Source organism: Heteronotia binoei, chromosome 6, assembly GCF_032191835.1.
Source record: "Heteronotia binoei isolate CCM8104 ecotype False Entrance Well chromosome 6, APGP_CSIRO_Hbin_v1, whole genome shotgun sequence".
NCBI classification, from domain to species: domain Eukaryota; kingdom Metazoa; phylum Chordata; class Lepidosauria; order Squamata; family Gekkonidae; genus Heteronotia; species Heteronotia binoei.
The window spans coordinates 109,055,036-109,199,214 of record NC_083228.1 but is presented as its reverse complement, the minus strand read 5'-3'; the positions used below and the strand labels follow the sequence as shown (position 1 = coordinate 109,199,214).

At 42.5% G+C, this 144,179-nt stretch overlaps 4 protein-coding genes across 5 annotated transcripts; 1 reads left to right on the top strand and 3 right to left on the bottom strand.

Moving 5' to 3' along the window:
• Positions 1-4,940: 4,940 nt before the first annotated feature.
• On the bottom strand, positions 4,941-14,548 carry SELENOT (selenoprotein T). Of its 2 annotated transcripts, XM_060242340.1 has the most exons (6): positions 14,218-14,548; positions 10,974-11,084; positions 10,096-10,222; positions 7,238-7,325; positions 6,263-6,415; positions 4,941-5,643 (listed from the first exon to the last, which is right to left on the bottom strand). In XM_060242340.1, exons 1-5 carry the CDS (start codon positions 14,352-14,354, stop codon positions 6,291-6,293), a joined length of 588 nt encoding a protein of 195 aa, XP_060098323.1. In that variant the 5' UTR covers positions 14,355-14,548; the 3' UTR covers positions 4,941-5,643; positions 6,263-6,290. The 2 variants fall into 2 exon arrangements, with proteins under 2 accessions (XP_060098323.1, XP_060098325.1); XM_060242342.1 differs by lacking the exon at positions 4,941-5,643 and having other exon boundaries at positions 6,161-6,415; positions 14,218-14,456.
• Positions 14,549-28,701: 14,153 nt separating this feature from the next.
• On the bottom strand, positions 28,702-50,369 carry EIF2A (eukaryotic translation initiation factor 2A). The gene is made up of 14 exons (XM_060242338.1): positions 50,152-50,369; positions 47,899-47,968; positions 47,016-47,090; positions 44,827-44,945; positions 43,668-43,767; positions 43,108-43,190; positions 41,273-41,346; positions 40,995-41,139; positions 40,162-40,278; positions 36,557-37,128; positions 33,129-33,245; positions 32,036-32,164; positions 30,500-30,565; positions 28,702-28,847 (listed from the first exon to the last, which is right to left on the bottom strand). The coding sequence occupies exons 1-14, from the start codon at positions 50,177-50,179 to the stop codon at positions 28,782-28,784; spliced, it is 1,761 nt and encodes a 586-aa protein (XP_060098321.1). The 5' UTR covers positions 50,180-50,369; the 3' UTR covers positions 28,702-28,781.
• A 284-nt stretch (positions 50,370-50,653) lies between these two features.
• SERP1 (stress associated endoplasmic reticulum protein 1) lies at positions 50,654-53,897 on the top strand. Its single transcript, XM_060242339.1, has 3 exons — positions 50,654-50,810; positions 50,965-51,040; positions 52,510-53,897. Exons 1-3 carry the CDS (start codon positions 50,727-50,729, stop codon positions 52,548-52,550), a joined length of 201 nt encoding a protein of 66 aa, XP_060098322.1. The 5' UTR covers positions 50,654-50,726; the 3' UTR covers positions 52,551-53,897.
• Positions 53,898-75,006: 21,109 nt separating this feature from the next.
• TSC22D2 (TSC22 domain family member 2) lies at positions 75,007-133,235 on the bottom strand. Its single transcript, XM_060242337.1, has 3 exons — positions 130,370-133,235; positions 79,831-79,882; positions 75,007-76,676 (listed from the first exon to the last, which is right to left on the bottom strand). Exons 1-3 carry the CDS (start codon positions 132,319-132,321, stop codon positions 76,416-76,418), a joined length of 2,265 nt encoding a protein of 754 aa, XP_060098320.1. The 5' UTR covers positions 132,322-133,235; the 3' UTR covers positions 75,007-76,415.
• Positions 133,236-144,179: the final 10,944 nt, after the last annotated feature.

Genomic DNA, 144,179 nt, shown 5'->3' with positions numbered 1-144,179 from the left:
AGCTGATAAAGGGCTTAAGGGTACTGGCAGTTTGGGAGCTCTTAGAAGTCTGGGTCTGTGTGGGGTTGCTGAAATTGTGCTATTTTGTTGAATGGGTTGCATGAAAGCAGACATCTGTAAACACAGACAGTCAATCCGTGGGTGTGGTTGGACAGATGATTGGGTTAAAAGAGCAAGGAATTAGATCAGGGATGTCAAACATGCAGCCCGGGGGCCAAATCAGGCCCCCATAGGGGGCTATCAGGCCCTTGAGCAACTGGCTGTTGTCTGCTTCCTTCTTCCTCTCTCTTGTTCCCTTTTGCTTCACAGCATGCTTTACAAGGCTTGCTCAGTCACACAGGAGCTACAGAGCAAAGCCTCTATTTTCTCCATTGGGTGAGGCTCCTCCCTTGGGGAGGAAGGAGGTAGAGGCAGGACTTGCTTTGCCAGGCTTTCAATTGCACAGGAACTACAGAGCAAAACCTCAATTTTCTCCATTGATAGAGGCTCCTCCCCCTCCTTGTCCCCTGAGGAGGGAGGGAAAGAGCCAGAGCTTCCTTTGCCCAGTTACCTGGATCCCATGAGAGAAATACAAAGAAAGCCCCTTTAAGACCAATAAGTGCTAATGTTTTAAGCAGGTTTTGTTTTTTTAAAAAAAAATAATTGTGTTTGTCTCTGTCCTTTATAAAGTTTCTATCTTTGCTACCTAATCCTAAATGGGAACACATGCAGCCTGGCCTGACATGGCCCAGCCCAACACGGTCTCATTTATGTCAGATCTGGTCCTCATAACGAATGAGTTTGACACTCCTGAATTAGGGCATCTTGGTGACACAGTCATAGGCAGGGTGGTGAGGAAACCTGAATGGGAGAGGTCTGGTGGAATGGGTGGAAGGCAGGATTCACAGCAGCAGTCACCTCCCACACATAGAAGCACAGATATTTCCTTGCCTCCTTGCAGAGGAACATCCTTGAATCCAGTCCAAGGCTTGAACCATTTTGAACTCAGAGCACTTAAAGGCATTAGCAAATGAAAGTTGTTATTGTGATATACCTATATATATCCCAATCACAAAAAGCTTTCTTTTTTTTCTCTAACTACAGTACGATTTAAAGGTGCTGGTGAAATGGTAGGAAGAGAATGGGTGGTAGAGCAAATAAAAGTTGAGATACCCCTTGCTACTTAAAAGAAAGAAACACCAAATCCAACCAACACCTATGATGGAACATTATAATTTTGTTCTTACACTTCTAATGGAAAAATACCAAAGTCAAAATGAGGAGAGTGGGAACAGGCACACATCTAAAATACTGGAAACTTCCTTTAGTAGAAAAGCATAATATAAATACAGGAAAGTTTCAGTTTTCTAGAACAAAGTGAACAGCAGCTAAACTCAAATTATTAAAATCTGTTATGTTCATCCTTCTTATTCTTCAATAAGTGTATATTAATTAGGGGTAGGGTGTACAAGATGAACTCTTTGGATAAGAGTGTTTATCCTTAAGGGTGGGTTCCCATACAACTGCAGCCACTTCACTGTAATCCCCCTTTCCCCTGAAGCATTTTGGCTTGTGAGGGTGACCATGAGGTGAACTTTTTAACACCAACAGCTTGCTACATTGAGCAAAACAAGTGGCAATCAACATGGATAGCTTCTTGGGTGAGTTGAGGCCAGGTTTTTGCATATGTGAACAATTGATTTTTAATAGTTTTCTGTATTACAGCATATAGACAAATATACAATGTACTTGACTCTGCTATATTTAGCCAGCTGCATGAAACTGGTTTAACTCAGACTCAGTCCAGTACACTGTCAATTTATCCTCTGTCCAAACAATCCTTTTTCATTAACTTTACATTTATTGCAGATTCTGATTCTATGTCAAGCACTACAAGATTGGTATCACTAGTCACTTCTTGTTAATAGCTACCAAGACAGCATCCAAAAATAGCTCTGTAAACACTGCTTCAAAGGGGTTTGTTACCTTTTGGCTGTTTCTAAGCAATTCACACAGAACGTTTGCCAACCTTTTAAGGCCGGGAGCTTTTACCTGTTTTTAAAGAGCAACTAGGTGCAATCACAAGAAGAGATGGTTCACAGAATTACAGAAATTGGTTACCTGAGCAGGAAAACAGTCACTGCCACTCAGTGGTATCAAGAAATGTTTCCCAAGTGCAATAAAGTAATTATTTCCTATGTATAAAATTAAAGTTTGATGCTTCTGGTCTAACATGTTAGCCTTGTATATTAGATGTTTTCTGAAGCTCAATGCAGTGTTAATTTTGTAGTCTAAAAGATGAAGCTTCTTGTAGACATGAGTGAAAAACAGGGTCCAAATCCTTAAAAATTTAAAAGCCATCTTTTACTTCAAGCACTTATTACTCCGCATCTTGACTGTGAACATCCAAGAATGTTATAAGGTAAAAGTTCACAGGTGCTCTAAAATACTTTCACTTCTATCCTCACCAAATTCAAAGGCACAGGACTGCAACCTGTTTTGTTCTCACTCAAAAGAAATCTTTGTTATTGTGCCATAGTTACCCCCACTTTCTTCTGGCTTATTAGCCAATTGTGAAGATTTAAAAAAGTGATGTTTTCTCTTTCTGCCCATCAAACTGTTTTCTTTAATCAACAGTTTTTCCTATTTTTTAAAAAATTCACAAATTTTAAAAAGGACAAGGGATCTAGTGCAAGTCACTCTGACTTATGGAAACCCTCTGAATTAATGAACTCCAAAATGCCCTATCAAAAGAGCAAGGGAATATATGCTATATGCACCAAAACTAAGATGTGCAGAATGAAGGCAGTAGCCTTGTTTCTATTTGTAACAGACAATAGGTTGATGGTGGAAAAAGCACCAGGTTGCAGCTGACTTATAGTGGCCCCGTAGGATTTTCACAGCAATAGACATTTATACAAGAGGTTTGTCATTGCCTGCCTCTGGGTAGTGACCCTGGGCTTCCATGCAAATACTAACCAGGGCAGAACCTGCTTAGCTTCTGAGTTCTGACAGTATTGGACTAGTCCAGGCCATCTACATTACACTCCTATTTAACAAAGAGAAGCTGTCAGATTAAAAGAACTGCTACATAAAAGATCAGCATACAGTGGCTATAACCATATGGAAAGCAACTTGCCAAACTACCTGCCAAGCAGCTCTCACCTCAGCTGCTACCCTGGACTGCTGAGTGGAGCAGAAAGGCAATGGCAACACTACTCATTGACCAGATGCTACAAAGCACCAACTTTTCTCAAATAGTAGCCATGCTACACACACTTGTTTAAGTGTCTATTACAGTTACTGTCCACCAAAGCAGATCACTAATAAAACTATTCACTTTCTTAGGAAGGTCAGGAAAAGCATTGTGAGTTAGATATCCTGTGTGGGAACGACTTGTGAGACGTCATAACCTAGCAACATAATGGACTATAAACACAGGTGCATTCTCATTTTCTTATTGTGAAAGCAAAGGATTGATGCACAGGTTAAAAACTGCAGTGGATATATTTGAACTCCTAGAGAGCCAATGTGTTGAAGAGATTAGTATCAGACTATGATAGGAGACACCTAGCTTTAAATCACCATTCTGTTAACCTGATGACTTTGGAACAATCATGCTATCCCTTTCAGCACAACTTATGTTACAGGGCTGAATGAGGGTAAAATTGAGGGAAGGGAAACAGAAATCACCTTGAACTTGGAAGAACAGGTTGAAGAGTTTGGTCAGTAAAAGATTCTATACATTACATACCCCAAGCCAGAAGGTATTTAATGGGTTATTCACAAAGCCCCAGATTAGCAACAGTTCTATTTTAATACACAGGTATTTTTGTGGTGTGTACATTACAATCTTGTTAGAGGTCCAGCTGTGTATATATTGCTACTCAGGATATAAACCAAAATATTTTAAATCAACCAAGTTTATTAAAACATGCACACAAGCTGGCAACAAAACTATTAAAAGATTGTTTTATAACTGAGACTATTTGGTCAAGCTTACAGCGTTAACATCATTTTGCCTGCTTTCATACCCTAACCTAGCGGAAAGGAGTCCATACAACTGCAAATAAATGTTTTACCTGGTGGGCAAAACAGAATTCCTGCAACTCACAATACATTGATAGAGGCTTTACATCTAGTATTTAAGGTGAAAAACGTCTTTACTATGTATTGCCAAGTTGTATGAACAAGGCACTAATGTACTATGACTATCCTTGAATACTATCACTTTGGGCTGCAGAAGAAATCACATTTGATTACTCCCACTAAGTTTCCTGGGCATACATCCTTAGTGTGCTAGGAAGATTCTTCTGATTACAATGGCTATTGTCCAGGTCCCAATTGTATCTTAGTTCACTGTTTTGCTGTGAGTAGATTTCTGCCACATGGTCCTTTTACTTTGAGGGAAAGTAACTGTATATTAACTTTTGGGGCTCACAGTGGAAAATGCCATTGATGAACATGCCACTTCCAACCTAGCTGCTCAAAACTCTGAGCGCATTCATTTTTGAAGTAAAGATGCTACCTGTTACTCTTTATTGGGCTACACTAACCCTTCTCCCCATGCTACATATACAAGAGGGAGGGAAGAGTATGCACACATCTATTACAACCTTTGAATGCTTACATTTTAATTAATTTATAGTAATGAAGCATCTGAAGAAGCCTTTTGTCTCTCCCTTTTTCAAAAACCTCAATCTACCTGTGCTTGAAAAAAATATCAATTGTTACTCCCCTGCTCCTGGCTAGAGAGATAATACTAGAACTAGGCTAAATGTAACCCCGCAGATTACTTACTAGGATAGTTTTTCGTTGTGACATGATGGTCTTCTAAGAACCCCAAGAACTGAGAAAGTTGCAGTTTCATAAATAAAGGCAATTTTCTTTGTACCTATACTTATCTTCAAGAAGACTGGTCTGGTAACTAGTCAAATTCATTTATGATTCAAGATACTTCACACAGTAAATGAAATTTCTTTATTTAAATCAGTTTGCTTAGTTTATATTTAGGACAGTATAAAGGCCCAGCTGTCTGACCACTTAGACTGGTCCACAAAACAGACTTCAAATTATCAAGGGAATTTGAAGAGCAGTTGGTCTTCTCTGAAGTCACAAAGTTTCGGGCAGTTAATTTGCATATATTTTTGTTTATATAATTTAGTATACATTGCACCATTCACTCTGCAATATACTCTGAAAATATACAAAAATTACATAGCCAAATCAGCAATGTCTGACAGTCATCAAATTATCCAAACCAGTTTAAAAGACAATCAATATTCCATAGATCCATTTTAAACTACAGATAGAACATAACTTCTATATATAGTACATCAGACATTCTCCTTCCCCAAGGAAAAAAAAGATTAACTCATTTTACCATCTTCTTAGACATAAATAAAAAACAAGTTGTTAATGCCTGCATTGTCTAGTGCCAAACTGGTTGAATTAACTTAAAAAAATCTATACAGTATTATTGCACTCAATGAATGTGCAGTAATTGGAGATATTCCAGCACTGAAAGGAGTCTTGCATTAAGATTTTCTGGAAGAACAACATGAAGGCGAGGAGAGCATCCAGTCTGTACCAACAGCTTGCTGTCTTCAGTACAGGCCATCATTCATTTCGTTCATGCTGCCTTTGGAAAGTGTCTCTTAATGTCTGAAAACATAGCAAAACAAACTTACCAGGAAGTTTCACAAAGAAAGATAAATGGGGGGGGGGGAATCCAAAGATGTTCTATACCCAGCATTGCCAAGGAAGCCACACAACATTCAGTGGAGGAGGAGATTGCATTTATGCCCCACCTTTTACTAGTCAAAGGAATCTCAGAGTGGTTTACAATCTCCTTTCCCTTCCCCTCCCCACAACAGACACCCTGTGAGGTAGATGCAGCTGAGAGAGCTCTCCCATAACTGCTCTTGAAACTCTGCAAGAACTTGTGACTGACTCAATGTCACATCAGCAGGTGCATGTGGAAAAGTGGGGAATCAAACCAGGTTCTCCCAGATAAGAGTCTATGTACTTAACCACTACACCAAACAGGCTTTCTCTAGAAGGACAGAAAGCTGAAGTACTGAACTCCTACACACTGAAAATGCTACAAGAGACAAATTCCTTTAAAAACTTATGAGGTTGATTGAGTAAAGGAAAATGCTGCCTGACATTCTAAAAGCCCTTTCTGATCAGAAACATACTGCTTTATCTGAAGCAGAACTTATTTATGGCACGTTTATGATGTATTTGATACCTCACTGAACAATCTTCAAACTAAACTTACAAGAAGTTTTCAGTACTGATGGATGGGGCTATGATCTATGATGCGGCATTTGCTCCATGTGTACATTGAGTTTCATTTCATTATCAAGGATCTGAACAAGCTGCTGCATGGAAGGAAGGTGACCAGACTCCAACTTAGACCATACTGGAACATCTAAGGAGAAAGACAAGCAGGAAGGGGGGAAAAAACCCTTTAATAACTTTTCTAAAGTGCAGGAATAGGCAACTGTTCCCAAAAACAAAGCTATTTTTAAAAAGCTTTTAGTTTTACTGTATTCAACTAAGATAAAGTGAACATATGAAGCTGCCTTATACTGAATCAGACCCTCGGTCCATCAAAGTCAGTATTGTCTACTCAGACTAGCAGTGGATCTCCAGGGTCTCAAGCTGAGGTTTTTCACGTCTACTTGCCTGGACCCTTTTTTTGTTGGAGATGCTGGAGATTGAACCTGAGACCTTCTGCTTACCAAGCAGATGCTCTACCACTGAGCCACTGTCCCTCCCTATTTCCATTTCTATCAAGCAAAGATTTCTGGAGAAAGTTCAACACAAAATGTTGAACTTAAACGTTGTCTAAATCTTTCAGGGCCTTTCCTGTGGGGTGCCCAGTCCTTTGGAAAGATGATCACCTTCTCTTTCCAGACTGAACAAGGCATGTAAGATAGCCCTCTTGCAGAGATAATTGGGTGAAGGGCAAACTTTCCCAGTAGGTTGTGACTTTGTCCATGCTGTGTACTCTTAGGAGTATTGAACCTGAACGTTTTTGGGTTTTAGTTCACATGTGATTAGTTACCTGTCAACATTTAAAGGAGTTAATTCATGACCTCTGTATGAACAATTCTTCTGTGCTGTGAGGCACAACAAGCCTAAACTTCATGCCAATTCTTCTCTCCAGGTAACACATATCTTGACACTCTATCTAGGCCCCACAGACATGGGGATATTTCATGGGCAAAAAAAGCTGTTTAGAACTTACCATTTAAAGTTATTTCAAATGCACCTGTTGACATACACTGGTTCTCGATCATGTTGCTCAGGAAGAACACCATCATACAAGCATAGACCTAGAAGTGAGGAGTATTAATTTCAGCTGCTGTGTTCAAATCACTCAACTGAACTCAGTAACTGCCTTACTAGCATAAAACCATAATAGAAGATGCACTCCAGATAATGTACACTCAAGTTATACACTAAGAGAAAAGTGCTGTTTATAATATAGTCTCCTTTACTAAGTGGATAAACGAATACTCCATATCACGCATTCACAACCTGATTACTGCCAGCATGACTCACTACAATTTATGCTTCAAACCCTAGTGGCATTGCTTACTTTGCATAAGCCTGTCAGATATGCTTTTGTTCTCATACACCAGGGATGAGAAATGATGCAATCTTTAGCAACATGGCACACAAAGATTTCACAGTCAAAGGTTAAGTTTCAGCTAATCATAACAAGGTTAAAGCTCCTTAAATAAGCTACATATAGGCCAAGGATATTATACAACCCATTCCTTACCCCAGTTATTCCAAATAAATTGTTCAGAACTCTGAAACTGAGGATCAGTGTTTCCTCTAAGCTGTGCTAGGGACACTGGTGCACAAAATTTTAGTTGGCTGCTCAAGAATTTTAGTTTCCAGGTCACAAAGTTTTTTTCCTCCACTGGAAACAATGGAGGATGGGGGCACCTCCTTCTGAGGTCCATAGAATTGGACCCAGTGGTCCAATCTTTTTGAAACTTTGGGGTTTTTTTTTAATGAGAGGCACCTGCAACTATGCTGCAAATCTGATGCCTCTAACTAAAAAACAAACAAAGAACAGCACAGGGCAATAGTCTGAGGTCAGGTCTACCATTATAGGGAAAAGAGGAGGGGGACAGACCTATTCTCCAGAGGTCAGGTCTACCACCATAGAGGACATCATCTTCTGTAATGAAATTTGACATGATTCTGTTTTCCCTTCCTTATGTTTAAATTATTCTTAAAATATAGTTTAAAAGAATACATTCTGAGATTTTTACAAGGTTATGGAAATAATCTTCTAAAATCTAGTTTATGCAATAAGTCAAATGCAGACTCACAATTTTAATGCTTCTAGCATTTTTCATTCGCAAGGTAGAATTTCTGCTCACAACGCTGTGGAGCTTAGAGGGAAGATTGCTGAGGATGCTTTTTGGATCAGTTTAAAAAAAAACATTCCCAGTTCAACAGCAAAATAGTCTAAACTATTCCCTGGACAGCGTAAATGCATTCTGCTTTTTTCAGGACTTCTCCAAACACCCCCAGTGGGGACATCGTTTTTGCTGGCGGTAGCAGCAGGAAAGGGCAGGAAAACCCAAGACCCAAATTTGTATTTGCAAAAGCCCAGGAAAAGGTCATAATTTTCAAGAAGAAAGATCCGTATTCACCAATATCTCAGATATATGGTTTTATTAGCATTTCACATAGAGGAAAGAAAAGTTTCTGTCTGCATTTTCCTTTCTCATGAACCACATTCTCAGCGGCAGCAAAAAGTAAAACACATTAAAGATACGTTAGGCTGAAGTGTCAGCCTGAGCATGTCTTCAGCTGAGCAACTATGCAGTGAAGCTGGGCTGTGTGAAAGTCTGTGTCTGGTGGAGGCCTGGTGGGGGCGGTCTTGTTATTTCACTGTTATGAACATAGGTCTACATATATGAACGTAGCCCTAAGGGTTTTTATGATCTGTCAGGAAGACCAGCACTGGCAGTGCGTTAAGATTGTGAAGAGGACTAACTCCCATGCCACTCTGCACTATCACCAGGCAAACTCAAAATAACCTTGAGAGCCCAAAGATTTGATTATGAACGACTTTTTAGTATTTGGTAATGTTAGCCATTTGTAAGGTAAATAACAGACGTTGATAACACCTGACTCCATCATGCTTTGGAGACATTCCTGCCCTGGTTTTTAACCTTTTATAACTTTGTCCACTTGTATATACCAAGAAAGAGTCCATGGGTAAACAATAAGCCTGTCGGGGGAGGGTGGAATATAAATCTGATAAATAAATAATAAAATAAATAAATCTTTACTTACTTTCCTGCAGGGGAAAAGAAAGGTTTTGGTGTTCAGGGATAAACTGGGGGGGAGACTTAACTTGGAGAAACTGTGTCACTTAATAGATAAAACATTACCAAGATTGAGAAAGAGCCAGCCAGAAACTGCCAGCCTATTATATGAAAATAAGACAAATATCTCCTTGGTTTTCCAGCTTAGTATAAGTTTTCTGGAACTTTAACCATACAGACCTCAATCTACACCTTAGAGTCCATCTTCTCAGGAATGTGTATAGTCAAGTCACTTCTGACCAATGGCCACCCTATGAACTAGTGACCTTCAAAACGCCCTATAGTTTTAACAGTTTGCTCTGGTCTTGCAAACTGAGGGCCACGGCTTCCCTTATAGTCAATTTATCTTTTGTTGGGTTTCCCCTCTTTTTCCTTCTGTCTTCAGCTTTTCCCTCCCAGGAATACTGAGTTTGAAAGCTTACAGATTAGTGTGCGTCCTGCCAGGCCACCGCTCTAGACCCAGCCTACTTGTTCTTAAAGATAGGTAATGAGACAGGGTGACTTCTAACCCATCTGGCGTCTAGCCCCAACTGGGCAGAATGTCAATTAAATTGTCCCTTTCTTCCAGCAACTTTTCCCTCCCAGCTTTCTCTGAAGGTTTAAAGGGCCCTGAATGGTTGTTTCTGGCTTCTCCACTACACCAAAGGGGCACTGGATACTAAGGAGGAATGGGGACATACTTAGCCTTATCCATCACAGTCTGCCACATCACACAATACATTTTAAACGGAAAAAGTGGACTCTGTACCTTATTTTCTTGGCCCCACTGCCAGATACTTGGAGCTTGCATGCCAAAGAAAGCAAAAGGATCCTTGCCAACAATAATGAAGCCTATTAACACTAGTTTGAAGACTGACAGAAAAGACGCTATATGCCTGTCAAAAGAAAGACATCAATCACTGAAGAGCTCTGTAGCCAAATACATTCTATCCAAAAGCCCACAACTGCACCACATCACTAGTTTTACTTCGGTTTTTGAACAAATGCTATGTGAAGATGTTAAATTTTAAAAATAGTTCAATCTTATACAGAAATAACGGCATAAAACCCATTGAAATCAACAGGATTTAGATTAGCATAAATCTACACAAGACAGCACTGACATATTACAACAGATGAGCATTTTTCCTAAGTATTAGAATGTCAAAAGCTCTTTACATTTCTGCAAACATTCTGAAAGATATTTTTCACCCTGAAACCACAACAACAGAGTGTGAATGAGTGTAAAATACCATCAAGTTGTAGGCATCTTTTGGCAATCCTACAAGGATTTCAAGGCAAGAGACAATCAGAGCTGGTTTGTCATTGCCTGCCTCTGAGTAGCAACTCTGGACTTCCTTGGTAGTCTCCCATCCAACTAGTAACCACAGCTGACCCTGCTTAACTGCTGAGATCTGACAACACTGGGCTTGCCTAGACTATCCAGGTCAGGGCATAGCAAAAATAGTGTATCATTATTAGTTTGCAAGCACTGGTTGCATGAGGCCTATTGCTCCAGTTCACAGATCAGTGCGCTCATGCAGTTCAGCTCTTGTCAAAGATATTAAGTTAGCTAATTCCTCATGTTACAGGATTTAATCTAACCAAACTTCTAGAGACTGTATGTTTAGCACTTAATTAGCTTACCTATAAATAGGTTGAGGAAGGTAGTTCTCTCCTTCAATGCGGATGTCTGGGTACCGCTGGCTAATAACCCGCATGTACTCCTCAAACACCCGCCGGTATCCTCAGGACACACTGGAAATAAATATTTTATCACTATTAAACGGAGTATTTTCACTACTGGTTTCAGTTCATCAATAATCAAAGTAATTCTAATAACATTTTACATAAACACAACCACATTGCTGCTTCTCCCACTTATATCACTCTTAGCCGCTTGAAGATCTCTTACTAGTCTTCAATTCTATCCTCTTTGCTTGAAAATCCCTTCCCACTGAAGAGGTATGTGATACCACCCCTTTGTCTTCAAGTTCTTCCTTCACACTGATCCTTCCCTGTAGAATCCTCATTTTATTATTACTCAATACCAACTGCAAACAAATTTGAAGCATGCTGATTTTCTTACACTCATCTTTTCCTCCTCTTTCCATTTTCCCAATGGTCTGTTTAGATTATAAACTCCTTAAGGGGCAGGGATGTGTCTATTTTTGCCTATGTAACACTGTAAAGCACCATGTACACTGATGCTGCTCAATTTGGCTTTTGAGAAGGCATGTTGGATCTTATCAGCCCAGAAGTTAACCTTTGCAAAAATCAACAGCCAGGATCACAGTGAAAAATTTTCCAACAAGACAAAAATGTCTTCTCTCTTGCAGCAATCTCTTTTCAAGAGATTCAAATGCTGTGCACAAGTCTATCATATTTTGGTGTAGACTGGACTTTTATCTTCTTTGCTCCACTTGTAATAGTTCTTCAGAATGTGTGGTTTACTGTAGCTGCCTCATACAGTGTTGTTTACTGCTTAACTATACACTAATAAATACTGAATATATCACAGTAACCAACAGCTACATATCTACTAGTAGTAGATCTCTAACAAAAACTAATATGGCTGCAACTAGCATCTAGAACATCTTTAAATGCCTGTGTTCAGAAGAAGCCAATTCATCTGGATCATGTATAGATATTGACCTGCTGAAAAATAAATACATTTTATTCATCTGTTAATGAATCTAACTTGGGAGGTAATTTATATGATCCATCCAGATGTTCAAAGATGGATGGTGGTGGATATGTTATCAACATGTATTGGGTATCAACAAGACCTACTTCCAAATCAGTATCTTCAGGATTGCAGCAGTAGGCCTCTTAGATTTCTTTTAGAAATTTTCGCTTTCACATTGTGGAAAAGTGTTGTTTTAAGTTACCCTCTTCAACCATAACAGAGTTATTTTTTAAAAAATGATAACACAAACTTGGATTTCTATAAGTAATGAAATCGGGAATCTATAAGACAAATGCAAAATGTATTCAAGCTTTCCTTCCCTTTGGTCCCAGCTGTAATGCGTTGCTATGCTGATGTAACATTGGTACACAAGAGCAGCAACAATGTCTGTTAAAAATAGCTATAAGTGGAAACATTCTTGATTTAAAAAGCTTCACTGCCACAAGAAGTTTACAAAGCTCTAGGAAAGATTGTGAATCAGAAAGACTTAGATTACTGGTCCAGGACAGAAATCAAAACAGTACTTCAATATCAGCTGCTATTCCTCATGAAAGTATTTTTAAATAAAAGCCTCCATCTGAAATAATGAGTTCTGACTCATAAAACCTTATACTGAAATAAATGTTGCTAGTTTTAAAAAGGCACCATATAATTTCTATGTAATTTTGCTATGACTGACTAATGCAGCTAACACCTTTTGAATTAAAGAAAAGAAGCAGCACTTTATGGGCAAGATTTTTAACAGCTCTAATACTTTTGCTGAATACATAACCACATTTGGACTTGTGTCCAAATCACAAACAAGTGTTTCCGACACTGCAGCAATAGCTAAGAAACTTAGAAAGGCTTCAGGAAAATGCATTACCACCTACAGATTACATTCATAAGTTCCACACAGACTTTGTTACCATACTTAGTGGTGCAAATTACAAGATCTTTCCTCAATTAAAACAAATCTTGTGAATGAACTGCAGGTCCGAATGAAAAAATGTAAAACACAGTTTAAGCAACACCTACTTGGCAGGCGGCAGATCAATACACTGTGCAGTTTCCAGCACCAAGCAAGGAACCTTATCCTACTCGCTATAAAAGAAAGTTAAAAAATATCACCAGATTCTTACAATTATGTTCTTCTGTGTCTGATCCTATGAACACACACCATCGGGACCTGGAATATCCCTTGCTTTCCTCCTCAAACTCTCAAGATTTGCACACTCCCTCTTCATTTCCATCCCACCATGGAAATCCCTGCCATTCAGACGCTGCCTTATCTTATCAAAGCCCACACCCCTGTTCTCCTCACCAGGTGATCTCTTCCTACTACGGAGCCTCTACACATGCAACCAACTCCCCCCCCCCCCTCTATTATCAAGACCTTCCCATCTGCCAATACGCCTTACGCGAGATCCCCCCCCCCCTCCGTATTTCCCGCACAGCGCGAGGTGGCTCAGGCCGGGCTGACGGAATAGGGCGGGGCTCGAACACCCGAAACTGGCTCAGCCAAGTCATGGTCTCTCCTCCGAACCTACCTCACAAGACTGCTGTGTAAATGAAGCCAACCCGCTCTTCAGGCTCTTCGAAGGGCAAAATAGAAACACGGACAGACACAGGGCTTTTTTTTTTTTTGTAGCAGGAACTCCTCTGCATATTAGGCCACACACCCCTGATGTAGCCAGTCCTCCTGGAGCTTACAGTAGGCCCTGTACTAAGAGCCCTGGAAGCTCTTGGAGAATTGGCTACATCAGGGGGTCATGGCCTAATATGCAGAAGAGCTCCTGCTAAAAAAAAAAAAAGGCCCTGGACAAACGCATTCAAAGCCCGATATGCTGGGCGTTGCACGAATACCCCCCCCCTCCACAAAACACCGGGACGCAGGTCCTCCTCCTCCCCCCCAAGCCTCCCGCCGAGTGAATGCGGGTCGTGCTATCTGCAGTCAGGCACTCAAAGGCCCAGGCCCGGATTCCCATCGCCCGGCGGCGCGGCCTAGCCTCCCCTCGCGGCCTGCCGCTATTGAGCTCCTCCTCAGGTCCTGGTCGCTCTCCAGCAGCCAGCCGGGAAGGCTCCGTGAGGGAAAGCGAAGGGCCTAACCGCGAAGAGCGGCTGCCGGCTCGCCCGCCGTACTGTTTGGACGGGGGAAAGGCGGCTGGCGGCGCAGCAGGCCTCGGCGGATCTTCCTCCCTCCCTCGCCTCCGCCGCACTCACCAGATCTGGAACTTGAGCAACGGCCCCGTGGCGTAGGCCATGCGCAGCTTCTTGGCCGGCGGCAGCCCCCCCGGCTGGGCCGAGGCCCAGTCCAGCCCCACCGACAGCAGCAACAGCAAGGCCAGCGCCCGCTTCATCTTGTCTAGCCCCCTCCCAGCCAACGGAGCCGGGAAAGAGCCTCAGGAGCCGGCCGAGAAAACGGGTCCCCCTCCTGACGGGCACAGCGGGAGAGATCACGTGAGCTGCCGCCGTCAAGCGCCTGCGCGAAGCTGTGCCTATCCCGGCTGCCGACGGCAAACGCGCCCCCAACCTCCTCCTGAGGAGAGAGAGAGAGCGAACCCAGCGGCTTCCCGCACGCACGCGACTTTCGGCGGGGCCGGGGTGAGGATGGTGCAGTCCATAAATCCCTTAATCTTTAACGTACACGCATTAGTGGACCTTATGGAGCCTGATCAGGGCTTGGGTGATGAGAAGGGAGAAAATTGCAATATACGGATACAGGAGAATTCGTTTCTGTGTCTCCTTAAGCGCATATATATGCTTATTTTTATTTATTCTCCTCTTTTCTCCTCTCCATTTTATCTTCAACATCAACCCCGTAAAGTAGATTAGGCTGGGAATGCGGAAGGGGCCCAAAGTTACTTAGCTAACTTCCATGGCCCAGTGGCGATTCAGATCTTAGTTTTGCTAGTCTTTCAGATTTTAGTCCAGCACTACGCCACAGTGGCGCTGGATAACCCCCCCTCAGCCCGTGGGGTTGCCAACTCCAGGTAGGGAAATTAATGGAGATTTGGGGGCAGAGCCTTGGGGGAAGATAGTGTTTGGGGAGGGGAAGGAGCTCAGATGTGATGTCAGAGTGGCCACCTTCTGAACATGTCATTTAATTCTGTAATCTGGAGATCATTTGTAATTCCAAAAGAATATTAATTCTCTCCGGGAGATTGGCAACCCAACCCTACCCACTGGGGGTAACAAGACAATATATAGATACATGTGTGTTTCTGAATATACTTTTCTCATTTTATCTTTTACTCTTTATGTAGTTTATAGTCCCAACATCGTATTCTTCAGCTGATAATCAGTCAATGTATTCATTAAAAACTTTATTTAAAAGTAATCTTATCATTTGTGAAGTAACTAGATAAGAGGTTATGTAAAGACTTGAGAAATCATAAGTGGCTTTAAACTGGATGTCTTCAGTATGCTAACATGCAAGTCCGCACCTCTCTATTCAGATCCCTGGTGATGTGGCAGAGATCTTGAGCCAGTGCCTGACTGCTGTGGTCTGATGGCTGAAAGTGAATAAACTGAAACTGAATCAAGGCAAGACTGACGTAATACTAGATGGAAAGATGGAGATCTTCAGGGACTTTGTGCTTCTCACTTTGGATGGTTCAGCTGACCCTTGCTGACTTGGTTAAGAACCTTACGTTTATGCTGGATCTAGTATTGCTGGTGGAAAAACAAATTAATACAGCAGCAAAAACATTTCCTTCCAACTAAGTCTAGCACAGAAAATGACCCTTACCTCAACATGACCAATCTGGCCACCTGGATCCACATAATAACATCAAGACTAGACTACTGTAATACATTCTGCATAGGACTCTCCTTGATGTTAGAGGCTTCAGTTGGTATGAAATGCTGCAGCTCAGCTATTATTAGGAACTAGGAGGAGCATGCATATTACTTCCCTTCTGCAGTCCCTTCATAGGTTGCCCATTAGTTACTAGACTCACTTCACGTAGGGTGGCCAGACCGTCCCGGTCTCCCGGGAAAGTCCCGGTTCTGGCCCCCAATTCCCGGCTCCCGAGCTGGCTATACCGGGACCATTAGAGGTCCCGGTTTAGCCAGCCAGAGAGCCGGTGGGCCGCGCGCGCGGGCGGGGAAGGCGGCGAGTGAGGGAGGGAGTGTCCCTGCGTGTGCGCAGGGCGATTGTGGCGGGCTCTGCGCATGCGCAGGGACGCTCCCTCACTCGCCACCTTCCCTGCCCGCGCGCGGGGCCCGGCGGTGGTGGCGGAGGCCGGGGAGGCGGCGCAGAGGCCGGCGCTGGTTGCTGGAGGCCCTCCAGAGACTCCGGAGGGCCTCCAGCGACCAGCGCCGACCAGCGGAGGCTGCGGAGAGGCCGGCGCTGGTCGCTGGAGGCCCTCCAGAGACTCCGGAGGGCCTCCAGCGACCAGCGGAGGCCAGCACCGACCAGCCCGCCCGCCCGGAGGGGAGGCCGCCACCCGCCCTGGAAGAAGGTAAGCAGGCAGGGAGGGAGGCGGTCGAAGGCGGGGGGGGGCCTTCCTTCCTTCCCTCCCTCCCTTCCCTCCCTCCTTCCTCCCTCCTTCCTTTCTTCCTTCCTCCTTCCCTCCCTTCCTCCCTCCTTTCTTCCTTCCCTCCCTCCCTCCTTCCTTTCTTCCTTCCTTCCCTCCCTCCTTCCTTCCTTCCCTCCTTCCTCCCTCCCTCCCCCCTTACCAGTGGGGTGGGCTCCCGACTCCCTCCGCCGGCTGTTTCTGATAGCCCTGCGCCCCCTTTTTCATTTGATATGTGTCCCGTGCGGGTGCCACCCTCCTGCCGGGAGATGCCGCAAAATGAGCCCCCTTGAGGCTTATGGCGGCAGGGCTCGGGGGAAGCGAGCTAGACTGCTGTTCTTTTGAGGGGTTATAGAGTGTTTCGAGCCCGTCCCTGTGGCATCGGCCCCATCGTTGTGGGACCCAGGGGGCCGGCGCAGCGGCTGGCTGAAGCAGCCTGTCGGTCACTTCCGGGTTCCTGTCCTGCGTCTCGACCTGTGTTATTAGTGACAGGCTGCTTTGGCAGGCCGCTGCGCCGGCCCCCTGGGTCCCACAACGATGGGACCGATGCCACAGGGCCGGGCTCGAAACACTCTATAACCCCTCAAAAGAACAGCAGTCTAGCTCGCTTCCCCCGAGCCCTGCCGCCATAAGCCTCAAGGGGGCTCATTTTGCAGCATCTCCCGGCAGGAGGGTGGCACCCGCACGGGACACATATCAAATGAAAGAGGGGGCGCGGGGCTATCAGAAACAGCCGGCGGAGGGAAATGATGTCATTTGGGGGAAATGATGCCACAGGAAGTGATGTCACTTCCTGCTTCTGGCAGGTGGCGCGGGGGGGAAATGATGTCACAGGAAGTGATGTCACTTCCTGTTTCCGGCGTTGGCATGCCGGCACGGAAGTGACGTCACTTCCTGTTCCCGGCTGAAGCAGCCTGTCGGTCACTTCCGGGTTCCTGTCCTGCATCTCGACCTGTGTTATTAGTGACAGGCTGCTTCGGCAGGCCGCTGCGCTGGCCCCCTGGGTCCCACAATGATGGGACCGATGCCACAGGGCCGGGCTCGAAACACTCTGTAACCCCTCAAAAGAACAGCAGTCTAGCTCGCTTCCCCCGAGCCCTGCCGCCATAAGCCTCAAGGGGGCTCATTTTGCGGCATCTCCCGGCAGGAGGGTGGCACCCGCACGGGACACATATCAAATGAAAGAGGGGGCGCAGGGCTATCAGAAACAGCCGGCGGAGGGAAATGATGTCATTTGGGGGAAATGATGCCACAGGAAGTGATGTCACTTCCTGCTTCTGGCAGGTGGCGCGGGGGAAATGATGTCACAGGAAGTGATGTCACTTCCTGTTTCCGGCGTTGGCATGACGTCACTGGAAGTGACGTCACTTCCTGTTTCCGGCGGCGCGCGCACGCTCACATCATTCCCCCCTCAAGGTGTCCCTGGCTGGCCTCCAACTATTATGGCCACCCTACTTCACGGTATTGACTATCACGATACAAAGCTCTTAATGACCTGAGTCCCTCATATCTATCAGACTGCCTCTGTCCTTATACTGTACCATGACATCATGAGATAGGTGAGGTGAAAGCCAGTTCTGTGTAGTAGTTAAATGTGCAGACTCTAATCTGGGAGAATGGGTTTGAGAGAACCCATTGGTGTGACCTTGAGTCAGTCACAAGTTCTTTCAGAGCTGTTCTGTCTCAGCTCCACCTACCCCACAGGGTGTCTCTTGCCAGGAAGGGAAGAAGGTTGTAAACCCCTCTGAGACTCAAAGGGAAGGACAGAATAAATCCAGTCTCTTCTTCCTTTCACTGGAGCAGGGCCTCTTGCAGGTGCCATCCTGCAAATGGACAAAAACAACTGCCTTTACACATGCATTCTCTGTTATGGCCCACCCTTACAAAATGGCCTGCCTGATGAGGCCAGGAAGGCTTCTACTTTCCCAGCTTTACATAAACAATGCAAAGCAGAATTTTTTGGGAGAGCTTTTTTAGGGCTGTATTTGAATGAAATGTTTCAGAAAGATGCTTTGGTGAAGGGGTAGGGACTGGACTCTACTGCCGTATACAGCACTTATGCTGTAGGCATGATCCAGCTGTGTAATCTCTCCATTGTTTAACATGCCATATTAATGCTTAAGCTTAGTTTCAGATCATTGTCAGATTTGTTTGCAGTGGATACCTTGCTTTGTTTATTGGCTGCCCCATCCTGTTGATTTTTACTTACACTGTGTAATCAGCATTGAGAAAGGTGGGTTATAAATGACATAAAAATAAATCAGAACATAGAGGCATACATGGCACTCTTACTGTACCTAAATTGGAATTGATTGAATTGACAGAGCCTTTGCGACAAGGAAGCAAGCACCCTTACTCAAATCCAGATCTGAGAAACGTATATGTCATAGTGTGCTGATAGCTTGTTTGCATCTAAAGCATCATGTTCCTCTAAGCATACAAATGACACCTTAAACTCAGCAGAAGTAACTATTCATGGGACCAGGGTTCAATCCCCACTGTGCTGGGTGACCTTGGGCCAGTCACACCCACTCAACCTAACCTACCTCATAGGGTAGTTTTGTGGATAAAACAGAGGAGGGGAGAATGTTGTAATCCGCTTTGGGTACCATTGGGAAGGAAGGTGAGATATAAATGGGTGGAATTCTAGCAGGAGCTCCTTTGCATATTAGGCCACACCCACCTGATGTAGCCAATCCTTCAAGAGCTTACAAAAAAGAACCTTGTAAGCTCTTGGAGGATTGGCTACATCAGGGGTGTGTGGCCTAATATGCAAAGGAGTTTCTACTAGAATCCCACCCCTGCGTATAAATGAGGTAAACACATAAATACAAATTGGAATAAGGACAGAGGCAGAAGATGATACTGGATTTGGATTTATATCCCACCCTATACTCTGAATCTCAGAGTCTCGGAGCAATCACAATCTCCTTTACCTTTCGTCCCCACAACAGACACCCTTGTGAGGTAGGTGGGGCTGAGAGAGCTCTTACAACAGCTGCCCTTTCAAGGACAACTATGAGAGCTATGGCTGATCCAAGGCTATTCCAGCAGCTGCAAGTGGAGGAGCGGGGAATCAAACCCGGTTCTCCCTGAAAAAATTCCACGCACTTAACCACTACACCAAACTAGCTCTCAAGAGTGAAAGGGAGCTTGAACCCTAGACCTGCACAAGCAATACCACCAGACCATCACAAGATGCTGAGACATTGGCACCCATGCAAGTGCCACAGCACCAAAAACTTTTTGCTAGCACCATAGGAGTGAGTTTTAAAAATATATCAATTCCTATTCAAACACTTGTGGATTCCCACTGCTTCAAAATGAAAGGATTGCATGACTTCCACTAGAGGGCACCTAATTACTTCATCTTTTTTTCCCTTGATTGCTTGAACTCTGACAATCTGGCCTCAAAGCAAGCACTATGTGACATTACAGCCCAGGGTCATCTTGGCTAATTAGGCCTGTTCATAAGGGAGGGGTGGTGAGCTAGTTTGCACCAGCTGCCTCCCTCTCATGCTTGCAGTGCACACCAATAGGCAGAATACTGAGCCAGATGGATCTGGGCAGTTTTCGTAAATGTTTTTGTTTCCTTGATGCTCCCTGAAGACCAACAAAGTCTTAAAGGTGCCCTTGACTCCTACTTTGTTCTACTGCTTCAGACCAACACAGCTGCCCACTTGGATCTATCTTGATGCTCCCTGCCAGGGGTCATTTTGTAGAAAAATAGATGGTGGAGCTCATTAGCATGAATCATTGGCATATTCCCCCTCCCCCAACCAAAAGCAACTGGATGCAAGAAAGAAGAGCCCTGGGTGGTGAGGCCTGCTTGGGCTGGCTAAAGTTCCAGCCAGCCCAAGCAGGCTTTGCTCGCCTGAGGCTCTCCTGAGCGGCCGCCCCCAGTCAAAAGGCCAACAAGCCACCCACCACCCAAAATCGCATAAGTGGCAAAAGGGTGGTGCAGGCTTCTCAAGGGGTTAATGAGGGCTGCTGGGGGTGTGGCAAAGCCCTTGGGTGGCTAGCTGGCTGCTCTCCTAATCCAGGGATTGTTATGCAGCTGCATCTATTTATTTATTACGTTCGACTTATATCCCGCCCTCTCCGCAAGTGGACTCAGGGCGGCTCTACTATTCTATGGACAAGGTAGGTGGGAAGGAAGAGGGGGAACCCTCAGAAAGGTTCAGGAGCTGTGCTCCTGTGAGTTTCTGCTGAATCTGAGGCCTGCTCCCTGCCATTTTAATTTCAATTGGGATAGCAGCAGACTATATTAGGAACAAAAATATCCTATTCTGCTTTCTACCTTCGAAGATAAAATTATGTTTCTAGCTCCCCCACTAAAGTCTGTGTTGCTCTCTCACACACACATGCACAAAATAAACATTTTGGTGAAACAGCTCACCCTTTCCATTATTCCAATGACACCGTGTATTGGATTTTGTTAAAATCCAAGACTGAATCAATAGATGGTGACTTTATAGTGGTATTATATTTCTGTCTACAAGTTCATAAAATTAACAGCTGTTACAATTAGCATCTTCAGAAAGCCCCAGATAGATACGAAATTAAAGTTCTTCACTTATTTTACTGATTGTACAACTCTCACCATTCTCTATTGCCATGAAAGCAGAGCATAAAACTCTCCACTGTTTTAAATTGAATGAGGCATAATACAAAGCAAAGTACGTGACTCAAATCATGTAAATCAAGGGTTCCCAATGTATTTCAGGCTGTGGGCAACTCTTGAATTCTCATACAGGGTGGTAGGAGCAACCATAAAAAGGGTCGCTTGGGAAGCTAAGTCAGCTGCAAAATGTCCAGGAGTGAGGTTATTCATAACACATAGTAACTCTTCAATATTTTACGCAGATGTTCTGTTTAACAGGATGCCTTTTTAAATGAGCATGCTGGGTAAAACTCTTGAGCTGTGGTGTCAACTGCTGCAAAAGCAACTTCTAAACAGTCTGCACAGCCAATCAGATCTCCAATGGTCAATTAAAGCCTTGCTGGGCAAAAGCCCAACTCACTTTCCAAAAACACTTGGCAGGCACCAGGGAAGGTGTCACTAAGTGCCATAGCACCAAAAGGCTCCACACTGGGGACCCCTGAATGTAAATGACAAGTAGCACAAATGATGTTGCAGTGGTATGTATGGCTTTCCTGCAGAGGAAGAAAGTCTGTGGGCTAAACCATGGCTTAGAGCAGTGGTGGCGAACCTATGGCACGGGTGCCAGGGGCGGCACTTGGAGCCCTCTCTGTGGGCACGTGCGCTTTCCCACCCACGCATGAGGCTCTGGAAACATATCTCATTGAAGCTCCTCCTCTCCCCAAACTCAGGCTCCTTCCCCCAAATCTCCAGGTATTTCCCAACCGAAAGCTAGCAACTCTAACTGGGCCTCCTTCAGAGGGACAACAGGGCACTCCAACCTTTTTGAGCTCGTGGGCACCTTTGGAATTCTGACGTGGGGAGGTGCAACCACAATGCAGCCCCCAAGCACAACACACAGAGGAAAATTCCTTGCAGGTGTTCCTGAAGTTTTAGGGAGAGGATTAGATGGGACCCACTAGGGCAGGGGTGGCCAAACTTGCTTAACATAAGAGCCACACAGAATAAATGTCAGATGTGGGAGAGCCACCAGACACGAACGTCAGATGTATGAGAGAAGGAAGGATGGAAGGAAAGAAGGAAGGAAGCGAGGGAGGGAAGGAAGGAAAACAGGTGGGGAGAGAGTGGAAAGAAAGCAACTTGAACTTTAAATGCATTCTCCAAGCCACTGGCTGACTTGGCTTGAAGAAATGGTTTAAAGAGACAAATGCCTTCTCTGGCGGGGACTTCAGGAGCCACATGTGGCTCCTGAGCCACAGTTTGGTCACCCCTGCACTAGAGAGATGGGTATAAGGCAGCTTCATGTTTTCATGTGGCCAAGACCTGGTTGCGTTTCATATTTCAAAACTGTTGTGGCATGGTCCAAGCCAAAGGGAAGAAGACAGCATGGGTGTGTGGGGATGGTGGGGGGGAGGAGAGATCAGGACCTTGAATCAAACACTTTTTTTTAAGGGATGTGGGTTTATTACAGGAAATGTTGGATCTCACTAATCTGGCAGAAACAGCAGCCGGGTTCGCCTCTGGTTTAGGAGTGGAAAGGGAGGAACTGCAGGCTTCTTTGCTTTCAAATACGATGCTTCTGATAGCAGTATCTCAGCAGAGCTCTTTCAAGCTACAGGACCATAAGGCAAATTGTTGATAAGCTGTTTTTGAACTGTTGCACTGCTGTTCTGGTTTTTCAGAGCATCCCTGACAAGTGTTTGGCCAGCCGCTGCTTAATGACTTCCAGTGAAGGGGTCGATTGCACTGTTGAACTCTTACTCTTAAAAAGTTTTTCCTATGCCAGTCCTCTCCTCTGCTGCCAGCAGGAACAGCTCCCTGCCCTCCTCTAAGCAGCAGCCCTTCTAATACTTTAAAAGAGCAATCATGTCTCCCCCCTCAACCTGCTCTTCTCTAGACTGAATATCCCCAAGTCCCTTAGCCTTTCCTCATTGGGTTTGCTCTCCATGGTTACTCAGAAGTAATCCACAGTGAGCACTGTGGCACCTAATCTCTACACATGCACAGGATTGCAGTTTTAAAGAAAGATGATATTGGATTTATATCGTGCCCTTCACTCTGAATCTCAGGGTCTCAGATCAACTCACAATCTCCTTTATCTTCCTCTGCCACAACAGACACCCTGTGAGGTAGGTGGGGCTGAGAGAAGCTCTCCCAGAAGCTGCCCATTCAAGGACAGCTCTGTGATAGCTACAGCTTATCCAAGGCCATTCCAGCAGCTGCAAGTGGAGGAGTGGGGAATCAAACCCAGTTCTCACAGATAAGAGTCCATGCACTTAACCTCTACGTCAAACTGACCCTCCTTTCTCACATCAGACTTTCTAGTTAATACAATTCAGACTATCCCTGAAGTTTCCAAGGGAAGCCATGCTGGTCCATAGGAGAACAACTAGATTCGAGCCCAGGAGCACTTTAGACACCAATAAGATTTGGGGGAGGGGGCACAAGCTTTCCAACATTAGAGCTCCCTCGATTAGATAAAAAGCTTTGACTCTCAAAAATCTTGTTCTCTAACGTGCTGATAGACTCAGATTTAGCCATATAAATCAGTGGACTCCTTTCACCAACTTAATTTATTAACTAACGCATTGGATCCCCTGCCTTCCTCCCCCCAAAGGACTCTGAAGTGGTTTGACACACTCTCCCCTTCTCTTTTATCCTCACAACAAACCTATGAGGTGGGTTAACTCAGAGTGTATTACTGGTCCAAGGTTTCCCAGCAAGCTGCCAGGGAAGAGTGGGCATATGAATCAGGACCTCACAGATCTGATTTGGACACCCTAACCACCAGCTCTTTTTTCCTAATGGCAAACTAGAATGTTTATAACATGTTACATGTTCAAAAGTAAATTAGGTGGACAGGAACACCTCTGGGAAAGGCATGTTCTCAGTTTAACCCAGACTTGCAAGCAACAGAGCAATGAACAGCCTCCATTTATTGCCTTATGACACTCTCACCATCATTCTCACTTTCTGACATGTTACTGTTTTGTTGGTTTCCTAAGCAAATGCTATCCAGACCAAATGTTCTTTCAATTTGTTAATTTCATTATGAATTGTTTTTTCTAAACTAAAACCTCAGTATTCAGCTTAAATTGCTGTTGGCACTTTGCGATAAATAAGTGGGTTTTGGGTTGCAGTTTGGGCACTCGTTCTCTAAAAGGTTCGCCTTCATTGGCTTAGAGCAACTGTTCCTACTGTATATTAAAGGTACCCTTAATTAATAAAAACCAAAATTAATATCCTCCTCCCTCTTGTACTTAGTCATTATCAAAAATTGTCCAATGTCCTTTTATTTTCCACTTTTTCTACGTATCTTTTGAACTTTTTCCACTCCATCTTAAATACTTCTAAATCATAGTCTCTTAAGGTTCTTGTCAACTTGTCCATTTCACTCCATGTCATAACTTTAATCCAATCTTGGCAGTTCTTTCATAATTCTTACTCTACTGCCTCCCACTGTCAATGACTTTTCAAAGTTTTTATTCATGATCTTTCCCACCATTTCTTTTGTCATAAATCTTATGACCACATCTCTTGGCAGATTGTTCTTTTTTGCATAGAGTGAATTTACTCTATACATATAGTTATACATATTTCTATTTCCTTCAGGATCTTCCTCCACAAATTCTGCAATTATTTTTATTATGTATTCTTTCAGGTCTGATTCTTCATCTTCAGGTACACCTCTCAGACGGATCTGAGTTTCCACCAGTTTGCAGTCATGAATTGTCACTTTTTCTTGTAATTTTAACAAGGTGGAGTCATGTGTTTTCACTCTCTCTTCCACTTCTTATACTTTCTTTGTTATTACCACAGTGTCATTTCTGAAATTCTCTATTTCTTTTTTTAATTCTTTCTTTGAGTCCTCAATATCCTTTCTTATTTCTTTTTTAGAGGCAGTTATAATTTCTTTCACCCCCTTCATTATCTTAGCTTCCACTGCATCAAACTGGGCTTGCATTTTCTCTATTGAAGCAGACCTAGCACGAGTTTGTTTCGGGTCTGACATGTAAAAATTTTTGATCTCACCAAATTAAATTTGAACCATCAGGTTTGATAAAGTGAAGCTTGACCTTTCCAATGCACCCAATTTCGCTGTCCTCTGAGCCTCCCAGGCTCATATATTAATGTTTAAAGTTTTTATTTCTCCCAAAATGGCTGTCACAACTTTTGCTTCACTTAAACATTTTTTTCTCTCTTTTACCAGTTCAAATCTTATCTACTATCCAACAGTAGTAATTTTTAAATTGCCAAATCTGTTAACCACCAATTTTAAATGTCCCAATCACTTTAAAAACGATGTTAAAATTTAGTTCTCCCAACAATGGCCACCGATGTTTCTCTTTGGTATTATAATCCTAGAGTAGGCTGTTTACTTTGTTGACTTCCTTCTTCTTCCTCCAATATTTCCTGCTTTTCTTTCCTTCAAATCTCATTTCACTGGTAGAGAAATCTCACGATATCTGACGTATTTCCTGTGTTGACTGTGAACGCTGCAGATCTGTGATGATGAGGCTGCCTCCTTAACCACAAATAGACAAAACAATAAATTCCTTTCTTCTTTTAACACTGTCTTTTAAGTTTACAAAGTTCAAATTTAGCCCCTTATCATCATCTTCTTTCAGGCTTTCAGTATTTCCAACTCCCACCTTTTACTTTTGTTTAACTTTAATTAGTCCTGGAGTGAAGAGATATCAATCCATACCTTTTTTTCTGTAGTTTATCCAAATCAACACCAGTCCTTTGCAGATTAGATGTTTAAAATTGTAAAAGAAGGTTTGGATCCTGTCGAGCTTATGTCAAATTAATGACTCTGGAAACTTCTGCAGACGATGAATATGCAACTTTTCTCCGAAGATCCCTCAAAGGAGCCCCTCGCCCCGGGACTCCCTTTCAGCCAAGGTAAGTCTCCTCAAAGTATCTGTGTATATCTTGGACAATTCTCTGAGAAATGTAGGCAGAAGGCATTAATTTGCCTTTTACTACCCTGAACAGAAGTGCCAGCCTGCTCCCGTTAGGGAAAGCAACTCAGCTCGCCATTTTCCAACCCCGGAAGTCCGACACTGTTTGGAATTTTTTTAAGATATGCATGCTTTGTTCAGTGATGAACTCGAAGAAATCAGGCATGACACTGCTTATTCATCAGAACTACTCACAACATTCACAAGTGAGTGAATATGAAGTTGCAAAGAATTGAGGTCAATTTTATTAGGGCCAAATCTGTAGTCTCTATATTCATTAAAAAAAATTTTTTGTTGTTGTTCAATCGCAGTCGAGTCCGACTCTTTGTGACCCCATGGACAAAGTCACGCCAGGCCCTCCTGTCTTCTACCATCCTCTGAAGTCTGCTCAAATTCGTGCTTGTTACATCAGTAAAGCTATCCAGCCATCTCATCCCTTGCCGTCCCCTTCTTCTTTTGCCTTATCTTTCCTAGCATCAGGATCTTCTCCAGGGAGTGCTCCCTTCTCATTTGGTGGCCAAAGTATTTGAGCTTCAGCATCTGACCTTCCAGGGAACAGTCTGCGTTGATTTCCCTTAGGACTGACTGATTTGATCTTCTTGCAATCCAAGGGACTCTCAAGATTCTTCTTCAGCACCACAGCTCAAAAGCATCTATTCTTCTGCGCTTGGCCTTCCTTATGGTCCAGCTCTCACAGCCATACATTACTACTAGGAATACCATTGCTTTGACTATACGGACTTTTGTTGGCAGAGTGATGTTTTTACTTTTTATTATACTGCCCAGGTTCACCATAGCTGTCCTTCTAAGGAGCAAACGTCTTTTAATTTCATGGCTACAGTCACCATCTGCAGTGATCTTGGATCCCAGGAATGTGAAGTCTGTCACTACTTCCATGTCTTCCCCTTTTATTTTGCACGGTGTGATGGAGCCGGATGCCATGATCTTAGTTTTTTTGATGCTGAGTTTCAAGCCTGGCAATCTTAATTCCGGCTTCTAATTCATCCAGGCCAGCATTCCCCATGATGTACTCTGCATATAAATTAAATAAGCAGGGTGACAATATACATCCTTGTCAAACTCTTTTTTCTATTCTAAACCATTCAGTTTTCCATATCCCGTTCCAACCGTTGCTTCTTGACCCTTATACAGATTTCTAAGGAGACATGTGAGGTGGTCTGGTACTCCCATCTCTTTAAGGATTTGCCACAGTTTGTTGTGATCCACACAACCAAAGGCTTTAGTATAGTCAATGAAACAGAAATAGACGTTTTTCTGATACTCCCATGCTTTCTCCATAATCCAGCAAATGTTGGCAATTTGATCTCTAGTTCCTCTACCTCTCCGAAACCTAGCTTGAACTTCTGGTAGTTCCCAATCTACATACTGCTGAAGCCTAGCTTGTAGGTAATTTCAAAATTAATTCTATTCAAATGCAATATAGGCTGTAGTGAACGATACCAATTTCTGAGACTGCTGGAGCTATAAAATGCCACCCAAAGCCCAGGAACAACACACAGTGGAGCCCTGAAGTACAAAGCTCATTTAGCTTGAAGAACCCAAGAAACTCCAGTGTCTTCAGAAATAAAGCATGTTTTCTAAGCACTCACAAAAAACATTTTTACACAAAGAACATGAAAATGTTCATACATGTTCATTCATCTTAAGCTTTCTGATCCCAGCAAGACAGAGCTTATCCACCCATCTGTAACCCTTATACAGCCACTGTCCCCAACAAATTCACGTTATCTGATCATTCCGTCTCCATTGTTCCTTTCATCCTTTTAAAAAACTATGAATTCTGAAAAGCAATCAAAATACAAACTGCACTTTGACTTGCATCATTTTTTTCCAGCTCTGAAAACGTGAACAGAATTATGTTTTTCTGTATCCATTCTAGGGCTGCATGTAAATTGAATCTACTCCTTCCAGCCCGAGACCTAGGCAAATCCAATTATCTGGATCCAAAGAACTATATGTCTAATTGTGTATGTACAAAGGAAATTTGGACTTGATTCCTAGACAGCCGGTTCCTGTAACTTCCTCTGATGCAAAGAAGAGCTTCCTAAGCAGTTTGTAATATGGCACTCAAAGGAAACAATTCAAATATTCTATTGGGCATTCCCAAGGTCTTCAGTTGCTCTCTTGATCCTGGCCAAGAGCCTCAATGACATTCCATTCAGAACAATCTATGCATGGGCCAGAGTACATATTGTAACCAATTCTTCACAAACTCTAGATTTTTTATTTTCTCTCTCAGGAATGTTAATGCCACTTGATAAGCAATCCGTTTCTATCTTTTACCCTAGGTATTCATTTATGTTCAATATTTGTACCATTTAGCCAGAAAATTACAAAGCAATCCCATGCAGAGTTACTCTGGAGTCACTCTGCACAGGACTTAGTTTTTAACATTTTATTTTTACTATCTTAATATCACACATGTAGGTGAAACTGAATTCTTGCAACAGAATAATAAGGACCTGACAATTTATTTTGGTATTTAAGCAATACTGTTTTGAAACAGCACACATGCATATAGTTTCAAATTACAATATTTGTATTCAAAATTGTACGTGTTCAGATAGCAGAGGCAGGGAAAGAAAATGTAGCAAATACATAAAGTGTGTATTTCAGTCTTTATTATTAAATCAAATTATGTTTCAGGACAAAACTGGAACATTTGTTTTCCATAAAAGTCTAAATGCCCAACTCCAAATCTTCTAGCTCCTTCAGAAGGGCAGCTTCTTTCTGAATCTTCTCCAGCTAGAACACACACACCCAAGACAATGTTAGATGTTTATAACACATAACAACGAATTAAGCCAAGGGCTCAGTGCAATAACATTCTAATGGGTAAATGAGCTGTGAAAAATTATCTAGTGTAATCCCCACACAAGCATATAGACAGAGAGCTTTCTATTCCCAGAATGAAATAATCAAATAGAAATACATGACAGAGGTTTATAAAATTATAAATAAGGTGAAGAAATGAAAGAAATATTTATATGCCTCTATTTTAATAACAACTTTATGCACCACTTGTAATGTAATGTAAAATTTTATTTGTATCCCGCCCTCCCCCGCCGGAGCAGGCTCAGGGCGGCTAACAACATTTAAGGTGAACAACACAGTAATAAAACAATAAATTCATATTAAATTCACATTAAAACCAATCAATGATTAAAACATTCCTAGATCTGATACTGGCAGTAAACATTATTAATCTGGCGGTAAACATTAATTTAGTCATTGGTGAATGCCTGTTTAAAGAGGACGGTCTTGCAGGCCCTGCGGAACTGGTCTAAGTTCCGCAGGGCCCGCACCTCCTCTGGGAGCTGGTTCCAGAGTTGTGGGGCCGCAGCGGAAAAGGCCCGAGTGCGGGTGCTTTGAAGTTTGACTTCTTTTGGCCCAAGGATATTCAGTCTGTTTTTTCCCACTGACCTCAGTGCTCTCTGGGGCTCATATGGGGAGAGCCCAACCTCTTCAGATCTCAGAAGCTAAGCAGGGTTGACTGTGGTTCCCTGAATATTCTCCAGGCCCCAGTAAGGGGTCAGTCACTAGAGGTGACATGACTTCCAGGTGCAGACACAACACACAAAATACTCCCTTCAGTCACCATGGCTAGACCCCAATGATGGATCTCTTCTCCACAATTTATCTAATCCCCTTTTAAAGCTGTCTAAGCTTGTGGTCAGTAGGGTTCTTCTTGAGTTCCTAAGTTACCTGTGCCTTTCCAGAGCTCAACCCAACAAGTGGTAATAGGAACACTGACTATTCAGGTTATTCTACATTATAGTCTTCCTCTTCAAGCCGGCATCATGCTGAGCTCATGTAAAATAATGACTAAAAGCTGTAATCCAGGAATTCCTGGTCCAAATGTCTTATTAGAATACCATTGACAAGTTTCTGCCTTCTCATCTACAGTATGATGATAATACCATAGGGCTACCTTATAGAGCAGAATTACAAAAAATGTATAAACTGCATTCAATACAAAAGTGCTATATAAATGCTCATCATCATCATCATCATCACTATTACAACTTTAATAGGAATACTGGAAGAAGTCGGAAACTTTTATTTTTAATTCTAAGGATAAAGGGGACTTACGGAATCTTATTCTAGTAATCTTAGTTGTTTTCAGAATAAATTAAATACAGACTGAATAGCAAGTCCCATCCTTCAAGTGATATATAAACCACACCATAAAATACATGAATGCACTGGGAGTCAGTGTTCCCTCTAAGCTAAGCTAGTGTAAGCTAGCTCACACATTTTTGTTTTAGCTCAGGAAAAATCACCCCAGAGCAAACTAATTTATGCAGTAGCCCACAACTTTAATGCCAGTAGCACACAAAGTAGAATTTTTGCTCACAAGACTCCACAGCTTAGAGGGAGCATTGCTGGGGGCATACCTGGTTTTTCTCTAGCTGTTTGCCTGTAGCTGCTTGATCTTTCAGCTGCTCAATTGCTTTTAGTTTCTGGGGGGAAGAAAAGCATGTTAAAGTCAAACAAAAAGCAGCAAGGTTAAAAAGTTTTCCATGGTGTAAAAAAGAGCAAATGTACTCTCTAAAAACACTTCCCAAAGATTCTTGTGTGATCCCCTTATGCTTCTATCCATGTAGAAGCAACCTCCAGCTGTGGGCCCCACTCCACAGATTAGCAAACTGGGGGGGAGGGAGGGAGGGTGTATGAGTGAGTGAGTGTGTGTGTGAGAGAGAGAGAGCGCATTATCAGTTCACTTCAGGTCTGGTTCATCTTTTCCTTTCATGGTATACTTTGGTTCTGGTTCAGACCCCAGTTTCAAACAAGTCATTTAAATAACATTAATGCCACTTTTTTGTGCAAAGGTTGTGGAACTCCCATCAAACCAACAGCATGATAAATATTTAAAACCTGCTACTTGGCAAGTACCACCTCTGCCATACTGAACCACTGGGAGAAAAGAATGAGAACAGGACCAGATGTTTCACCTGGCTTATAGCAAGTTCTCCCTTCCTTTCTAGTAGTATTTAGCTACACACCATGTGATGTGGCATTCCTGGCTCGAGTTCCATGTCAGTGGCTGCTGGGGACAGCAGAAAGGAAGCTTACAGCTTAATGCTGTTTTATGTAGTGGGTGTACCTGTTATTATTTTCTGGTAAAAAAAAATTAAAACTAAGAGAAAAGCAGCAGCAGAGGCTTCTGAATCTGATGGGAGATAGTGGTGCTGAGAAGAGGGTATGGTATTGCAGGCTTAACTTCTCTGCCCAGGCTGTTTCCTGATCAACATCATCCTTGCAGCTTCTTTCCCACCCACAAAGGAAAAGATCCCAGAATCTTTAACAATATGAGAAAAGCAGCTGAGTGCACACCCAATGGAAAAAGTGGCCTGCAGGCAAAGGTTACACTTTTCTTTTGCATGACAATCAGGTTTGCAGATCCACATGGCATTTTGTTGTTGTTTTCTTTAAAGGCCAAGAGACTGTTCATGAGACTTCCTGTATCTCATGTAGTCTGGTCATACAACAATGAGGACTGCAAGGCCAGAGGGAAAGCATCCCTAATTTAAAGTTCTAGCACCCTCTTGCCAGCATTATTCTGTTGACTACATAGCAGGATAGGTGGGAGGTTGTCGAAGACACCTGGGACTCAATTGCCCAGTGGATGCTATCTTGCCTTGTTGCAACAAAGAAGACTATGACTTCTAACAGAGAATGCTTAGCTTGGAATCTCCAAATGCTTTGACTGCCCTCCATGGCAACCACTGTGTGATAGCACCTGCTATCCTTCCTAAAAACTTGAAATGTACCCACAGGTGTGGGCAAAGGATAGTATGTGAGAAGCAAAGAAGCACAGAACACATTTTAAATGGTTACCGTACCACAAGATCACAAAAGCCACAGGGCTATCATAAAGCAGTAAAGGACCACCAGAACAAGCAATTGTTTTCAGTGGAGAACCTCTCTACCTTTTTCAGATTCTTTATCTTCTTGTCAACTTCAGGATCTCCTGATGTTATGGTGGGGGCCACAGTGTGAACTGTATTCAGTACAGGTGAGCCTGGAGCAATTTCTTGGTTCACTTCAGCTCTAGCTTCCTTTAAATAAGAAAACGAATCATTTTGCAGCTCAACATTATGATCAACTATTATAACAACAGATTTCATTTTTTAAAAACATATGGCTAACTCCCCCTCCCAATGATGTTATATTACCCTTTTAATCATAATTTTCTCTGATTTAAGAGCAGTGTGTTTTATTCCTTGAAATTTTGCAATCATTCTTTGTTTCTCAAATTTAATGAAATCATACAATTTAGAATGTGGTTGTGTGGATTTGTATTTCACAGATGACATTTGATTCCCCTCAAAGCTGAGTAGGATGAGCCAGTTTGGTGTAGTAGTTAAGTGCGCAGACTCTTATCTGGGAGAACTGGGTTTGATTCCCCACTCCTCCACTTGCAGCTGCTGGAATGGCCTTAGGACAGCCATAGCTATCTCAGAACTGTCATTGAAAGGGCAGCTTCTAGGAGAGCTCTCTCAGCCCCACCTACTTCACAGGGTGTTTTGTGTGTGGGGGTGGGGGGGAGGTAAAGGAGACTGTAAGCTGCTCTGAGACTCTGAGATTCAGAGTGTAGGGTGGGGTATAAATCCAATATCTTCTTCAAAAGAAGTATAATGATTTGAGTGTATATCGATCCCAATTCTATCATAATGTACTCAGGGTGACATTCAGTTAGGCACTATCTCCCTGCCTCACCTATCTTACAGAGCTGGTGTGAGGATCAACGGGGAGGAGAATCATGTATGTTAGTCTGTGCTGCTGGCCACAACTAAAATCTAGCATGAGAATGCTTGCTCAATGCTTTAATAGAATCTATTACATTCTACTACATCAGCCAATAAAATGATACTTTTTAAGTGACTGAGACAACCCCCCCATAACCTCATAAATCTGCAACTTTTGTTCATGAACGAGTAAAAATTCTGCGCAACATCCCAGTAAAGACGTTGACAAACACAAGGCTACATTATCTCTAAAAGGATTAAACACTAGTTGTACCTGTTTAGCAACTTTCTTTGCCTCGTGTTTCCTTTGATTCTTGAGCGCTGTTTTAGATAATGGCTTATCATTACCTTTTGACTGTGGTCTCATGTTTTGTGGTGGCTCAATCTCATGCTAAGAGGAAGTAAAGGCAGGGGAACAAAGGGAGGGGAAAAGTATTATGAAAAAGCACCATCATACTTCATAATCAAAAACATGACAAAAAGCAGCTTGTGCTATTTTTCTTATCATCACTTAGGTTTCAGCCATACATTATACAATTTCTAAACTGAAGAGAACTCTCACTGATGTTAAGCAATCATGTGAAACCCATGCATTGTCACCCAGGGTAACACAACTGTACATCACATGTGATGATCCATATCAGAAATGGCCAAATTGTCTATTTCTGAAGGACACGCTAGCCTTTAGCCAGCAACCTGGGAGTTGTATGTGCATTTCGGCACACAAAGTAACCACTTCACAGGTGGCAAGAATCTAAAAAACCACTTCCAAGCAGTTAAGGGCTTCACATTTAAAAGGCACATGTTCAAGCATGCCTCAGGCATCACAGTTTAAGCCAAGAGTGAGGCAGCTTTCAAATGTGAAATCTCTCTCTCTTCCTGCCTGTGAAAATGGTAGTTTATTTTTAGCATACCTTGATTAAAATTTGGTCCAGTTGCCACCAGGCAGGTAAAATTGCTTTGGGAGGCTGATCCAGCTCACAAGCCACCAGGTGGCCTTATCTGATTTATAAAAAAATGCCGATTTTATAGTACTCCCTACATGGATGTCACTTCTGGGTAAGAAATCTGTAATTTGTGAAATAGCCCTAAGACTAAAGAAAGCATGGAAAACCAGCTTCTTCCCGTTATGTTCTTTTCCTTTAATTTTATTTTAGGTGCTATCCATTTTATATCCACTACTCTAGTCAATATCAGTCTGGTTTAAACTCGTCTTTGCAATAAGGGCTAAGCTATTAGTGAAATGCCAGGGGGAAAAGCTAAAAGATTGCAGAAAGATTTTTAAATAAGGTTTTGATATGAAGACTCATAAAAAGAACAAGCAGCTTTCTTCTTCATTGTACCCACTTATTTTTGGAATCTTCTGTAGACAAAATCCTCCACTGTACCAAGTTGTTAGAGACTTAACTTTTCCATGTGACACATACTGAAGATTCAAAATCTGATTTTGTTTTCCAGTCAGATACAGATGCTGTAATTGCATCAGCCATCTTACATAATGACTCTCTTATTAAATCCACTCAAGCACGGTTAGTGAAAAAGTAAGACACCAGCAACGACCAATTGTGTGGGAGAAGACAATGCTCCTTTTGGTGCTGGTAGTTACACAATTAAAAAAAAATTAGGGCAGGAAAATGAGGGGAACAAAGGGCTTAACTTACAAATCTGTTTTTAAAGACTACAAAAGAAAAATATGAAATGAGAGCCTCCACACATAAAGGGCCAGCAGAGATGTAATGTTGGGTCCTTTTAAATCATGATTAAGAGATGGGATTTTCCTACCTGCAGGTCCTTCCCATCTTCAACTGCGGTTCAAGCCCATGTCAGCAACTCAAAAATGGAACTAAAGTCCAGAGTAGCTGGGGCTTGTTTGGTGGGAAACAAAAGAAGGAAAGTAAAGACAGCCCTGTAATTAGGGATGCACTTGGGTGAGATAAGATTATCAGAGATTATCTCAGTTAGCCAGAGCAACACAGAAGGGGGAAAACACAGCATTGCACAACAGAAGGGTATAAACAACCTCAGCAACTTTGTAACCTCCAAGTGGACACTTGTATTATGTCTGAAAAGTTCTCTCATTCTGTATTTATGCCTAGGTAGGCATAATTTGTCCCTTACTGTACTAGCAATAGCACAGAGGCATTATCTTTTCTTCTGGAAGGATTTCAGTTATAGTTTCATGACAGGCAGAATCTAACAGATCAACCCAGAACTCTGGGGTCCAATATTCAACATGCTGTTCTGTAATCAGGGCACCCCACGGGAAAAGCAGCATGTGCTTGCAAGTTTGCATGCATGTTCCCATAGTTTTCTTTTGATGCATTATACCTTAAATAGTTAAAAGAACCTCTCAAAAGTACATTTGACTGCAACCGATATCCGGTTCTGTAGTTTATGCTTCCTGTGGTAGTGTTCTGTTAGTATTGTTTATAGATAGGCTTGCAGCTCTTTGTAACTGATAATTTGTGTAATTAGCTCCTGGAACCATAACCAAGGAATAAAACGTAACTTGTGATCGAGCCTTCTATCAACACTGTTTAACTTTCCTTTGGCTTGCACATCTCAGGTCTTTAAGGTGTTATTAGTAAGGTGGGGAGGGGGGTGTCTTTTCCCATTTAAGACACAATCTTTTGAAACGAGCTCATCAGGGATAGGTGCATAACTGTATAATCCTCAGGAGAAAAGAGCTCATCACAAGAATTCTCTTGCGATAATGGGCAATCTCTCCTGTGACCCATTCCTGCTTTGCAGAACAACAGGTGTGCCTCAGTTAATCATGTAACAGGTTCCTGTGATGTATGAAGCAAAGTGGAGGATGGACATAGAGATGAAGAGGGACAGAAGAATCAGCAGGAAACCATCACAGAACAATTTCAAAGGATTGAAGGGGGTGGTCATTTAGTGGGCATTGCTCCCCTTGGTTCATTCTCAAAATACAGAGAAATAATGACCTAGATTTGAAAGAGTGAGAGAGAAAGAGTCCAAGCTACAGGCTGGATCTAGACTAATTTTTTCCACTGAAGAACAGCGCTTTCCTACCTCTTCACTATAACCCACAAAATGCTGCTCCTTGGGGAGGAAGGATACCATGCAAGGAGGTCTGCAATGGGAAGGGGGAATTAGCAGAAATTGCCAATTTAGCCTGGAGCCTATGACTCTTATTGTTCAGTAATAGTAGGAGGTGGGGGAAAAAACTGTTCTGATACTCAGTTAGCAGGCCCTCTTTTATTGCTGGCATGTTTTGCTTTGTTTTAAATTAAGGTTTACAACCTTATTTAAAACCCAAATTAAGGTTTTAAATTAAAGCTTGCAACCTACCTTATCCCCAGAGATGAGTCTGCTAAACAAGTTGAAAAACTAGTCCACAGAACTAGCTGCATTCCATATGTCAACCTTATGCAGAAAATGTTAATTATGTTAAAATAACAAAACAGATCAGATTTTTCAGATACCCAAATGTCCTTGTCTCAAAAATGTAGCTGCTGGGAAAGAGGGAAAGGAAGACAAAACTCTGGTTTTTTAAAAAATGCATAGCCTAAAAAGAATATCAGAACAGTTTGGTGAAAATTTAAAATTAGTTTGCTGTTCTCCATAAGGCTGATATGGAAAACTGATCTAGTACCTTCTTCTCCTTTACCCATTCCCAAAACTGAGACTACAATTTGTGATAACATATCCTACAAGGAAAAGAACTTAACTTACAAGCTTAGAACTTGTGACAGGTCTGTCCCTCAGAGCTGGAGGCCTATAAGCTTGGGCAGCCTTTGGCTCATCGTTTGGCACTTTGCTTGGAACTGTGTTGTACTTGACTGCTCTTGCTGGAAACGTTCCCTCCAAACAGGGCTGCCAGGTAACTTGCCAGAGCTCTGCATTTGATGGGACTTCGTATTTGTAGAGGACTGAGCCGGTGTAATGCCAGATCTTATACCCATTCCCAACTCGCAGTCGAGGAGAACACGTAGCAGTTACAATGTGCTCTCCGTCAGGGCACCATGCAAAATATGTAGAATCTGAGGCTTGAGGTTTGGAAATCAGTTTGTAGTTTTTAACATCCCACACATCCAGTTGTCCACTGAGATTTCCAAATCCAGCAAGTACTAAGATATGTCCTTGCGGGCTGTAGTAGACAGCGTTGTGAGGACCAGTTCCAAAGTCAAACACAGGATCACATTTTAGGTTGAAGATAGTTGCTTTGGCGGGCATAAAACCATATACGACACAAAACTCCATGGAGTTGGGATTCCAAGCTGCATCATATATAGGGCCATTTTTTGCTAGAGGGAAACAAGACAGTCAAGGTTATAAACCCATGGAGTTGGATCCAGCCAGGCTTTCATTGTATCATACCAAATTCCCCTCATTACAGCTACCATTCCACGTGCCTTTTGTCAATATAGGCCCCAGAATCCCCAGCATTTTTTTTTTTTGGCAAAAGGGACCATCCTTTCTTCTCTTTTCAACAACTGGAAACCTGGCTGGATGCAACCTGAGACACAAAAAAGCTTAGGCTACATTTCTGCAAAGTGATTGGCAGAGATACCAGCTTTGGGTAACAACTATGGGTAAAAATTAATCTCATACTGGTAATGGTAACCAGAAAAAGAAATGTATTTTTTAAATTCCTAAAGGGGTGGGAAGAGAGACTGCAATATAACTCCACATGCTAAGTGTAGTTTTGTCTAGATGTCACTTTTCTCTGGAGGCAAGCATTGCTCTCAATTAAAGAGAGAAATTTTTTGAGGGTTATTAGCCCCCAAACATCTTGGTATACAAAGCCAAGGAAGATCTTAAAGAAAAATGCTCTATGCTTTTAAGCTTGTTCTGTTACATTTTCTTGGCTCAGTGTCCAAACAGAAGACCAGAAAACTTGCAATACCATCCATCCTAGGCAGAATTACTAGTCTAAATCCACTGAAACCAGAGGGCTTAAACTGGAATAAAACTCTGCACAGGACTACACTGTTAGGGAGTCCTCTCACTTTATAGAACTCCTGTCACAGTGGAACTTGACTGCAAGTTCTGTTACCTGTTGAACTGTTCATTCTATTATAAGATTTTTTTTAAAAAAAATGTTTGGTATGAAGATCAAAACTACACAGACAGAGTGCTCGGTCAACAAGAAATCTCTCTTCAGAGACTCCCTGAATTTATTTTGGTGGGATAAAAAAGAAGGGTGCATTAAGATCCTTGGGGCTGCCAGATTTTAAGGCCAAGCCACCACCTGCTGGTGACCTGCCAAGCCAGAGTCCCTCTTCCAGTAATGTATGGCTGCTCACCATGGACTCAGCCACCTCCTCTTTTTGCTGCCTCCCTGGGCTATAAAATAAATAGTGTGGATTGGCAAAGATCCTACAGAACTGTTGTTGAGTGCTTTGGGGTGGCAAGCAGAGATGCAACAAACAAACCCAACAAATGAATAAAAGTCTGCTTAAGAGTGGCAGCCAGACAGGCCACTTATGGGAAAAGCACCAGCTTATCAATATGTGGCATGAAGACTACCCCAAGCTGCTTTCAGTACCATTAGCTCTGAAATGTTACTTTAAAAAGGCTGGGTACAGATCTGTCGTAATTGTAATAAATTCACTGAAGTTTAAGTTTGCAGTTCTGGAGGCCTCACTTCAAAAAGTAAGTGGACTAAATGGAGTAGGTGCAGAAGAGAGTGGCTAGGACGATCAGGGGCCTGGAGACCAAGTCCTAAGAGGAAAGCCTGAGGGATCTGTGAATGTTCAGACCGAAGAAGAGAAAGTTTAGGAGGGATACGATTGCTCTTTTTAAGAATTTGAAAGGCTGCCGCTTAGAGGAGGGCAGGGAGCTGTTTCTGTTGGCAGCAGAGGATAGGACTAGCAATAATGGATTTAAATTATGGGTGGATATTAGGGTGTTTGTTTTTACAGTAAGAGTTGTTCAGCAGTGGAACTGACTGCCTAAAAAGGCAGTGAGCTCCCCCCTCACTTGCAGTCTTCAAGCAATGGCTGGACAAACTCTTGTCAGGGATGCTTTAGGCTGATCCTGCATGGAGCAGGGAGTTGGACTAGTTAGCTTGTAGGGCCCCTTCCAGTTCTATGATTCTAAGTTCAGGTTAAAAGTCTGACAAGGCTATGAGGCAGCCTGTCCAGACATACCTGTCAGACAGAACCTGAACTGCATGATCAAAAACTCAGTTGTACTGAGGCCCTGAGAGCAAACACAGCAGAGAAAGGTATGTTATATTTAATGTAACTTAGGAAGGATTTCCAGATTGCTTCCTTATAAACCAGAGTCATTATTGTTGAACCATCTCCCTGATTTTATTAGAGATCAACAATTGCTTTACACATAATCACTGCTGCCAGATTGGTTTTCGCTAGGTATAGGAAACAATCTAATGCAGGGGTGTTAAACTCATTTGTTATGAGGGCTGGACCCAACATAAATGAGACCTTGTCAGGCTGGGCTATGTTGGGCCAGGCCATATGTATTCCTATTTAAGATTAGGTAGCAGAGATATAAACTTTATAAAAGACACAGAAAAACACAAAGATTTTTTTTTAACTTAAAACATTAGCACTCATTGGTCTTAAAGGTACTTTCTTTGTATCTCTCCCATGGGATCCAGGGAACTGGCAAAGGAAGCTCTGGCACTTTCTGTCCTTCCCCAGGGGAGAAGCCTCAGCCAACAGAAGGAAGAAAGGCTTGGCTCAGTAGCTCTGCTGTGTGATTGACAAAGTCTGGCAAAGCAAGCTCAGCCTCCCCCTTCTTCCTCCCTAAGGGAGGAGCCTCAGCCAATGGAGAAAATAAAGGTTTTGCTCTGTAGCTCCTGTGCGATTAAGCAAACCTGGCAAAGCTGTGCTGCAGAAGGAAGCAAGAGCAAAGGAAGCAGATGAGTCAGTTGCTTGAGGGCCTGATAGCCCTCCAGGGCCTGATTCAGCTCCTGGGCCACATGTGTGACACCCTGATCTAATTAACCTGATCTTCAGGATTGGTTAGTTAAAGTAAAGGAAATATATGTTCTGGTGAAGTTGAATGTTTACAAAAAACCCCAAAAATGTAGACAGTTTAGTTCATTTATAGAACAGAACGATTCAAACGATGGAATTGTTAATTGGGAAGTAGATTTATCTGTAATGTTGGGTTTTTTATAAGAGACTCTTCTCTGTTTTGAGGTAAATGATGTAGTATCGTACTGTATTGCATGCTAGACATACCCTGTTGTTTTATAGGTATTTTATATGTTATGTTGATATTGACATTTTTAGTATTCCTAAGTAAATTTTATTTTTAAAAAAGAATTTCCAGATTGCCATACAATTCAGGGAACAATCACTTACGTAGTTGTACGACAGCGCTTTCCCCATTTGTTGCAATGTAATGCAGAGTTTGTTCTCCGTAATATGAAGCTCCTGTTTTGTCAACTTCTGTACTGGCGATTACGAGCACAGCTGTGGCTATTCAGGTAGAAAATATAACTAGATTTATAAACAAAGCTATTCAATAACACTCTGAAATTTAAGTCTGCATAGAAAAGAGAAACAACAGATAATCATTTCCCTCATGTGTAGCAATTTAGATGTCATGAAAAATTAGATCAGAGTTGTAATTCCAACAAGGATATTTGAACAAATTACAGTGGGCTAGCTCTGCTTTGTAAGTAACACCTTCCAGCTATGCATAACACATCTCTGGGACACAAAAGGGATCTTTTGACCCCTTTGTTGCTGAGCTGAACCAGAAGGCAGAGAAAACAGGCTGTCTTACATCTAACGAGCATTCTTTGTCACCAGTTATCCCCTTCCTCTTTTACAAAACTAAGGTTTTGTGATTGGTTAAAAAAGAGGAAGAGGACCTGTCAAACAAGGAGGGGACCACAGTTTTCCAATTTTCATTTTTTGTGAGCATTGCTGTTGTGAGCCTAACACAACATTTTTCTAGCATTTGACAGGAATGCTCCCACAAAAATAAATATTTTTCCCTGAAGTAAAGCCAGGGGAGTAAGGTTCACTTGTTCCTAATTCTGCAAGGATGTTAACCCCATATTAAAACAGTGCTTTTACAGTATTATCATACACAAATAGATATGTATTGGTTATACAGCTGGATGACACAGAGAATTAATATGCTTAAACTTATGGATAAAAGGGGGGAAACGTGAAATTTGTTATACCTTTACTATTCCACAGCAGCATCACCTTATCAGCCTTAAAGAAACTCTTGCTGGCCAGTGCAGCTTGCAGGCCCCCAAAGACAGGATACTGATAGAGTCTTACAGAAGACGGAGCCCCCTTGCTTCCAGGAACATACACTGCCACCTATACCAACAAATGTTTCATTGATTTGGTAAATCCATTTGCAAATGACACAAAGTGCATGGAGGAATAACAGCAAAAGTCTTAACAGATCAACAAAGCAGGAATGGATTTTTTAAAAAATCAACAAAGGCACCTTGCTCGGCTGATCTCCTGGTGACATCGCAAAATCGCTGACTTTCTGCAAATGCAGTTTATTTGCAATTGTATCTGGAACAACACAATTGTACTCAGGTGAATAACACTGACTACAAAGGCATGCTTTGCTAGATTTTGTTAGGAAGCCTACACTACCTATTAGTAAAATTATATAATTGTAAAGCAGCTCTTGGGAGAGTACCCACTTTGAAGCAACTATATCTTAACACTAGATATTCTCAAGATCATGCATATGTGATACATTAAAATATGATTATATTCCCCAATGCTAAATTGTAAGAGCTATACCAAAAGCCTTCTTTAAAGAGCCAACCAAACTGGCTAGATTTTAAGGAGCATCTTCATCATAAAAGCACACACACACAAAATTTCAGCCACTGCTCAAAGCACTTCAGGAAGTCAAACCAAGGCCTTTGCTCCACGTGGTCTGTGCTCAGCTATATTCAGAAGTAGGCCAAAAGCCCCTCCCCCACTTCAAGCAGATTGTTAACTCAAGAGCTCTAGCCTTTCAGAGATCCAGAATATAGGACATTCTGCTCCTAAATTCCCTCCAACTCTTCAAACACCAAGTGACTTCCTCCCTCAACTCCCGACAAAAGCTGATGCTAGAACAGATGCACACAATTCCCTCTCTGAGCATGATCCACTACTCAGCTGCACCATGCAGTTAAGCAGCCTTGCAAATCCATTTGTATCCAGGCTCTGTTGGGAGGGGGGGAGTGAGAACCAGTTTAATGTAGTGGTTAAGCATGCGGACTCTTATCTGGGAGAACCAGGTTTGATTCCCCACTCCTCCACTTGCAGTTGCTGGAATGGCCTTGGATCAGTTGTAACTCTCGTAGGAGCTGTCCTTGAAAGGGCAGCTGACGTAAGAGCTCTCTCAGCCCCACCTACCTCACAGGGTGTCTGTTATGGGGGTGGGGGAGGTAAAGGACATTGTGACCACTCTGAGACTCTAGAGATTCAGAGTATAGAGCGGGATATAAATCCAATATAATCTTTTTCTCTGGTATTGTAGCACTCAGGCATCTTGGGCAGAAATGAACATCTGCACCAGGTCCATTTAGCTGCAGCAGCACCCTCAGTAGTTGTTCACTGCTTAGCTAACACACCTCTTTTGCAGCTTAGGTTTGGTTGGGCCTGGCTTAGCTATCTGGTGTCCCTGTTTAAGCATCAAAGCTATGATTAGTAGCAGTTTCTCCTTCAGGCCTCTGATATCAGTCTCAAGTTTTCCCTTCAGTTTTTCTGCCTTTATGCCTCAAGCATCTGTAGCTAAAGAATTTTTTTTATCTTCCTCGCCGTGTGTTGCCCTCTGTGACACTCATTTTCTAAGAACGTTGCTAAAACATTTCCAATGTTTCCCAGATATACACTGAGTTGGATCCTGCTGATTATTTCCGCATGCACAAGTTTGAGTGGATTGTTACTGATTTTCCCTTGCAGATCTCCAACTCCCTCCTCATGCTGTTCCTGGGGGTTCCCCCAACACCACCACCCCCAACAGCACTTCAAAGGAGCATTTTTGGCTACAGCAAGAGAGGGGAAGTGGAGAAGTCGCACTATGACTGAAATCTGTCCAGCCAAGCAACTACGAAAAAACAGATGTGAGTATCTCCGAAAGCAAAAGGAACTTCCGCAATTATACCTACATGCCAAAGGAATGCTCTGAATCCTTCAAATCTTAGAAGTGGAGGGCTACAACAAGCCAGTAGCAAAAACACACACACAACAGAATTAACGAAAACAAAAGGAAGCAAATAGAGAAGACTTAGGGGAAGGCTTATCTAGAGTACAAGGAAGGGTGTTGCGTACTGAAGTCGTTGTTTTCAAAAAAGTGCAGTTCATTGTTAACATTCCTGGCACATATGCTTTCATCATCTGACCAGCAAGGACACCTAATGATTAGGGGTGGGGGGGAGACAAAAAGAAGGAAGAAAATATAAAACCTCAAGAAATGTAGCAGCTGTTATCTGGGCCTCAATAATATTGTTCCTATACTTTTAAGTTTAGTAATACGGTATAGCGGTTAAAATGTCAGTCTAGGATTTGGGTTCAAAGCCCCATTCTTCCCTGGATGCTTGCTGGGTGATCTTTGACCAGACACACTCTACCTCACCTACCTCAGGGGATTACTGTAAGAGTAAAACGAAGGAGGCTGGAAGACTGATCTACACCACCATGAGCTCCCTAGAGGAAGGGTGGGATAAAAATATAGCAAATAAATTAAAAATGTAATACACAGCCCCAGCAACGGATCTGGTGGTGAATGCACAGCCATTTAAAATTACCACTGCTTGCACAACTGAAACAGATACTACGCATGCATTTTCAAACCACGTTTTATAAATACATTGCTGGAAATGCTCCCTTACCAGTTTTGCGTCTTCTTCTGGATGAAGGACTTCAAACAATTGCCAGTTTTCACATCAAATACTTGGAGATTGGGCACCCCAGCTGTACCATCTTTACCAGCTGCAATAAACAGGCAGAAATGGTACTGATGACCTCTACAATGGTCTCTCAGTCAGCTTCCCCAGTCTGATGATACTGTTAAAAGCCTTAAACACTTAGGAGGCCCATGCATGCTAGCAAGCCTGGTTCTGCTACTACCCTCACCACTTCTATCTTCCAGGTCTAATAGCCACAGTCACCCCCCCCAAACAAAAAAAAATCAACCTGCCCAAGTCAGGGTCTTTTTATAAGAACCTATTTTATCTGAAGTTATGCTGGTGGTACCTGTGGGAGAGCCTGTGAAATTCCTTCTGCCAGAAAGTGAGATGCACATTATCCCTTCAAGCCTTCCAGAGCAACTGGAAGATTTTTTTTCTCTGAATGATGCCTTATTGCTTCCTGTTTTTCTTTGTGAAGCCTGCTTTTACTGATCCTTTGATAAGTCCATGCCCCTTCTTTGTTTTAACAGATGGCAGCTTTCCTTTTCTTTTTCATACATTCTGGTTGCTGCTTGTTATAGGACTGAGTATTTTAATGTATTTTGGGGGGGGGGGGAGAGGAGCTATTAGGTTGTTTTTTTTCCTGCTGCTGAGCTGCCTTGAGCACTATTGACAAAACAAAAACAAAACAGAAACTAAAACAAACTTTACCCTCTGATGTAAGGGCTTCTTGTTTTGGAACAAATCCTTCCATGGTTTGCCTGTCTTCACATGGGGCTACTAGTACCACACTATGGTGAACCTGTTTTCCATTCACTGTATGTTGGGGCACCGTGGGTGGAGGGATGCACAGATGGCCCTAGTTTGTGCATGGATATTGGATGCAGTCTTTGGGGGTCCCTTTCAACAGCATGTGGGAAATAGTATCCTAAATCAGAGAGGAAATTCTCTGCCTTGATTTATCGATCTTCTAAATTTTGCCACTGAGGAAGATAGCAATGGGAAGGAAGAAAGGGGAGGGGCTACAGTAGTAGACTAATGATGTGGTAAATGCTTCAGAAGGCTCTTTCTTGTCCTACAGCTCAATGCAGGAATGCTTGTAGCAATGAGAACACCTATGGCAAAAATCTGAAGCACTCACTTGCATAGGGCTGCCATGTTGCCAGGACATTGCCCTTTGGAGAGAATTCAAGGCAAACGGTCTTCGGCAGATCAAAAGAATGCAGTAACCTGTTGCTGGTGACATTCACAATGTTTATTCTGGAACAAAAAAAAGAGAGGTCACTTCAATATAGCTTGATTAGATTAGTTAATTAATAGCCAGATTTCAGTTCTAGAGCTGCTATGTTTTAGCCAAGCTAGTCTAAATCTGCTCAATCTTTAAAAAGCATAACAGGAAATAGCACAATTTTGCATTTAGCATAATACTGAACATACTATGAAACTAAATTATGAAGCATTCAATGGTTCATGAGATATCACTGAGCGCCAAGCCTTCAAATGTGTGGGTATGTATATTTGGGTATATATTTTCACCACTGTAAACTTGACACGGAGGCGGAGCACATGCAAAAGTCATATTTCAAAAGACTATTTCAAGAAAGTTTTCCCTTAAGCTTCTGGCCTCCACCCCCAAATTTCTCCAGGCAAGCAGACCAGGAGCACATTTCAGGCTGGCACATAGCCATGTATATTGTACACTGACTGAGATTAAAGATGGATGATGCCCTGTGTATATCACATAACTTCCCTACAAACAACACAGAATGAAGTAATATCTTAGTCAACCCACTAGCACAACTCAAAGAGGAAATACAGCACAATTATTCATTCAAGGTTCAAAAACTACGACCCCAGACATGCTTAAATCAATTTATTTCAATGGGACTGCAGGCAGGACTAAAGGCATTTAGGTTTAGAACACTAAAAATCTTTTAAGGTTCTTCAGTAAGGAATGCATAAGCTAAATGCACATGGGATGACCAAGGATGACTGAACTGCCATGAACTTTCATAACATCACTGTAATCCTAGGGATGCTTAAAAGCAGCTCCCACTGAAATCAGTATCATGTACTTCTGAGAAACTATAGAATCATGAAACATGTGACACAAGGAAAACTTGCCACTGACTGTGGTAACAATCTGAAAGACTGCTCAAACAGCTTTCCTTATGAAGAAGGGTTGACAAATCTGGGCACAAAACTGCTTCCTCCACAACCCTGCCTCCTGCCTCCAATGGAGACAGGTGTTTATTGCAATGTCACAGTCAACTTCAGAAATATTTCTGAAGGTCATCATCAAAAAACCAGGAGCAAACTCTCCCCACTCCAGCCGCAAACTGAGAGGAGGGGGAGTACTCATGCCTATCACGCTGAGCCTCTCCAGCACAATCCAATAACCTAAGACATTCTCCAAACTCAGGAGAAGGCTACAGGAATCTTCCAAATTTCAAACAGATGAAAAGTTTGTTTGTTTATGCTTTATTAATTGTGAGCCAGAATAAGGAGGTCACTGGAGAAGCAAAACAGAAATTTCCCAAATAAATAAATAACTGGCAAGACATCTTGTGTGACAATTCCTCTACCCTTCTCAGGGTGTAGAACAGGGATGGCCAAACTGCTACTTGAGAGTCACATATGGCTCTTTTGCATATATTGTGTGGCTCTCAAAGCCCCCACCACCCCATCAGCTGGCTTGGAGAAGGCATTTCTCTCTTTAAATCCTCAAAGCCAAGCCAGCTGGCAGTTTGGAGAACGCATTTCAAGTTAAAATTGCTTTCTCTCCACCTCTCCCTCCCTCCTCCCATCTATTTTGCCTTTCTTCCTGTCCTGTGGCTCTCAAACATCTGATGTTCATGTCTTGTGGCTTCAAACATCTGACATTTATTCTACATAGCTCTTACGCTAACCAAGTTTGGTCATTTCCATTTTAGAAGGATGGGGAAAATCCCACCAAAACAAAAAATGCAACAGGGATGCATATGTGGGCTCCTTCCTATGATCTTCTGTAACTGATACTGTTAAACTGTTTCTAATACATTCTGAATGCTAGTCTTGCTTTCCAGAGCATTTTCCAAACCCCTTGGAAACTAAATGATTTGGCCCCGCTAATTATTCTACATGCAGATTTTTCAGTAACTGGTTTTATGGGGCATCGGACTGTGAAATGTTTTCAGCTGGAAGAATAGATTGGACAGTTTTAAATAACCTGAAAAATGTAAAACAATTGGAATATTTATCTAACCAATTTTGTATATACATTTTACATACAACTAAAAATACAACCACACACATCTTAACAAGGGTAAGAAATAAAAAAGATGCACTGACTGTTCTCCATTGCACCAAGCAAAGAAGGAACCATCTTTGCTGAAAGCAAAAACCTTGCACTTTCTCCCAGATTCCCTGAAAATACAAAATTTGTATTCAAATATATCACATAAAACAAGATAAAAAACAGTTTTATACTGAGTTGAAAATTATCACTTGAAGATTTATTTACTTAGTTCATTTATAGACTGCCTTTATCTCTGAGACTCAAGCAAATTACATTTAAAAACAATGTAATAAAGGACAGACTCTTTATAAGACAATTATAAAGTTAGAGAACAAGGTAAAAATGGCAGTATAAAGTCTTCAACAATCCAATAAAACAGGATTAACAAAACAGAGAATTCAATAAAACAAGAACAATATAATGCATAGAACAAACAGTGCAATAAAACTGGGTTACAAATTTAGAAAACAATGAATAATATGATGCACAATATCATGAAAATTGCCTAATTTTTTCTAGAGACATCAAAAGTACATTTCTAAGAATGCTTTCCTGGAAGTAAGCCCCACTGGACAAGCCTACTTAGGGCTGTTCTGCATGGATGCCCTTATTTAATACTATTTTACAAATCTGAAATGCATATAATTCAAGACCCTCCAGTTACTAGATAAGGGTGTTTGTTTTTACACCTAATGATCAAAATAGAGCTCAGCACTCCAGCAGAGAGGAACCTAAACCATACAGAGGTTCTGATGCCTTTTTATACCATTAAAAACCTTGGGTTAGAGAAGTAGTATTTTTAAACAGCAGCCAGAAACATGCTCTTTGAATGAACGTTCTAATTTATAACATAAGTACAAACACGTACTTCTGTGACATTTTTACTCCTTAAAATCCACAAGTTACAACACCGAATGAAACTGAAAAGCAAAGTACCTTTGAAATGTTGTATTCTCTGTGAAATGAGGAGGCCCATTCACCATATACAGTCCTTCAGATCCTCGCACTAGTGGGGAGATAACATGTATTGCTTTTGATTTACAATGAAATTGATCCTGATTTTCACAGAAAAGGAAACCCTGCGCTTGAGCAATAATCAAATTTGAATGGAAGGTTGCCATCAAATATACTGATTCTGCTCCTTTAACACTAGCAAGAAATTGACTTGAATAAGGTGGCAACTAACAGCCCTATCTTAAGTGGAACTGCACTCTTCCAAGTCTGTTAAAATCCATGACTACTAGTGCAGACAGAAGATCAAGAAACTTAAATGTCACAGCTGCACTGATGCACACTATGAGAAAACAGCTGCAAGGCTACTTGTACTATGCTGACAGATTTTCAATTTCAAATTCTCATGCCAGTCTCTGAATTACTGGGTTTTGTTCATAGCTGTCACACTGCAGTGGTAGGGAGAAGAAAGAGATGCATGTTTCAATTTTAGCCTTCTCCCACATTCCCCACTTTATATCAAATTAGTGCTATAAACCACTTCACCTCAAGGAAAGGTCTTGAAATGATTCTGCCACACTCCTTAGAAATTTCCACTTTAAGCAGCAAGTCACCTACAAAAGAACAGACCTTACTGGCACAGCACAGAGGGCTCAGATGAATGTACCCAGCCCTAAGATATCATTTACAAAGTGAAACTAAAAAGGCAGACTAAAATACAGAACACGTAGTAGTTTGCACAAGGTAAAGTATACAACTGAGACTCCACCCTAAGTGCCTTTTAGCAAGCTTTAACCAATTTAATCACCTATGCAAAAGTTCAGATCTGTACTGTTCTATAATACTCTTACATTATAATATGTTTAATGGTGGCCCTGAAGTCCCTTCCAACTGCATGATTCTATGGTGTTCTAAATGTCACATGTAGCAGAAAGAAAAATGTGATTTGCAACCATCATTTCATTAATGCTAACTGCTTTTTAAAAAGTCCACCACCAATGCCAATAGGACCCAGTTGGTCCACAAAACTGGCAAGCAGAACAATGAAGCAGCTAGGAAGCACATTAATGACACTACATGTATTCAAAATTAAATTATGCTTAACAAATTATTTTGGCATTCACAACTCTAATGTACTGTTACTATTTGTGGATCACAATATTTTCAACTCGGTTCAAGAGACAAACCTCTGACACCAATCCTATGGATACATTTGGGTCAGAACGCTAAAGAACAAGATTTGTGTAACTGGCGGAACTCCCAGCTACTTCACTTCTCATAGAAACCCTCTCAGCGGCAAGTCCAGAAATGTCCAAGTCTTGAGAACAGGTGAGAGAAGAGAGCAGAAGAAATCAGAGCACCTCCATAGTCACCAAACCTTTGTACTTTATAAAGTAAAAAGCAATCTTTACAATTGCATGCTGCCAATTCTATTGCTGTAATTAGACACAGCAGACAAACTCCCCCCACCTTTGTGCAAAAAGAAGCATTTAATTCACAATTTTTCTAAAGCTAAGCCTCCACCAATGACTTCACACAAAAAATCCCCACTTTTACATAACGGTACTGTCAGATCTAACTTAATGTTTTTAGACTTAGTAACTGTTTTAACTAATGTATTAATCGGTTTGGGGTTAATTTAATGTTTTGTTAAATGTATTGTTGTTTTGCTGTTGTTAGCCGCCCTGAGCCTGCTTGGCGGGGGAGGGCGGGATATAAATAAAATTTTACTTACTTACTTACTTACATAACTGTGTGCAGTAAAGTCCCCCTGAAGCATTCATACACTCTTCGTATGATAAAGAATAACATCACAGTTTGGGTCTGGGCCATACATGATTTTATACACCACCCACAACCTACAGGACGAAGTCGATGGCCCTCTTGCAGTCTAGTCCTACCCAGGCTTTCAAATGCTATACGAACAGGACATACTCCCAAATTGCTGTGGGCAGGGCCAAAGCTTACTTGGCTGTAGGCAAGACTCATTAGATTCCACAGAATTTGTTTCCGGAGTAAACGCGCCTAAAGGTTGCAATCCCGTGTGTGCTTAAAAGAAAAAGAGCTCCATTCAACACAACTAAGTTTATTTCTGAGATTAGGATCATACTGCACATGGCGTAACGCACGAGCTCCAAAGAATTTAGCCACCAGGCAACAGTGACCTCACAAGGACCTTGCTCTATTTGTCACACAGGGGGAAGGGAAGAAGACCCTTATCGTTTGCACCGAACCCACCTGCCAGCAGTGGAGAGGGAGGCGCCATCTTGAGCCGGACCCCAATCTCTCTCCTTCCGGGTCATAAGGAGGAAGGTCACTAACTACGACTGCAAAGCGTACACGTCTCCTCGTCCTCCATAGCCAGCTCAGTATTTCCTTATGACGTGTAGAAGCTTAGGGGGAGAGGAGGCGGAACAGCTTCCCTAGTCACGTGCCAAGGAGAGGCGGGCGAAGTTTCCCATGCGAGCCCTGATTGGCCCAAATAGCGGAGAGTGGTGTGACCGACACAGTGAGGTTCACAACATTCGTAAATTCAAATCTAGTTTAGGAGGGCAAAAGGGAGCCCCGGCTTGGCAGCAAGATTGATTCCGGGTCGTGGCCTCCAACTCATTCCTCCTCCAGGCGCTGCGTAACGTGCTTCCGGAGGGCGGGTCTTGCGTGAGGGGCAGTTGCTGCTTACGCGGCGGCTTGTCTGGAGGGAGCGAGAGAGCCGCCTCATTCCCTCAGCGGCAGCGCCACAGGCGGCGAGTGAGAGGGGCGAGAGCGGCGTGGGTCGAGCGCGGCGGCCGGCGCTAGCAGCACCAGTAGCCAAGATGGTGGCCAAGCAGCGGATCCGGATGGCCAACGAGAAGCACAGCAAGAACATCACGCAGCGCGGGAACGTCGCCAAGACCTCGGTAGGGGGTCGTCGCCTCAGGAGAGCGGAGGGAGGGAGCTGGTGGGGTGGGTCTCTTCCTTCCTGCCTCCCAGGGAAGGTGGGGCTGGTGAATGGGCCACGGAGCCCCCCTTTCCGTGAGCGGCGCTGACGTGGTGGCTCTTCTCCCCTCGCAGAGAAACGCGCCCGAGGAGAAGGCGTCGGTGGGGCCGTGGCTCTTGGCTCTCTTCATTTTCGTGGTGTGCGGCTCGGGTAAGTGAGGGCACCAGCTGTTGGCCGGGGTGGGAGGAGGAAGAGTACCGGCCTTTGAGGACTTCCTCGCAAAAGCTGCTGCTTCGTCTCCCTTAGTGCTAACCTGCAATCTCCAGAAACCTGTTTTTTTTTAAATAATAATAATAATAATCGGCAGTTCTCTAGTGTATGTTAATCCTGTCCTCCTTTTGAGGAGCTCAGTGCCATGCGTGCTGTTCTGTCTTCCTCATTTTGTAACAGGCTCTTGAGCTTCGTGGCCCAGTGAGAATTTGAACCTTGCTTTCCCAGATGTTCCTACAAGGCTCTAAACGCTGTGCCACGCCAGCTTCATCGTTCTCCTCTCCCCCCCACCATCAGTTTCCCAACCTGCTTTGCTCAATACAGCTCCCGTTTTGCTCTGTTCTTTTAAATACAAGGTGAAGCAATAACTGTTGTAATATTTAGTCTTCCCATATTGTATGTTTATAAATGACACATTACAAAATATTTAAATGTTTTTGCACCTGATATTTTTCTTCCTTCCTATTGGGGTGGCATGTCTGGCTCTCCCCGTTTTATTCTCACAACAGACTACTTCGGTAGGTTAGGCTGAGAGTGTGCCCCATGAGCTTCAGGATACACTTTACAAGGCCCTAACTGAACACAGCACAGTAGACGCTTCACTCTGAATGCACTTAGAATGTTAGTTTCACAATGCTGCCTTAAACCCTTTACTTCATGTAAAGCTGTGCTTAAGTGTGTCACTTTGGTGGTTTCAAGTTCACTTATTTTGAATAGCAGAACAATATGGAAAAGAGTTTTATTATTCACCAGGTGGCTTAGGACAAAAAAAGCCTTGTTTTCCATAATCTCCTTCAACACTGTCATTAAGATTACCATGTGATAGCTCATCTGGTTGCTAAGCTTGTTGCCTCAACTCTGTGAGAACTTATATGTGAGAATTTGGTTGCTTGTTACAAATTGCGTAAAGAAGCTGTATCGGAATTTTATCAGAGGTCAAAAGATAATGAAACATATTTTGCAAATAAGATATAAATGAAAGTCTGGAACATAGGGTTGTAGCTGGTTTTATGTGACAGACATCACTTCCCCTGGAATATTTAGTAAGCGAACCATGAATAGCAGTTTTGCATATTATAGTGGCCAAAGAACTTGAACATATCTAACTCTAGTTATATAACGCCAGTTAACATAATAATATAAACAGAACTTTGTGGAATCAGGCCAATGCTCCATTTCCCACAGTGGCCAAACTACTTTGCTTGCGCTTCTGAAAACTGGAAAGCAGTTTTGCCATATGACATAGTATATAGTTATATTTCAACTTCTCTGTCTGGATTCAGAAGCTGCAACATGGACTTTCTTCAAAACTTGGTGGCAGTGCCTTGTCAGTGAAGACCATTTTAGAGTTATGCATATCATCTGGAAATTTCTTGGCTAGCAATATCTAAATTTGCTTACTTTTGCAGCTATTTTTCAGATTATTCAGAGTATCAGGATGGGCATGTGAAGAAGCTGATCTTTAAACAAGATTTTTCTCCTGTGAACTATGAACTCTCATTCCTGATGTTTGATAACTTGGAATTTAAATTTGCTGTCGTCTTGCTTATGAAGAACTTTCCATATTGACCATATGTCATTCCGGGTTCCTTCACAAGTCATTCCAGGTTTTCTAGTCCATGCCACAGTGCCTTGAAAAAGCATCACATGTATAAAGCAATAAAGAGTTATTGTTAACTTACAATCGTGGACCTACTTATTCTGTGAATCAAACTCATGTTTTATGTTAATATAAAAGTATAAGCCGTGTAGATACTTAGTGACTGCATCATATGTATACACTGAGCTTTGTTAATCTTCTGTATAAATGGAAGTGGTTTTATTTAAAATGAAAAAGTTAAGCTTATCAAATAGTGATTGTATGACTAGCTCAAAGCGCACTCATGCAGCTTGGTTAACAGATGTGTTCTGTGGTTATTGCTTATCTGAAAAGAGCACCGTATGTATGTGTAGCATGTGGCATCTCAATAACTTTCAAATGGTTACTAGTAGACGACCTTATCCTATGCTTCTTGGGACATTGGTTATTAAAGCAATTTAGTGTAAAAGCAATGCTTTTAATTGACCATAGATTACGTAAAGGAGCAGACTCTTCTGATGCATTTTGAGACTGATGTTTCACAATGTTTCGCTGTTGTATATTGTATTTGACTGTTGATGTTTCTTACACTGTCATTCCTTGGTTGGGGTGGTCAGTACCTTCAGGAATAATTTGAACAAAGGTGGGGTGTGAGTGCAAAATACCATATGGTGACTTGTGCCATAATACTATATCCATAGTAGTCCAGATAGCATTAACATGCATGCAGCCTGGTGTACCACAGTTCAGCTGAACAAATTAGCAGATTAAAAACATGCTGCTATATCCACATTTTTATATTGCTGTGACTCAAGCTTATTCCTTTAGCCTGTACAGCGTGTGAATTTCATAGAAGTCAGCAGAACAATGTAAGTCTAAATGATTTGCATTTTCACAGGGTAGCAGACATAAAGTTGATATGTTTTTGCCACACTAAGAACATCTCCTTGTTGCAAAGCATAACAAGGTAAAGATGAAATCAGGTACTCTCTCAGAGAATGCCTTTTCAAGCAGCTAACTGGACCATGGAAATACACAATCAAAGGGCTGAGTGAAAGGTTTAAAAGGCAAGCAGTTCTGTAATCCTACAGGGTTATGTTTGTCACAGGCAAGTGACTGGGAGGCTATATTTCTTACCCTTTGCTGTCAGCACATTCTGTAAATGAGAAAGCTTGTTTGTAATTGAAGAACTATTTCCAATAAATTACTTTAAAATCTAATTGAAGTTTCATAAGTGATTTAAATGAAAATGCTTTTCATCTAAGGTTGCTTTTTCTAGCTGCCTTTAGAATCATAGGAGCATACTGGTGAGCACAGAAATATCTTCAAGCCTAATACATTGGCATAGATGTGGTTCTCCGAAACTGGTCTTGCAAATGGATGCACAGCCAGTATTTTAAGCTTGTAAATAAGTACATATGTCTGACTTAAGAAACAACTCCTCTGGTATGCTAATTAAAACAATAGTGGATTTTTGTCAGTCCCGTTGTTCATATTCAGCAGAGGAATGCTAGTTCTGAGCTGTCTAGGGAATACTTTGAAAGAATATGATAAAGATCTGGTTCTCATCATTGCTTGTATCTGAAACTCTGGTCCCCCTAGTTTAAGGTACTGAACTCCTCAAAGGAATAGAGTGCAACTAATAAGCCAGGCGTTTTTTGGCTCTGTGTTATACTTTTGTCTGCGCAGCTGGTTCTATAGAACAACTATATAGCAGCACCAGGCTGCTAAGGTTAGTACCTGATAAGGAAACCAGTTAAGCTTGTATCAAAAAGTTGCCAGAATATGACTTGCTTATTAAATTCTGCTATTCTTTCATAGCTATTCTGTAATGGGACAGACCTGCTGCCACCATCAACCATGGGAGAAAAAATTGAAGTATTCCATGTTTCCTTTCATTAACATAGTCCTGGTCAGAATTTGGATGGGAGACCACCAAGGAATACCAGTATTGTGACATGGAGGCAGACAATGGCAAGCCACCTCCAAACTTTTTGACTTGAAAATCCTATCAGGGTCACGAAACGTTGGCTGAGTCTTGACAGCAAAATAAGGGGGGGGGGAGTATGCATATGAATAAAAATGAGTATGTTCCATTACTCTAGACAGTAATTCATCCTAGTCAGAAAATTACTACTAGGTGGGCAGCTCTTTAACCCACTATATTGTGACTCCTTGGTGCAGTTTTGGTTCGGCAGAGCTTGGCTTGCAGGGGAGGTAGAGCAAAAGATGGGAAATGCATGTTGAGGCAATAGCTTCAATTTGCTACGAATTGAGGATGCGCTGATGGGCTTTCCATTGTCTGCATACTTTCTGGTAGTTTATCTTGTGGAGTGCTTAGTGCAACCTCTAAGAGCACAAAATGATGACATTTTCCTATCTTAGTTCACTGTCCTTTCACTGTGGTAATTTTGCTCTGTGGTTAGGTTACATAGTGCTTGCTGTGACAAAGTTCAACCCATGAAATGGACTACGTTTTTTCTCCAGTGCTGATGTTCAAGATGGTATCTATTATGGCTGGGGAAAGGCATACATCAAATCTAGCATTTCTTCTAAAAAGGAAAATGCAGCCGCAGAGCATAGTTGTTTAAAAGGTATTGGAAACCTTTCTGTTCAGGTAAGATGACTCGCTTTGTTTTTACTTCAGGTCTTTAAAAGCATGTAAATCTGTATTCTGGCCATTGCCAGGCCAACAAGACCTATTCTTCCCATCTAAAGTTACAGTAGCCTGATAATACTCAATTCTGGTATAAATTGCAAGTCTAATGGCAACAACATTCTCCAGTTTAGTCGTTTGTATTTTTACAGCTATGAGAAGTAAAGATGCTAGTGTGATGGTACATACTTTAAAAAATAAACTATAGTACTTCCATTTCTCTGACATGTTTTGCCAAATTGAGGCACTAATAAGCACACTATTTTGTTGCCAGTGTGCTTTTGCTTGGCTGCTTTGGGTCGTGGGTGCATGGAGTGGCCTCCTTCCTCCCTCTGAAAAGCTGTTCTCAGGTTTTGAAGGCTGGTGGCACCAAGACTGGGAAATGTCCTGGGGTTGGGTTAAAGTAAGAGCAACTGTCCACTTAATGCTTGTGGGAAAGCTCACACAATCTCTGTAGCACACTGTTGTGTTCCTGAGAGTCCCCTGAACTGCAAAATCAGTTCTTTAGGGTGCTGAGGTGGAAGAGCTGGTATGTTTAAAGTTTGTATATTGCTAAACATTTGAACTAGCCATGCTTTGCAAATGCTACAGGCAGACATTGGAAATCATGCAGGGACAGAGCTTCCAGCCTCATATCTAATACAATGGAATTGTGGTATTTTGTAGTTCTATTTTCTGATTGTAAGCATGTCATTTTCCTTTCTCCCTCCTTATTCCTGCAGCACACTAATACAACATTCTTAGTGTGCTTTTTTAAGACTGAGGCCTTTCCAGGGTGGACACTTGGATTTCACTTGACGATTATGCTACTCAAAAGTTAGGACAAATTTCCTGTTTCCATTTTTGATATATGGATTTATTTGCAGTTGGGACTTAATGTAAATTCTGCAGACATTAAATATGTGATACCATAAATGATTAATAGAACAAAGTTTGAATCCAGCAGCACCATTAAGATCAACAAAGCTTATTCAAGTTATGAGCTTTTGTGTGCTCTGTATGAGGAAGTGTGTCTGCACACAGATGCTCATACCTTGAATAAAATGTTGGTCTTACACGGTTGCCACTTTCTGGAAAGTTAGGGAAATAGAAATTGGACTGAAGTCAGGAAAATTGATTATTCAAGCAGTGGTTTTTTGACCTACTGCTGCAAGAGCTTGATCTGTTCTTCTGGCAACTGGAATAGAGAAGTAGCAGAATACAAGTAAAACTTAATGATTTCCTTTCCCAGCTTCACCTTTTAATCAGCTCCACCCCCAGCAACCAGCCTAATGTGTTTGTTGAGCTCTGTCCCTGCATGATTTCCAATGTCTGCCTGTAACATTTGCAAAGCATGGCTAGTTCAAATGTTTAGCAATATACAAACTTTAAACATCTGTTTTCATCCCTACCTGCTAGTACTGCATTTAACTTACATATAAAGATCAGCATGTTTTTGGGTCATGCTTGTGTATGGAATGCAACGAGTCTGAAGAGTCTACTTACCTTATTGGGAACAAGGAATCTGGGTTCCTGGTCCTTACTCAGCCCTCAGGCTAAGAGCCACAGGCCAAGAGCCCTTTAGCTCTCTGGCAAGGTGCAGCTTAATAATGCAAAGAGGGTGGGTTGGGGAACACAGCCACTCCTAATCCATCAGCAACAATCACCTTCACCTTCAGCCCTTCACACAAACTCAGAAGTTTTCAGCAACTTCCCCAGCTGCTGAGCCACAAACCTCACCCTTATAGCACTTTTTCTCTATCCCAGAGCTCTCTGGAATGTGCTCAGTCTCTGGCAAGGTGCAGCTTAATAATCGCAAGCCTGGGAAAATATGAAATGGTTACGTATTGCAAGCTTCTCTTCCCCCCCGGGTCCATTCAGATTGGCAGTGGCTCTCTCTAGTATAATATCCCCTTTTGGATGTGGGTTCCCAGGTTAGAGTACTCACTAGGCACCAGTTCATTCATCAGAGACAAGCTTGCTCAAAGGAGCAACCCATTTTAAACTGGCCATAAATGCTGCAAAAAGCTGCAAAACGCAGCCTTAGTTCCAGTCCATTGAAATACATTTCAGCACAAAGTTGCAAGGAAAACATACAATGGATGTTCCATTAAGATCTATGGGTGCAGAGACCTCAGTGGGAAATCCATTCTGTGTTTTACTTGCAGCTTTGCAAGCCCAGAAGCCAGTAAAGACAAGGCGGAATAAGCTGAAAATGTCCACAGCATTGGAGCTTCAAAGGATGAGGTCAGGAGGGGGAGAAAAGAGCCCCGCAGGCCTGATTAAAGTCCTGGGTGGGATGGGAATGACAGCTCTGCTTTAGCCACTATATTGATTACCCCTCAATGCCTTTTGAAGATCTTTCACATGTTGTAGTATGGGATTTTATGCTGAATAATTTGTAACAGATGGACTGTAGCTATCCTACTGTTCATCGGTGTCTACAACAACCTTTAGGATCTAATTATGCTTCATTTATTTGCCTCCTTTGTCCCTAATGGGGACTCAACAAAACAGCTTCCACCATTCTTCATTTTATCCTCATAACAACCCTGCAAGGTGTAAGTCAAGCTGAATTTGTGTGTGACTAGCCCAAGGTGATCAAGGGACTTCTATAATTTTGTCTTTTGGGTCACTCATAATGTCTTGTGAGTCTAAATGTGTGACATGAATGTTGTGGACTCTTGCTCTTAAAACTCATCTTTTAAACATACATTGGCTCTGTTGGTTTTTCATACTCACTGTGACTCACAACCAGGATTCAAGCCCACCTATTCAGTGGAGGTATAAACTCTAATTTGCTTTAGGTATTTCCTCTCTATTGAAGTAAACGGTACTTCTCATGGGAAGAGGAAGTTTCTGGGCTTGCATCAGAAGTGTTCTTTCAGGAAGCTTTGGGGTGTTAATATAGAAATATCCTATTTATTTTCACTGAACTTTCTCCTATAAAGATGAGGAATGGATCAGAGGAAGGGATCTGTCCATAGCTACTGCCACTGGTACCTGGTTTTGTTCAGAAAAATTCATTTGGAAATTCCCTATGGTGTATTCATTTATATGCACTATTGGAGACAATGGGAACAGGGTGTGATATTCTCTGAGAATTTTGTAATGTAGATTCTTTCTCAGCTACCCACTCTCTGTGTGCTGCAGAAATTTCACCAAATTGCTCCTTTGTTGGGAGATACTTTTCCTCTGAGCAACTTGATTAGCTTACCCTTATGGTAAGTGGATGATATATTTCTTTTCTGACAGGCTTCTGAAGAGGTCATTAGGCAGCTCAGCGTTGTTTTGGACCATGCTCATCTCAGGTGAATTGCAGTAGATACCTTTTAAGCTGATATTGGAATAAAAGAAGCAGGTTTTCTTAACTGGACAGTGCAGTCTAACAACTTTTACTGCCTTCCAGAGTGGTTTCTATCATTCTAAAAACCCCAAAAGTTGGAAGATAGTTGGATCATCCATGCAATAGCTTTCTCCTCTGCTATTAGGCTGTCTTCCTTTCCTTCTCCTTCAACACTTACTTTTTTTAGTGACTCTTACTTGACCAACCCCACAATTGTTTCTGCCTTCTTCCTAACAATTGCATAATGGACAGATTTCCCAGTAAAGCCAAACTTGCATTGGGGAAAAACCTGCACCCTTTATTTCCATGAGATGTGCTGATTTTTAAAGGCAGAAAGCGTCTGTCGATAAAAGATCTTAATCTGACATTTCTCCTTTAGATACAGCCCGGCCAGTTTTAATTTAAACCCTGAGCCAGAGTTTAGCACACTTGTTCCCTTCTTTCCGACCTGCCGGACTTAGATGTTGTTTTTGTTTTGGCGGCTGCTACATTCTCCCTTTCTCTGCATCCCTTGATACTCACCATGTAGGTGATGGAGGTGGTCACTGTTAATGCAAAAGCTATTTTGAAATCCATTTCAACTATATGGATGTTTCTCAAGAAATGCCATTTGGGCAGCCTTGTTGTCATCCTGCTTTCCCAGCTTGATGGTTAATCTTGCCCTAGGTTGGAGTGGCTAATAAGGGAGTGAGTGGTGAGAGAGCCTCCTTGTGAAATGGATGTGTGGGAGATGAAATTGCAATCTGTATGGCAATTTGAGAGGAGCGGAGGGAGTTGTGCAATGGGTCAATTGCAAGGTTATAGGGACACAGCCAGTCACCTGCAAGGTCCTTGAGTCACAAGCTGTGATCCTAAGTCCCTTTGGGGTCATTGTGAACTACAGCCTGGTGCATACAGCAACAAATGCTTTTCCTTATAGTTGACACATACACAATCTAGGTTCAAAAATAATGATGGATTGGATCCTGTGAGCCTGGAATGAAAGAAATGGATAGAAGGATTCTCTCTCCCTTCTCCTCATAGGCTCTTGGAAGAGAAAAGGGCAGAAAAGCATACACCCTAATTGTGTGAGCGCTTCTTTAAAATGAATGAGAGCTCAAGCAAAAGAAGAAATGCGGGCAGGGCAAGGGAAGGCTTCTACTAACTCCACCCCTTTGGTGCAGCCCCTCCCCCTTGCATCCCACTCTTTTCCTGAGGCTCCCTCAACTCTCAAGAGCCGTATCAGAAAGCTGCAGGGAGGGAGATAGTTGGGTGAACTCCCTCCAGTCACTGTTCAGAGGATTCTACCCAGTGTCCAGAACACAACCATTACAGCTCAGTAGTCACTGAAAGCCTTCACTACAGAAGTATGGAACTCAGCCAGGAGGATTCCAGACTTCACCATCACCCTGAGAGGAGCTGGTGTGTGGGTAAGAGTATGAAAACCAGGCAGATGAATCTCAGGTCTCACCTTAACCATAAACTGTGTAGGTGTCCTTAAGCAAGCTGTTGCTTCCCAGCCCTTAGCCTTTGCTCTCCCTGTCTACATAATGGGGATAATAATATTGGCTAATTTTATAGGGTGTTTGTAATGATTACTGAGAATATATCTGAAGTGCTTGGGACACTCAAGAAATTTGGTGGATGCTGCTCCACCTTCCTTCATTTTCTGAAGTAAAACAGGTCAGGACCTATAGGGCCTTCTAGTGTTGACACCCTAAATGTGGAATGCCCTTCCCTGTTGTTGATTTTGTAACCTGGAGCTGATTATTTCTGTACACTGCCCTGAGAACCTGTTGGACATCTGTTATGTACATTCGTGCTCTTGCAGCCTGCAGCGTAGCTGCTAGGCTGCTTGGAGCTGTTTGCCCTCCAGGGTGGGAGAGTTGGCCTGCGCCCTGTTTGGGCGCGCTTTGCTGGGGGCGGGGTTTAGCCGCGTCAACGGCTAGCTCCCCGTCCCTTTCCTCAGTCCCTCGGCGATCGGCCCTCCCACCCACCCTGTCTGCTATGTGGGCATTGCTGGTTGCCTCATTTGGGGAGCCGGGTAGGAATTTTTTACGCCCCAGCTGATTGGCTGGTGCTGGGGTGTGTTTTTCGCCTACCCTGCATAGCAGTGCAGTGGATTGTGGAATTGGCTTTGGGAAGGTGCCTTAAATAGGCGGTCACTTTAGTTGGCAGGTTTTAGGGGTTTAGGACACTATGCGGGTAGAGGAGGACTGTGAAGCATCCCCCCCTTTGGGGGAAATTTGGGGTCTGGCATGATCGGCCTTGGGGTTTGGAGACCCGGGTTGGAGAATGCAGACTGTCCAGGAGGCTCGGCTAGAGGGTGCCTTTCTGCCGAGACGTGCGTCTGGGTTTGGGCCCTCTGGTGCGGGCCTCCCTGCTGGGCCTGCCTGGAGGGAGCTGAGCAGCTCAGCTCCGGAAGGGGGGCTGGGTCCTCGCCCGTTAATGGCAGGGGAGCGGTCGCGGTGACCCCTAGCCCTGGCCAGGCCGCTGGTGGGGTACCCTTGCTGTTCATGTTGTAAGTTAATAAAGTGGCCCAATTTTAATCCAATGCATCGTGTCCGACTCGTTATTCCGACCTTGGTGGGCAAAAGTGCCATCAAGTTGCAATGGACTCCAATCTATGTACTGACCCTGCTTAGCTAACCAAAATCTGTCAAGACTGGGTTACAGTATGTCGCCTTCCCTTTCTGGGCATCTCTTGCTATTAGGATCCTGTTGCCTGTTAATAGGGCCTTGTTAAAAATTCTAACAAAAGTCTCAGGATTGATGATTCACATTTCCTTCATTCTATTCATTTGTCATTTTCACAGTTGTGAGAAATAAGAATGTCAGCATGACACTATATCAGTTCTAAAAACTGCCAACTCCTCCAGTTCTTTGATATCCTTTATGAAGTGTAGGTTAGACATTTAGAAACTCAGTATTCTAGAGGGCAGCACACTGAGGCTCAACTCCTAGGAATTGTGCGTGGAAGGAGTTCATGGAATAGATCTGTTCTTTCCTGTGCAGACTTCTAGGCATCATCCAAAGGCTGCTCCTAAGATTGGGGGGAGGGGCACTTGGGAATAGAGCAGAAATGTGACCTGTTGAACACATGAAGTTGCCCTGTACTGATTCAGACCATCGGTCCATCAAGGTCAGTACTGCCTGCTCAGACTGGCAGTGGCTCTCCAGAGTCATAGGTTGGGAGTCTTTCGCATCACTTACTACCTGACTCTCGACCAGTGAGCTTTGCAGCCCCCTCCCCTTGCCATTTGTATGTGCAGAACACAAAACAAGAATCAGTTGCAGTTGCCCCATTCCATTATTGCGAAAGATCTTGGGTGAAGGGCTGGGCTATAAATATCTTTAATGAATAAAATGTGTAAGTGCTATTATTGTCATTAATCCCGTAATATTTTTAACATGCATTTCACGATTAATCGAGACAAGAGATTTATGGGCTTTTATTTAACACGCTGCCTACACCTACATTCAAGATTGCTTTCGCAGTATATTTACATAATGGCAGCATTCCCACTGAAGAAAAGCTTATTAAATCCCATTGTGAATTATAAATGACAATCTACACACTTTTCTTCAAAGGGGGGGAGGGGTAAATGTATGATGGACATCAGTACAGATTCATATAACCCAGTTTTACAGGTAAATACCTGTTTACCAACCCACATGGGTGAAACTCCTCCCCAGTTACCTTTTTTGTCCTTCAGAATGCAAAGAGCAGTGACTCTACAACCTTCTCCTGTTTGAACATGTCACACCTGCACATTAGTAAACAACAGCCTCAAAGTATAGTCACTTTCTTCTTAACAGTTTTCTCCCGTAAACAAAAAGCACCTGGAATATAAAATAATGCCAGCTCAATCAGCTGATTTTTGCATTTAGGCTCTTTGGAAAAACTTCGATCATGTGGTTGGGAACAGTTGGAACAGTCCCCCCCCCCCCCCCCCACTGCCAGACGTTACATATCAAGGTTGAAAAAAATGCCCTATGCATTTCCCCAGAAAACACTGATCTTACAAAGTATTAAGTGCTCTGGAAAAATATGGCCCTCATGTAACAGAAAGATGACTCAATAACATTCTACAGAACCAATGTGTGATAATATGCAAAAGGTGGTAGTGGAAGAAATCAAAATAAACAAAATTTCCCTGCTTATGAAAGTATCAAGGCTTGGAGTTATGTTCCCAGCTATGGGCAATGTTCCCTCTAAGCTGTGGAGTCTTGAGAGCAAAAATTCTGCTTTGTGAGCTACTGGCATTAAATGTGTGAGCTACTGCACATATTAGTTTGCTCTGGGGCCTTTTTTCCTGAGCTAAGTGAAAAAATGTGTGAGCTGGAGAATTAACAAAACTGAGCTAGCTCACAATAATTCATCTTAGAGGGAACACTGGCTATGGGGGCTGTGAAACACTGACTTCAGACACCAAAAACAAAGGATGTAAATTTTTCCAGTGCAGTAAACAGGGGTTTTTCAGGGTCATGTCAGGAGGGAAACACACATGAAGCTCCTTTATACTGAATCAGCCCATCAAGGTCAGTATTCAACCTGTCCATGGCTCTTCAGTGTCTCAGACAGATGTCTTTTAAGTCATCTACTGCTTGGACCTTTTAACTGGTAGGGTTGCCAATCTCCAACTGGGGGCAGGGGATCCCCTGGTTTGGAGGCCCTCCCCCCACTTCAGGGTTAGCAGAAAGCCAAGGGGGAAATAGCCACTGGGTGCTCCATTATAATACCCTATGAAGACTGGTCCCCATAGGGTATAATGGAGAATCTATTTGGGGCTCTGACAGGACTGTTTTTTGAGGCAGAGGATCAAATTTCAGCATAGCACCTGGTGCTTCTGAAAATACTCCCCCCCCCCCCCCGTAAAAAGATTGAACCAGGGGGTTCAATTCTACAAGCCCCAAAAGAAGGTGCCCCCATCCTCCATCGTTTCCAATGAAGGGAAGGCATTTAAAAGGAGTGTGGTCCCTTTAAATGTGATGGCTAGAACTCACTTAGGAATTCAATTGTGCTTGTCACAACCTTGCTCCTGGCTCCACCCCCAAAGTCTCCAGGTATGTCCTGAGTCAGACCTGGCCACTCTGTTAACTAAAAATGCTGAGGACTGAACCTGGGACCTTCTGCATGCAAAACAGAGGCTCCTTCACTGAGCCACAGCTGCAAAGGAAGGTTTACACACCCTTTTCCTGTGTGCAGAAGTCTCAGCCTGAACTGGGCCTTTGTGTGCTTAAGAGGTACAGAAATCCAGAACACCTTTCCAGTCTGAGCACTTCTGGCACCCTAGGCAACCAGTTGTCCTCCACCTTCTGCACCAAGGCACATGGAGAAGCCACTGCCTACCTTTACTCCCCCAGCTGCCCTGCAGTAGCACTTGCCTTCCTTGCCCTCCACCCGCAAAAGTGCCACACAAAGGTTGCTGCCCTCCCCAATACTCCTCACCAGGTCAAGGCAGGGCAGAAATGCATGACCTACCCATCTCATCCTCTTGAGCAGTGGTGAAGGGGCTAGGGAAGGAGGAATAGGGCCAGCCCCACCCTGTCAATGTCCTCCCAGTGCAGGGAGGAAGGAAGGAAAAGAAAAGGCTCCTCATGACTGCCCACTGGGGCTAGCTGCATCTCCTGTGCTGTTGCTTACTGAACCAGACGAGTGGGAGGCACAGCGTTTGTTGGTGCCTCCTCAAGGCTTACAGCTGCCTAGTGGACAGACCAGCCCAGCAAGAATACCTTTGTAAAGAGTTCAGTCGGCCCTCATGCTGAATAAGTAGTGATCTACCAAATTTTGCAGTCTGTTTCAGAAGTGCACTTGCAGATGCCAGCCCCTCAAGCTTGGATTCACCAGAAGAGTTCCTTATGCACCAGCATCCTTGCACAAGCAGAAGTATGAAGAGAAGCTCACATTAGCACCTTGCACTAAGTGAAACATCGCATATCCTGATCTACTTTTTGACTTGCACAAAATGTTCTGCAAGAAATTTCTGGGCATTATAAGATAGTGGGCGGAAACCACTAAGCATTGCACAAGATCTTGAACAAGCAGAACTACTCCACTTGCACATTGCTGGATTCAAGTTTCCTTGACACATCAATTTAGGAGCTACGTAGCTGAACAAAATTTATGCTGTCCAATGCTGCCACCTCCTGGCTAGTCAGCCATAGAGGGTTTGAAAATCTTCCAGATAAGAAAACAATCCCAAAAACAGCCTGGTGGTGAACCATCAAGATAAATTAGCAAAGCTGGAAAAAAAAAAAACTAATCTAATGGCTGCCAATTCCACTATTGTGCTTTTACAAATTCTATAAAATACTGTTCTTCTAGCTCTGTAGATGAATATGAGTATACTTAAGTCTGGCCTGCAGACAACTAGAAGCAACTAGATAGCAAATAGTATTTTAAATGCAAAAGAATGTTAGTCTTTGGAGTTTAATCTTTGAGGCACAATATTACAGCTAGATTCTCAATGTGAGGCCACCATCCTTGAATGTATGGGTAGGTGAAGTTTTTTCCATCTCTCTTACTTTCAGACCACTTCTGTGCATGGGGTGCATGTGGGAAGGAAATGAAAGGTCCCCTGTGCAAGCACCAGTCGTTTTCGACTCTGGGGTGATGTTGCTCTCATGTTTTCACGGCAGACTTTTTAACAGGGTGGTTTGCCATTGCCTTCCCAGTCATCTACACTTCCCCCCCAGCAAGCTGGGTACGCATTTTACAAACCTCGGAAAGATGGAAGGCTGAGTCAACCTCGAGCTGGCTACCTGAAAACCCAGCTTCCCCCAGGGATCGAACTCAGGTTGTGAGCAAGAGCTTAGAACTGCAGTACTGCAGCTTTAACACTCTGCGCCACGGGGCTCATCTGAACTATTGCACTAATCCAGCCCACCCCATCAGCAAACAGCTATTCAAGATTTTTGTATTCCATCACTTTTTGTACTGGAATAATCCAGAGCAACAAGGAATTCTTCCCCTATGAATTAATTAACATATGGCATTGAGCCAGTATGGTGTAGTGGTTAAGTGTGTGGACTATAATCTGGGAAAACTGGTATGATGTAGTGGTTAAGAATATGGACTCTTATCTGGGAGAACCTAGTTTGATTCCCACTCCTCCACTTGCAGCTGCTGGAATGGCCTTGGGTCAGCCATAGCTCCCGCAGAGCTGTCCTTGAAAGGGAAGCTTCTGTGAGAGCTCTCTCAACCACACCTACCTCACAGGGTGTCTGTTGTGGGTGGAGATGTAAAGGAGATTGTAAGCTACTCTGAGATTCAGAGTGTAGGGTGGTGAATAAATCCGCCTTCTTTGCTTGTGTCAGCAATTTTTGAGTTGTTGAACAGTAGATTCAGGATGGTCAAAAGAAAATATTTCTTTATACAATGACTGATTAAAATGTCAAATTTACCACCCAAGGATGTAGTGATGGTCACAGTAATGGTTGGCTTTAAAAGGTTCATGAAGGATATAGGACCATCAGTGGCTACCAGCTGTGGTGACTATAAAGGAAACCTCCACATTCAGAGGCAGTAGCCCTCAGTACCAGTGCCAGGAGGCAACATCAAGGGAAAGACTCAGCTTCTATGCCAGAGGTCCCTAACCTATTTGAGCCTGTGGGTGCCCCTGGAATTCTGACTGTGGTGAGTGCAGCCACAAAATGGCTGCTGCATGGGGCGGAGCCAGCCACAACATGGCTACCACAGCTTATCTTCAGACACACAGTGAAGAACCTTGTGCTGTAGTGGCAGCTGCTGCCAAAGCAAAATTAAATTAAAACATCTGCAAAGGCAATCAAATCCCCAATAGCCAATCAGGAGCCTTGCTGAGTAAAAGCCCCATCTGGATCTGTCAACTTTCTAAAAACACTTGGCAGGTTCCATGGCACCCAGGGGCAACATATTGGGGACTCCTGCTCTATGCTGTGTTGTTGGCTGTCCAGAGTAACTGGCTAGCCACTGTGTGAGGCAGGATGCTAGACTAGATGGGCCCCCTGGTCTGATCCAGCAGGGCTCATCGTATGTTGTCTCCATTCCCTTGGTTGTGGGGGTCAACACTTTTTTTTCAAATATCAAGGCTATACTAAATGAGCTGCAGTAATGGTATTCAGAACAAATTGCTATAATCTTTTTGGCACCTTTGCTACAGCAACAATTTCTGGATTAAGAAGGATTTCCATATCCACCCCATATGAAATTGTTTTAATTACCATCTTCTAATTGCCAGCTCAATTGCAGCTCCTCCACATATGGAGAAAGGAAGCACTTGCTTCCTCACAAAGCCAACAGTTAATTTCAGTGTTATAAATTTTAGCAACTTTGTTGGTTGAAATATGCCATTGTAAGCCATTTTTATAATATTTTCTCTCATTATAAAACTATCTGAGAAGGTAAAAAAACACTTTAGTAAACCAAAGGGACAAAATCTAATCTGACAGTAAAATCTTTTCACCACTTTTTCATAACCCCCTGTGCAGCTTTACAACTTAAATCCAAGGAAAAGGAAAGAAAAGGTCCCCTGTGCAAGCACCAGTCGTTTTCAACTCTGGGGTGATGTTGCTTTCACAGCATTTTCACGGCAGACCTTTTTACGGGGTGGTTTGCCATTGCCTTCCCCAGTCATTACACTTTCCCCGCAGCAAGCTGGGTACTAATTTTACCGACCTCGGAAGGATGGAAGGCTGAGTCAACCTGAAGCCAGCTACCTGAATCCAGCTTCTGCCAGAATCGAACTCAGGTCATGAGCAGAGGGCTCTGACTGCAATACTGCAGCTTTACCACTCTGCGCCATGGGACTCTTCTTTAAATCCAAGAGAACATACTAAATATAACATGTCAAATGTTTTCCATTTCCTAACATCAACTCTTCAAATGCCATGGAAACTTGCAGCATTCTATCAGATCTTATTGCTGTCTTAGGGCAACCTGAGCAAGGGCCTTCCAAGGGAAGTGAGAAGCAGAGGTGGTTTGCCATTGCCTTCCTCTGCAGGGTCTTCCTTGGCTGTCTCCCATCTAAGTACTGACCCTGCTTAGCTTCTGAGATCTGACAATATCAGTCTATGCTGTGCTGCCTTCCCTCCAGATCTTATTGCAGGTAACAAAAAACATTTTATTCTTCTTTTCCTTTCAGGTTTTGAAAAAATTTCATAATTTTTGCTTGATCTGCAACAACATGCCTTATGCCTGATTCTCCAAATGCACAAATAGTCCCTGTAGTTTGAGAGAAAAGAATGTGTACTTTAAACAGGATACAATGTGCAGTGCCCATGAAACATGCTTCACAGTGGTGAGGAAGGAAACAGAATGTTAAACATTCGAGAAAGTGCAAATGAAGGTGATGAAGGGAAAGGACAGTGTGATCTGCAAAGGGAGACTTTAGTGGAAACTCAGATTTTCACTCAATAGGCACAGGACATGCTGCCAGAGGTTGTTGAATACACATTTCACTGAGTTTCTCTCAACAGCAGCTCTGATAGCAACTGAAGGTCCTGGCAGATATATGGAGGAAGAATAAGGATCGAGTATGCAACAAGGAACTTTCATGAGTGATCTTAATCAAGGGGGCCCATGTATTGCTTCAGCTTTTTGCAGTCTGTCAGCTAAATTTAAATCAGTGTGGAGAAATGCAGAGGACGTGTAAGCATAGATTCTCAGAAAAGAGTTGCAGGAAAATGGATAAATGAAAGGTCGCATTCTCACTGAAAAAAATGATCAGCATATAAGGGATGGGCACAGTTTTATTCATGTTTAGCTCAAAATCACAGATAGTTTCATTCAGATAATTTATTCTTCTGAAGTCATGAAAGAAGGCACAGTCAGATCAGATTTTTAATAGTTACTTTCTGAATGCACATGCTTTTCTTCAAGACTTTGTGGTATAATTCCTGCCTTTTCCCCAGAACAAGTGTTATGTTCAATGAAGTTATATGAGAATATCCTAGAGTTCACCTTAGCAGCGTGGTATAGGGGTTAGTGTTAGACTAGGACCTAGGGGACCCAGGTTCAAATCCCTGCTCTACAATGAAAGCTTGCAGGGTAACTTGGACCAGTCACTCTCAGTCTAACCTAGGGCTACCAACCTCCAGGTTGAATCAAGAGAAGTTACAACAGAGTTCTAGATCAGGAGTGGCCAACGGTAGTTCTCCAGATGTTTTGGCCTACAACTCCCATCAGCCCCAGCCATTGGTCATGCTGGCTGGGGCTGATGAGAGATGTAGGCAAAAAACATCTGGAGAGCTACCATTGGACACCCCTGCTCTAGATTAAATTTCCCTAGAGAAAATGCCTATTTTTTTTTGTGTGGGGGGGATTTTGTTGCATTACACTTCACTGAGGTCCATCCCTCCCTCCCTTCCCAAACCCCACATCCCAGTCCTCCAGTTTGCCGGGAATTTCCCAATCCAGAGCTGGCAACTTTGCCTCTTAAGGGTTGTTGTGACCAGGGGTCATTTTGTAGAAAAAGAGGTGCCAGAGCTCATTAGCACATCTCCTTTGCATAACTAATTTGCACATGCCACATACCCCTGACATCACCGGAAGGTGTACGAAATTATATCAGCTCAGCATCTACCTTAAAATGTTTCTTGAATTATAATTGTCCTAATAAAAGCTTACTCCCATCATACTTTTTAAATTACTTTCTCCTATGTGGCCACAGTGGCATGATGAAGATTTCCATCTGTCTGCTTTATGTTTTGGTTAGTTTCCCATTTTTTTTGTGTGTGGGGGGGGGGAATACTAGAAAGTTTGTCTAATCTTAGAGTTCAGCAAAATTCTCACAGGTTTGAACAGTGGAGCCCAGAAGCAAGTATTGGAGCGGTGATGGGCGGGAGGTAAGAAAGAAAGAGCACAATAAAATTTAGAGGTTCCGGAGCTCTGCTTCTGTGAGCTCCTGTCCAAAATGAGGCCTGGTTATGAGAATAAAAGGGGGGGGAGGAAGCTGCTTTAGGTCTTGGTGGGGAAGAATCGCAGCGTATAAATATGGAAATGAATGAACAGAGTTCTATTAAAGTTGTCCTCTCAAAAATAGATGAATGCACTGTGGGAAAGGATGAAACAGGCTTCCCCCCATCTTACTCATACAATAAAGACTAATGCTGTTAAGTTACTGTTGTGAACATAGATTTAATTCCATTTGCACATTACATCATCCAAGAAGCTCAGGAGACTGCAAGCAGGTAGATCCCATTTGATCCTCACACAGGGTTACCAAAAAGTCTGGAGAAGAATGGCCTGTCTCTTTTAATGGAGGGTTAATGCATGGAAATCTGCAGCTGAAACCTTTCAAGGCATGGAGGTAAATTACAACACTGGAATAGGATTCCCCCCCCCCCCCTCCAGGCAATTGGGTAACCCTACCTCACAGACAAGCAAACTTGTGGACTGGATGAAAATTTCCCGAGGCCACCCATCAACCTTTACAGGTTGGATCCTACCAGCTCTCTTGTTGATACTTACTGCACGTAGCTCAAAAGCCATTGTTTGACTAGTCCCTCCTTGCTAGAGCTCTAGCGCACTCTTTTGGCATTGTCCAAGTGGATCCCATGATCCACAGCACAGCCTTCTCAGAGGTCAAAAGAGTTCCCCTTCTCTGTCTTGTGCCAAAAGAAAAGTTGATAGGATCCAACAGAATACTGAGTCCAAATCTCCCAAATTCACAAGAAGAATTCTATCCATTATGCTAAATGCTTGATCACAGAGAGAGAAAGAGCTTCCATGCAAATACGATGGATTCCATGCAAGTTTGTTTTAAACCTTCCTACCACCAGATGGAGATAAAGCACAAGGTAGACAGTTGGGGACTCAATAAAACACAAGGTGAGGGCATGCCATAAAAAGGCCTCAAAATATTATTTGGGTTGGTCCTACATGATTTTTTTGGTGCTGTTGATGGATTCTCTTCTCAGCACTCAGCTGCAAGGATTACAATGGGTTTCCATACAGCACTTGAAATGGCGCTATATTTTCTATCCATGTCAGCAAGTTTCTGCTGTTAGGTTTACTTCAAAGCAAGCATGGGTCGGCAAATTTCTCTTCCTTCTGACAACTGTCCCTTTATATACTAACTGCTCTGCTGCTTGGAAGTTAGTTAACGACTTCATGTTCATTCAGGATCCAGAATGAGAAACTGCAACAAGCGATTGCCCACCACCTCCTGCAAGAGTTCATGCAAGGGGGAGATGTTAAACAATATTTTTCCAATGGCAATCCCACCACTGCCCCCATTAGGGTTGCCAGCTCCAGGTTGGGAAATATCTGGAGATTTTTGGAGTGGAGCATAAGAAGGGTGGAGGTTTGGGGAGGGAAGGGATTTAAGTAGGATATAATGCCATCGAATACACCTTTGCCCCCTACTATTACTGCTGGTTCTCCAGAGCTGATCTTGTATTGAAATAAAACTCTGAAGTTGAATACACCTTCCGAAGTGGCCATTTTCTCCAGGTGAACTGATCTCTGCTGCTGATCTCTAGACATCTCCTGGAGGTTGGCAACCCTAAGTCCACCCCAGTCTGTTTTTGACCTTCTCACTCACTGCTTAGGAGCAGCTTTCCAGCGAGTAACTGGAGACTGCCCTGCCCTGGATAGCCCAGTCATCAGATCTCTACACAAAGGTGGGCTAATAGCAAACCACCTTTGAACATCTCTTGCCTTGAAAACCCCACTGGGTCGCCATTAAGTCAGTTGTGACTTGGAACCAAAAACAAGCAAAAAACTGGGGGCTGTAGCAAGAAAGGAAACTTCTCTGTTCTAAGGATCTGAGGGGTACTCATGCTGATGGAATAACTGGTTGCTTTGTGAATGACAGTTCCAGATAATGTTCCCTGTTTGACACTATTGTTTTCACGTTTCCTTCTTCAGAGGTTCCCAAGTCCTCTTTCAATTCAGCGGGCACAGTGGACTGGAAACCTTGGGTTCCAGTGCAGGGAAGCTTAACATCGAATTGCTTTCACCCATGAAACTTTACCTCAGACTCTGAAGACATGCTGCTTGCCTGAGAGTAGATAATACTGACCCAGAAAGATCAATAGCCTGACTCAGTATAATGCTGCTTGATATGTAGATCAGGGGGAGGGTTGTGGTTCCATGATACAGCATCTACTTTGCATGCAGACTGTCTTTGGTTCAGTCCCTGGCACCTCCAGTTAAAAGGATAGGTACTGGGTGACACCGGTCTGTGGCCCGGGGATTTTGGACCCCTGTTCTAGGCCTATGAGAAGGACACAGGAACCAAGATCTCTTGTGTTGTTTTCTCCCACCACCTCTGAACATAAAATTTATCCTATCCTCCATAAAGTTGTCTAATACCTTTCCTAAATGCTTCTCAGCTAAGGATACCAGGGATGAAGCTGAAATGTGTAGAATGTCTGCATGCTGTAGCCAAGCTTCAGCTCCTCTCTGTAAGGACTACCTTCAGGACATTTTGCCCCTCAACCATGTCCAAAGCTACTGTACTTAAGAGGTTAATAGTCCTACGGAATTTAATGTGCGAAATCAAGCCCTTCTCACTTTCATTTTCCTACCTTTCAAGAACCACCAGGATTTTATCCAGTCTCCTGTTCAAAGCCAATAGCAGTAAGATGAACAGAGGAACTGATGTCCTTACTTCTGTTTGCCTGCATCAAGGCTTCTGTCTAGTACCAGTATCCTTTTTGGTCAGGATTTTTTTTGGGGGGGGGGGGATGCAGAAGCTGTTTTCTCACATGCACAGACAGCTGGAAGGTATTGCTGAATAGTGCTAAAAAGCCCCCAACTGGCAGGTAGACCCAGAAGCAGGGAGCAGCTGGCATGGCTCCTCTCTGTGCATTCATATTACAGAAACCCTCCCCCCACAAATGCTCAAAAGGTTTTGTTTTCTTTGTTAGCAGCTACCATGTGATGCAAACACTGACTGCAGCAGTTGATTGACTAAGCTGGTGCTGTCACACTGAACACAAAGAGACGGCTTTGCAACCGGCTTTGCAACCATCGGGAGCTGGCTGATATGAATGAAGACTAGCAACAGCACATATAAACAAACAATAGCATTTCTCTCCATGGCCCTAACTCTTCTTTCGCCAAGCAAAGGAAACATTTTAAATTATTTTGGAATTGAGATGTAAATCTTGGCCCTATGTCAATGGTTATCATTTATTCCAGCTTTGATCATATGCACAGCAATTAACTTGGAAACGGATCTATTTGGTCTTGATGAGTTGCAGCAACAGTGTTGGTGTAAGGGGTAAAAACGTTTTTTTTTGTAGAATTGTAAAGAACTGGGAACAGGAAAAAGAGCAAGAGAGCACCACAAAAGTCCTCTGTGATCCCACAAACACTTCATTGTTGTTCACCTTTCAGCTGCAACACAGACCCCTGTAGTGGCCCAAAACATGTCTAGACTATAAGGGTCACACAGCAAGTTTACCTTGAAATAAGGAAGTTTAAATAATTAATAATGGTCTGGTGCAGACATTATGTTCTCGATCCTACTAGAGATTGGGATGTGCCGTAATCTTCTCTTCCACTCTCATATGTGAATGCCTCCTCCCCATCATTATTTTTCATCCCCAAGAACAGGATTTGAGGGGACATTCTGGGCTGCTACAGGAGGTGGGGGACACTGGGAACTGGGCTCTATGGGCAGAAGTTCTTGCACTGATGGAAATGCTAGGTTAAATCCAACCTATTGTTCTCCAATTTATTCACTGTTGGTTTGTATTTTATTCTGTTCTTATTGCATTGTTTTAATAGCATAATCTTCCTTGAGTCTGCAAAAAAAAGCAGACTATAAAATATATAAATATTTCAACACAGTGGCTCAGATCCTGCAGGAAAACTTCCACCAACAGAGTGGGACTTCTATTACTTCTGCTCCAGAATGGGGGGAGGGGAGAGAATCTCCTCACAAACATGAAATTTGACAAGTCACCCTTACACTAGTTAATAAAACCATAATTAGGCTAAGCACAGTGTAGCTTGATCCAGTTGTACTTCAAGTTGTACAAAATCTTTTACCCTGTGTTGTTTAATGCTGAGCCCCTCTTAGTAGCAGCCAACAAAAGGCATACAACCCACATTCCACCAAGGCCATCTCTAACTTACGAGCATACCTTTGCCACTGTCATTATTTAGCAATTCACATAGAGGTTGTTCAATTAAGCACAAAAGATTTTCTACAGGAAAAACCATTGTTGAGTCAGGCTTGTCACCCAATCCAGAGTTGGACCACTGACCCCTTCGGTGCTTAGTAATGTATTTGGGCAGATCATGGATAAATTGTGCTTGTTAAAACTCAAGCAGCCGCTGTTTTTACTGGAATGTAGGTTATTTACCTGCCTTCAGCTTTAAGCAATGCCTACATTTTGCTTCACATCAGCTTCTTGGAATATTGCCCAAAATGAAGTTTAAAGGGGGTAACACCCCCCTTCCAAAAAACTCTACCATCTCCAGGGTTTAGTTCATTGAGCACTGGGTGGCAAGCAGAGCAGCAGTGCTTTGTGTTGTATTCAATTGGTAACTTGCCAATTCTCCAAGGCCCATTTAAATTAGATGCTACAAAAGACATGTGTGAATTGTTGCCTCAGTGGTATGGTCTTAGAGATGTGGCAGACTTTGCAGGGAGTTTATTAGCATTACTTCATTAGACATCTGCACTCTACTAAAACCACAGGCAGTGAGCTAGGAGGGTTTTAAGAATGCAGTATTTAAATTTACATGAAACTACAATGGAAAACATGAGTTGAACTATAAAATATAGTGAAAAATCCTTCTCAGATGCTGGAACACTTAAGAGTATATTGTGTCTTAGGTATTCTACACACATTAAATGAGTACTGTATACTAACTGCTTTAAAATATGTTTCTCCCGTTTATTTACAGAAACACAAAGAATACAAAATTCAGGTTTGTAAACAGGCAGCACCCTATCCCCTACCCCATTCAATGTCACAAGATCAACAATATTCGTCATCCTTGGTTAAAATGAAACCATTTGTGCTCCTAAAAGTCAGGGTATCCCATTTTGATAAGGAAGAAAGTTTAGGTGCAGAGAAGCAGATGTAGATGGCCACTGATAGCCCACTCTCTGTCCCTAATAGCAGGTTCAAGCATTAAATATGAAGCAGGCCTAAGAAAACAAACCTATGAAGGATTATTAAACATTTGAGGTACCAACAAAAACTGTATGATGAATATTTGATAATCCTCATCTCAATTAAGGAAACAGTGCAATCCTAACACCACATCCTAGGTCAAGGCCCAATGAATAGGCCCATGTAGGATTCCATGTGGACCTGATTCATCAGGATTGCTCGCCATCTCCTTCAATAATCAGTTCTTTTCAGGTATATTTTACACTATGCTATCTTCACATTCTGAACACATGTGGAGCCAGATCTTTCAACAAAACTGCAGTTTAATTTCAGAAAGTGTTAAAATATATTGTACATCAATTTCTGACATACTACGTTAGTATACACAAATGATGGTCTCTTGAAACTGTATTTATGAAATGTACATTTTAATTTAAATACTCAGTATACACTGCACTTAATCTGCATGTTGCATTTATTAAATACATTAAAATCTGCAATGTAACAAAACGTTTTCTGCATACGAAATTCAAAACACCATTTTAAATGAACAAAAGATGGCTCACTTCATTTTTTTTTAAACTAGTGTGTAACACACACCAGCTCAGCTCCACCAACACTAGCTGTTCTTTCTTTTTTATTTGACATTGTTCACAGACTATTACATATCACAATAAGAGTGCTGGATAAAACATGAGGTACGAAAGTGGTTCAAAGATTATAGGTCATGCAGATCATGCTAGACAGCAAAGAAAAATGTGAATGAGAACACTAAATAAAAATACATAAAGAATGTGCATTATAAAATAAAAACTCAATTACACAGCTTTGCTTCTTTGGTTACAAAGTAGGTTGAACAATTTCACAGCTTTTTATTCCCACCCAAAAAAAAAAAAATACGAAATGTCAAAAAGCAGAGGAATCATGGCAATTTCTCTATTAGAAAGTAGAAACAGAAATGAGCAAAGTTTTCTTCATCAAAATAGCCCATCAATTATTATCTCACAATGACTGGTGACTACCTGTACAGATGCACTATGGTCTTCATACTTACACTATACAAAAATTTACATTCAAGCTGGGTCTTAACTACTGAAAATAAATACCAAAAGGTAAATTGCCATTAGTGTTAGAAATATGCCAGGATTCTTTTGTTCAATTATTGCCTAAACATTTTATCTATTAAACTCAATCCTGTCTATCATTTTTTTTTACTGATACTTACATTTATTTTAAAAAAATTAAAAGTTCTGTGACATTGTTCATGTACATTATGAATAGCAGCCCTGTAATAAATAAAACACAAATAAATGAAACTAATGTAGGCAAATGTTATTTGTAATTGAAAGGACAGTGGCTCTAAAGATGAGTTGTTACTACATGGAAAAGCAAGGCTCAAAGCAATCCATGAGTAATGGAAACCTTGAAGAGCCTCACCAAAGCTCTTAAAGACCCCACTCATGCGCACCAAATAAATGCAGATTTTTGCATTATAACTCCTTCTACCATTTCCCTTGTGCACTGATGGCTTAATTGGACACCAACTGTGCAGTATGACATCTCAGTGAGGGAAAAGATCTTGTAGAATGATTGTCTAATACTGAAAAGGCCAAAACACACAACTGAAGCATGGCTACTTGCTTTCATATAAAGTGGAAAGAACACCAGTGGCACACAAGGACAGATTGCTTTCAGTTTCGAGGCAAGAGAGCTTTTATGCTGAGGAGACATTCGGCTGCTGCGGAGGTTGCGTTGGCTGCGGAGGCTGTGCTATCGCTGTTTGTTGTTGAGAAGTGCTACTAGGGTTGGCCTGTTGGGTTGAGAGTTGGGATAACTGATCATTGTTTGAGAGAGATTTTAACAGTGCATTTTCTCGTTCAAGTAAAGAGTTTCTTTCAACTAATTCTTTTATTTGTTCCTTCAGTACTTCCACTTCTTCTCTGACTGCATACATCAAATGGCTTTTCACCAAATCCTGTAAATGGTAAATCAGCTGTTAGACCTTCTGTTCCAGACTCTTGATTTAGTCAAAAGTATTGGTTATATTTCTACTGTCAACTAAATGTGGATCCCAGCAATACAAAAACACAAGTTTAATTACAGAAGTCAAATACAGCGTAAAATTGCTACGAAACAGCCAGTTCTAAAACAAACTCTAGCTTGATAGTTTCAGGTATGTTTTTGGTGGTGAGAATCCATTAGCTACTGGCATTTGGGATTCCATGCTACTTAACATGAAAAGGATCATCTGGAAACTTGGATTAGAGCATCATCTATATGTGGACGATGATGCTCCATTTTCTCCTTCCTTGTGTCTGACTCCAGGAACTCCTGAAGCAGTATTTGGCAGAGGTAAAGGGCTGGGTGTAGGAAAAAGGCTGAAACCAAAGTGCTGTTAGTCAATAAATAAATCCATGTGGGATTAGGTAAACAATGTTTTTTGGATACAACTGCACTCCCTTTAAGCACACTTGGTCTTGGATATGGAACTTTTAGAAAAATAAGCAGTATGGATAGCCAAGAATACTTTTTGCTAGCTTTGACTTCTCTGCCTTTCCTAGAAAGGGCAGCTCTAGTCATAGGTCCTAAAATCCAGATTAGAAAACATAATACGGTCCATGTGTCACTGCCTTTAAAAGATGTCTGGAAACTACCAATTGGTAAGAGCAAGGTTCCTAATGGGACCCAATGTGAGAGAGCACTTAACCAGCTTCACTGATGGTCAGTTTGTTTTTCAGTAAAACTTCCAAGTGCTGGTGATAAATTCCTAATTGGTATGGGACTAGGGTATCTAAACAGAATGAGACTAGGGTATCCAAAGACCTTTATCTTAAGACAAGGAGGGCTTACTATGTGTCCAGCTCTGACTTCAAACTGGTTGGCACATGAGCATAGCTTTTTTATAAACTATGCCCAGATTTATCCATCCTACCCAGCTTGCCTGGCTCATTCCTCATGTTCTGATGCCATACTAAAACATTTTTTATTTTGAACGGCATCTGGAGGCATATACATTTGGTGACTACAGCTACTTGCTATTCACATGATGACTGGTTTTAATTGATTATTTTTTATCATGCTTTGAGCCATCTTTAGATTTTGGGATTTCATTTTGATGGAATTTGATTTTTATACATTGTAATATATTTGTATTTTTTTCTTATTTGTGAGCCATTTTAAATTTTATTTATATGCACCTTCAAGTACATGTGAATGTGGCATTCAGGAACCACATTGTTCAGTAGAGTCCTATTCTCAAAAGGGATGGACTTCTTTGTGATACCCAACATTTTTGCTCCAAAGCTATTTAAGCAGTGCTCTAGTTCAGAGACCCTCTAAAATGCTGACCAAAGATAACACAAGCTTGTAACACTGAGTATCTTGTATTTCAAAATACTTGTGTGATGGATTAGGCTGAGCAACTGGGGATGACCAAGGCCATCAAGCAAACTTCATGGCCAAAACAGGGAACAAACACATTTGTGTCATGTAAGCAGCTCAAACAGGAAAACAGCTAAACTGGAAAGTGGGCTCTTCTTTCTTATAAACTGTCAGTGCACCGTCAAAACTTCCAGAAGTTATGTACAGCAAACTTAACAATTGTCAGATGAGCTTCCCATCTTCACTAGCCTTGTAAAGCTTCAGTTTTCTTATTTTGTGTGTGGAACATGTTTGAGGACCTGTGCCACAGACAAGGCCTGTTTTACAGAAACTCTCCTCAGTGCTACTTAGAGTATTGTTGGTCACCTGTACAGTCACCCCAAATCTGTCAGAATATTTAGCTTGAAATGCTGTACATTCTTCATGATTATGCACAAATGATGCTTCTGCCTGCTCTTGCTTGTTTGAGTGACACTAACGTTAACAGCGCTGATACTGTGGAAAATAATCCACTTGCATTGAAGGCTTTCCAGCAGTTCTGTGCTATGATACCTATCCATGAATACTTATTAAAAGCAGGAGCCTGTCCAACCTGAAACTTCAAGTAACAGACTTGTATAAAACAAGCCATAAATTAATTTCTACTGCAGAACTCCAAGAAAGGGCTTCCATGAGCTCCTTCAGTTTGAAGTCCACTCACAGAGTGCAGCCAATCAAGAAGCTTGATCAGTTAATAGCAAATAATCAGCTAGTCAAAGGAATATGCATACTTCATACTCTGAAGTGTTATTCTTGCCAACATTCACTTACATTTTATGTAATAACAGGTAAAACTCATGCCATCTACTATCTACCCCTAGGATTTTCACATGGTTCTTTAAAAGGCTAGGGATTTCTTCTGTCTTTTCTGCTCTAAACTTTAATGGCTGGAGGAAAGTAGCTTGAAAATGCAACTGACATTTATCTTTGTAACACAAGAACCCTAAATGGACTAAGTTCTCAAACAGCATGATTTTAAAATCCAAAGTGTTGAATATCTAACTCATCTCAAGACAATTTTAACAATCAATGGCAAACTGTCTGGTTACACATTACACTGCTGGCTCTAAAGTAATAGCATTTCTCAACTGCTTTTTGTGCAAGCTAAAATATTCAGAAGTTGGTGTGATGTGTATCAAGTTTACTGCAATTGTTTATCAGTTTATGTACACATTTTTATTGCATGATGAACATACAGGGGACTAGCAATTCATCTTTTAAAATTGTCACGTTACACTCATAATGGGACTGTTTATGTGGCACTGCACAAGGACAAAGTGCTGGCAAGCAGCAGGCTGATACCATCAATGTTCACTGAGCACATCATGCCCTGGTATTCTAGTGTGGTGGCTATTCTCTAGAGCATTAGGCTGCACAAATTACTACTTTCTAACAAGTCCTCCATACAGTATAGCCTTACAACGCATGCATATGGCTTGAGCAAAGATGAATGTAGCTGGTTACAAAATTAGCAGAGGTGTAGGAATCAATTGTTCAATTCTGCATTGTTTAACATGTCATGTTTAATACTTCTGCTTTGTTCAGACAACAGCTCCATTTCAAAATTTCTGCAATTCTTATTATGATGCTTATTAGATGTATTGGCCTATTGGTTGCATCAATTTACATTGCGCAATCTGCCTCAAATATCAGTGGGAAAGGGGGACTATAAATAAGTTAAATAAAATGAAAATAAATGTTCTACTTACCATTGCCTGTTCTATTTTGTTGTCAATGGCTACAACACTTGCACCAGATGCACTGTTTTAAAGACAAAGAGAAAGAACACATATATAAATTGCAATGACTGCTGGAATGTTGTCAAAACCATTAAAAGCATTTGAGGATGCAACACGTTTCTCATACAACAAACCTATGAGATACACTAGTAATCTGTATATATACTCAACAACTATATACTCAAGAACAAGAATCTTATCTATATATACCCAAGAACAAGGACGAATTGTAATAACCTGACAAATGCTAAATATGTCTAAAACACAATGAAATTAAATGGAATTGTACTTACACAAACAAGTGGAACTAAGGCTGGCCTATACTTGCAGAGAAGTGAGATGGAAGAAAGGCAGTAGAATGGACCATATCAACACAGGCTACCAATAGGTGATCATTTTGAGTGCTCCTGTGCATGTAAATCTCCTCTATAAGAGTGGGCATGGCTAGAATTTTGCTCCCTGATGAGCTAGTTCTTTATCTAAAGGGAGCTTTTCAGGTGGGGGAGCACTTAAGAATTTCTGCAACTTGCAGCAGTATAATCTGCTCTACTATTTTATTTATTAGATTTCTATTTTGTCCTTTCCTGAAAGTTCAGGGCGGATTGCAACAATAAAACAATTGCCTATAAAATACATAATATAATAAAATCAAACGCTGGCCATTCATAAATAGCCAATAAAATACAGAAAAGTGGATGAATTCCAGAAGAGCCAATAGAACAAAGTCAGAAGAATTTTTCACACTGTAAAATGGTCAAGTCCATTTGTAAAAGGCAGAATACAGGGCAGTTGCTGCCATCTACCCCTCAGATTCCAACCACCTTTGAACCCTCCCCACCCAGGCTAAAATAGAGGCCCCCCCCCCCCAAATGCTTCTACCTTAATCAGAGGAATCCATGACTGGCACAAGCTAGCAAGCTAAGGCTGGAAATGGACTGTGTCACATGCTTCAGAGCACACAGGAGCAACTGCTTTGTGCAGGAAGCAAAGTGCAAAGGGAAAGCCTGGGAAGGAGGTGGCAGAAGGGAAGGAAATGCTTTCTCTCATTAGTAGAAGACTTGTGACATATTTTACACCAACTCTCAGTGCTGACTGAGGGGCATGACAAATGATTGGTGGGGGCCTGCCCCTTAGTGCACCACCATGGCTATAGGGCTTGTTAGGACTAGTTTTTAAGTACAATACCAACACTACCATTCAGCCAAGCTTATGTGCCCAATAAACCACATTGAACACAATGGAAAAGGCAGATGCTTATATTTTAGCTTAGTTTTAATTGTTTTAATGATGTGTTTATGTTGGTTCCAATGGCTTTTGGTGGGCTTTTAATGTTTTTTTTTTAAATCTGTTAGTGAACTTGGCGGGCCTGATCCAGGTAGAAAGACAAGTATAAAATTTCTAACTAAATGGATTATCAGCACAATGCTATGCACTATTCAGTTTAAACCCTGTGTACGGGAGCTCAGACCACAGTAACTACAAGAGTACTCTGAAATATCTCTGAAATCAATGGGGTTCAAGAGTGCTTAGTTTAGGCTGGCCTGTGCACTTGGACCTCAATCCAGTAACTTCCAAGGCATGCTGGATTTAGAGTGAGTTGTTGCAAACCATCTCAAATTATTAATCCTAATAATCCATATGATTAACCCTAATACGTGTGTGCATTTTTTTCCAAAGGCCCAGCATCTTGCATTCCACAAATCCACTTGCCAGCTTGAGAATTTAGAAGCAGCAGCAGCACATGTAGCAACTGGTGATAGGAGCAAAGCCACACAAGCACACGAGCTAGGCTGGTTGCTGAACAGAGGCAGAACTGGGGAAAGACCCAAACGTCCTGCCAGAGCAGAGTGCAAAGGGAGAGGATGCAACCCACCTACCAAACTGATCTCCTTCACTGACTTCCACCTTAAGGAGGCTGGTCACCCCTTGCTGACCCAACAGTGATGGAATACAGTACAAAGTGGTGGCAGCAGTTGCCGATGAAGACAACTTCATCTCCATACAAATGGATGCAGTTGATGAGGAGAAAAAGTGGGAGAGACAGAGATTTGCAAGAGGATGTGTGAAATGCTTTTGGCTTGAATTCATCCATTTTCCTTAATTGGGAGAAGGGAATACAAACCTCCATTCATTCCTCATGCAATTATATTAGTGGCTTCTATTTATTGTCCCTTTTTTCTTTCCCTCTTCTCCCAATTCCTGGTATTTCTATCCTTTTTATACAAGGAAAGGAATCATTTAAGACATGAGGTTTTCATTCCCCCCCCATGTGAATCCTTCTAACACCCCCATATGCTTTTCATTTTCCTATCTTGTTTTAATCTGCTTTTCTTCCCTTTCAACCAATCTGAAAATTATGTCGAACTTTAATTTTGCTACGCTTTTCTTTTTCACTCCTCCTCCTGCCACACCCAGGTTCACTTCTGAATTTTGCAGTTTTTAAAAAGCTTTTCCATTGCAATGAATAGTAGCTCATCTAGATCTGTTTCTTCCTTCTCCCTCCTTCCCATGAAAGCAATTTCTGGATCTCATTTTCGCTCTGCAGCTTGTGTCTTCATCTTGTCACCCTTTAGTCCACTTTTTCATCTGTGAGAGCCCTATTTTCTCTTTACTTTTTTCACCTTTCTAAGGAAGGTGGAAAGCTCCTAGTCAAAGAAATATTTCAAACTAGATATACATCACATATTTAGCCCTCCCCTCTTCCAAGAACAGGATAATTTATATGGTGTGTTGCAGCAGTTAGTGTATCAGACTAGGAGAATGACATAAACAGCTTTGGGTCCCTCCACAATCAGATCAGCTTCCATGGCAAAAAGGGGACCCAACGCTAGGTCCCCCCAAGATTCTAATCTGAAACTCTAATCATTACAACCACACTGGCTTTTGTGGGATGACTGCTGTTGAACAGAAGCAAGCTGCCAGACCTGGATGAATTATGGAAGTCATCTGCCCACTTCCCCTGCCTTTTACTGGGAGAAACCAAGGCTTCAGCTAGCAACACTGTTGTGGCTGCCTAGCCACAGCCACTCATAGTATTTGTTTTCTTAAAGGTACAAGTGCTACTTCTATTATTTTGGGGTTTTTGAATCCCCAATGTGTGTATGTGGATAGAATAGATAAGATAGACAGACAGACAAACTGGCTGACTGCAAATCTGAAACTTTTCACAGATTTATAAGATGTCTTATTTGTTCATGACTCCAATCTCCAAGATTTAGCAATACTGAGAATTAAATTTAGACTGATGACTTAATGTATGTACGTTCAAATGCACCTGACAAAGTAAGCTCTAATCAACAGCTTGAATAAATGTTAGTCATTATTTTGCTGCTACAGACCAGTATGACTACATATCTGGAACTGCCATAGCACTAGTGAAAGTATCATTGTGGTAGTACAGTATCACATGGCAATTGAACCAGTCGAAACTTGATTCAACTTTGAGAACTTACTACTATTTCCAAGTTTGCCAATGCAAATGAGTGATACTGCACAATTCAAACCACACTGCCCATTTTTAGTGGGCCTTCATTTTTGTATATTACAAGAAGGGCAAGCTGCATTTACTATATAAAAGTCATTAACAGTTAACAGGTTGAGCCAAACAATCCTTATATCTACTCAAATAAAGTAATGTGTATTTTAATACACAGTTTCTACCATTATTATTTTATTTAAGAACCATAGAGCAGCTGGATAAGATTCATATGAAGTGTTGCTAAACCACCTCAACTGTAGTTATTTAAAAGACATGACAAAAAAATTGATAATAATAAAAAGAAAGTAGATCCTCTAACATAAGACAGTAAACCTGAAAACAGCATGCTTCTATGGGCTGAATACAAAGGTGCCCTTCTGCAGACAAACAGTGCCTTCCATTCTCAGAAGGGTACTATTATAACTCATGCTAAAACATTGTGAGAGAAGAAGTGTAACTAAATTAACAGACATGCTTTGGCTTACACAACCCAGAAGCCCTGCTGGACCTGCTGCTGGCAGTGGCATAACCACTAAGTCCAAGGCGGGCTTGGCAAGAGAGTGGTGGGGGAGGGGAAATCCCCCTGCGAGTATTGTGGGCCCACACTTGTGATTCTACAAAACAAAAGAATGATACAAGAGTATCCAAAGGCTTCCAATGGGGGTGGGGGAGCCTGAAATGTCTTCCTTTGAAGATGGCATATACATGAAGCTGCTTTATAACTATTAGCATATCAAGGTCAAGCTCAAGGTCAATATTGTCTACACTGGCTGGCAGCAGTTCTTTGAGTTGTGAGGAGAGGGTATGTCACATAACCTACTACCTGATCCTTTTAGATAAAGATGCCAGTGATTGAGTCTTGGACCTTCTGGCCCTTTCTACAAACCATAGCAAAAGCTGCTCTTAAGATTTTCAACAATGGTTTACTATGAAGCATGGACAGCAGAGGAAGTGATGGTTACAACTAGGGGTCATCTTGTAGAAAAAGAGGTGTCAGAGCTCATTAGCACATCTCATTTGCTTAACTCATTTGCATATGCCACACACTCCTGACATCACTGAAAGGTGTACTAAATTATATCAATTCAGCATCTACCTTAGAATGCTTCTTGAATTATAATTGTCATAATAAAACCTTACTCCCATCATACTTTTTAACTTACTTTCTTCTATGTAAGATTTCCATCAGTCTGCTCTTTATGTTTTGGTTCTTTTCTCATTTTTTATGGGGGAAAATATTAGTTTGTCAAATTTTAGAGTTCAGCAAAATTCTCACAGGGGGTTTGAACAATGGAGCCCAGAAGCAAGGGTGTTTTTTTTTGGGGGGGGGGGAGTGGTAAAATAAGCAAGAGCACAATAAAATTTAGAGGTTCCGGACCTCCACTCCTGTGAGCTCCTGGCCAAAATGAGGGCTGGTTACAACACACACAGGTCTAAAACATGCAAAACTAGCTGTGAAGTTCTTTGGATCCTAGACGACTTAAGCAATACACAGTTACAGCTTAATAATCCCCTTGTCCCACCTTAATTTTCAAGTGAAACTATCATAGTAACAATCAATTTCACTTTCTAATGTAATTTGCTCCTTAAGGTTAATTAAAATATGTTACAGAAGAAAACGTATCAATTTTATGTATTTTTCATTATGTATTCTGTGTTTATACATTTAGACAGGAGCAACCAAATAAAATTTTATTTATTTACTGTTTTTACTGTTTAATTTTAATGTGGTGTTTTAACTTTGATCTGTAGGTTTTTATTGTTATTATATGTTGTCATCCGCCTTGAGCCCATTTACGGGAAAAGGTGGAATATAAGCCTACGAAATAAATAAATAAAATGAAAGTTAATATTGTGATGTCGCTGACTTTTTCCAAAACAAGCAAAGCATGTGTAAGAAACACTAAATTTATAACAGAGCAAGACTGATTACAGATCCTGGTGTATTCACCACAACAAAAATTAATGGTTGTCCTTTCCTTTGAGCCACTAGCATTAATTCTGGACTTCTCTGCAAGGATTTAATTAATATAATACCAATCCTAGATTTCATACAAAGTCAGTCTAGCTGTCTGTACTAAGACAGGTACAATACTGGGACCAGCTGAATTTGTACAAAAGCATGAATACTGTTTGACTGAATTCATCAATGCTGTAATGGTACTGCAATCAAATTCTTATCTTCCATACTGAACCTATAATGTAGAAACTAAAGATGTGTCAGGAACACTACATGTTTAAAACAAATATATTTCATGAACGAACAACAAAATACGGGGTTCTACTTTTATTTTTAGTAAGCCTTCTAAAAGACGCCAATGTACCTCTGGAAGGAAAAATGTAAACAGCTTTACCTTTTAAGAACAACCAATAAAGGAAACCATGCTTTATGTTGAAGGGTCCTCATAACCTTTCCAGAACTTTCACTTTTACAAGAGCAGCCTCTTCTGTTACTGAGTAAGCAGTATCAGCAGGATTTTTGCATTAATAAATATTTCATGTGCACAAGTGTCTGCATTTTTCAAACTCCTTCCTGGATATTTCAACTTCATACCCCCTTATATATAAAGAGAACACTCCTCAGATACTCTGGAAGCCTTGTTTATTTAGTAATCAGTAGCTGGCTCATTTAACAAAATTTGGATTCCCAGGTATTCTTGAGGGCTGAAAGAGAATAGGGAATGCATTTTTTCCAGGTTACCTCAGATAAATGGGTGGATCCACAAGTGTGTGCTTTCTTTAGCATATTTATAAAGATATTAACAAGCAGTTCATAAGCATCACTAATAAACTGTCTGAGACAATGCAGCAGGATTCAAGAATAAGCATATACCAATTAAACAGTTGGAAATAAAGCATATTACCAAACCATTCCCTCGTGATTTTTTTTGTTTTTAAAGAAGCATTGATAAATACCCCACCACAAGTTCATATTGGATTTTCACAACAGTTTTCTATCCATTATTTGTCCTAATCTTTGGAAAGCATTTCAAAAAGTGAATGAAACATCCAATGCAAACATTTTATACTGTGACCTGAACTAATAGGAGGAAAATGCCAAACACAGATTTCAGACAACCAGTTTAGGTACATAGGACATTTTCCCCATATAACCCCCAGATAAGAACGTAAGAACATAAGAGAAGCCATGTTAGATCAGGCCAACGGCCCATCAAGTCCAACACTCTGTGTCACACAGTGGCCAAAATGCTTTATATACACACTGTGGCTAATAGCCACTGATGGACCTCTGCTCCATATTTTTATCTAAACCCCTCTTGAAGGTGGCTATGCTTGTGGCCGCCACCACCTCCTGTGGCAGTGAATTCCACATGTTAATCACCCTTTGGGTGAAGAAGTACTTCCTTTTATCCGTTTTAACCTGTCTTCTCAGCAATTTCATCGAATGCCCACGAGTTCTTGTATTGTGAGAAAGGGAGAAAAGTACTTCTTTCTCTACTTTCTCCATCCCATGCATTATCTTGTAAACCTCTATCATGTCACCCCGCAGTCGACGTTTCTCCAAGCTAAAGAGCCCCAAGCGTTTCAACCTTTCTTCACAGGGAAAGTGTTCCAGCCCTTTAATCATTCTAGTTGCCATTTTCTGGACTTTCTCCAATGCTATAATATCCTTTTTGAGGTGCGGCGACCAGAACTGCACACAGTACTCCAAATGAGACCGCACCATCGATTTATACAGGGGCATTATGATACTGGCTGATTTGTTTTCAGTTCCCTTCCTAATAATTCCCAGCATGGCGTTGGCCTTTTTTTATTGCAAACACACATTGTCTTGACATTTTCAGTGAGTTATCTACCACGACCCCAAGATCTCTCTCTTGGTCAGTCTCTGCCAGTTCACACCCCATCAACTTGTATTTGTAGCTGGGATTCTTGGCCCCAATGTGCATTACTTTGCACTTGGCCACATTGAACTGCATCTGCCACGTTGACGCCCACTCACCCAGCCTCAACAGATCCCTTTGGAGTTCCTCACAATCCTCTCTGGTTCTCACCACCCTGAACAATTTATGTCATCTGCAAACTTGGCCACTTCACTGCTCACTCCCAACTCTAAATCATTTACTAACAAGAGCATGGGACCCAGTACCGAGCCCTGCAGCACCCCACTGCTTACCGTCCTCCACTGCGAAGACTGCCCATTTATACTCACTCTCTGCTTCCTACTACTCAGCCAGTTTTTGATCCACAAGAGGACCTGTCCTTTTACTCCATGACTCTCAAGCTTGCTAAAGAGCCTTTGATGAGGAACTTTATCAAAAGCTTTCTGGAAGTCAAGGTAAACAACATCTATCGGGTCTCCTTTGTCCACATGTTTGTTCACCCCCTCAAAGAAATGTAACAGGTTAGTGAGGCAAGATCTTCCCTTACAGAACCAATGCTGAGTCTTCCTCAATAACCCGTGTTCATCAATGTGCCTACTCATTCTGTCCTTGATAATGGTTTCTACCAACTTTCCCGGTATTGAAGTCAGACTGACTGGCCTGTAATTTCCCGGATCTCCTCTGGAACCCTTTTTAAAAATGGGGTGACATTTGCTACCTTCCAGTCCTCAGGAACGGAGGCAGATTTCAATGAAAGATTACATATTTTTGTCAGAAGATCCACAAGTTCAACTTTGAGTTCTTTCAGAACTCTCGGATGTATGCCATCTGGACCCGGTGACTTATTCGTTTTTAATTCGTCTATCAGTTGTAGGACCTCTTCTTTGTCACCTCAATCTGACTCAGGTCTTTCAACACCCCTTCCAAAATTAGTGGTTCTGGGGTGGGCAAAAAGTTCTCATCTTCCACAGTGAAGATGGAGGCAAAAAAATTCATTCAGCTTCTCAGCCATTTCCCTGTCCTCCTTCAGTAATCCTTTTACCCCATGGTCATCCAAGGGCCCCACTGCCTCCCTGGCTGGTTTCCTGCTTCTAATATATTTGAAGAAATTTTTATTGTTGGTCTTCATGTTTTTTGCAATATGCTCCTCATAGTCCCTTTTTGACCGTATTTACCTTTCAGTTTCCTCCTCACATACCTCCTCATCTCAGAGAATTTACCCCTTTTAAAGTTAAACGTGGTTGTGGCGGTCTTTTTGGACAACTCCCTATTTATACAAACGGTGAAATCAATAACATCATGGTCACTGCTCCCAAATGGCGCAATCACTTTTACATCTCTCACCAAGTCTTGGGCATTACTTAGGACCAAATCCAGGATCGCCCTACCCCTGGTAGGTTCTGAGACCATCCGCTCCATAGCAGTCATTGAGAGCATCAAGAAACTCAATCTCTTTCTCTCGACCAGAACACATATTGACCCAATCAATCTGCAGGTAGTTAAAATCACCTATTGCAACACAGTTTTTACATTTAGCCACTATCTTTAAGCCTTCCATCATATTATAATCGTCCTCTCTCTTTTGATTTGGTGGGCGATAAACTCCCATAGTTAAATTTCCTTTTGGGCCCTCTATTTCAACCCAAAGCATTTCTAAAAGGGAATCTAATTCTCTGATCTTAGTCTTACTGGACCTTCATCTAGTTCTAGAAATAACTGGAATCCTTAAGAAGCCCCATGCAGCTAGTTTCTTGTGATTTAAAGAGGCCTTGCCTATGTGTTTCATAAACAACAGCCCACTATGCCAGAAGGTAAACCAATTTTGAAACTGAGGGGACTATCTAAAGCAGATTTCTGATATATGTAGTTCTTCTAATTTGTTTAGCTGGAAACTCTTTTAATTTCAACCTGTTGGTTCTGGTCCAACCTTCTAGGGCAACAGAAAACAACTCCACACCATCCTCTACATGACAGTCCTACAAATACTTGAAGATGGTGACCATATCAACTCTCAGTTGTCTCCTCTCCACTCTAAACATACCCAGCTCCTTCAGTCTTTACTCATAGGACTTGGGTCTCCAGACCCCTCATCATCTTCATTGCTCTCCTCTGGACATGTTCCAGCTTGCCTATATCCTTCTTAAATTGTGGTGTCCAAAACCGAACACAATATTCTAGGTGTCTAACCAGAGCAAAGTGATATCATATACTTCTTTTGAAATCACATTCACCTTTTAACTACTTTTAACTAACTGCATCACACCGCTGACTCATGTTCAGTGTACGGTCCACTAAGACCCCCAGATCCTTTTCATACAAACTACTGCCAAGCCAAATCTCCCCCATCCTATAATTATGCATTGGATTTTTCCTACCTAAATGCAGAACTTTACATTTACCCTCAACATTAATTTTATTTGTTTAGCCCAGTTTTCTAGCCTCTCAAAATCATCCTGTATCCTGACTCTGTCTTCTACTGTATTTGCTACCTCTCCCAATTTAGTATCATCTGCAAATTTAATAAGCATTCCCTCCCTCTATTCCTTGATCCAAATAATTTATAAAGTTGTTAAATCCCAGGACAGATCCTTGAGGCACTCCACTTGTCATTCTCTTCCAAGAGGATGAGAAGCTATTCACAAGTACCCTTTGAGTGCCATCTGTCAACCAGTCACAGATCCACCTAACAGTAATAGGATCCAAACCACACTTTACCAATTTATCAAGAATATTATGTGGAACCTTGTCAAAAATCTTACTGAAATCAAGATTACATCTACAGAATTCCTTTGATCCAGCAAGGTAGTGACTTCCTCAAGAGACATTAGTCTGACATGACTTCTTCTTGAGAAACACATGCTCACTCTTAGTAATCACAGCCATCCTTTCTAAATGTTCAAGGACTGACTAATGATTTGTTCTAAAAAAATTTCAGGAATAGACATTAAGCTGACAGGTTTGTAGTTACTTGGATCCTCCTTTCCCCCTTCTTGAAGACGGGGAGAACATTTGTTCTTCTCCAGTCTTCCTGTTTTTCATTTAAAGAAACTAGGTATTTATGTAGTACCCATGCTGATCCTAGGCTGCAACTCTCTTCCCTTATCATGTGTTCTGTTTTTGCCATGCTGAGCACCTTTTTCCTCACTACGGAAGTCCGAGGAAAAGCAGGAACAGAGCAGTTCTGCCCCCTCATCATCACCTGTTACTTTCCTGTCCCAATAATGGACCTAGCTTGCTCTTTTTCTTACTTTGAACATAACCCTTTTTGTTGTTTTTATCATCTCTCACTAGCTTAAGCTCCCTTTGGAGGTACGGGCCCTCCTGGATCTGTTACCATTCCGGAGGGCCTGTAAGATGGAGCAGTTCCGCCAGGCCTTTGGCTGAGGCGTGCGTGCGTCCTTAGTTTAGTTATACCATCTAACTGGCCTCCCAACACTGACTACCACCTGGATTGGAGGAAATCAGGCCAATATAGCTGGCATCTTCAGACACCTAAATTACATGTCTACCTTATCCATGCTGCCTTAACTTACATTAAATCCGAGCTATTGGCTCAACTGTCAATTGTCTTAAACTTTTAATATGTTTTAATTTTTTAACTGTTTATCTATTGATGTATTGTTGGTTTTTAACTGTTTGATATGTTGGAATTCGCCCTGAGCCCTTATGGGAAAGGGTGGAATACAAATCTACAGAAATAAATAAAATAAAAATAAATAGCCCCTCCCTACACCTAAACCCTTGTTTGCGGACAGGTGAGAATGACCTCAGGATGGAGCATTTGGATTGGTGGGGTGGGAGAGGAGTGCTCTCACATTCTTTGCAGCTCCTCTCTCATGGCTCTAGAAGATTCCATAATCTCACCTTAGCAAAGATTCTACTCACTCACAATGTTGGAGGAAGGATGAGATGGGACCTTATTCCCTGAAGATCCATTCTGGTGGGTCAAAAAGTCCCTCTGGTTCAGCCAAGGGTCCAGTGGAGGAAGCTGGTATGCCACTGCAGCCCTCCGGGGGCCGGAATGGCAGCTGAGAGCCATTTGTATCTGAGGAGTCATTTTTGTGCCTTTTCTTAAGCTGCTCTCTGCTAGACTCAGTAAGGAATCTCTCTACACAAGAGATGGAAGGAGGAGAGGGTCTCAATTTTCAGAGGTAAATTTGTCTTTTATTTCCTTTTAGAACCTTCAAGGTTCGGCCACTGTCTTCCACATTCCTCTAAAGGAGGAGGAGGGAAGAGAAGAAATTGCAAAGACAAAAGAAGCGGCAGAGTGTGAAGAGAACGACCATTGGTACTTACCATGAGTGGTCATTCTCCTCTGAGTACAGGAGGACATCTTGGGTGCTTTCTACCATCTTGTCAGGGAGGCAGGAAATAAAATAATTCTTCTTCCTCTTCCTTGACCCTGGAGCACCCAGATCTCCTCAGTTGGGATACTCCGATAAGCAGTCTCTAAACTATCAACCTTACTCACAATAAGGAAACGGTAATAACAGTAATAACAGCCAGTTAATATGCAAAAAGCATAACATAAGGAACTGTAAAGAACTGTAGAGCAGCAGAAGAAAATGGAATAGATATAGCAGAATAGACCCTAGTATGAGCAATGCAACGTGGTGGGCAAGATGTCCTCCTGTACTCAGAAGAGAATGACCCCTCATGGTAAGTACCAATGGTCGTTCTCCCTCTGAGTTGGAGGCCATCTTGGGATCTCCTATAGCACTAAATTAATGACTGGGGCATCGCTCTCTTCTAGGACCACATGCTGTAAAACCTTTCTGCCAAATGCTGCTTCTGCTGAACTGTAGGAGTTTAATTTGTAGCGTCGGATAAATGTTGAGATAGAGGACCATGTTGCGACCCTGCACACCTTGTCTACCGAGGCATAATTGTTAAAGGCTGCGTTACTTGCAGCACTTCTAGCTGAATGTGCTGTAATACCTCTGGGTACTTCTAATTTCATTGCTCTATAGGCTTCCGCAATACATTGTTTAATAGCGTAGCTGATGGCGGAAGTTGACATCTTTTGGCCCAATCTTGGATGTGCAATGTTAATGAACATGGCATCCATTTTCCGGATTGGTTCAGTCCTGATTAAGTATGCTTTTAAACAGCGTCTGACATCTAAGTTATGCCACATTCGCTCCCTAGGATGTTTAGGGTCTGGACAAAATGATGGCAAGTGAAGTTCTTGAGACTTGTGAAATTTTGACACAATCTTGGGTTGAAAAGTAGGATCTGTATGAAGAACTACTTTGTCTTTGTGAAAAATACAAAGTTCTTTCTTTACAGATAGTGCATTGATCTCCGACACCCTTTTTGCTGAAGTGATCACTATTAAAATTGTCTTTAAACGTAACCATTTAGAGAAATGCCTTGAATAGGCTCAAAGGGTGTTTTAGTGAGTGTGGACAAGACTGTGTAGACGCCATGTCAGAAACCTATGAGTCTGTGGAGGGTGGCTCCCCTTAAGAACCTCTGTACATGTGCGAGCTTGGAGGGATCTTTACCTTGTATCAGTCCCAATACGGAAGATAGTGCTGCTATCTGGGAAGATGGTAAACTCTCTCTTGTCGCAGATTGGAATCCCTGGACCACCACATCAGAGATTTCGTGACCTCTCATGTGACCTTGATCTGTGGATTCTGTTCTGTCATGATCTGGTACTGGTGAGGGCGGATTAACCTTTGTAACAGTCTCGCATGTAATCTGCCCCACTGAACTGCATCTATGTTTGAGATGAGCAAACCCATCAATTTGGCTAAAGTCAATATGTTCCAAATGACTAAATTCACGAGTTGCTTGGTTTTCTGTATCTTGTCGTTCGGACAAAAGATAGAGTTCTTTCGTCTATCTATAAACATCCCCAAGTGTTCCAACCTTTGTGTTGGTTCTAGAGAGCTCTTGGCTATATTTATAAGAAAGCCTTGTTCCTGTAGACACTGCATAGTTGCTTGGACATCCGACAGAGCTTTCCGGTTGGACGCTGATCTGATCAGAAGGTTGTCTAGGAATGGATGAACGTGTATCCCGTTGTCTGAGATGTGCCACAAAATTTAACATCACCTTCGTGAATACCCTGGGGGCTGTGGCTAGACCGAAGGGAAGCGCTCTGAATTGAAAGTGTCTGTTCCCCACACAGAACCGAAGGAACTAGCGATGAGATAGCTGGATCGGAATGTGCAAATAAGCTTCCATGAGATCCACTGAGGTGAGGAACTCTCCTGGTTGTAAGACCTCTGTGATTGACTTCAGGGTCTCCATACGAAAGTGTCGTAGATGAATTAATCTGCTGAGAAACTTTAGATCGAGTATTGCTCTCCAGTCCCCGTTTTTCTTGGGAACCGTGAAGAATATTGAATAAACACCCCGACCCCTCTGATCTGTTGGAATGTATTCTATGGCATTGATCTCTAAGAGATGTGTGATGGCCTTGTTCATTATAGATCTTTTTGTAGAGTTCTTCTGGATCAGGGACACCAGAAAATGTTCTGGTGGAATGCTTTTGAATTCTATTGCATACCCGCATGATACGATTTCTAATGTCCAGCAATCTGTTTGGGAAGCCTCCCAAGCGTCTTGAAAATATTGAAGTCTTCCCCCTGCCGGAGTTGAAGTCCAGTCATGTCTTGTTGAATTTTGGCTCCCAGTCCTGCTTGTCTCTATGCTCTGAATTCTGCTTGTTGAATCTAGGATTATTGAACCCTTTTCTGAAGGGTTGTCTTGGTTGGTTCCAGGATGATCTCTTGTTATCTGCATAGGATCTTGATCTGGCCAATGTGTGTGAGGAACAAAAGGACTGAGAATAGAAGCTTCTTCTGTCAGTTCTGCAAATGTTCCTTGGCATGGCTTTCTTTTTGTCTTTGGTTTCCACTAAGATCTTATCTAAGGCACTACACCGAAGAGCTTTTCTCCTTGAAACGGATGCGATTATCACAATTTGTTTGGAATGGTTGTCTGCAGACCATGCTCTAAGCCAGATGCCTCTTCTGGCTACTGCCCCTGACGCCAGACCTCTGGAACAGAAGGTGAGGGCATCTAGAGAAGCGTCGGCCATGAACTCTGCTGCTTTAAGTAGTCTGGTGGTTCCCTCCATCAACTTCTTATTATTTTCTGGTAGCAATTGAGAGAGTCTCCTAGCCCAGACTATGGCTGCTCTAGATACAATAGACGATGCAGTACATGCCTTAATTGCCATTGTTACTGCCTCTTTTTAGGGCTAGGTCAATTTTCTTGTCCCAATTGTCTCTAATGGGACCGTGCCAGTCTTCTGACACCAAACCCGGATTTTGAAGAGCCGTCACTGGTGCGTCCACTACTGGAACCTGCAACATTTCATTTGCAAAAACAGGCCAATCATATACCTTTTTTACAAAGGCAGGAAACTGCTGATTAGAGTTAGGTTTTCCCCATTCAGCTTTTAATTGTCTCTCAAAGAATTGTGGAAAACGGCCCATTGGACTTACCGTGAGGGGTCCTTCTCCTCAGAGGTTCGGAGGACATCTCTGTGGGTTATTCCTACTGTTCCTTCAGGGAGGCAGGAAACACTTTTTTCACCTTCCTGTTGGCGCCTTCGGAATAACCCCGCCCTCAGTTGTGGGACTCAGAAAGCAGTGTTGTCTTCCCTCTAACTAGAAGGACTATAAACAAAAACTAACAACTTACAAACTACAACATAAACTGTAATAGTGAACTCCAATAGTACTGAAAGTAGAACAGTACAAGGGAGAAAAGCTGTAGTAGATAGAGCATAATAAGATATAAGCAATGAAGATAAATCTGGGAGTGGCGAGATGTCCTCCGAACCTCTGAGAAGGACCCCTCACGGTAAGTCCAATGGGCTGTTCTCCCTCAGAGGTTGTCGGACATCTCTGTGGGACCTACCAGAGCAGTCCCCCCTAATTGGGTGGGTCTTCATCGCTGGCCTCCCCCAGAACATGCTGTAATACCTTTCTCCCAAATGCTGCGCCTGCTGAGGCCAATGAATCTTATAGTGCTTTACGAATGTAGATGGAAAGGACCAGGTAGCAGCTCTACACACCTCTTCCACTGAAGCGCGATTCAGCAGTGCCGCGTTTGTGGAGGCACTCTAAGGGAATGGGCCGTAATTACTCTAGGAATTTGCAACCCTGAAGCCCTATATGCTTCACTGATACAGGCCTTCAGAACTGCACTAATTGACGAAGTGGACATCTTATCTCCAGCTCTGGGAGGAGAGATGTTAATGAACATATAGTCTGTTTTCCTAATCGATTCAGATCTCAGGATGAAAATTTTTAAGGCTCTGTGCACGCCTAAGGTATGCCAAATGACTTCCTTTGGATGTTTGGGTTGCGGACAAAATGTGGGTAGGTAGATTTCTTGTGTACGATGGAACTTAGAAACAGCCTTGGGCAGGAAGGAAGGATTTGTGCGCAGAACCACCTTTTCTTTATGGAACATGCAAAGCCCAGCTTTCACTGATAGAGCCTCCAGTTCCGAAACTCGACATGCAGACGTTATGGTAACCAAAAAGAGTTTTCATTCGAACCCATTTTAAGTCCACCTCTCGAAGAGGTTCAAATGGCTTCTTTGTAAGAGCTGACAAAACGGTATGGAGTCGCCAAGATGGAAAATGATGGACTGTTGGAGGTGACTTTAAATTAGCCCCCTGCAAAAATAACTGGATGTGTGGATGTTGAGATAGCCTGTACCCTCAAATGACAGGTAAGACCGTGGACAGGGCAGCTATCTGCCTTCATAAGGTAGCTGGTTTTAACCTGGACTCTAGGCCCTCCTGTAAAAATGCTAGTACCTCCGCAATAGAAGGGGCAAGCGAGGAGACCTTTTTTCTACAACACCAGCAGACAAAGGCCTTCCAAGTTGTATTGTATATACGAACAGTGGAAGGTCTTCTTGACGCTAGCATAGTGTCCGTCACCTCAGGTGAAAAGCCTAAACTTTTGAAGGTTTCCCGTTCAATCTCCACGCGGTCAAGTGAAGCCACTCTGGGTCAGGGTGCCACACCGGACCCTGATGGAGCATGTCGGGAAACACTGGCAGCGACAGCGGAAGGTCTATTGATAGCTCTGTCAACATTGAGAACCACGGTCGCCATGGCCAATAGGGCGCTACCATGATGATTTCCGCCTGTAGAACTCTCACCCTCCGCAGAACTCGAGAAACCAGAGGGACTGGAGGAAACGCGTACAGGAGACCTGGAGGCCATGGAGCTGTCAAAGCGTCTGTCTGTTCGGCTTCCGGATGAAAGAACTTCGTGAAATACCTTGGTAGCTTTGTGTTTGCGTCGGAAGCGAACAGATCCACGTCTGGTTGACCCAAACGTTGACAGATGAGATCGAATAGACTTGGGCTGAGAGCCCACTCGCCTTCGCAGATTGCCTGTCTGCTCAACCAGTCTGCTTGTATGTTGTCCTGGCCTCTGATGTGTTCCGCCCTTAGAGAGGCCAGATTCTTTTCTGCCCATGCTAGAATCTTTGATGCTTCCCTGTGTAACTGCAAGGATCTGGAACCCCCTTGGTTGTTCAGGTATGCCTTGGCTGTTATGTTGTCCGTTCTGACAAGAACGTGTTTCTGACACAATTGTGTCCTGAAGGCAACCAGAGCCAGACGTATGGCTCTGACTTCCAGGAGATTGATGGGAAGCAAACCCTCAGGTTGTGACCACCTGCCCGGGACTGGTTTGTCCTGAAGAGTGGCCCCCCACCCCCCTAGGCTGGCATCTGTGAACAGCTCTAGGGATGAGGGAGGATGGAACAATTTGCCCTGGCTAAGGTAAGTCAAGTCTGTCCACCATTGTAAGCTCCTCTTGACTGATAACGGAATTATCAAATTTATGTCCTTTCTCTCCATGATCTGAATCTGAAATGGCCGTAGGAACATTTGAAGAGGTCTGGAGTGGAATCTGGCCCATTGGATCATGTATATGGTCGAAATCAATAATCCCATTAGTTTGGCAAGCAACATCAGTCGTGATGATTGGCTTTGGATGACCCTGATAGCCAGGTCCCTGATGGTCCTGGCCTTGGACAGAGGCACAAATAGCGAGTTGCACGTGGAGTCGATCATCGCTCCTAAATGCTCCAACCTCTGGCTCGGCTGCAGCGAATCTTTGCTATGTCCACAATGAACCCGTGCAACTAAAGGCACTGAATGGCCAGAACTGTGTCCCGAAGAGATTTCTCTTTGCTGTTGGATCTGACTAAGAGGTCGTCCAGGTAGGGATGAATGTGGACCCCCTGCTTTCTCAGCTGTACTACTGGATTTATTAAGATCTTGGAGAAAACTCTGGGAGCTGTTGATAGACCAAAGGGTAATGCCCTGTACTGGTAATGTTGGTTCAGTACCACAAACCTTAGAAAACAACGATGAGAAGAATGGATAGGTATGTGAAGATAAGCTTCGGTCAGGTCTATAGAGGTGAGATACTCCCCTGTCAAAAGTGAGTCCATAATGAATCTCAAGGTTTTCATTCTGAAATGATGTACCTTGATGTAGCGGTTCAGAAACTTGAGATCCAAGATGGCCCTCCAGTCGCCATTCTTCTTGGGGATGGTGAAAAGAATGGAGTACACACCTTTTCCCCTCTCCGACCCCGGGACCGGTTCGACTGCTCAAATGTCGAGAGGATGCTGTATTGCTCTTGTGGTAATGAGACATTTGTGACCCTTCTTGGGGGCAGGTGATCTAACAAATCTGTCTGGTGGAATGCGGTGGAACTCTATTGAATACCCCTCTTATACAATTTCTAAAGACCACTGATCTGCCTGAGAGGCTTCCCAGGTTGCTGCAAAATGGAGTAGTCGAGCTCCCACCGGTATGTGGTTGTAGTCATGCCTGCTTGGACTTGGCCTCTCAGTCGGACTTGTCCATTTTGGAGAAGGTATTTTGATTGAATTTGGAGCCAAATGAACCTCTCTTAAAGGAGTTCTTTGGTGTTTCCCAATTGAACGTTTTTGAATCGGTGTGATATCTGGCCAAGGAGTGCTGAGTCCGAAAGGACTGAGGGCCCCTTTTATCATTTCTCCGAATGGATTTGGGCATGGCCTTCTTTTTATCCCTGGTCTCTACTAGGATCTTATCCAAAGCGTCCCCGAAGAGACGATCCCCCTGAAAAGGGTATGCTGCCACTGTAGACTTAGATAGAAAGTCAGCTTGCCAAGCCCGAAGCCATAGAAGGCATCTAGCCACCGTAGTGGACGCCATCGTCTTAGAGGCAAATGTCAAGATGTCTAAGGTCGCGTCAGCAGTAAATGACGCTGCCTTCAGAATGCGTGAGGCGCCCTCTAACATACGTCTGTTGTCCTCTGGTAACATCTGGAGTAACTTACGTACCCAAACAATGGACGCCCTGGAAACCAGGGAGGCCGCAGAGGATGCCTTCACCATCATGGCTACAGATTCGTATAGTCTTTTCAATGTCGCCTCAGCTTTTTTGTCCAGAGGATCTCTAAGAGAACCCTGGCCATCCTCCGATACCAGGCCCGAGGATTGAAGAGCTGCTACTGGACCGTCCACTGTTGGAGCCTGTAATAACTCATTAGTGTAAGCAGGAAGTGCGTACAATTTTTTGACTAAGTGAGGGAACTGCTTAAGAGAAGCTGGCTTTTCCCATTCCACTCTAACCTGCTTTTCAAAGTATTCTGGAAATGGGAATACTTGTTCGGAAGTTTCCCCCCGGGGCAAGAACTCAGTATTTCCACTGGTTCTAAACTTCTTTGATTTAGCTACCTTGGCTTCCTTATCAATGGGCCACTCCTCAATTTCTAAAGCTGAAAGAGTTTTGGCTAGCAAAAACTGGTAATCTTCCTGTCGGAAGAAAACACTAGCATGCTCAGGTATTTTAACCTCCTGTTCCCCCTCTGAGAAACATTCCCCCTCTTCCCTATCCTCCTGATCAGAGCCAGACGCTATAGATTCAGGCTCAACAGGTAGAGACTGGGAAGACTGTAACGGGCCCTTCGAGCTGCCTTGATAGGCCAGGAGAAAGAGCGGGGAGGATCTAAGGGAAAGTTGAGATCCCATTTCCTCCTGCATCGCACACCTAATAAAGAGCATAGCCTTTGGGTTCAGAGGGTTGCTCACTGGTACATTACCCCCATCCTGGAAGCCTTCCACTTGCGGCTGCAGGTAGTTCCGAGCCTCCGGAGTGCCTGCTCTTAGGGGTTGGAAGGCCTGAGAGCTGAGCCCCGCACTTCCAAAATGGCCACCACTGTTCACTGCCGCCCCAAGGCACATAGCAGGAGCTTCCATTACATGCCGTTTCTTGCCGCCGGCAGTCGATTCGTCTGTGGCTGCGTTGGGAAGGGTGTGAACAAGCCGCGAAGGCAAGTCGGCACCTTCAATGAAATTCACCACTGTGAGAGGCGTGGCGTGCGACTCTCGCTCCTCATCAGAAAGGAAACCGTCTTTGCTGCAAGCCATTTAGAACGGCCCAAGCTAATCCTCTCTGCTGCCTTTGCCCAGTAAAGGGGAAAAGAAGAGGAGGAAGAGAAATAGGAATAGCTATGGAAGGGAAAATAAAGAAGAGAAAAAGAGAAAAAAGGCTTAGCCTAGCCTTGTGCTGCTACTCCCTGTAGAGGCAGGAACAAAACTGAGGGCGGGGTTATTCCGAAGGCGCCAACAGGAAGGTGAAAAAAGTGTTTCCTGCCTCCCTGAAGGAACAGTAGGAATAACCCACAGAGATGTCCGACAACCTCTGAGGGAGAAGGGAAAACCTTGGTAGTGGTGTGTGAGTCTGGGAAAAACTCCCTATCCCCAGTACTTTTACTCCTAGGATTGGTATCGGTACTGGGATTCTCCTCCCCAGAGGCAGAATCTTGGAGCGCCAGTGTTGCCATGACCCTGGTTAACAAATACTGATAGTCATCAGCTTTAAAGCAGCGAACTGACTGCTCTGGGACACAGACAACCTCCACCTCCTCATCTGAAATAAAACTCTCTTGATCTTTGGATTGTGACTCCACATCTGATTGATTCTCCTTTGAATCTTCCTCTAACAATCTAGAGTTAGAGATCTCTTTTCTGGCTGCCTTAGTTGGCCAGTTGCGCTCTCTGGAAAGATTTTTCTCTGGGCGCCTTGAGGAGGAAGAAGGAGGGGAAGGAGATCTGGATCCCACTGACCCCATGCCCATAGCCCCTGATTGACAGGCATTAAAAATTTCTGCTCTAATTGTTTGCAGGAGCAGAGTCATAAATTCAATAGAAAATGGCCCTTTAGGGTACAGTACATTACCACTTTGTTGTATTAGGGCTGGGTCGACCGTGGAGGCATGATCCAATAGGGGTTGGCCTCCTGTATTGTCTCCCGCCGGGAGATTGGTAACCGTCCCAAGGGGCAAAGCATAAGGCTCTCCTGGCACCTGTCTGGCGAAACGCACACCAAAAATCCTCCTTCAAAATGGCTGCCGTCAGATGCAAGCCTCTGGTGGGGAGGGACTTCAAGCCCTTCCGTTGAAACCCCTGGGCGTTTCAGCCTGCAGTGACTAAAGTCACCAAAAACGGGCAATGTTGCCGGGAACCGCAGCAAGCTGGGAAGACTTGCCGGTCCCGGGGTCCACTCCCACAGCCTCAGTGCGAGGACTTACGGAGGACGCGTCTTCTAGGAACTCTTCCCTGAAATTTTCCATCGGCCGCTCTCTGCGCCACTCCGCAAGTGAAGGCAAGGGAAGAAAAAGTCAGCTGCTTTAAAAGCAGTCGTGGCCATGCCGCTCTTCCAACTACTGTAAAGGTGTGAAGGCAGATGGAAAGTGAAAGTAGCTCAGTGTAACAGACTGGAATTTAAGATTGTTAGAGGAGTAAGGTTGGGAAAAAAGGAAGAATTAGATTAGGAATAAAGAATAGGATTAAAATTGCTTCCTATCTTCTAGGAGCTAAGCTAGCTAGTTGCTCTCTCTCTAGAGGCAGGAAAGAAACTGAGGAGATCTGGGTGCTCCAGAGTCAAGGAAGAGGAAGGAGAATTATTCTATTTTCTGCCTCCCTGACAAGATGGTGGAAAGCACCCAAGATGGCCTCCGTCTCAGAGGGAGAAAGAAGGACAGGCTGGAGAGGTTAGGAAGCCTTCCCTCAAGTACAAGATCAATCTAGGAGAAAAGCAGGTAAAAAAAGAGCAAAGAGGTTGGCTTCAAAGCTGCACTCCCTAACAAGGCAGGAAACAAATTGAGCCAGGGTGACATTCACCTGGGAGACTGGAAGTTGAAGAGTTTAGTCCAGCCTCCCTGAGTAAATGGTGGGAAACACCCACTCAAAGAAGCCCTCCTCCTCAGAGCAAGAAACCCCACTTTCCTTTATGCTACTTCAGTGACCCAATCTCATGGCAGAAAAATAAAGCACCAAGAAAGTGCTGCAATGAGTGTAGCAAAGGTTTATATCAGTGACTCATGAATATGGGACAGAACCTCACAATGTTTTCACTGACAACTCAGAGATTCCTTCTGCAGAATCCTATTCCTCATAATAGATCTGTAAGGTTCCCTCCAGGCCAGAATCACCTTGCAAATGTCAATTATTTGGACCCTGCAATGACACTGTTGGCTAGATAGTCTGTAGTTTTAAATTTCTGCAAGGTTAAGAACTGATGCAAGACTCTCACATAACTTGTAGGGGACCTCAGCATCACATTAGGATACTCTCAAAACTGGCAGCCAGATTCTAACGCACACAAGTGGAACTTCCCATTCTTCCCTAAGCACCCTATGCATCCTGACCCTCAGCAGAAGAGAAAGATCTGAATGAATCCCTTCTGCTCTCCTAAGTTTAGATTCACCAGTTGATCTTCACAGTCTCAGTTTACTATCGCCATTACATAAAAGCACACTGACAAAAAAACCCATGAATCTCATCCAGACTAATTTAGGACTCTCACTAAACGCACAGCTGCTGATAAACAGCAATAGTGTAATGTGTTTTAACAATACTCTTCTATTAAAAAAACATTTGAGAAATCCTATTTCAAATTTTCTGTACGCTCCACCTCCTGTTTTCAGTTACCTTAAAGCAGGAAGTCTCCCGAGACTTATGCACCTAGCAACAAATGTTCAAGATGTTCAAGTGATGATTAGGAATAACCATGGAGACTTCCCAAAGGAAATTTCAGTAATCATCTTTTAAAAAACTTTTTAAACCCTCAATGTAGCTAGTACAATATCTTCACAGACATAAAAGATGAATGAAAATACAGGTTTCTTTAAGTTAGAATGGTGAATTGAAATCTTTTTTTCCAGCATAGCTTTGATAGCTTCTACATGCTCCCAAGAAAACTGTTGCTCATAAGAGAGCACCCCATATCACATGAACACATGAAGCTGCCTTCGACTGAATCAGACTCTCGGTCCATCAAAGTCAGTATTGTCTCCTCAGACTGGCAGCAGCTCTCCAGGGTCTCAAGCTGAGGTTTTTCACACCTACCGTATTTGCCTGGACCCTTTTTAGTTGGAGATGCCGAGGAGTGAACCTGGGACCTTCCGCTTACCGAGCAGATGCTCTACCATTGAGCCACCGTCCCTCCCCAAATATCCAATTAGAAAGTGTAAATGCAAGGCAATAATGCATTGCTGTTCAGATCTCCAAAAATACTGGACATTCAACTTTTGTATCTTAGTGTTCAAAACAGAGACATGGCACAAAATTTTGGAATAGAATCAGTTTCTTTAAAATGTGCCCAATAAGTACTAGTATATTAAAAATATGGTGCTATATTACAGGGGCTTATAAGGCTCAAATACAGTTCTGGCAGCAACTTCAAAGGACACTAATTTTTTACAACTGTAAAACTCCCTTTTCTGAAAGAATGCTGAAACATTCCTTTAAGAAAATGTCTTATTATGAAGAACTGCCACCAAGTCAAACCAGCCTGTCATCAACTATTCTATCAAACCAAGTTTCACCCCATTGTTCCCAACCCCAAAACATCCTTTCTGCAATCTGTTTTATATTGCCATCATGATAACTACTTGAGGGAAAAAATGAAAACTGTTCTGAAATTGCTAGGCAGATCCATGAACCCCTTCATGAAGACAGAGGACTTGTATATTTTATAGGTTCTCTTTTCTCCTTTGTGCCCTTCATCAATCAGCCTCATACTAGCAACAGACCTTCGGGAAGCAACCAGGAAATGTTGGCATATGAGAGGAAGCACATCCAGAATGGGTCCATGGACTGCCAACCAGATCTCCCAAGATATCAAAAGCCTCCTTCCCATCAGTGCATCACAGCAGAAGTGGAATGAACTTTCCTCAAGCCAGTTGTAACTGCTTTCTAGAGCACTGTATCCCGCTTCCACTGGCAACATGCTTTGACCAGTTGATTTGGCACTGTCAACTGTCTACCATCAGCCTATTTCAATTTTGCTATCTAGTAATTAACATTTTATGTCAAAGTCTCAACATACTCTTTGTTAACATGAGCACTTTCCTTATTGTGAAATATGCTGATTTGTATGTATCCTAGTATATAAAAGGCATGAACAAAACCTACACGCTTACAGAAAAGTTAATTTGCTCAAATGTGAACTGATCAGGAAAGAAAATATGATTAGTTATAGTTGCCTATTATACTTCTCCAGTGTTCATCACGTTATTCTCCCATGCATTGTCTCTGCTTACAGCTTTTCAAGTCATGCCAGTGAGTAAAGCACAAAACCACCACAAACCATGCTTACCACCTTTGTTTTTATGGGGCTACAGAGATCTACTTGACATTACTCTGAAAATATTAGACCAATGGGGCAGCTTTTCCACACACCCTCTCTGTGAACCACATGAAGCTGCTGGGTGAGGCCCTAAGAAGATCTGGGGTGGGCTGCCACCAATACACAGATGACACTCAGCTCTGTCTCGCTATGCCAGCTGACTGATCCAAGGGACAGTGGTACAAACCTTGGTGCCTGGAGAAAGTTTGGGAGTGGATGTGTGTCAATAAACTGAAGCTTAATTTCAACAAGACAAAAGTGCTATTGGAAAGTGGAAAGTCTGACCTGAGATTTAAGGTGTCCTCCATTTTGTGTGGGGTTGCATTTCATTTGAAGGAACAGCTCTGTAGTCTGCAGGTAATCATGTACCCAGGCATACTGCTGCATAAGCAGGTGGCTGCTGTGTCTCAGAGAGCCTTGTACCAGCTTAGACTGTTCAACCAGCTTCTTGGGCAGAAAAGATCTGGCCACTGTGCTGAATGCCTTCGTAATATCTAGATTAGATTACTGCAATGCAATGCACCTTCGACTAGAATCAACAGTGCTTAGATATAGCACACAACCTTCCTGAATTATTAAAACTGAGAACTATTTAAACTGACAATTTGATAGCACTCTAAGCCAGAATTGTGATTTCAAACTAGAAAGCATTTCTTCTTAAGTCAGTGAGCAAGTGAACACGCAGGCAAGCTTTAGGAAAATTGTATTTTGTATGTATTTTGCCTTACTGAAGCAAAAGTTCAACAGTGCTTAATATTCAACCACAAAAAAAAAAAATCTGAACATGTGGCAGAGAACTACAGAAAACATACAATAGACAAGAACACCAATCACCAACAAGAACTCACCAAGATTTCAATTTATAATATTAATGTTTTAAGAGAGCCAGAATGCAGCAGCTGAATTAGTAATGCAACTTTGACAAATGGTATTTCAAAACTATATTTGTTGAAGCTTCTCGCCAAGGTTTCTGTGGTAAAATCTTTCAAAGCTTCCTGCCATCCCAATTAACCTGCAGAAATTGTAATCCCCCCCCTAAATTTGTGAAACCTAATCCCAGATTTATCCTTTCATACTGTAATAATTCAAGTAACCAAAACATCTTTGGGGGGGGGGCATGTTTGAAGTCATTTAAATATAATTGGCACACTTCAGAAATTAGACCAGGGATACTGATTATTATGGGTAAGTACCTATCTATATAGCATTTTTGTTGTAGCTATCACTATTACCTTTCTCTCAACCACCTAAAGAAGAAAAAGAGGAAACTCATTGAATGGATCTAGATTCCATGGGATGAAAAAATAAAACCATTCAATACCTTTATTTTTTGATACTGTGGCCACACTATTTGAACCACAGAGGATAAGCTGAGGACACAAACAGGAGATACTGAAATGAGTATATGATCTGATGACGAGAAACCTGCACAGAGCAAAGCCAGTCATGCATACTTCATCACGTATGCGTTCCAAAGTATTCATACCTATCCCAAAGATTCTTTGACTCCCGTGACTTGTTCGAATGGAACACTTGGTAGAAAGTAGCTGAAGGATTCCTATGACAGCCAGGAAATGAGACAAGATTGAGAACGGACTATGACGTCCATTATAAAAGTAAGAAAAGAGTAAGACAGAAAACAGTAGAAAACAAGTTGAACAGGCAGTAGAAATGAGGCACAGCCTAATAGATGATGCTCTCCCTACTGAGGCAGGAAATGACTGGCTTGAGGGAGACTCCAACAGGAACAGGAAGTGAAATTCTTTCAAGTCCTTCCTCCCTACAAGTAGGATGAGAATCACCCACAAGATGGCCTCTGCCTAAGAGGGAGAATGGACTATAATGTCTATTCAAAGGAAAAGGTTGAGGGTTTTTAAAAATTTTTTAATTTGACACACTTTATCCTTGACCCAAAATTCTGCAATAGTTCAGGACTGAACAAAGGAAGCTGAACAATTCAATTAAATCTTTTTGCATGGCTAGTTCAAGCTTGTCTAGCATTTTATTTCCAAAAGTGGTCTCTGGATATAATTCATAAACCAGACAAGATTACTTTTCCTTCAAATGAAATGAACCCATCATCTGATATTCAGAGATATAGTACATCCATACATAGAGGTTTTGTTTAATTAATACATATTACATTCCATGGCCCACAAAAGTTAAGATACTACTTAACTCTTACAGAATTAGCTTTTTTCAAAAGACAAGGAAACCTAGGTTATGACATTCAAGGTCTGCACTTGCTAATTAGGAAATACCTGCATTCTAGTTCTGGAAAATTTGCAGCTTTAAAGGCAAACCATTATGTTAATCGCATTATAACACTCCATGACCCCTATAGATGTTAGCTGTCCATTCAAGTCCCACAAACCCATCTTTCTTGTTGAGAGGCAGAATATAGTAATAATAATATAATAATAATTTTTTATTTCTATCCCGCCCTCCCCGCCGAAGCAGGCTCAGGGCGGCGCACAGCATAAAATACACATTACATCAGTTTACATTATAAAAACATGGTTAAAACAGTTATAAATTATTAAATTTAACATAACAATATGGCGTTATAAACATTAGATTTCGTAAACATCAGATAATAAAAACATTTCCAGCAGCATACTTAGCTTTGTTACTAATTCTATCGCTAGTTGAAGGCAACCTTGAAAAGGTGGGTCTTACAGGCCCTACGGAATTGATCTAAACATCTTAGGGCCCTCACCTCCTCGGGGAGTTGGTTCCACAATAATGGAGCGACGACAGAGAAGGCCCGATCCCGGGTGGCCTTCAGTCTGGCCTCCCTTGGCCCAGGGATATTCAACTGGTTTTTCCCAGATGACCTCAGTGCCCTCTGGGGCTCATATGGGGAGAGACGGTCCCTCAGGTAGGTAGGTCCTCGGCCATATAGGGCTTTAAAGGTGATAACCAGCACTTTGTAGCGAACTCGGTATACCACTGGCAGCCAGTGCAGCCCGCGCAGCCCCGGGTGTATGTGCTCCCACCTTGGGAGCCCCAGCAACAGCCTAGCCGCCGCGTTCTGCACCAGCTGCAGCCGCCGAGTTCGACACAAGGGCAGCCCCATGTAGAGGGCGTTGCAGTAGTCCAGTCTCGAGGTGACCATAGCATGGATCACCATTGCTAGGTCACGGCGCTCCAGGAAGGGGGCCAACTGCTTTGCCCGTCGAAGATGAAAAAACGCGGACTTGGCAGCGGCCGCTATCTGTGCCTCCATTGATAATGAAGGCTCCAGAAGAACCCCCAGGCTCTTGACCTTATGTGCCGCTTTAAGCTGCACACCGTCAAGGACCGGCAAAGGGATTTCCCTTCCCAGGGCACCGCGACCCAAGCAAAGGACCTCTGTCTTTGTTGGATTTAACTTCAGCCCACTCAGTCTGAGCCAACCTGCCACGGCTTGCAATGCTAAGTCCAGGCTTTCTGGGACAGAGTCAGGCCGGCCATCCATTAGTAGATAGAGCTGGGTGTCATCAGCGTATTGGTGGCACCCAAGCCCAAACCTCCGGGCAATCTGGGCAAGGGGGCGCATATAGATGTTAAACAACATCGGGGAGAGAACTGCCCCTTGTGGCACCCCACATACTAGTGGGTGCCTCCGGGACCGCTCCCCCCCAATGGCCACCCTTTGTCCCCGTCCTCCGAGGAAGGAGGAAAGCCACTGTAAGGCCAATCCCCCAATCCCCGTGTCGGCGAGCCAGTAGCTGATGATCGACCGTATCAAATGAGGCCGACAGGTCCAACAATATCAGCACCGCCATGCCGCCTCGATCCAGATGCCGCTGGAGGTCATCCACCAAGGCGACCAGCACTGTCTCCGTCCCATAGACCGGACGGAAGCCGGACTGGTGAGGGTCTAAGGCGGAAGTGTCATCCAAAAAACTCTGCAACTGTAACGCCACTGCCCTCTCTATAACCTTACCTAAAAATGGTAGGTTCGAGACCGGTCGATAATTTGCCAATTCGGCCGGATCTGCTGTACTCTTTTTTAGGAGAGGGCGGACCATGGCCTCTTTCAAAGATGTTGGAAATTGCCCTTCCAAGAGGGATCTATTTATGATATCCCGTATAGGATATCTAAGCTCCCTCTGGCAAGATTTAATTAGCCAGGAGGGGCATGGGTCAAGGTCGCAAGTTGTAGGGCGTACAGTTGAGAGGACTTCGTCGACTTCCCTAAGACTGAGCACGTCAAAGTGATCCAAGATAACATCAGAAGACAGGTACGGAGCCCCGGGTTCACCTACTGCATTCAATGTGGCAGGAAAGTCCTGGCGGAGCGACGAGATTTTATCTGCAAAAAATTTCGCAAAAGCCTCACAGCCTATATCCAATTCTCTCATGTTTGGTCTGCCTTGTGGCAGAGTGGTCAAATTTTCAATTATTTTAAATAATTGTGCTGGGCGCGAATTTGCAGATGCAATCCTAGCCGCAAAGTAATCCTTCTTTGCGGCTTTGACTGCCATCTCATAAGACTTCATAAACGTTCTATAGGATGTTCTCGTCGCGTCGTCACGAGTATGCCGCCACCGCCTCTCTAGTCGTCTGAGTCCCTGTTTCAGTTGGCGTAGCTCCGAGGTGTACCAAGGAGCCAGCCTACTTCGAGGGCGCAGAGGACGCCGGGGTGCAATTTCGTTAATGGCCCTGGATAACCTGTCGTGCCAGGTATCTACCAGGTCATCAAGGGAATTGCTAGGGGGCCAAAGCACATTCCACACCAGTTAGTGGGAAAAGCTAAGGACCCAAAACAGCTTTCACATGATGTTCCTCAGATATATTGTTTGAAATTAAAATTTTAATTTTAAATTAAGTTTAAATAAAAATTTTTAAGTGCAGTTGCACTTTACATCTGTGTAAGGCAGTTGCTAGCCTTCACAGTAACTCAAGCACAAAATCCTAATCATAGATAAACAAACTGCCTTTTATAATTTTTATAAAATGGCTAGAATCTAGAGCAACAAGGTATAAAGAAGTCAAAAATCCTACAGTACAGCAGCTAGCTTACTCAGCACACACAGCTAACACGTCCCAGAAACTGAAGAACGGAGCAGTTGCAAGAAAGGATGGGCACGAGCTGGCTCAAGAGCCAAAATTCAGGCCAAACTTGGCAAGTTTGGAGCTTCGGCACCAATGTTTCAGGGAAGGTGAACTCCCTGAACATGAACTGCCTTTTGGCTGGTTTGATTCAGTTGTTCAGTGCCAGCCATTTAAACCTAACAGCTGAGCAGAATAGGATCCACCACTCAGCTGTTAGGTTTGCCTCCCCCGAAGCAGTAGTCCTTATGTTGATAATTTTTTTTTAGTTAAAAAGTTTTGTCATTATATCCCAATACGCTACACAAGTGCATCATCAGCAATTTGTACTTGCATACTTATAGAGCCTTGCAAGCAAATAACTTCATTATACATGGGGTTGCAAGTGAATTCAACAGAAAGTTAAACAGTATTATCAGTTGTTACAAAGATGTGTAAAACAGTCCAACATGCAGTGGTCGTTTCGTAGAAAAATAGGTGGTGGAGCTCATCAGCATAACTCATTAGCATATGCTGCCCCCTCCCCACCAACCAAAAGAAATCTGACACAAGAAAGGAGAGCCCTGGGCGAACGAGGCCTACTTGGGCTGCCTAGAAATTCAAGCAGGCCTCATTCATCTGGGGCTCTCCTTACACCCCCCAGGCAAAAGCCACCCATCACCCAAAATCACATAAGTGCAGAAAGGGTGGCTTGGGCTTCTCTAAGGGTTAATGAGGGCTGATGGGGGTGTGGCAACATTCCTGGTGGCTGGCAGCCCACTCTCCTAATCCAGGGATTGTTATGCAGCTGCACCTACTATTCAATGGACAAGGTAGGCGGAGAGGGGAGGGCATGAGAAAGGTTCAGGAGCTGCACTCCTGTGAGCTCCTGCTGAATTCAAGGTCTGCCAACATGTTTGCTCTGTTCATTATACTTAAAGAGAACTAGTTAGAGACCAAAGAGTTCTACAATCAATACTTTTATTCCCAATAGTCCCTTTAAAGCAGGCCTTTCTTTCCCATAAATAAATCAGTAAATTCAACTTCTGGAGCACTGGAACTTTATTTAAAATATTTATATACTACCTTTCCACCCAAATAGGGTTCCCAAGGTGGCAAACATCAAGGCACTAAAACATCAACAACTTAAAATACACATCCACACACACACATATATTTAATAATATGATACGAGCAAACAAACCTACCAACAACACACCCACACAATCAGGGAGGACGGCCAATAAGAGTTTACTAGGGGTACACCAAATGAAACAAAAAAGCTGACTCAACGGATGCATTCACACACACTAAATATCAGGCTTTGTAACTGGATTTTTACTGTGTAAAAATGGCAAAATCCACTTGCAAACAATCACTGTGTGGAAGCACCCAATGGTTCTGACTTGACTCAGTAGTTAGGAAGGCAATAGGAAAAGTGAACTTCATGTCCTATGTTCCAGGTCCAGCACTGAAGGAAAAAACAGGGAGATAAATTTAACCAGATAATCTCCACTTATCCAAGTCTTAAATTTTAAACTTTGCGTTCTTCCAAGGAGTTCAAATTGGTACATATGGCTCTTTTCTCCATTTCATCCTCACAATAAATTAGGCCGAGAAAGAAAGTGAACATACTCAACTTACTTTTTGCCACCCAGAAGGCTCAATGGGGATCTGAATCCAGATTTCATCAGTGCTGGGTTTGGAACTATTAGAACATACAGGCATTCAGCAAGAAACAGTCCAACTGCCTAAATATCCTAAATCTCTTTTACTATGATGGCATTAGCTATCCTAGTTCTTATAATAGAAAGCAAGAACCATGTTTCAATCTACAGTTATCAGCCCTAAAGAAAAGCAGGGACCCCATTCCAGTGCTTAAGTGACTAATACTGTTTTGTAGTAAAACGTTTTGCCACTGAATTAGAGTATCAACATACTCAATTAGAGTATCAGCAGCTTAGATAGCATACTATGACATAAACAACCAGAAATTCCATGCTAACTTATAAGGTTAGATGCATATGGAAAGCAGTCACATTTCAGTAGCATGATGCCACAATACAAACTCCTATGTATGGTAAAGACAAGGGTAAAAAATCTCATGTACTACTTAAAAACTTGGCTTATTGTCCCCTGACAATTTATAACACATTTGGTTGATCTCCCACGTTAAAGTTTTGGGGTTTTTTGTAGTTTGGCAAGATGACAACAATGATCCAGCCGGAGCTTAAATTTTCCATTAATTTTCAGCCAAGGAAGGAAATGGATTGTTCACTAATATTTAAAAATTATTTCATAACTCAAGTTTATAATACAATGGTTTAATAAGTTACATTGATTATTTGCCAGTACAGAATTAACAAAAGCTCAAATGAAATTCAGGGCAAGAGACACAGTATTCCAATGCTTTCTGGCGGTTGTCAGTAGCAGATAAAAGCAATGCAACCAGCCACTGAGCCTGAAGCAGTGATGAGTTAGTTGCATTCCTTTTCCTCTAACAATTTTGGGTTTTTTTCTGTGAAACCCTGCCTAAACTTCCTTGCTTCCATTTCTTTTTTTATTCTGCAGTACCAAAAGATTTTTGTGCATGTCTCCTCCCACCTCAGTTTATACTTACTTTCCTACCCAACCACCATTTTCCTTAGAGTTTGCATCTAATTGCCTTGATCCATTGAGACTGCCTACTAGATAATGCTAACGACCACAATATTTTACATCCCATGTCCCAGCTCATGATCTCTCATTTGACCATTTTCCATTCCCTGATGTGCCATGTGTTTCGCCCTTGCTAGATGTCAACACTTCTTGCATAATTTTTAGAAAGTGTTTATTGCAGAAGTATCAAATAAAAAAAGCCATTAGTTGTGGTGATTAGTAGATCTGGAAGACCAACTGGAATATTAACGCATATGTTGGGGGAACCAAAACCTCTACCCCTTGTGGTTGTGTCCATCTTCTTGGGGAGGTACATAAACATTTGAGGACCTATTTTAAAAAATTCTAGACACTTTCTGATGTTTGACAGATGATGTTTAACTAAGTGTATAAAATTTTAACTGTTACAGTAGAATTACTATTGTGGTAAGCATTGTAAGAAATGTAAGGTTACCATATATGAATAACTGAATGGCTACTTATTTGAAGAAAAGTTTATGTAGTAAAACAGGATTCGTTTAAAAATTAATGGTAAAGAGTTTCTACTTTATTTTGCTTCTTTAATGCAACATCATAGTGCTAGGGTCTTCTCTGCCTTCCTTCATCAATACATGAAAAATAAAACAGCTTAAATCTGTTTGATACAAACACACACAACATGGTAGTTTGCCCAATAATAACTGAATGGAATCAGAGCACTTTACTTACAAACTATGGAGCTAACTTATACACCACTATCTTGAAGAGTTAAGAAACACAAAAGCAAGGACAAAAAAAGAGTGTTTTAACAGCATGCCTAGACAAGAAGCACTGCAATCACTAGGAGCTCTCTGGAACACTACAAAATAGATCAAACAATGAATCTTTGTGGCTCTTCGGATCAACTGGTCTCTATCTGGAACAGGTCAACAGTACCCACTGGGTGCAACACAAAGTACACCAAATTAAAAAAATACATATTTACCCAAGTGCAGATACCCTGCTGGGTATTCAATACTGAAAAACATGGTGGTGGTACTGGGAAATGCTGACAATTCACAGCTGACCTCTTCAACCCCCTGGAGTTTTCAGTGCAAGAGAAAGAGATGGTTGCCATTAGCTGCCTTTGTATGGTGACCCTGGAATTTCTTGCTGGTCTCCAGCAAGAACCAACCAGGACTGACCCTGCTTAGCTTCTGAGATTTGATAACATCAGGATAACTTGGACTATCCTGGTCAGGGCACTGCAAAACATAATATTTATAAAATACAGGAACTGTAATTCTATTCTATGCATGTTGACTCAGAAGTAAGACATGCTAAGTACAATTGGTCTTTCATGAAAGCGTGGAAAGAAGTGTAGCTGTACGATAATGTCAAGATAAAGACTGGATCTCTTTCCCTTATGGCTGCTCCTTCATGAGATGCACAACCCAACCCAACACAACTCAATCCAAATGCTGCAAGATGTCCACTTCTGAGGTTCTCTGACCTACTGCTGCCAAAGCTGGAGTGGGACTCTGTCACGTTCTCAGGGTGCTGGGCAGGCAGGAGTCCAAAGCCAGTCCAAGGTCAAAGTCCAGGAAGTCAAGCAGGAGCCAAGTCACCAATGCAGAATCACAAACCAGAATCAGAAGTCAATGTCCAAAAGCCAAAGGGTCAGGGTGCCAAGGAAATCAAGCATGTCAGGATCAGGAATGAGCGTGGATGCAAGCCAGAGAATAGACTTGTTGCTTCCACAAGGTTACCAGGTCCTGGGTGGGAGCTATATGGGAGTCTCAATCAGACTGCTCCCTGGGTGGCAGTGACTCTGCTAGAACTCAGGGAGTGCTTCATGTCTTTGCTCTGAAAGTTCTTTCCAGAGCTTGCTTTGAACTCTTGAGATGGGAGGAGGAGACTGATCATCAACAGCTGACACTGGTGCCTGGAGAGTGATTGATGGGCCAGCTGCTGTTTGTTCAGCTGAGAAACTGGCTGGCAACTCTTCCAGGTCTGTTAACCCTTCCAGCTCCTCCTCATCAGGGCTCATGACACTCTCTCCTAACTCTTGTAGTAGAGCTCCTCCCTTCCACCTCCATGACTTTTATAGTTGCAGTTTTTCTTGGGCTACACTGAATCTCCCTCTCTTCAGACCCAACACAGACTGAAAAGAGTTCAAGCTGCCACATTCATTACCCTTTCCTATTCAGAACTAGGGATGCCTACTTCTTCTGAAATCAAGCTTCACAAAAGTGTGTCGTCTGGTCCTTGGAGAGTTACTTGCCAGGATAAAAACACACTACTGCCACTAGCTGGTAGAATACTGGCTTACAGATTGGTAACACATTAACAAGAACTGAACAACTACTACCTTGTGGCAAATATCCCCTTTTCAGGGATATCCAGGCAGTTAGATGAGACGAATTATCTAGTCCAGGGCTGTCAAACTCATTTCTTATGAGGGCCAGATCTGACATAAATTAGACCTTGTAGGGCTAGAACATGTGTGCCATAAAATGCAATGCCAGGTAGCAGAGATATAGACTTTATAGAGGACACAAACACAATTAAAGATTTTTTAAAACTTATAATAAAACATTAGCACTTGTTGGTATTAATTGGGTTTTTTTTAATCTCTCCTGTGCAACCCCCGGGGAACTTGGAAAAGGAAGTTCTGGCTCTTTCCTTCCTTCCCCAGGGGACCACAGGAGGGGGAGGATCCTCAGCCAATAGAAGGGGGAAAGGCCTGGCTGAGTAAATCAGCTGTGCAATTGAGCAAGCCTGGCAGAGCAAGCTGTGATGCAAAAAGAAGCAAGAAGAGAGGGAGTAGGAAGCAAATCACAGTCAGTTGCTCCGGGGCCTGATTCAGCCCCCAGGCCACATGTTTGACACCCTTGATTTAGGCCAGTTCCATTCCAGCTTCAAGTAATTCAGCTTTTTGGCACAAACACCACCTTGGGTCAATGTGATTACCTAAACTGGGAGAAATAATGAGAAATATAACCTTGTTGATTCTTCTGGATCTCTTGGTACCTTTCAATGCTATCCAACATATGGACACAGGAAGAACTGCATTCCAGAGGTTCAACTCCTATGCCAATCAGTTCAGAGATTGAAATCCTTATTGGAAAGATGAGATTTGTTTGTCACCATCCATGCATTGATCAGATTCAGTTTAGAATATTGTAATGAGGCAACCTTTGAAGACTACTTATAAGCTGCATCTGACTGCCCCAGCAAAACTGTAACTGGAGCCAATTGCCAAGTCACATCTCAACAATAACTGAGCATTTCACTGGCTTCCTATTTGTTTCTACACTCAATTCAAATTGTTCGTCATCTTTAAAGGCGCTGAATGGGCTGAGCCCAAGATTCCTTAAGGGCCATCTTCCATATGTTCCTACTCACATTCTGAGCAGTGATCCCTCTGAGTCAGTGTGAGCTAGCTCAGTTTTTTAGCCTCCAGCCCAGACATTTTTGTCTTAACTTGGGAAAAATGACCCCAGAGCAAATTAAGGTACTCAGTAGCTCAAAACTTTAATGTCAGTAGCTCACAAAGTAGAATTTTTGCTCACAAGATTCCACAGCTCAGAGGGAGTATTGATTCTGAGATAGATTATCCAATTTCAAATTTCATAACTGATGTTTTGCAGCTACGTTTTAGTTTCATCATTACTACATATTCAATATTACACGCCATATTTTGCCATTTCTATGTACTCACTATAACTTTTAATGTATCAAAGTGCAAAGGAAAGTATTTTATATCTCATAATAAAATAAAATTCTGCTCAAAACCCACTTCCTTATACATTTATATTCCAAACTTGTCCTCACTTTGCTTCTGCATTGCAATACGTTCATACAATTTTTAAACAGTTTCTCATTCTAAAATTGTCTGCTACTTGTATAGTACACTCCATCTCTCCTCAAATTTTGTAAATGATCCATTTCTCAAACAGGTTGTTAATTTTGCCATTACTGCATAATCAGCAAATTTATTTCCCCATTCTTCTAAGCTTGGACAGACATCTAGTTTCCATTTTGCTGTGTAGATAATTCTAGCTGATGTCACCATGAATTTGAATAGCTCTTCCAAATTTTTTGGTAATTTATTACCATAGCATATTCTGAGCTTCCATTAGGGAATTTAAATTTTAATATGTCCCGCATTTTCCCACGTATTTCCTTTCAATATAATTTTGTTTTTTCAAGTCCACCACATATGGCAAAAGGTTCCATCTATGTCCTGACATCTGAAGTAATAATTTACTTCAGTCAAAAACAGAACTTGGGGGTTTTGGCCACTGTGACACAGAGTGTTGGACTGGATGGGCCATTGGCCTGATCCAAACGGCTTCTCTTATGTTCTTCTACATCCATCATAGTAAATGGTCTTTTTGTTTTATAATTGGCTGTTCAAACTCAGTCATCTCTCTTAGAGCTCCACCTTCTATGCTGATAATCTTGAGTCTTGAAGCTGGTTGATAATATAGCAACCACTGAATGGAAGGAACTGATTTTCCCATGAGCATACACCATATCGCCATATGTTTAAAAACCACTTATTTCTCATTTTCTTATCATAAGCTTCAACTGGGGACATGAGCGGATAATTTAGTAGGCTCAATACCTTCCAGCATGTAAACCATATTCTCAAAAGTCCATCTTTAATTATACAACTTTGTGTTATATCACTTTTAATTGATTTCCAGGAAAATGTTACCTTGAAGGCAACACTTTTTAAAGGCTCTAGTCTAGACTTATCTTTCTGTTGGACGTAACACATCAGGGAAGGGAAGTATGTATTACTCTATCCATACCTCTCCCCTACAGGGGAGAACCCACTAACAGGTGAACCAGGGTGCGAGCGATCTGTCTAGCTGCTGAGTTATGATTCCAGCAAGGTCAGTAGATATAAGGTGGCTTCTACCTTCAAAGTTGATCACCTCAGCTTTTGTTTTTTTCTTTTTAATCTGTAAAAAAATGTGTTCATGGCTGAGATTTTTTAACATTTTACTAGCCTATGGCTCCAACCCAGGAGATAAGCAGCTTGCCAGCTGTGCCTTATTTAAGCAGTTCAGTACCTCACCTATGGTATGACACAGTAAAGAGAAAGCAACATATAAATTGATTGATTCACCAAAGGATTGCTCAATGGAAAGACAAGATTCATTTTCTCCTCCTGAGTAATTTCCCTAAGTACATGCACATTCTTTGATACTTCCTAGAACAAAAAGCAACAAAAAGATTCTGTAATAATCTTTACAATATTTCCTCCTCTTTCTTTTCCTAAAAACCTCAGATAAATCAATGCACCAGGAACAAAAGCAAAGATCTTTCATATTTACCTTTGCTTCTCTTGGGTGAATTATAACAAACTACACACACACACACACACAGTAAAGGTAGTCCCTTGTGCAAGCACCAGTCGTTTCCGACTCTGAGGTGACGTTGCTTTCACAACATTTTCATGGCAGACTTTTTACGGGGTGGTTTGCCATTGCCTTCCCCAGTCATCTACACTTTCCCCCCAGCAAGCTGGGTACTCATTTTACGACCTTGAGCCGGCTACCTGAATCCAGCTTCCACTGGTATCAAATACACACACACACACACTTTAAAATTTTCCCTATTTAATTTTTATTCCTATTATCCTTATTCCTCCTATCTTACTTTGTTTCTGTTTTTACCCCCTTTCCCCCTCCTCCCTCTTTCCCTTTTTCTCATTATTCCCACCCCATTTCATTACTTTTAAATCTTAATAGATGACTGAGAAACAGTTCTGTTGGTATCATTTTTATAACACTTCTTTAGAAAACCCATTATTTACTACAAACAGCATGAACAGAAGATAATCTACTTTTTAAAATTCCCATCACTCTTATTTAGATTAGATTTTAATTATTCATATTTATATCCTGTTCCGGGCTGTTTTGGGAGGAGTGGGATATAAATGTACAGAAAAATATATAGATTTGTCATTATTTGTTACAAATATTTTTATATATGGGTTTTAGATAACATTTCTCCTTATTAAACATATATACAGCTTAGTTATTTTAATAATATAAAATTTGTCAGTTGTATAATCCTATATTTACATAGAAAGCAAAATATGACAATAAGCATATGGAAAGTTGGTATAATATTTTTTAAAAAGAAGACTGAAACACATCAAAAAAGATAAAAAGCAAAATAGAAGAAACAGGTGAAGACCAAAGAATCAAAGAATTGGTGGAAAAGTTATCATAAACACTGATGTATCAAATGCAACAATTTGAGGAAAGAACCCAGAAGAATATTCAGAGTATCCAGAGAAACACTCAAGAACCTGAGGAAAGAACTCAGAAAAACATCCAAGAAGCATACTGGACTATCCAAAATTGACTTACAACTACAAGAGCAATCACAAGAAATTGTATGAATTAAAGAGAAGCAAAAAAAGATAATGGCAAATATCTAGAAAGACAAGATGTTGGGGTTGAGAAAGTAGAACAAAGAATCAATATCTTGGAAATCCAATGCAGAGCAAAACCAAACTGTGTTTTAGAGGCATTGCAGACAACTGGGAGGTAAATTTAGAAGAGAGTTTTCCTGAGCTACTTCAAAATTATTTGAAGGAGATTTTCCTTATACTGACCAAATATTTAAAGATCTCAAGATTTGCACTCAAGCACAAGCTGCCTCTAGATATACTGGTCCATTTCACTAAAAAGAAAACCCCCCAAAACCCCCCCAAAAAACCCCCAGGAGATGCAATATAGACAGAACAAAGACAATCTCCAATTAAAACAGCAGAAAAAGAAGTGCAAATCTTTCAGTATCTACCAACAAGTGTATCAAGGAAAAGGAACAACTTTGAATTTCTGAGACAGATTTTACAAGAGAAAAAAATAAAGCACCACTGGATAATACCATTTGCAATAAAGGTATATGTACCAAAAGGAAGGAAAGTAATCATGACAGAAGAACAAGCCAAGTTATTGGTTGAAGAACTGCAAGCAGAGGATTTACATAGAGAAATTGAAGGGAAATATTCAAGCAACTCAAAAGCAACTAAAAGCTTAGAAAGAGAAATGGTTACAGCATCACCAGAGCAACACCAGAGCTCGGGCCTTTTCAGCTGCGGCCCCTGCACTGTGGAATCAGCTTCCGGAGGAAGTGCGGGCCCTGCAGAACCTTGACCAGTTCCGCAGGGCCTGCAAGACCGTCCTTTTCAAACAAGCGTATATCGACATCGACTGAATTGCTGTGAATAAAGGATCCGCCATCTACATTACTATCGAACCATTTAAACTGGCAGAATCAGCGTCACAGAACTAACCACTACTACTGCCAGATAAATTTAAATTAACTTAAATTATGTATTTTAAATCTACTAACTGGTTTTTATATGTTTAATTTTTTAATTGTTAAATTTACAGTTTTTATCTATTAATGTAAATGTATAAAATGCTGTTAGCCGCCCTGAGCCGCCTAGGCGGGGAGGGCGGGATACAAATAAAATCTATTATTATTATTATTCAACACTGAGACAAAATGGTTACATTAAAAATAGTATCAGTAAACATTAATAGATTAAACTCTCCTTCAAAATGTCTCCAACAGCTGAAATCAGCTTAAAAAGCAAAAGAGATATTTTATGCCTGCAAGAAACTCATATAAAGAAGAAACATGAACATTTTAAAATAAAAAATAGGTAAAGTATATTTTGCCTCAGCGCAAAACAAAAAATGTGAGGTAGCCGTTTATATAAGCACCCCACAATCTGATATATTAAAAGAACTAAGAGATCCAGATGAAAGACACTTACTTTTAAAAACATGACTTCTGGATAGCAAGTTGTGCATGATAGCAACAACATATGCACCAAGTGATGCTCAAGTAGGGGGATTTTTACAACTTTTTCCAAATCATGCTACAAATTCAAAATGAAGGTATATGATCCTTGGAGACATGAATGGAATGCAGATCCAAAGAAGAATAGATCAAGTTAAAAGGTGGAAAATTGCTCCAAAAATGTATTCCAATATTTGGAAATACTGAAATTAGAAGACAGCTGAAGGATCAAGCACCCCAGAGGACAGAGATTTTACATTATTTTCAGATAGCCATTAAACACAGTCAACAATGTTTTGTTTTGCATTTATAAAACCATCAAAATTAGTTCTTTCATTACATCAAACAGAGATTCTCTGTTTACAAGAATTTTTCCTGAAACAAATTCAGACATTCATTGATATACTTTTCTCCAATGACATAACTTTCTTTCTTGCCCCACACAGAATGTGTCTTTAGTCTAAAATTTCTAAGTGTTCAATGCATCTTACAGTCTTCTAAATTATGGGTGGATATGGAATACTATGACCATGTCTCATTTCCTGCAATCCTAGGGTCCATAATCAGGAAGAGCAGGGTCTTTCCCAGCCAGCTGAATGTGCTATTGTTTTTGTAAAAGCTTTAACTCAATAATCCAGATGTTCATAGCTGTCATCTCTTATCTGGGGAGGAGGCTCCCCCCCCCCAACTACCACTACTAAACAGCAGCTATTAAAAGGGCCAGGAAAACACCATTGAAAATGAAAAAAGATATTTAAGCTTCCAGCTAAAAAATCAGAGTCATGGGAAATGTGTGAAGGTCAAGCTGAAAATGGGCAAAGTCTAAGTTTAGCTTCTATCCAAATAGCTTGATCCTTACAGGATTTTCACAGAATCTACAATGTTGCCTCACTAGCCTTACCAAAATGAAGAAAAATACTAAGAGTATAGAGAAATATCCATTGCATCCAAGTTGCATTTCTGTTCTATACCTAATGATTGATAAGAGGGAATGAAAACCTAGATTTTTCCTCCTCGGTGCACTTTCCCCAAGACGATCCTCTGAAAGCGTCAGGAGAGATTCACTAGACCTGTAGGTTGTCTCCTCCAACTTGTTACAGCACTCTGTTCTTTTATTCCCATGGCTATATTATTCCCTCAGAGGTGCTACTGTAGCTGCAACACACAATCTACTGGTCTAGACAGATTTCAGAAGTGTCCATCATGAATACTCAACGTTATGGGCTTTCCAGCTTGTTAACAGAGAAACTAATACACACTGCAAACATGCCACTCACATAGGTAGATATATAGGCTCACAAAAACCTGTGAAGCATTTCTTCAACAAATCCTTGGCCTTTGCAGGGGTTTCCCCTGCTAACTGGCCATCCAGCACAAGATCCGAATGCAGATCATTTTTATCTTTATTGCTACTACTGTGGTTTCATTTCCTACTTAACTCTTCTAGGTTCTACATTTTGTGTAAATATTTGCTTATTCCCCATCATACTTTTCACATGCTATGCTGTTTCTGCCTCCAAAAGAACTTTTATTCTAGGGAGCTCACAAACATTCTATTATATGTATGGTGCTGAATCACAAGCAAATCTGCCTCTGGAACCAAAGTACCAGAATGACCATCTACTCTTATACAAACTTTCCCACTAAGATTGTTGTTTTTTTCCAGGAAAGCATGTATTTCAAATTTAAAACGGTAAATTCCTGACAGAGGTCCATCTGTAGACCCCCCCTTAATAGTGAAATAGATTTTTACTACTATTTTCTACATGTCATATAAAGTGTGTCCTGTTCAACTTTTATGAAATGCTTTAGAAGAAATTATAAAACATTTTACTAGTTTCTTATACCACCTATTACCATACAATTTTTCACATAAGTCTTGTGGATCACTGACAGGTCGATGTTTATGTACTAATGGAATCCCTTTAAGGCCTAAAGCAGGAGTGCCAAACACGCAGCCTGAGGACCAGATCAGGTCCCCAGAAGGATCCTATCAGGCCCACAAGCAAAGCTGTTTCCTTCTCCCTCTCTGTTGCTTCTTTCTGTGTCACAGCTTGCTTTGCCAAGATTTCTCAATTGCACAGAAGCTACAGAGCAAAGCCTCTATTCTCCCCATTGGCTGAGGCTCCTCTCTTGGGGAGGAAGTTTGCTTTGATACTGACCACAATATTGCAATAGTGCTAATACTTTAAGCATGTTTTATTTTAGTTTTTAAATATATATATATTTAATTATGTTTGCCTATGTCCTTTATAAAGTTTACATCTCCGATATCTGGCATTACATTTTATGACACACATAGCCCGGCCTGACAAGGTCTCATTTATGTCAGATCTGGCCCTCATAACAAATGAGTTTGATACCCTTAGCCTAAAGTATGAAGATCAACTGAACTCTAGCAGCTAACCAAAGAGTCTTATAACCTCTGAATTACTTTGAGGCCTATTTCAGACTAGTTCCTAGTTTTGCCCCTTTACAGGTTCAATGTACCATATCTTGCCCTGATCTAGATAGGCCAAGTAGCCTGATGTCATCAGATCTCAAAAGCTAAACAGTATCAGCCCTGGTCAGTATTTGGATGGGAGATCACCAAGGAACACCAGGGTCACTACATATAGACAGAAGATGGCAAACCACCTCTGAACATCTTACCTTGAAAACCCTATGTGGTTGCTACAAGTTGGCTGTGACTAGATGGTAACCCCTCCCCATGTCTCCCAACAGCAGCCCACACCCACCACAAAGACAGCCCACCATACTAACAAACAATGTTTACATAGTAAACAGCCTTTGAGAAAAAAAAATGTAAATGAATACATTGAACCACTTTTTACACAAAATAAGCAGCAGATACACATGAAAAGTGGCCAGGATCTAGAGAGCCTTATGACTAGTATATCCAACAGGACTATCCTAAAGACAGTTACATCTTTGTAAGCCCATTCACTAAGATATCACTCTGCTTAGGATTGCACTGTATGACTGCTTTGGTTTTCTCAAACAGGACACCTTAACCTACTTGGCAAACCAAACACTATTGGATAATACCCATTATCTTGACATCTTATCTCAACACATTTCAATCTGGTTTCTAGACTGGGTTTGGCGCTGAAACTGCATTGGTCATCATGTGCTGCGAGAAACAGAGTAGGAATGCAACCATGTTGGTTCTCTTAGAATTATCAATTGTCTTCGATAACACTGATAACAATGTATTTCTGAATCCCATGACTGTGAAGATGCCAAGAAGTTCTATCAACTACTAGGGAGGTTCCAGAAGGTGGATCAGAGCGCTTCCCCTCACTCCCTCCCACGATACTAGAGTGGTTCACTGAGTTGTTTTTGTCCCATATGCTGTTTAACACTGGGTGAGGATGTTTCTGGGTAAGAGTTCTGGTGTGAAACTAAACCAGTATATGGACAACACACAGCTCTGCTTCTTTATATCAGACTGCAGGAACATCAGTAAAAGTAACTAGAGGACAGCCAATAAATTGACCTGTAATCTAGACAAGACAGAGTGATACAACAATGTGACTGTCTTGCTGTCATGGATGGGATCCAACCGCTTAGGCTGTTCCATTCTTTACTTTGGATGCCTAGGTAGAATCTGTTGCATGAAGTAATTTTCATCCCCTTAAAGTAGTGTGTCAGGTATGCCCCGTTCTAGACGGAGATAGCCTTGTCACAGTTATTAGCACTGTTATACCACACAAGATTACTACAATGCACTATACTTGGGGCTACCCTCAAAAACATTTTGACTTAAAACTGTTGAGAATATAGAACTAGATTACTAACAGAATATGAAGATTTCAGCACATGTCTGGGGCTCCACTGGCTGTCATGTGTTTCCAGGCAGAATTAATATTTACAGCTATAAATATTTTGAGGTCAGGGTACTTGATGTATCACATTTCACATATAAACCTGCCCATTCTTTAGGTCTGCATCCAAAGTTCTTAGCTGGGTGCACCTGCCTCCAGTCATCACCTTATAATAAGTGGTAACGGCGGTTTAGGGGTTGCCCTTTTCAGACAGTTTCATTAAATATCTATATCATTTTAATTCCATTGCCAGGTTAAGACTTTTATATTCTCAAAGGCTTTCAGGATGGATTCATGTTTCTGTTGTTTTATTGATTGTGCCTGATTTTCTAAAATCAGGTTGTTGTTGTTAATGCTTTGTTTTTATTGGTTTTATATTTAAGCACTGCACTATAAAATTAGAGGCTTTTTAAAAGTAGAGAACCAGTCTATACATGAACTTATTTTGTTCAACAAACCTCACTTGAAACTGAAGAAAATTTCAGAAGTGGTTTGTGAAAGTGATGTGGGGGAGGAGGGCTTCCTTTCAAAGGGGGGAAAATGGTAATTCCACTAGGCATGATCCTGGCCCCTACGTGCACCCATTTGAAAAAGCTTTTCAGAGAAGATTTATTTATAGCCATTAAGTCAGGTGTATTCAAAGTACATTTTGGAAAGCTTGGAGATTCCTCAGAAAGTGACAAACACTTTAAGATCAATAATTACAAAAGCTTCTCTGAAAGAGTAATAGTCTTTCTCTTTCTGCAGTACAGATCTGTCGAGAGACTGTGTGAATAAGAGGCCCATTTCCTCCACCCAGACTGATTCATGTGCCACAAAATATGCCCTATAATCCGTATACTGTCCTGTTGACATAAAAGGGCTTTCTAAATGTAAAAGTCTGAAAAACGTTTTGCCCTGAACGATACTGCCAGTTTCATTTCAAGCCTGGTATTGTGTCTGTTTAGACTTATTTTCCAATAAAGATTACTAGCAAAACCGATTGCATGTTTAGTAAATTTCCTTATTCAGGGACATGACAACTGCAGGCATAACAATCAGTTGTAATGCAACTGACAACAAACCTCATGACAGTGCATCAACTCGGACTAAATAGAGACCTAGGTTTCCTGTCTCATTACCAATGCTGATTTCTCCACGCCTACTACCTCTCTGCATATCACACATAATCCAATCACACCCGCTATTGCCATCCGCCTGCTAATGACATCTCTAATCATTCCACTTTTCTATATATAGGACAATCTAAGCTGTATCTGAAGTGAGCAGTGACTCACAAAAGCTCATACCCTACTACAAATTTTGTTAGTCTTTAAAGTGCTATTGGACTCTTTCTACTGCTACAGACATGGCTACCCATCTTGATCTACTTCAGCTCTAATCTACTGTTAATCGATAGCAGAGTCATAATATAGGTATTAAATGTTATCACAGGCACCTAAATAAACTTCAATGTGTGCTTTTAAGCTGAGCATGATAATGGTATTCTAAGAACTTGACAAATTGAGGTGGTTTCTTAACACTTCCCTGAACTAAGTGCAGAGGCTCTTTGCCAAGGAAAGGTTCCTTATTTAGCTGAGCAGTAGGATATAACCTAATAATTTTCACTGCTGAAAGAGATCTAATGCAGCTTTAGCAGAGAAATCTTAACACTAAGCCACTTCCTTCTTTTGCTTCTTGCTGATTTTAGTTCCGTGCAGTTTTAATGCACTGAAATCTAAGAAACTCAAATGCTCAGAGAAAGCCTTACAAGGTTGGCAATTTGAGTTTTCAGTATGCTTTACACCAGATTGCTGCTACCAAAGTTTGGCAATAGTCCATGCCCTATTAGAAATATATTTCTGCCTCTCCTTCCACTACACAGTATAAATCCAGAACTCAGACCATCCAATTTAGTACATAAAATGTCAAAGACTGCAGTTACTATGATGTTCCTTTGTACATTACGACTGCCAGCAAAAAATTTTCGTGGCTCAGAAACAAATGTTGAACATGAAAGCAATTCTGAGCAGTTCCTAATGGCTATTTTTAAATTAACACAACAATAGTGAGTAATGATTTCATGCACTAAGTTCTTAGGAATTAGAATGCTCACTACAAGCTTTTTTATTCTGTTTACAATTAAATGGACCTCTTTCATAACAAATATTCTTAATGGGGATGCTTAAGGCCCAGCCTGGATTCTAACTGATTTATTTCTGATCTACATCCACTACTCATTTCAGCATGGCAAAAGTGCTGCTTGACTGAAGCTGTTGTGAACACAACTTGAAAGCATTTATGAAATTCAGTAACAGCAGCATGTCAGCAGTACCTACCATTTTTAATTTGCATAATCCTTTATTTTTATTCTCAGAGCATATAGAGAACACTCTGCATAAAGAAACCTTTATCAATTTTAATGCTCATGCAAGGTCTACTCCATTATTTAAAAGCCTCCAGAGCTCTGATTTTAGCATTTGTAAAACTTTATCAGGTACTATCAGTACACTATACAAACAGGCTTTTTAAAGTGAACAGAAGGAGATACTCTATGAAGAGGGCCTCACAATCAGGTTTTCAGAAATCAAGTGGCTGCTGTTGACCACTCACAATTGTGGCCATTCATTAGTTTCTGGACTACAGCCTGATTGGTTCACACTGGTCAGCTATCTCTGTACTCTACCCTTTCTAGCCAGCCTTGCAGCATGTACCCCAAGTAACTGCAAAACATGGAGGAGGTTTAAACAAGCTTTCCCAACAATGCATTTCAAGAGTGACAACATATTTCTCAAGAGCCCAAATGATAGTAAGCAGCTAATTATTTTAAAAACAGATGTTTAGATTCAACTGGATTAAGAGATCTGTTCTGATCAGCAATTTACAATAATTGGTGCCAATAATTTTTTTTAAATTTAAAAAATTATTAGGACTATCTCATCATCTCAATGAAATATCTTCTCATCAAGTATTTAAAAAGGGAGACATTTCAATTACAATTTATTTATACTAATGACACATCATTCAGTGAGTCATTTGTTAGGTATTACTTAGCTTCTAAATGCAATGAGGAGAACTGACTACAGAACTTTCATAATGACACTAAACAGACGGATATACTTTAGAGCTGTGTCTTGAATATTAGTTAGGCTACCTGAATTTAGAATGCCATTGTATATTAATTCCCAGAACACTTTCTTCCTATACTGCATAAGCAACAATTATGACCTAATTAAACACTTGAATGAAGACACCTAGCCAGCCTTTAACTAGATAAACAGGAATGAGAAGAATTATGGCAAAAAAGCAGATCCCATTTATAGTACCTCCCAGTTAAAAATTCTAGATGATGACTGCTTTCAAGCCATGAGACAGAATAAATACTTACCAAATCATGTTCTCAACAGTGCTGAGCATCGGACTACATACCAATCTCTAAGGCAGAGAAGAAACTAAATGCTGAAGTTTTGACCAGGCAACCACAGCTGCATCACATTCCATATCCCTAACGTGAGCTTTTTAAAACAGAAAAACAGACAATACTTGGAAGCTGCTTCTGGACCTGTGCTGGGAGAAGAAACCAATCTCATCCCCCTTTTAATACAATTTCTTCATTGAGTTAATATGATTAAGCTACTCCACACAAGCAAGTTTCTAGTCGTAAGCACCACCGGAAAGAGACTCAAAAACTAAGACTTCACCGATGTTCCTTTTTTCTTTCTTGTCACAGTCTAATTTAAATCATGTCACATATACTTAATTCTTATCAAGTACTTCATGAATAGGCTCATTTCATGCATCCAATGTTCATGAATGTTCATTTCACAGGGATTCTATATTACAGTCTTCATAATATCTCCATGTAAAAAATGAATGTTTAAGCATATTTTAACTTACATTTGATCTTGCTTATACAAGAAATGCATTAAATGGATGTGGTTCATTTACTCAACTGTAGCTACTGAAATGCTGCTTAGGAAGAGCAGACCGTCTATTCCACTGGCACTGATTTGGCATTCTCTGAAGAATGCCTAGTATTGTTTCAAAACATGCCCTTTATTATTACAGACTACATCTTTCCCATAATGTGAGCTCTGACACATAAGTCCATGCTGTAGTAATTTTTTTAACCTGTATGGCACCTCTGATCTCATTTTATCTTCCTATAGTCCTCACTAATACTTTGGGAGGGACGGTGGCTCAGTGGTAAAGCATCTGCTTGGGAAGCAGAAGGTCCCAGGTTCAATCCCTGGCATCTCCAAAAAAGGGTCCAGGCAAATAGGTGTGAAAAACCTCAGCTTGAGACCCGCTGCCAGTCTGAGAAGACAATACTGACTTTGATGGACCAAGGCAGTATAAGGCAGCTTCATATGTTCATATATGTTTATGGTTGTCTATGGGAAGCAACCATACTAAACTGATACTCCAGACAGAAACAGTAGCTGAAAACTGCCCTTCTCACCAAAAGGAATGACAGAAATTACAAGGAATAGAATGCCGCCTTAAAAAAATTCACAAAGATTTATTTACTTGATTTATGCTCCACCTTTCTCCCTAAGGTGGAGAAGGAAGCTGCACACTGTTCTCTCCTCCATATTATCCTCACAACAACCCTGTGAGGTAGGTTACACTGAGAGTGTGACTGCCCAAGGTCACCCAGCAAGCTTCTATGATGGCATGGGGATTCTCTTACCAGATTCTCTTACTCTAATCACTCCATCACACTGACGTTAACCAAATTGGTTAATGTTAGTGCAAGGTCAATATAATCTGTCTCTTATGGGTGTTAACTGCTTATGCCATGCTAGCACAACCCTCATGGAGGCCTAATTCAGAATTGTTTGACGTGAGACAGCATTAAGCGGACCCTAATGGTACAAAGTACAAATTCTGAATTGGCAAGTCACCTGATCCATTACATTCTACCCACTGTTGCTCCATAGCAATTTGCCCATATGTTTTATTTTTTACATATTTATTCCAATTCTCAGTACACACAGCTGATTAAGGTGGCAAAAAAGCCAGTCTTCTGTTCATAAGTAAGATCACTGTACCATAAATGGAAAAGGAAGAGAAAGATGTTTTAACAGTATATACATGCGAACACACACTAAACACACTATGAGAAGTCTGGGAAAGCACATATAGTAAAACAGCTGTTCTTCACATAAAGTTTGCTGAAATGTTCCAGAGAGAGTTTCCACTTGAACACAAAAGTATGCAAGCAGGGTTACAGTTCTTTAACTTTTTTACAGAGCAAAGAATTGTATACTACTATATTTTTGTATACTACTATATAAAGTAGTATACTACTATACCCATCAATCACAAAATAATGTAGCAGCTCTGGAAAAGATCTGCTCAAAAAGACAGAGTACTCCAGAAGAGTGCAATAAAGGCTGTGTACATCTTTAGCAGTTATCAGCTATATAAATATATTAAACCAGGTTCTGCTGACAGAGCAGGTCCTATAAATTTCACGCATCTACTTTAAAAGTACTATCAAACTTTTTGCTACTGCAATCTGTTTTTACACCATCAGTCACATTCATCTAGAAGTTAGGCACAGAGCCTCCAAAATGAGATATATAACATTTTTAAACTTCAGTATCCAATGGCAACATTCTTGATTTAGACATAGTGCTAAATTGCTAACACTGTGCTATCAATTACTGCAAATTCACTGAGGCCAATTTTTGTTATTTAAATCACAAATAAGAGGTGTCAACAACTACAGCTCTGGTCTATATTAGAATATAATACTTAATACAACTCAAATGTAGCAAAAGACTCGCACATACATAATTTCATACAGCATTTAAAAGATGCTTTAGGATATGAGTACATTTCAGGACAAGTAATTCCACTTTTAAAGTTACATTGAATAAAACTTTCTTCTCACAGTCAATTCGGCTGCAAGAAAAACTCTGAAAGATGCAGGCCAGAGGGGGGGGGAGCATCCCTGCCAGTAAAATTCAGCAGAATGGGTCAATGTTATCTTCCCATTCCATCCTTCTCTTTTCATTACTTCCACTCATACCTTCTTTGTGTCAATCTTATAGTGCAGGGGTGGCCAATGGTAGCTCTCCAGATGTTTTTTGCCTACAACTTCCATCAACCCCACAATGGCTGGGCTGATGGGAGTTGAAGGCAAAAAACATCCGGAGAGCTACTGTTGGCCACTCCTGTTATAGTGCATGGTTCTTGTATTTGGCCTTTAAAAACTACTCGATTTCATTTGTCAAAGATTTTAATAGTTCATCATAAGTATGCTAACTACATTGCCAAATTTGGTACTTTCACCAGTGAAATGAGCTTAGAATCCATATAAAGACGTGTTATCTATGAGAGTTCTTCTAAAGAGGTTACGGCCTACATTCGCCTTTCCATCCATTAACAAAACTGTTAATAGCCCAACTTACTTTGAAATTCTTGAAACCCTCTGTAGCTGCATAATTACTTACAACTTGGCTCTAAGTAAATATGCACAGAACTTGACTGTCTTTAAAACCTCTGTTTTAAACTGAAGAACATTTAACCACCAAGTTCTTTAATCTTCACAGAATGATCACACTCGTTGTGAAGTAATGGTTCTATTTAAAAACCAACTTGAAGCCAAAATTTAAATTACTTACTTTTTCCTATGAACTATCTTTGTTACCAAGCTTCTGCAGTCATTCCACTAAGACTACTGGAGGAAACGTGTTACTGATCTGCTCACTGAGTTACACGCATTTCCTCAAGTTGCATTTTACTTTGCCTTGATAACTACATTTCCTTCATTGTTTTCTACACCTACAATACCCTTAATAAAAAAACAAACAGTTTTTCCACTAAGGACAATTTATCACATTTATAAAGCCTGTTAATTATTGCTTCTGACTGAGCTCTAAATTATTTACGTTTCCTTTAATAATGGAATAGTAATCCTAGTTATCTTCAAGTTACCTAGTGTATCTGATAGGCTTAAGACTCAATGTAACTTTTTCCAAGGACACAGAAAAAAACAGTGCTTTTCTGGACACAAGATGAATATTCATAGTCTTTCCCCTACATTCTCCCTATATATTTTACACGTATTTTGGGCTACACAACAGAGGTTGATCTATCCCTTTATCACATGTTTTGGACAGAGTACTAAGGAATTATTCAACTTGACAAAATGAACGTTGTCAAACCTTAAACTAAGCAAATTTTTTGTATGAAAAAAGATAAATACCTGTCTTCATCACCATCAACAGGAATAGATATGCCAAAGACAGAGCTGGCAAGACTGTTCATAGGAGTAGTTGCAGGTAAGTTAAGAGGGTTTGTTAAAGTGTCCGGAATAGGTGGCTTCACAAGAGGTTTGTTTTCAGCAATGAGAGAAAGTGGTGGTTGAGGTAGGGGTTCAGATTTTCTTCTAGTATCATCAATCTGGCCTAAAGGTTGAGTCTGAAATTGTCCAATGTTAGATTGTGGCAGGTTTGTAGGTATATTGGTCATGCCTTGGATCAGAGGAAGGCCAATGTGTTGCTGGACAACACTGGAACTCCTACTGACAGATGTATGGCTGGTCAGTTGGGACTGGACTAAAGTAACAGGGACATTTGGCATAGTAACAGAAGTTGAAGACACACTAGGCACACTAGTACCTGGCACAGCTGCAGGCACATTCTGAACTCCAGAGACTATGCTGTGAGGAGCACCAGACACTTGATTGCTTCCACTCATTTGCTGCTGAGTCATGGATTTCTGTTGCACAACTCCTGTATGTCCAATACCTGGCTGCACCACACCTCCTTGCTGCGGAATGACAGTCTGAATTGGAGTTGTCAGGCCGCTCTGCATGAGCCCCGATCCCTGCCCTACTGTTTCACCAGCTTGCAAAGAAACTCCCATCACTGGCACTCCTAGAGGTGAGGGATTCTGACCAGCTACTTGTGCTACTGGAAGACTGGACGCTCCAGTGCTTGGAATAGAGCCTGAAGCAGCCTGCGGAGTAGTTCCTTGAGACTGAATTACTGTCATATGTTGAATGTATTCTGGTTGGCCAGGCGTCTGAGCTGGCACCAGATGCACTGGTTGAATCTGTGACTGAGGATAAGCAAACTGCTGTGTCTGAGTCACTGGTACATTCGTCGCTTGCTGTACCTGCTGCTGTGGCATGGGCAAACTCGTCTGGACTATTGCTACATTCGAAGGTGGCATGCCTTTCCCATTGGGTGCAGCTTGTCCCAAGCTCTGTGTATTTACTTGAGGCTGCAGCGGAGGCACCATCATTTGCTGGCCTGCCGCTGTAGCCCCTGAATACATCAACTGAGCACTACTGTGAGGAGCAGCCCCGCCTATGGGCTGCTGCCCAATGACAAAATTAGGTTGCTGCGGAGAGGGCTGGTTTATTTTCTCTGGCTGGAGTAGCTGTGACACAGAAGCAAGAGAGCTGTCAGCTACGGAGTCGGGGCCATGTGCTGACGACGCTGCCACACCGGAGACTATCAATGAGCCCCCGGTAGCACCTAAGCCACTGTCCCTATCTTGAGCAACCTGTTCAAACGTGCTGTTGTGTCTAATGCAATCCCCAGTCCGGGCTAAAACGGCCCCGCCATCCGAGTCCCGATCATAGTATTCCATACACGTCCATCGCCCCCGTCTGTAGGGCTCCCCAGTACCGTGGTCCAACTTGATCACCCTAAAGCGGGAGCTGCACGCAGCGGTAGCCGTTAGAGGCACGGCTCCAGGGCCAGCAAGAGCTTGCGCACTGCTGCCTCCTGCCGCCACTGAGGAGGCTTGGGCGGCAGCCGCTGGGGGCACCGCGGTGCTCCTGGGAACGGCTCCTCCGTTGGCTGCTGGAACAGCAGTAGGCAGCGACTGTACACCCCCCCCAGAGGCCGCCGCCGCGGCTGCAGCTACTTGCCCATCGAGAAGCAGGTTGGGAGAGACCGTCCCGGGAGTCTCGGCGTCGGCCACGTTGTTGAGAGTTTCCTCGGAGGAGCTGCGTTCGCAGACCTCTTCGGGTCCGTAGTCCGTGGCCCGCGACACGTCGAAGATCTCGGAAGAAACGTCTTCGGTGCGGGATTCATCCGGGTCGTCCAGGCTCTCGGTGTCCTCGGTGATGCTGCTGGCCACCTGGGCCGTCGTCACGCTGGTGATCTGGAAGCAGCTCTTCTTCTTGGCCGGCATCTTGGACATGGTGCCTTCCCCGGCGAAGGAGAGACGGAAGGAGACGGAGCGGCGAGAGGAGTCCGGGGTTCCGCCCACCTGCCCTCGCGGCAGCCGCCGGGCGAAGGGAAAAAGTCCGAGCCGGTCACACGAGCCGGGCCTGCTGGAGGGGGAGGGGGCGAGGCTCACGTTCTGTCTAGAGCGCAGACGCCGGCGATCTCGCACATTCCTCCGGCTCCGGCCTCCTCACGACACAGTCCCGGCTCAGCAGGCGGCCAGCAAGCCTGGGGCTGGCGAGGGGCAGAGAGGAGAGAAGGGGGGCGGCGGCGGCAGGACTCCTCCTCTTCCTCCCCCTGAGCAAAGCTACGGGCCCCTGGGCGGGCGGCGGCACCGCCGCCTCCTCCTCCTCTTCTTCTTTCCCCTCAGCGGAGCTCTTTTCTCCCCCTTCGCAGCTGCGGTTCCTTCCTCGGAGTTGAGGCCGGGGTGGCGCTGTAAGTCAAGCTGCTCCGCGGGGCTTCCGGCGAGACTCGGGGTCCCTGAGGCGGGCCCAAGGCCGCTCGTTAGTCAGTCAAGTGGCCGAGAGGGGCGGCGGCAGTAGCCGGCGAGGCCGAACGAAGCGCAGGCCGCCCGCCCTGCCTTCACTCTCTACCTGGAGATCAGCACCAGGAGCATCTTGTCGGGGTCAAGGGAACGAGCCCGGCTCACAGCGGCCCCCTCAGGCGGGCGGGCCTCGTAGACGCGGCGGCTCTCTCCCGAAGAACCAGCTCCGTCGGGTGGGGTGGTGGCGAGGCGGAGTGGAGTAGAGTGGGCCGGGCTCCTTTACACTCCGTGCGCGCTCCGCTATCAAGCGCTGCCGAAGGAGCTGAAATTCAAACTGCTCACTCCCCTCGCTCAAGATGGGGCTCAAATGGAGCCGCGAGGCAGCTTGGGAACTACAGCTTAGCAGCTACTGCGGCAGCTGGGCGGCCCAGACAGGAGCCCGCCCCCTACGCCACTGCGCGATGACGTTGCCAGCCTCCCTCTCCGAGAGAGCGAGAGAGACCCGCCCTGCCTCGGGAAGGGAGGGAGGCAGTGAGTGGAGGCGGCGGCCTGGAATGGAGAGGAAAGGGGCGGGGCTTCGTTGAGAGGAAAAACCCCGCCCTCTAAATCGTCACTTTAACCGTTTGGAATGTTCCACTAGCTCGGTGCTGTCCCCTCCTCCACTTGTTTCGATGCAGCCTTGGTATCTTCCTGTGAGGGGAGGGGGAAGAGTTGAGGATGCGACCGATACGTCCCCTCCCCCTCGCCTAGGTCTGCGCTGGCGGGTGGGGCGTGGGGCCTTTTCCCTCAGTCGGGCGCCATAGGTGGCCGACGGAAGATTTTACTGTGCTCCTTATTGGGGCAGTTTACTGGTACGCCACAAGCACTGTTATTTAATAGCATTCCTGTGCTACCGAAAGTTTTCTAATCTAGTGCAACCACACTTTTCTGTAGACCACCTAATCGTGTCCCACTGTTAGCTGTTTTTTACAGGGATAGGCAGGGCTTTTTTTTGCAGAAAAAGTGCTGCAGGAACTTATTTGCATATCAGACCACACCCCTTGTCATCACCATTGTTTCACACGGGGCTTTTTTGTAGAAAAAGCCCACCAGGAACTCGTTTGCATATTAGACCACATCCCCTGCTGCCAAGCCAGTCGGAACTGTGTTCCTGTGCGTTCCTGCTAAAAAAAGCCCTGGGTACAGGTAACTTGCATTTCCCACAGATGTGTGTTGTGTATATACACACCCTAGAGCCCTTTGCATATTTATCCAGGGTGGTGCACATGGATCCCCCTTCTTTCACAACAACCCCATGAGGTAGGTATGGGATTGCCAGGTTTCCCCCTGGCCACCTGTGGGGCTGGGAGGTAGGGTTACCTCATGCAGCTTGTGAAACTTCTGGTAATGTGGGGATTCAGCCTGGGAAGCACAGAGATCCCAGTGGGATACAGTGCTATAGAGTCCACCCTCCAAAGCATTTTCTCCCCGGGGAAACAATCCTTGTAGTCTGGAGGTGAGCTGTAATTCAGGGGATCCCCAGGTCCCACCTGTAGGCTGATGACCCTTGGAGAGTGACTGAGCCAAGGTCATCCAATAAACTTCATGGTCAAATGAAGAACTGAATCTGAGTCTCCCAAGCCTAGTCTGACCCACATTGACTATCAGGTTCCTGCTGGCTGGCCTACAGAATAGGAACTACACTGACCCAAAACAGGCATACAATACAAAGAAGTATTGCATGGAAATAACTATCTGTCAAGATGTGTTAACAATTTAAAATTAGTGGCATCTGAGACAAACCAGTTCACAAAACCTGTTTAGAAACACACAAAACAAATATTATTTGGAATAATGGGAGTGTGGTTTTGTAATACTTAACTATCCTGATTGTGAGTACTAAAGGGCTGTTAAAAGTGCTGTAACTAATCTGCACAAGGGCCCATCTTGGGAGGGTAAGGGCTTTTGAGGGAAAGGGTTGTCCACTGTCCTAAAGAGAGAAGGGTCCCCAAAAATCAGCCCATATATATGTTAAGCAACCTGAATCTGGAAATTTAAAACTACTTATCGGTGAGGCTGAACTTCAGATCATATATTGTAGAAATCACAGTTCCAGGTATCCCAGTACAATAAGTTGAGTTTCAAATGTTTTATAAACAGTCAATTGCACTTTCACAGTCAGTAAAGGGAGGCAACTGTCAGCCATGGAGACATTTAGTTCCAGGTTTTATAAGGGACTCTTGTTTATATGGAAAATTTCACCAGGTTTATCTCTTACTACTGAAAAGGCCTACTCCCCAAAGTTCTGTCATGGTATTAAACAGAAGAAATGTTCGCCAAGAACCTTGGAGTGTGTATTTGCTACACAAAGTCACTATCTGAAGTCATTCTCAGCTGACCAGAGACATTACAAATGGCACATGGAGTCAGCAATCTCTAAATCTAGTAAAGGCCATACAGGTCAGAAGCAGCACCTTAAATAATTCATGAAAGGTAAAAAAAGCCAAACATAAGGCCTGGAACTAGCATAAAGCCCTCTTGAAGCCAACCATCAGGAGATAAAATATTTTTGCATCCATAAACACTGACAATGACAGCAAGTAGACACACAGGGTACTGGTAGAAAACAGTGGTGGACTGGGTCTAAAAATACTGGTTGTCAGGAGACATAGGGGGCCCACCCACAACTATAAGGCTATCATTTAATTTGTATAAAAATAAATATAATTTTCAAAAAATACATAAGTGGAAAAAGGTACAATTAAAACTTTTGCAAAATAATGTATATATTTTAGTAATTTAGTGTACATATATTGCACATATTACTGGCAGTATGCAGTAGATACAAAATGTAAATACAGGTTGCATTTTCTCCAGGGAAGTGGATCTCTGCCAACTGGAGATCCCCAGGCCCCACCTGGAGGCTGGCAGCCCTAAATACAATGTAAATTTTAGCTGCATTACTGTAATAATGCTGGGACTTCTATTATATTTTCAAGCTATTAAAGGTCATTAAGATTTTAAAATATTATCTAATAGTTAAGGGGGCCCACTTCCATCAGGGGCCTACAGGGCCCACTTGCCATTGGGCAAGCTGACACCCTGGCCAGTCTGCCACTGGTAGAAAATATGCATTTAAAAGGAAACTAGTTTACAGCTCTTGAAAAAAAATAAATACATATATTTAAAGTACATTTTATATTTATGCTGAAACTGAGGTTTCTCCTCTTTACACATGGTTTGTAGTTCGAATACCTTGCAGTTTTAAATATATCCAACTTTCTGCTGTTGAAACTGAAAAGGAGGAAGCTATATTTTCCCACCAATCCCATGAACATGTAATCAGAATGTGACACTGTACCTATATAGTTTGTGGTATCCAGCTCAAAAAGTATGAAAGAAATATCTAATATTTTGTCTCAAGGAGCTAACAACTGATATGTGAGGAAGCCCTTCCCATAGAGTCATAGCAAAGAAGTAAACATTTCTTCCTTTAAATTGGAAGATAGAGACTCTATTGCTGTACTAACAAACGTTTAATACTAAGCTGCAATATGGCTTATATGTAAAATATAACTGCTTCGGGAGAGACAATGGTTGTAATATTTAGTATCCGTAACATTGTTTGTTTTTGGTGGTCCATATGGCAAAGCAGGGCTTTTTTTTTTTGTAAAAAAGAAAAGAAAAGCCCAGCAGGAACTCATTTGCACATTAGGGCACACCCACTGACCCCAAGCCAGTTGGCACTGTGTTCCTGTTAATTCCTACTCAAAAAAAGCCCTGTGGCAAAGCATGCTAATGCTATACACTTTGAATTAGCATTTTGAAAATACCTGGGCATTTGGTAGTTAATATTAACATAAGCACCCTGACTTTTTTGGCCCAGGCTAGTCAGGTCTCATCAGATCTCAGAAGCTAACCAGGGTCAGCCCTGGTTAGTACTCAGATGGGAAATCACCAGTGAAGACTAGGGTTGTTACATGGAGGTTGGCAATGACAAATCACCTCTGAACATCTCTTGCCTTGAAAACCCTACCTGATTGCCATAAGTCAGCTGTGACTTGAGGGCATGTTCCACCACTATTAGGATATCCCAGCAGGAAAGAGTTGATTGCTCAATGCTCTATTCAAGAAAATCGTTTGCACAATTTTTGAACAAATGTTTAGTCTCCTGGAACCTTTAAGACCAACAGAAGTTTAGTCAAGGTATGAGCTTTCGTGGGCATCCATACTTCTTCAGATACATAGAAATGGAAATTAAAATTTCATATATATAGGCAGAAGCCTCTACATAGATGAACAGCAAATTAGCATACAACTTAAAATGTTTTGACGTGTGCAAAGACTAAATAATAGTAACAATCTAAGTTTATACATCACAATGTGTTTGGATTTAACTCAGGGGGGGAACAGTGGAGCAATAAATATGTGACAGTAGGATACTAATGTACAAAAGTATCTCTTAATAATTAAGAGTAATTGAAACTCTGCTGTTACACTCCAATCACCTATCTCAAGCACAGAGTTAACTGACAGCATCCTTTCCTTTGAGGTGGGGTGCTGTATTATGTCAGAAGAATACATTCCAATATTAATTGCATTATATTACATCCACTATTTCAATATACTATTCCAAAAAAGAAATACACTAAAATACACAGGCTGTTTAGCCCTTCTTGGTGAGAATACATACTGAATGAGGACTGAATGAGTTTACCATATGTCATAAGATAAGAAACCAATATCCCTGTTAAGTCCTGGGTTCTTTGTTCCTAGTTTTGTAATAACTTGTAGTTGTGCAGTTTCCCTTTCCAGTCTGTTCCTGAATTTCTTTTGCAATAAAACAGCTACTTAGATTAGATATTTAGATAATTTTATTTGTATCCCGCCCTCCCCGCCGAAGCAGGCTCAGGGCGGCTTTGAGGTACTTTGAGGTAACCCATTGAATGTCCTGGAAGGTTGAAGTATTCTCCAACAGGTTTTCTAGTTTTGTGATTCCTGATGTCAGATTTGTGTCCATTTATCCTTTGGTGCAGGGTTTGTCCTGTCTGCCCTATGTAGAGAACCAAAGGGCACTGTTGGCATACACAATGTTAGAAGATAATCAAGTAAATAAGCCTGAGATGGTGTAGTTGATGTTGTTAGGTCCAGTGATTGTGTTGCCTGGGTGTATGTGGCAGCAAAGTTGGCATTTGAGTTTATTGCAAGCTCTGGTACCAATATCCATGTTTAAATTAGAAGTTGCATTATTGTGGGTGAGGAGTTGTTTGAGATTGGGGGGATTGTTTGTGCACAATAAAAGGTTTGCCCCACAGTACATAAAAAAGAGAACTGTTATTGTCCAGTAGAGGCTGTAAGTCGTTGATGATGCATTGAACTGTTTTGAGTTGTAAGTTGTATGTGACTACTAGTGGTGATCTACTATTGTCTCTTTTGGGCCTGCATTGCAACAGGGTTTTCTATGAGTATCATTCTGGCTTTGTTAATCTGTTTCCTGACTTTATCAGGTGAATACTTAGTTCCAAAAAGGGTTGCTATAGATCCCTCAGGAGTGAAACCCTGTCTGTAGGACTGGGGCAACACAGCTGCCTACCTGGATCTATCGGCAAGGGTTTTGGTGTAATCTGGAAAAGCCCTGTAATTAGACCCTTTGAAGCAGGCTATAGACAATAAGCCCTGACCTGGATAGCCCAGGCTATCCTGATCTTGGAAGCAGAGCAGGGTTGGTCCTGGTCAGTATTTGAATGGGAGACCACCAAGGAATACCAGGGTCACTATGCAAAGGCAGGCAATAGTAAACCACCTCTGAAGGTCTATTGCCTTGAAAACCTTATGGGGTCACCATAAGTCAGCTGTGACTTGAGGGAGGGGGGAGAAATAGCTAATGCGTGTTTAGCAGCATAGATTATTTGGCTGAAATTATGCATGGCCCAAGAAAGGGAGGTGGGGGTGGAACAATAAGATATGGAAACAGGGGGGAATGAGGAACCAGAATGAACAAGATGTGCTGGTTCATTAACAAAAGAGACAGGTTTACAATAGGTTTCAGTATACTTAACAGTGCTTGGAGAAGTTGGCTGAAAGATTCACACAAATACCCCATACAATGGCCTTGGCAGCATGACAGATATAACATTTTTGAAAGGCCAGACAGCTATTGATGAACGATGTTCTGGTATGTTGGGGAGAAGTATGCTGGTACTATTATTCAATGTCAAACAGGCTTGTTTTCTCTTTCTCTGGGCAAGAGCTATTGTAGCTTAATCAACAAAACATCACAGGTAAGGTAACTTACATCCAACTATTCATGTAATTAGGGTTGCCAACTCCGCTTTGGGAAATACTTGAAAGATTGAGGAGTAAAGCCTGAGGGGGGGTACCTTAGCAGATTTTAATGTCATACAGTCCATCCTCCAAAGCATGTTTCCTCCAGGGGAACTGACCTGTATCACCTGGAAACCAGGTGTAATTTCAGGAGATTTCCAGACCCCACAAGGAGGTTGGCAGCCCTACATATAATGGATACGTGACTTCATATATTACTAAGCTTTCTGCCTAGGATGCATTTGAATAAGCATGTTTTCAGACTCTTTCCATATAATTCCAATATAACAAGTTTTTATCAATTGTTGTGACTTTTGAGGACACCCAAAATATTTTAACTCATAAATACTTCCATGTCTACACATATCCTCTGTTTGATGTCGCAGGAACATTTGATCAACAGAGGATGGTGCAGAATTGTTTTTTGTTGCCCCCAAAGGGTAGACCAGAATCAGTGAGTTGAAATTAAATCAAAAGACTTTTCAGCTAAACATTAGGAAGAACTTCTTGACAGAGCAGTTCCTCAGTGGAACAGGTGTGCTCTACTTCCTTAGAGGCTTTTAAGCAGGCTAGAGGCCATCTGACAGCAATGCTCATTCTGTGAACTTAGGCAGATCATGAGAAGGAGCGCAGGAAGGGTTGCATCAGTGCTTAGATCTTCTTCGTGGTCTCTGTGCAGTCCCACACATGGGTTTTCCCGTCAGGACGAACCCTACCTCGGAGATTTTAAAAGCTAGCCTAGGCGTTATTTTTGGCGCGCACTCCCTTCCGTCCTGGGGAGCAGGCATCCACTGCGCATGCCTGGAACGGGAGGGAGGCGCCCCACCCACCCAGTTTCTTTCCAACCGTCGCCCGGGATAGTCTTACCTCGCTGCGCTCCTCTTTTACCTCAGAACTTAGCCTTCGTTCCTCCCCGCTTTTTCCTTCTATTCCGCATTCTTATTCCATCTTATATTCTTATATTCTTTCAAAAATATATATATATATATCTTCCCTGCTTTTTACCTCAGACCTCCCTTCCCCTACCGCCCCCCCGGGCGTATGGAAGGAAGGGACAGTAAAATAACCTTTAAAAGGTGTTCGCGTTGTAGGGCGAAAATCCCTACATCAGACGGACATTCACTTTGTTTATTTTGCCTGGGAGAAACCCATAAAGTGGACGCCTGTGCGCATTGCCTTCAATTCGGCAAACAGGCGCGGAAAAACAGAGCCGCTAGACTAAGAAGCCATCTTATGGAGTCTGTGCTTCACCCTGAGATGTCGCAATCCTCTTCCGCAAGTAAGTCGCCTCCCCTTCTGACTCCCCAAGGGGACGGCGCAAGGTCGGCAGCTTCAGTGGCCATTGTTCCCAGCAAGCATAAGCCCGGCGATGCCGCGAAAACCGGCGAGGGCGCGAGAACGTCAGAACAAACGGCCGCGCCTATTAAAATGAAAAGTGGGAAGCACACCAAGAAACACAAGCACTCCGATCCGAAGGGCCCGAAGGATTCGAGAAAACCTACCGACCCGAAGGACCCGAAAAAACCTACCGACCCGAAGGACTCGAGAAAACCCACCGACCCGAACAAACCTTCGGAACAACAGAAAGCCCACGAGCCTGACAGACAATGTGATCCGTCCACACCCGGATCCGATACCCAAGAAGCGGCCACGCCGCTTACGGAATCACCGCATCAGCAGACGGAAGAAGTTATCCCGATTCCGTCCCGATCCCCTTCATTGCAAGGATCCATACAAGACCCTTCGCTTGAGAAGATCCGAGACCCGCTGCAGTGGACTCAACAACACATCAACCCCAGATCGTTTCGCGATATGTCGAATCCCATCCAATATAGACACGACGCTCATCGGTACTTTGATACTCATCGGTTCCCTGCCAGATCTCCGAGCATCGAGAGACATCGGTACCATCATACGCGTTTCCCAGAGAGATCCCCTAGCAGGGGGAGGGACCGCTATCGCTACAACCCGAGATCTCGGTCTCCATCCATGTCCCCGAGAAGACGCTACTACACTTCGAGGTCTCCATCAATGGATTCCCATCAATGTTGCGGTTACCACCATTCTCGGTACCGTACCGATTACCACAGGAACCAATCCAAGGAAGCAACTCCCGTCCAACGGAGTAAGCAACAAACGAAACAGCCATCTCCGACTCCTTCCACTTCGACTTCTAGGCCTAAGAACACGAGTCCAGCCAGACCAGACCCACAGGCACCCGAACCTGACAACTCTGATGCCGAATCCGAGGCACAATCATCGGAGTCGATGCAATCGATGTCCTCTCCTGGGTCCCCAGCTTCAGATATTGCGAAGCCTGCAGATTTGTCACCATCTGACGGAGCCAAAACATATCTGGACTTGGTCGCAAACATGGCTTCTGCTCTTAATGTTAAACTTACATCGGACGCGCCCAAGGTCACGGATGTGGTTCACGATTTGGTCCATTCAGACCTACCCGCTGGTTCCTTTCTGCCGATGCTCCCGGTACACCTAGATGCCATTAAAGAAGCCTGGGACAAGCCGGCATCTATCCCCCCCACTTCAAAGCGCATCGAATCCCTATACAAGATTCAAGCTACGGAGTCAAAGTTTCTCTTCAGTCACCCGGCTCCGAATTCAATGATAGTTCACTCTTCCTCCAAATCGAAGCAGACCCGTCATCCCGTACCCCCTGAGAAGGAGGGCAGGAAATTGGACACTCTGGGAAGGAAGATGTATTCCATCTCCACAGCAAACGCCAAAATCAATAATTATTTGGCATACTTTGCTGCTTACTCCCACAATCTATCCTCCCAGCTAAGCACACTTGTCTCGGCCCTGCCAGAACCTTCTCAAAAACAGGCATGCACATTATTACAAGAGCTCAATCGAGTCTCCAAACAGCAAATAAATACCATTCGTCACTCAGTGGGGTGCACCTCCAAGGCGATGGCTGCCTCAATTGCCTTGAGAAGACACGCCTGGCTTCGCTCCTCCTCGCTACAACCCGATATTAAATTTAAAATCGAGGATCTCCCTTTTGACGGCCAAGGCCTTTTTAATGCTACGACAGACGACATACTCACCACAGTCGACGACAGCCGCAAACGGGCAAAAAGACTTGGTGTGACTCAACAGCAGCAGCAGGGCTACAAAGCCAGACCATGGAAGCCAATGCCATTCAAACGCTCCAGGTCCCCTCGACAATCAGAATACTGGAAGCGTAAGGCTCCTCCATCCAAGCAGCCTTTCAACCAAAGGCAGCAAAGACCACAACAACCTAAGAAGACTGCAACTTCATCCAAGCAGTCTCTTTGACTTTCTACCTCTAGCACCTCACCACACTTCCAGACTCCTACCGTTCTACGAAAACTGGAAGTTAATTACCACAGACAAATGGGTCCTGAATATCATTCTAAGAGGCTATTCAATAGAGTTTCATTCTCCCCCTGCAAGACACCACTTTGTTGCAACCCCTCCATCCCCTCCCCTCCAAGAAGAGATCATCACTTTAATGGCCAAGGCGGCCATAGAACCTGTCCCAGATCAGTACCATCGGACGGGCTTCTATTCCCGGTACTTTCTAGTTCCCAAAAGGGATGGAGGTCAGCGCCCGATTTTAGACCTCAGGGCTCTCAACAAGTTCATCCACCACAAAAAATTCAGGATGGTTACCCTTCAATCCATTCTGCCCCTAATCCCTCAGAATGCTTGGATGGCGCTGGTAGATTTACAGGATGCCTATTTCCACCTAACGATTCATCAATGCCACAGAAAGTTCCTGAGATTTGCCGTGGGAAACAGACATTATCAGTTTCGAGCGCTTCCGTTCGGACTCTCCACAGCACCCAGGACTTTTACAAAGTGTATGGCGGTGGTCGCTGCGTTCCTCAGACAGCGCGGAATTGCAACTTACCCATACATAGACGATTGGCTCCTTGTAGGAGCTTCAAAGGCACAACTGGAAAAAGACATTGCTATAACCCTTACACTCTTAGCAGACCTGGGTCTCCAAGTCAACCAGCAAAAATCGAATCTAATCCCCTCTCAGGACATTCAGTTCATAGGGGCTCGCCTCTGCACCACGGACCGCAAGGCTTACCTCCCAACAGACAGGATAGCCTCTATTCATACACTAGCCACAGAAATAATGCAACAGCCCAGACAAACAGCTTTCATCATTCAACGCATGTTAGGACTCATGGCAGCGACAACGGCGGTCTTACCACATGCAAGACTCCGGATGAGGCCCCTACAAATCTGGTTTGTCCGTGCATTTCGTCCCCAACACCAATCTCAACAAACCCTCCTAACTGTCCCAAACAACATCCTTCCCTCTCTGGGATGGTGGACAGTGCGAAATCATCTGCTAATAGGCATGCCATTCTTAAGACCAAGCCCGTCAGCGGTAGTCACAACAGATGCATCACGGTGGGGCTGGGGAGCCCATCTGAACACCCTCTCAGTCCAGGGGCAATGGACGGCATACGAACAGTCGCTCCATATCAACTGCCTGGAGCTCCTAGCCGTCCACAGAGCCCTGAAATCATTCCTGCCATCTCTTCACGGCCGTCACGTTCAAATAGCGTCAGACAACGTGGCGACCGTGTTTTATATAAACAGGCAAGGAGGGACTGCATCTACCCGTCTGTGCAAACGAGCAATGCATCTCTGGCACTGGAGTATTGCACATCAGATCCATCTCACCGCAGTACATCTCCCCGGTGCCCAGAACACACAAGCGGACACATTGAGCAGGTACCTCGTCAACGACCACGAGTGGTCACTCCACAGGCAGTACCTTCTACCAGTATTCCAGAAATTCGGAACACCATTAATAGATGTGTTTGCTGCACCAGACAATGCACAATGTGCTATCTTTTTTATGAGAGGTCCGCCCTCACCACAATCTGCAGGGGATGCCTTCATCCAGAACTGGACAGGTCCACTGCATTTTCTCTTCCCACCTTTTCCACTGATAACACGATCAATACAGAAAATTCAACTGGACAATACAAATTGCATTCTAGTCACACCGTGGTGGCCTCGCCAACCATGGTTCA

What these genes read in the sequence shown, in the direction of transcription:
- EIF2A (XM_060242338.1), bottom strand. Translation starts at nt 50,179, where the DNA reads ATGGCGCCTCCCTCTCCACTGCTGGCAG. An exon ending in GAGAATACAACATTTCAAAG is followed by an intron (nt 47,091 to 47,898) that starts GTACTTTGCTTT and finishes TTGTATTTTCAG; the next exon opens with GGAATCTGGGAGAAAGTGCA. An exon ending in AAGCGCTGTCGTACAACTAC is followed by an intron (nt 37,129 to 40,161) that starts GTAAGTGATTGT and finishes GTTTCCCTCTAG; the next exon opens with CAAAAAATGGCCCTATATAT.
- SERP1 (XM_060242339.1), top strand. Translation starts at nt 50,727, where the DNA reads ATGGTGGCCAAGCAGCGGATCCGGATGGCCAACGAGAAGCACAGCAAG. An exon ending in GGAACGTCGCCAAGACCTCG is followed by an intron (nt 50,811 to 50,964) that starts GTAGGGGGTCGT and finishes CTCCCCTCGCAG; the next exon opens with AGAAACGCGCCCGAGGAGAA. An exon ending in TTTCGTGGTGTGCGGCTCGG is followed by an intron (nt 51,041 to 52,509) that starts GTAAGTGAGGGC and finishes TTACTTTTGCAG; the next exon opens with CTATTTTTCAGATTATTCAG.
- TSC22D2 (XM_060242337.1), bottom strand. Translation starts at nt 132,321, where the DNA reads ATGTCCAAGATGCCGGCCAAGAAGAAGAGCTGCTTCCAGATCACCAGC. An exon ending in GTTGATGGTGATGAAGACAG is followed by an intron (nt 79,883 to 130,369) that starts GTATTTATCTTT and finishes TCTTTAAAACAG; the next exon opens with TGCATCTGGTGCAAGTGTTG. An exon ending in ACAAAATAGAACAGGCAATG is followed by an intron (nt 76,677 to 79,830) that starts GTAAGTAGAACA and finishes TACCATTTACAG; the next exon opens with GATTTGGTGAAAAGCCATTT.